This window comes from Vidua macroura, chromosome 2 (genome assembly GCF_024509145.1).
Source record: "Vidua macroura isolate BioBank_ID:100142 chromosome 2, ASM2450914v1, whole genome shotgun sequence".
Lineage (NCBI taxonomy): Eukaryota > Metazoa > Chordata > Aves > Passeriformes > Viduidae > Vidua > Vidua macroura.
In genome coordinates this window covers 98,367,054-98,511,232 of record NC_071572.1, presented here as the reverse complement: position 1 = coordinate 98,511,232, position 144,179 = coordinate 98,367,054, and the positions used below count along the sequence as shown (strand labels likewise).

The following is a 144,179-nucleotide window of genomic DNA, read 5'->3' as shown; positions in this document are numbered from 1 at the left end:
CTGCAAAGATTCCTCACAGCTTTCCTTTCCTAAAACAGTTGCAGAGAGGGAAGATTTGAAACAAACACTCCCATTTATAAGTCTCCTTTGTGATGAGACAAGACCCAGAACACTTTTTTCCCTTTCCCACTGAAACTATGCTGTCTTACACAACATTTTTGCCAGGTCTAATTTTCAATTATGTCTTCCATAAATACATACCCCAAATCTGAATAGCAACATTTTTGCAAAGTGGGAATTGAATGTTATTTTTAGGCAGTAATGCCTAAAACCTTCAGGGGTTCCCCAGCTTTCATTTAAAACTTAATAAATCCACAGCAGAGTGTCAAGAAGGGAAAAAAAAGTCTTTTCAGGTCCAGAGCCTCTGGGAACTCCACATGAAATCCAGTGTGCAGTCTTCACCAGTGACCAGAGCTAATTTATCTATTGACAGCTCTGAGCCCTTTGAGAAATCATTTGGTGGCCTCTGTTTCATTCCCTCTGAATACATCTCCACTCCGGTGGAAACTGTTAATGATAACTTCAGCAGAGAGGTCCTCATTCAGCCAAACCCCTAAGCCCAAATGTAATTTTCAGCCTGAAGATACTGCCATTGAAATCTGTGGCAAAATTACATTTCTGCCTGTTGTATTAGACTGTGACTGACCAAGCTCTTGCACTTCATCAGTCCTGGCAGGAATGTGCTCTAAATCCCAGGATCCTGAAACAGACCCCAATGTAAGCATCTGTTCTGGCATATTCTCCAAACAGCAGAGAGAGAGGAACAGCACAAGAACAGAATAAGAGGCCCACTGATTCATTCTTGTTGGGGAAGATGAAATAGGAAAGCCCTATAAATATGATTGCCTGGCAAAAGATTTAGAAAATACAGATATTGAGATGAGAACAAGATTTGAGATAGCAAACCTTAATTACTGCGCAACTAGAAAACAACAGTATAGCCAGATTGAAAGCAATCCCCCCTTCTGATTAAACAATGCCCTTTACCTGTAGATAGATCCAAAGGTCAAATGGAATGTTCTCTCTCACCCCCCAATGTATGGTTCATCCCACACCTGTAACCCTCCCCTGAAGTATCCGATGTCTGTAACCCCATTGGCCCAAGTCCTGTTCCAGCCCACCTTGAAGCCCCCTGATAAGGTGTGGCCGAGGGAGCGGACGCTCTCTTGGACCTTCCTCTTGGGACTCTCACCTGGGACCCTCTCTCTCTCTCCCCCTCTGGGCCTGCCACGAGTTGCGGCCAGCAACTCCAAGCAGGGCCCTTCACCCTTTACAATAAACCACATCTTCTAAGACCTGACTTCAGAGATCCCTCATCTCCATCTCCATCCATCCAAACTGTCCTGGAACCCAGCATTCCCCGCAATTCTCATTTGGGCTCTAATTCCATTGTGTGGCCACTCCTGCCCTGCTAAGAGTGAAACTGTAGCACCTAAATTATTGCTTGATTGTAGTGCCCTTTTTCCCAATGTCTTCTTTCCCACTTGCAACAAGAATGCATATTGTGAAATGGCCAAGTGTCTAACAACAAAGTCTGGGAAGATCAATAAGTTGCAGTGTTAATTTTTAAGCCACGTCTTGCTTGTCTTAGATGGCATTGTGAAGCTGTGAGGCTGAACCTGTGAATATGATGAGCAGGATTTGATCCAATCACACAAAGAAAGCCATGAACAGCTGCAACTGCTTTTAAAGCAGTCACAACCACAGCTCTTCTGCTTCTGGTCCATTCAAAGTGGCCCCTTCTTCATTTGCTCTCCTTCAAGTGCAGGACTTTGTTGTTTCTTTCCTTCTGGAAACTAAAGAGTAAAAGAAAATCTTGCTATTTTGGATAGCATTAATTTTAAAAAAAATGGAAATAAAGACATTTTAATTGCATGGGATTTCTGAATAGGGTTTCAAAGTGGGGGTAAAAAAAATAGCTGTGTGCCTGGTACACAGAGAGCCCTTTCTCTTCCCCTTTGTGGCAGAGGAATCAATGGAATTCATATAAAAGAAGGAGGGGGGTGGGAAAAGAGATAGGAGATGCCTTGCTCGGTACCAGCAGGTCACAAGCCTCATGAGGCTCGAGCAGGGCTTGCAAGGAAGTTGCTGACTCTATGTCCATGTGTACCTTTTTGTTCCTCGCCTTGGATTTGCTGGTCAGTGGCATGCTGCTTTGCCTGGCTCTCCATAGAGCTTGTAGCCTACAGGAATTTGGACAGAGTGGTACAGACATCGCCGACAGAGACTCTGATCACTGACTATCCCTTTAAATGCAGTCTCATGACTTGGTCTTTGCTCCACTACCTATTAAAGAAGGAGATAAGACGTTCATAGGCAGTTTCCATTCAGGAACCCAGAAGGACACAGAGAGGCAAGACAATCTAACAGAGCTAACTGTGAGTAACTACAAAGTATTAGAGGTGCTCTCTAGAGCAAAGGGCATGGAGAAAGATTTATAGGAAATCCTGAGGTGAAAGAAGGTGCAGTAATTTTTAAAATATACTTGTATGCAATCTTCAAATGTGGAATTCTGTAAGGAAAGCTATTCTCTCATTTTAGCACTATTCCTTTAAATATAAATCTAAGTGTCTTTTAATATAACGTTGACCAGTGCTTGATTTCCCATTAAAATCCGATGTGGTGATTTTGTGCTGCAAGCACTGGAGCCTTTTGCAAATACCACCTTTTCTGTCATGCCATAAATTTCATAGAAGGAATATCGGGGGGAAATTTGAAGCCAGCCTTTTGCAAACATGGATCCAAAGCCCAGCCTGGAGCTTCCAATTAGATTTCTGCACTTCACAAGGGGTGTCTTTTCTTCTGGGAGTGCTGGGTGTAACCCCCTTTCTGCTGGGGACAGAAAGACTGCACTGAAGTGTCCCATCATGTGTGCAGGTAGCTAATTTTTAACCAAGAGGCTGTGTGTCTCCATGCTCTGTAATGGCCAACCATCTTACATGCTACAGCATTCTGGAAAATTCAGTTCTTGTTAGTCAACAGAGTCATCAGCATGCCCATACATATGTATTTATTATTTTCTTTTTTTTTTTTTTTTTTTAATGACAGTAGCTACTGAGTAGACTTGGACAAGTATTTTAACAGTGATCATTACTACTGCAAGTGATATCTCAACCCTGATGGAAAGTTCCTCTGCCAGCTCAGACTATTGCTTTTCTAAATATATCTGTGTCATTAATTGCAGGTATTAGCTGGTGGAGACTGTTCCCAGCTCATCTTCATGTTGCCCATTTTATTCTCTGCATTTTTCCTGTCTGTTTGCTGCATAACCAAAGGGAACTGCATCTCCTATGATGAGCTGAGAGAGCACAAGACTGAATTTGCCATCAGTCTCTACCGGCAGGTGTCTGAAGCAGAGAACAAGACCAATCTGGTAGTCTCTCCAGCAAGCGTGGCTGTTTCTTTGGAGCTGCTGCAGTTTGGAGCTCAAGGAAATACCTTTATGGAGCTGCAAGATGCCCTAGGATACAGCATTCATGGTAATGTACTTAGAAAAAATCCTTATTGTCTTACTTCTTGTAATAAATTACAAAGATGACAGGAATTGCACACATCATACTGAACCTCTTCTTTCTCTCTGACTGCAAGATGTACTTTTCCCCATCTTTGACAGCCAGGTATCAGATGGACAAAGGAAACTCAAGGGAGTAGCTGACGAACAGGTTATTATTCCTCTTTTTTCTGAATCAGTACTTACTCTCTTATGACACAAAATACAGCTACATCTAGAAAAGCTACTTCCCTAAAGAGCAGAATTACTCCAGGTTTGCCAGAGGCCCATTGTGTCCACTGTGTCCTGGTCTCCTTTGTGTGCTCTGCAAAGAACTGCCAGGCAGAAAACAGTGTTTTTCTCTCCTATCCCACTAATGAATTTTATGATACCTGTAGAAGCTGAATTATCTTTAAGACTTTTCTAATGCTATTACAACTGGCCAAAAATATGAAAAGTTATCAGAAGGAGACTGGCAGACAGAGATATACATTGACAGATGGACGGTGCAATTGCATCTTTCCCTGAAAGCAGGCTAAAATATAAAACTCACTGGGAATTTGGAAGGGATATGGGAAAGACAGATGTCTTTAAATCCAGCATTAAGTCAGCTGAATTTAAGGATGCTGTTTTCATTTTAGCTCTGGATTATCCTACCATCTCAAATCACATATCAAAAACTATTTTACATTATGGGCAGAATGTTTATGAAAAGCAGATGACTGCCTCATCTTTGAAATTTGCAGCTTACATACAATACTTATGTATAGAGGTAACATTGCTATTTCTCAGCATAAAATTTACCTTCAGGGTATGAAGACTAAAACCCAGTAACTTCATTGTCCCGTGGTGTAACCAGCCTCAGTCACACCACCATTCTGTACAGCATTGGTATTCAACCCCAGCACAGCAATAAGAGCTAACTCTGGCTGATCCTTACAGATACAGCTACACGTACTGACACAGGGACAGTGCATCTAAATTATGAGCAGCTGATACAACAAAGTCTTGCCGACAGGATTACTATTTCTGTAAATTCAATTCCTAAACAACATTAATTCATACCAGGATTATACCTTGCTTGACACTTCTGGTCATTAGGGGCTCAGTTATTATGAAAGGACCTTAAAGAATAAGATTTCAAAGTGAAATTCAAGCACAGATCTCCACAGAAAATATAACAGAGAAGTGCAGGGATTGTTAATGACCTGCTAGCTCTTTTATGCTCTCTTCTTCTCATGTGGCACATCATGGCAAGCAGACATTTTATCTCCATTTTAGCTGTCTGTGGCATAAACCACTTGAGCTTTGGCTTTCAGTAATATTTATGCAGGAATGTGAAAATAAGGTAGGATGGGATCTATTGTTATTGGTATATAGAGTATTTCCAGTAATAGGGAAGGAAACCACTTCCTCAAATGGTCTAAATCAAATAAATAAATTAAATACTGAGATGAAATTTCCTATAAGATGAATAAACCCAAATTGTATATGTATGTGTATATGTATATGAAAAAATTCCTTTCTTCCAGTAGATGTCTGCATTAATGTTTCTGTTGGTCTGCCTTAACCAATAATGAAGGATATGGTTAAAACCTTAGCAGGCTGAAAACAATGAAAACATCAATGGTTCATTCACTGCTCACAGAGAATCTGCTCTTACATGCACTTGTAAACTTCTTTCAATGTTTGGAAAATTTGTTTACCCTTTTTCTAGTACTAACAAAACCAATGTATAATGGGATGTATCACTAGACAGCACAGACAAAATGACATGCTTTAAAACTATTTCTCCTTGCTGTTTTATTAAAGTAATTTTGAGTAGTTGTCCAAGTAAGAATTTGAGACTTTGGTTAGCTAAGCACTTTGGTGAAGTCACAAGCTTGGGATACCACTCCTCACATTCATCTCTGCTTCTAATTTACCATCTTTGACTTCTCACATCTTCCAGAGAGCTCATCAAGTGCTCCCATACTAATGCAAAAGACACAAGAATAATACTTTACACCTCAGATCATGTCAGTTTTCTTAAAATAAGAAAAAAGCCCACTATTGTGGTCTGTATAAATAAAGGAGTCACTTTTAGCACATGAAGCAATTTATCAGCTAGGTTTAGGATTGCCAGGGCTCATCAGCAGTACTGGGCCAGTTTGGGACACAATCCTTCAAGAAATCAAACAACACCTAAGGGCCCAAGGGTGGCAGAGGGACTGTCAGAGAAATGCCTTTCCTGGGATAGGTGGAGAACATAAGGAGAAGGAGATAGCGGGGTTGTGGCATTTGCAGCTCAGCCAGTCATGGCCAGAGGCACTAGACCTCACTGGTGGGAACTCAGAGTGACCAAGAAAAAATAACTACCTTATGAACTGTTAAGAACTGTGTCTGCATAGAACTGTGAGCCAGACATGAGATCAGGCACTTGACAAATCTGCACTAGAGTGATTTCTACAGACACGTGAAGAGAGCTTTCCAACGCCCAGCGCATCACTGCCCGTGGCAGCAGTGCTTGACAGGAATACTCCACAAAGTCAAGGCTGCTCCAGTTGTTTTAGGGCTTTAACAGTCAGAGGACACCAGTGTCAGCACTGGAGCTGAGAGCTGCGAAGCCCTGGGGCAATCCCTGCTGTCCCTAACCTCAGCACAAAAATTGCAGTTTCTGTCTCTTGCCTGGCAGATCAAAGCGTGCAGGATTTCATGCGCACGGTGGATGAAGCAGTGACTGACTCCAGCCAAGGCACAGTGGTGCAGCTGGGATGTTCCCTCTTTGTGGACGCGGGCGTGCAGATCTCGCCCGACTTTGCCGAGCGCGCCGCGCGCTGGGCCAATAGCAGCCTGCTCCAAACCAACCTCACCGACCCCAACACCACCCACACACAGGAATGGATCACCACTGACCTTGCAGGTACCATAGGGACCCACAGGAATGGCTGCACATGAATGAAATGTAAAATAGGAGTAATGGGAGAAACTGCATTTAACCAAGCATAAAGATTTTTGCCATGCTCCATGTTGCCCAAACCAAGGCTGAAAGCCAGGAAACCTAATTCTTGTGTTAACACTCATCTGTAATGTGAAGAGCTGGAATAGGTCTGCATCTGTAAGCAGTGTCAAGCTGGTAACCACTTTGCCTTGTTCCCTTAATTTTTAAAAAGGCAACCCTTTGCAGTGTTCTCAGTTTTAATTAGGAACAGCCAAATTCCCCTTGGACTGTATTCACAGCACTGAATGCTTTCATGGTGCTATGAGGGACACACAGGGGCATAAGCTCAGCAGTCAGACTGTGAGTTTAAAAAGTCAAAATGGGGAATTAACACACTGACCAGCTCAATCTCAGCTCTGGGGAGAGCATGGAACAACAGGCAGCCCCAGTGAGGTGCATGTGTAGGTGGGGAGGGGAAGGTAGAGGGTGAGCAGTGCCTTATGAGTTGTGCCTCTTGGCCTTAGGGATGGAGAGGGTCTCAGCTTGCTTTATTTAGTCACATAGATCTGGCCTTTAGGCCTGGGCACATAGGACTGCATCTGTCCCCCTCCCTTGTCTCTTTTTCATGCAGATGAGGATATGCATGGGATGACACTGGAGAGCACTGGGTCATCACTCAGCCAGGTCACCCTGGTGAGCACCCTGTACTTCAGAAGCATGTGGCAAAGAAAGTTTTCCTTCATGGATTCCCAGATGTTGCCTTTTACGACACCAGAGGGCTCAACCCTGAAAGTGCCTACCATGCACCACACAGCTGAAGTTAACTATGGTAACTGTCCTTGATCCATATTTGATCTACTGTGCAATTTGGAACAGATTTATTTAATTCCCACAGATATCACACTAAGATGTGTTGTTTTCCCAGCTTGGAGAATCTCACAAGAAGTCCCATCAAATGAAGGTGACCAAATTGACTCTTCATAATTCCAGGCAATTGTGAAACAGATCCTGGGTTCAAAATGGTTCCTAAAATATCTACTGTCCCTGTCCCATCCCTCACAGACCAACAGCTCCCAGTACACCATAACAAACTTGTCAGCTGTAGGAAACAGTCAAAAGGCACCAATACATCATGCCATGAGAAAGAAAGATGAGAGACTGAGGGTACTGCAATATACAAAGTCCTTTACAATAGCATGGAGCTGGTCAAATAAAGCTGGCTAGGAAGGGGCTACAGTAGAAAGCATATCTGACCCCATGACAGAGGGGCAATTAAGACTAAAATTGTATCAAACCCTACCAATTTGATTTGTTGGATAAGAAATTTCCTGGTCCCTCAGCCAAATCACTGAGCACCAGAGGGAGCAGAGCATAACCAGGAGCACCAGCACTGCAGCCAAGTCTTTAGGGAAAAACCGCAGATCTTCAGGGATAAATTCTAGAAAAAGAAAAGAAATTCTTATGTCATGTATACCAAATCAGTGGATGATCTCAGCACGGGCTTAAAACAGTATAAATATAGGTCAAACTTTTATTTGTATAATATATGAGTACAGTGTAGGCTACTTTCAAAAGCTTGATGTATGTGGGTTGCTGACAGAAGAACTCATGCTGCAGGCTTAATTTTTTGCCACCAGGAACTTTGCCAGTTAGCTACACAATCTCTTTTAAAATATAAAAAGCTCTTTTCCCTCCTACTCTAACTTTCAGAACTGCACTTGGGTAAAAACTGTCCAAATTCCAAATCTAAATTTTTTCAAGACAGATTTATATCTCTTAACATCCTGCCTGATTTATCCTTTAAGTTAAATAGCTTCTCTTCCACTTTAATATTTACTCCCAAAAGTAATTGCAAGCCACCAAGTTTTCTCTCAATTTCCTAATAGCTAAGATTAAGATGCCAGGCTCTTCTAAACTATTCAAAAACCAAATTCTCCAAATTCTCTACTAGTTCTTTTTTTGAACTTTTCCAATTTAAATTAATCTTTCTTTAAAATAAATGACCAGAAATGTACATAAAACTTCCAATGAGGGCATACATATACTTGATAAAATGCTTTCACAATTTCTGTGTCTTGATAAAAATACCTTGTGTAGAGTATTGCAGAATCAGCTCAGGGTGGTTACTCAAGGTTGGCCCCACCTGGGCCTTTTTCCTTTTGGCACCTTTTTCCTATGTAAATCAGGGGGAGGGATATCTCCAGAGATACATAAATTCTTTGTGTGTTTTTGACCCACTATTTTGTTTCCACCACTTCAGTCTTCACAGCAACCTCACTGCTTGTCTTTGCTAAAAGTCTTGAGTGTTGACAATACTTTGGAAAGCTACTAGTGACCCTTTTTAACCTCTCGTACCTTTGCTCATTGTAGTTTCCCCTTCAAGTGGCTGCTTGCTGTCTTTCCTTTCTGGTTCTAAGTGCCACCAATTCTACCTGTAAATAGTGGCACAGTGAAACAATGTTTAATGTTTTACCTAAAACTAGATGGCTGGATCTATGCCCTTTTATCAAATTAGTTAACAAGTCAAAAAAGTTTACAGTTTTGTTTGCCAGTCTACATGACATGGAAATTTATCTCAATTTCTATTTCTCTCTGTGACCTGATTATTTTTTTCTCCAGAGTGTCCTAAAACTTCTCAAAGACAGACTTAAAGTTTCCCAGATTGCCTTCTTTTTCTTACAAATGTACTCTTGTTCCCGAAAAAACTGAATCATCAGGCTATTAAAAGTCTTTGCTGACTCATTTGCAATTCTACATCCAAGTTCTTCTCATATTCTGGGGTGGTGACCATTAAGGTCCCAGATTATTAAATGACAGAAGGCAGGATGATGCTGTTGCTTGTACAAGTAGAGATCTCAGGTAAAGCCAATTACCAGGAGCTCCACAGCTGAGCTGCTTTGTCTGACCATATATTTGCTGCAGAGTCCTTGCAAAGTTGATGTGAAATTATTTGTTGTGCTCTTTTGACCACTTGCTAAAACACAAGGAACTCCATCCTATCATCCTTAAGTAGGTAGCTAGAGCACTAAATTTTTGCACAGAAAAGGAGAGACAAAATATTTGGATTACCTTCCCTTCATCCAGCCTGAAACATGTGAGCTCTCTGCAGCTGGAGGGACTTTTGAGGAAAGCCAAAATAGAAGGGATAATTTAAAATTTGCTGGTTGTCAGATTTGATTGGGCCAATTCAATCTTTGTCACTAAAAAATCCAGAAACGTTTCTAACAAATCAGTTCAAACTTAATGCAAAAGACTGGCTCAGTACAGCTAAACAGAGGACTGAGATGACTGTCCTTTATTATTAAACGATAGCAGCTGTGCCCCACCAGGATCCAGAACACAGAGTGAGAAAGATAAGCTGTGGCCTGTTATCAATTGCAGCATTTACAACATTGTTTATCCTTTGAACATTGCCACACAGAACAAACCAGCCTAGGAACAAGTAAGACTGCTCTAAGAAAATGTCAACATTACTGTTCACACACACTTCTTAAACACCACAACTATTTTACATACTCATTTTTCCAAGCATTTTGTTAACTATGTTTGAATTCTAATTTAGCATATGTGTAATCCTTATGGGATGCTCAAAATTAGTTCAAGCAATGAACACTAAATGTTCTGACTCAATAATCTTAAGTCTTTGATTTTCTTTCTAATTAATAAATAAGGACTGTATAACCTTTGTGCAGAATGTGCTGACTTCAAAATATCAGCATGCCCACAAATTATACCACTCATATCCAGTGCACTGCAAATATAAATCTTCCTTGCCTGCCTATTAGAAACCAGAGCATCTTTTCCCAGCAAATGCTCTACATGCTGGGAGTTGGTTTTAACAGAGCAATTCTCTCTCCAGACTGCAAGGCGGGAGGGCTGGTCTACGAGCCTAAAATTCAATCTAGCAGAACAATCAACACTTAATGAATCCTCACTAGTCCATATCTGCAAAACTAACAAACACTGTACACTAAATATTTCAGAAATCCTACAGCTATGTATTTATTGGCAAATATTTAGATATTATGAACATGAGCTGTCCACATACAGTTATTTACAACCACTGACTCAAACAGTGTGAGCATATACCCTTGAAGATACAACTGCTACAGCTGGGTGAAGGAAGTGTAGATTCAATATTTTGGATGGCTTAAAGGCAGTAAGACTTTCATTTGTGCCTTGTACTTAAGTTGTATTAAACTCCTGGCCCAATAACTATTGCTGAGTGTTCCTGAAATGCTACTTATTGGATTCTCAGATGAAAAAATTAGGAAGCAAAATTGTGACAACCAAATCTGTTCTACTGTATGACAGAATTCATTAGAAATGTCTGGATTAACTTTTTTTTTTTTTTTATTATGGGATGAAAATTATACTTTTAAATGGCTGTTACAGATTGCTGTAAAGCTAATTGGAAGCTTGGAAGCTCTCCAGCTTTTACTTTTGAGACTATTTTTTATGACCTTGATCTGACTGTGATAGGTCTCTGTGCCTATATTTAAAAAATATATAAATGTTGTGCTTAAATAGAAAATAAATAAATAGTAAATGTTTAAATAAGCATATACTAGCTCTTGTTTAATGGAACTATTTTTTTCTTGAAATAAGAGTAAAATTGACTTTTAAAGGTAGTAAAGATGGAAACATGAGCCAAAATAGGTTTCAATTAATCAAATAGGACACTGCATTTTGTTTTTGTAATTCCTATCTGTTGTAGTAAAATTTTAGTGAAAAATATAAAATTGTAAGTTTATTCAAATAACATACATTGAGGGAAAAGTCATCATAGTTGCTGTCATTGACTTGGTAGTTTTGGGGGTTTTGTCCCCAGAGCAAGGAGGACAACTGTTATATGGAAAAGTAATAAAATGCCCATGCTCTGCTGAGGTGGCTCTTCAGGTGCTATCAGTGGCAATGGCACTGCTCTGCCAAGATATCTGTGTCTCTGACACTCAGCTCTGTTAGGTGAGTTAACAGCAACCTGAGCTGGCTACAGGAGCCCAAGAACTGGAGACCACTCCTTACATCCCACCACAGCTACTCTGAACTGTCTGCTGACCCCAGCAAGGGTTGTGGGTTTGGGGTTTTCTTCCCACTTGAATGAAGAAATAAGATCTCTCTTTGCCCACCCACAGGCCAGTTCCAGACTGCAGCTCTGGAGGCTTTCAGCGTGGTCGAGTTACCCTACCTAGGGGAGAAACTCAGCATGTTCCTAGTGCTTCCCAGCCACAAAAGAACACCTTTGTCCCAGATTGAGTCTCACCTTTCTGCCAAAACCATAACCCACTGGGCCAACAGCTTGAAGAGAACAAAGATGGACATTTTTCTGCCTAGGTAAGCAATGTTAACACAACAGATTCACTACTTTAGCTGTCAGAATTCCATGTGACAGTGTTGACACAAGCAGTGTGTGAGCAAAATCAAATTACGTGCTTTTGGTTTCATTATCTGTCACATGATCAGAGATGCTCTAACACTTTCCTAAACCACAAAGAGGTGAGCCAGGAATTACAAGACTTTCTGGTTACACTCTGTACTGTTTTGAAAAACCTAAGTATTTCAGTTGATCCTACAGCTTTTACTTACTATTTGTTTGGGATATAAATCCTTTAAGGATCTAAACCAGAGAAATGTTGCTTGACCTTTCCCACACTCATTTTTCTCTTTGTCTAAGGAAGAACAAACATATAACCTCCTAAAGACACACTATTTCATATTTTCTAAACTTGCCAGAGTACTAAAAAGGTACTAGACAAAGAGCTTGCCCCCCCTCCAGCAGCCATAACCATCTTTCCATGCACAAAGCAGGTTTCACTATTAATTTTCCACTTTAGTCAGTTGTTGTTTTAGCAAACACCTATGCTGGAGGTATTTTCTATCATCTACTCCAATGAAATTGCATAGCAGGAGGAATTAGGCACAGAAGGCTTTATGTGGCTGTATCTATTGTATGGATTAGCACGGAAGGGCTTCATTACACACATCTTACAACGTATTCATCACATTAACAGAGCACTGAAAACCAGTGTGTATATTAATATTTGTTTTCTTTCAAGCTAATTTTTGGGAAACGTTTCCAAGGGCCATTTGCTATAGCCAAAAATAACTTCAGAAAGAGAACACTTTGTGAAAATGCAAAATTCACATGTTGAGAAGACTTAGTAGCAATCTGATTGCAACAGAGGGTGGCGAGGGATTCCTTCTGTTAATGTCTTCAGGTGAAGGTGAGCTACTTTTCTGCAAATACACTTAATCAGACAATGCACTGGGCTCATACAGGAAGAGATGGATGAAATGCAAAGGCTTGAAATAAATTGTATCTGTTAAAGCCTTTTAATTCTACAAACTCTACAAATCCTTCATTTAAATAAAATCTATCACATTAATTTCAGGTTCAGTATTCAAAGCGTTTTTGACCTAAAGACAGTTCTTTCTGCTTTGGGAATTAGAGATGCATTTGATCCCATCACTGCTAATTTTAAAGGCATTTCAGGTAAGAGGCTTGACCAAATACAAAATGATCCTTGACCCAATAGTTTTAAGACTCTTATATTTGAATGATTTGCTAGGCCTGGGTCTTCTGAATCGATTGTACTTCTTTATCTGTGAAAATCTAAAGCACAATTCACACTCAACTGCAATTGTATTTTGAGCTGTTTTGTAGGAAAGAGGAACCTGAAAAGGACGGGTTACTTTTGGTCTTGAACTTACTTTTTTCTTGTCTATAAGATTAAAACTATCAAGACAGTGTAGGCTTGGGAAAATGGTTATTTATTCAGAAATTTAGGATGCGTTAGTAAAACTTACATTCCTGTTTGTGTTTTCAAATAGTTATTTAACAGTGAGGGATGCTGGTCCAACAAGTCTATATTCCAACTCCTGACACTGCAAACAATACTATATATAGGCTATATATACTGTCTTGCTAATCCAGTAATCAGTATACAAAGTTATACTTTCCCTTTGCTAAAATACTGTTGTTATTATTAAATTCTTGAGTTTGGAACACTGAAATTCTTCTGCTCCTTGGAAAATTTGTCCCCATTTAATATTAAATGAAAAATAAAGAATTCACATTATTTATTATTTTTCTTTTGACTCCTTCCAGCAACAAAATATTTCAACTTAGTCATTTCTGCTCACAGTAAAGACTTGGGAGTGGTAGCTGCCCAGCAAGCAGCTCACATTCTTGTGCATGTGAGTGAATAAATGAAATTGCTCCAATTCAAACAAACCTGCTTTTACAGAAAAGTTGCTTTCCTGGGATGAACCTCAGAAGGCACATCACTCATGGAGTTTTTATGCTGCTCTTAAAATTGAACATATCAATGTTCCATTGCAATACAAATCTCAGACTGCACAGAGCTGCACATTAAAATAATTTGTTACTGCTCACCGCTGCTTTGCTTATTGCAAACAAATGTTAATATACTGATAAACTACACAAGGATGTATTTTATAAAGGTAATATCTATTTAAATAAGATAAATACTTTGGGGAAATTAATTCCATAAACAATATAATTTAGCAGCTTTTGGCTTTTGGCATACAGGGTAAGGCTTGTAGAAATATTTGATCCTGCCCTGGCAGGGTTATGGAACAAAGGATATCTTGAGGCTCTTTTTAGTTCTTCTCTTACACCACCATGTCACAGAAGTAGGGTTCTATATGGTCTAAGAGATATGTAAGGCAGAGTTTACAAGGAAAATGTATCTTTTACTTAACCAATAGATAGTAAAAAAAAAAAAAAAAAAAAAGGTAAGTTTTCATTTTCTCTTCCGTATGAAGCAGAAAGATAATCTTCAGAGTATTTACTCTCATATCAGGTTTAGCAAACAAATGTATTTCTTCATTTCAGACCTGAAATAGCTTTTTTATACCTGAAAGCTTGTATATTCCCCCTCAAAAATGTGCAAGATTTATCTACTTTTTAAAATTCTTGCTCTCCCTAATTTTATCCTGCTTGCTTCCCTCTCATTTTTTTCTGACTGGACAAAATTAAGACAGAAATAGACAAAATTTTCTTTTAGCATTTCTTTGATTTCACCTCCATGTTGGACTTGATCCTTGAATTCAGACAAGAAAGAAAAAATTTCTCAACCTTTCCTGCTTTCTGCCTTTTGCAGGCCGCTGGAGAAAAGCAGACTTGTAACACTCTCTTCAGTGTCTTTCTGAAATTAATTCTTTTCCAAGATTCATTTTATGTCACAGTTCCATTGTTTCCTCCTGAAGAACATTTTTTCTATATTTCCCTTCCAAGGGTTCTTCAGTTCTTTCATTGTCCTTACTCTGTTTATGTTTCTATTTTCACTATGTAACCTTGCCTTCCTGGAGACCTCTCAAACTAGTAACTCCCATTCAGCATTCAATCCACTGTTATTCATATAGTGGGAGAACAGTCAAATGCTGAAATACCTAACAGTTATGTGATCCTTACATTCTGCAGGAAAAAATAAGGTAAAAGTATTCTGAGTATTTTTAAAAAATATGTTTGTAATGAAATGCAGAAAATAACTTACTAATTTTTGGTGTTTTGCAGAGCAAGATAGTCTTTATATTTCAGAAGCTATTCACAAAGCAGAGATAGAAGTAACAGAAGATGGTACAAAGGCATCAGGAGCTACAGGTAAATCAAATACTCAGACAAACTTCTCACTTCTGGAGCTTACCACTATAACCAACTACTAGTCTCTTATTTAAAACAAAAAAAGCATGGTAGAATTTACATGTATGCCTAACAAACATTTGTATTTAACACACTTTCATTTTACCTTTGTAATTGCTCATAAGAAACCTTAATTTTTGATGTCTGACTAAAGTGTAATGGCTCAAATGAAAAAAAACAACTTTGCCAGTCCAGGGAAAATCTTTGAGAAAATACAACATATATATTTTTCTGCTGGTTAAATATCTATTTGCTCAGATCATAAGAAAAAAAAAATGAAAAAAAGGTTACTAATATTTTATCAACAGCTCCTGAACTGTTAAGGGATTTGAGGACGATCCCTTTGATAGCATTAATGGTAATGATGGGCAAGTTTTATGCAGACAAGCTTGATTCTTACATACTTTGAAGTGTGACCTTCATGTGCAGTAGCTCCTGCTAACAGATCACTTCCACACGAGCAGATGGGACTGGGTGAGTGGGAGACTCAGAGTGAAGTCTCAGCTATGGACTACCCAGTCAGTACATGAGTCATTCACCATTAACCACATCTTGCATTTCTGCTTCCCTGGGCTGTGCCAAGGATAAATGTGCTCCACATCACAAATGCTGCTGGGTCCTTGGCTGGGGACCAGAGCACTCTACCACTTCTCCTCCTTGCTCCCAGGAAGGAATTCAAGAGGCATGTAGAGAGCATGGCAGTGCATCTCACTGTGGTGCCCAACTTGTTGCGTATCCCCTCACTCCGACATCCCACAGCTGCAATGCCAAAAACAACCTGAGCACACCTGAATTGATGTATTCAGTATTCCTCTAGAAACAATAAGAAACATGTGTACATAGAGGGGTGTACAGAGAACATCTGGCATAACTAAGTTAACCTTTCTGCAGAGCTGTACAGTTTTAAGATTTGTAAGTTTTAATCTCTATCAGGGCAGTAATGTTTTTAATAACTTTGTGGTAAGGCCCATACAAAATAAGCTTTAGGTGACTTCAATTACATATCAAAGACTAAGGAGAATAGACCTTTATCCCCTTGAAACCAATGCCAAAACATCCCTTAACTCCAATCAGACCAAGCTGACAAGCAGATTTTAAGAAGTGCAATTATGTTTATTGTTTATTTCAAAAGACCTAGTGACATGATGACTTGAAACTAGGCATATTTTTTTACAAGTGCTAAAATAGCGCCTTCCCAAACTAATTCCATTGTTTTAACTGTTCAAAAAATAATCCAGATCTGGTGGGTTTAGTGGTGGGGTTTTTGACAATGAATTCTTAATACTATATAGCTTAAAGGAAGAATTTATTTAAACAAGATGTATTTTAATAATAGCTGAGCCATCACAACTCTTAAAATTTCTTTATTTAATCTAATAATTAACCCACAGCCAGAGAGGAAAGACAGTTATAAACTGAGTTGAGGATACTTAAGATTTTGTTGAGAGCTCTGACAAGAGAAAATCCACAACGATGTAGGTATTTCTCTGCTGCTTGTCTCCCAGTTGGATAAGGAACTACTTTTGTGCCTTGCTTATCTTTTTCACCAGAACAGCACAGCTAGGAATTGGCTAACAGGTGAGGCAACAGCATGGTATGACTTCAGCAGAGTTAGGGATGTGATGACAACAAAAATTACCTTTGAGATCCAATGCCAGGCAAACGCTCTTCAGCACTGAAATATGCACAAATCACATGCATGTTGTCTCACAACTCCTGACTTGTTAATTTTGCCAGACTGATCTCACTAGGATAAACTTGTTGGTTTTGTCTTAAAGCAGAGGAGCAACTCAAAAGTCAAGGTACTAACCAGAGCTTGAGGGCACTGTATAGAAGATGGAAAGAAAGGAAGATGCATTTTACTGATGTTTTCTTTGTTGCATTACAGCAATGGTCTTACTGAAAAGATCTCGAACACCTATTTTCAAAGCAGATCGACCTTTCACATTTTTCCTGAGACAAGCTAATACAGGTATGCATGCTCTGCCTTTCAGGAGCAGAATCCTGCACAAGTAACACTGAAATCAATACAAACAGCACACTATTCTTCAGTCCAGGAAACTTCAAACAACCACAGAAACAGTGGGGATTGGTGTTTTAAAGCATAGATTTTAATTTCCTTAAAAAGAATGTATAATAGTCATAGAAGTCTAGGAAGCCAGATTAGCTGGTTCTTTGGACATGCTAATGTGAGCTATGTGCTCAAAAAATTTCTATCAAGATGATAGGCACTAGAGAGATCTCAGATGCTGAACATGCCAGCATCAAGAACTGATCTCTACAGTGCAATTCAAATTACAAACAGGCTAGACCAGCTGGATCAACATCTGAAGTAGTTAAAATAGAAACCTTTCCCTATAAAGGAAACTTATCCATGCCCATACTGATAGCAAACAGACTTCTGCCAAAAATATTTCCTTGCAACTGTTAACTCTTTTCTTGCAAATGACCTCCCCTAGCCCTCAGACAAAAACCACCCAAAAAACCCAAACAGAACTGCAGAGCATCTGAGTGAAGCATCACAGCGGTCTTTTAGCTTCAGTAACAAATTATAAGTCTCATTTCACACGTCTAATCCCATTAAGTTACTCCAGAAGGTCTGCCAAAAGAAAACACCCTATAGCTTGTTGGCAATAATAAAGAACTGCATTATTCACCATTTAGCAGGTATTTGCTACTCTGAAGCATCAGGCCAATATCCAACAACTCTCACCATTCTTAACAATGCAGTAATTTTGCACCTGAAGTATTTTCCTAAAAATCATTCAAACCACCACATTTCTATCATAACTGGGGTCACAGCCATTTAGATTTTCAAGGAACATACAGACATTTATAGGGTTCAGTAAAACACTGGGGCCTAGCACAAAGAAATAATTTTCCTTATCTGCTTCCAAGCAACACACACTGTTCTCTTAGTCAGTGAATACCTGTGTATGAAACATTTTGTTTTAAAAACCTATATTGTGAATTTTGACCACAGTGCAAGCACCCAAAGAGAAAATTACTGCCTTGGTTGGAATTTTGTTTTAAATATGCTTTGGCAATCATTACCAGTCAATGAATAAAACTATTTTACTTGGCAAATGCAGAATTTTAAAATAAAAAGCATTAATAAGCTCACCTATGAAACATGAGCCATAGACTCTTCAAGATTAAGAACAAACTTACTTTGGTGAATAAAATGGTCAGTTTACAATATATATATAAATTATACAAAGAGGAAGGAAATCAGATTGTAAACCAGGATTTTTATGTAAAGCATAAAATACATACATTTTTGATTTTGAGTTGATTGGAAGGTATTTCCGTAATTCAAGCTTTCTAATGCAAAAAAGTGAAAACATTCAGTCATTTCATTTGCTCAGACTTAGTGATTCAAGTTTTTGAGGTATGGAAAACTTGAACAGGTAAACTGTTCATCCACCTGTCTAAAAGTGCTTAAAACTTCTATGCCCATAAAGTTCTTAATGAATCCTTATATAGACCAAAAGTATTCATTGCATCAATTTTCTAGTAATAGCAGAAATATGTTTTCCAATACTTAAAATAGCATAGTTCTGCTCAACATAATTGAAAAATGTTAGTGTTTTTTTAATCTGAATTTCAGGTTTAAGTACATTCACTTTGAAGGACAGGCAAGGTAACAACATTACAAATAACAAAACAAATCCAGTCCATCTGAGGCAGTCATTTAATTCTCTCCTGTAACTGAAATATGAACACAAAGCAATGAACTTCAGTTCTATTTTGCTCAGTGAAAGTTTCAGATTTTGTCAGGTTCCTGGTTTGGGCTACCAATTATTTGGAAAGATTTTTCTAATACAGAAATGTTTAATTATTTTAAGACAAGCATGCAATTGCAGTCAGTTTTTCCATACAAGCAATGAATGATCTACTAATTCCATGCCTAACTTATGTGTTTAAACTATATTACACTTAGAAAATGTAGCCCCAAACTGAAATAATGTTAATATTATTTTCATTTACAGGTTCAGTACTTTTTATAGGAAGAGTTACAAATCCTTCATAATAAGCACTAAATGCATACCCTGACTTCTGCTCCTCCTATGATGAGATTTCCTCCAATGAAATTAAAGGCTACATTGTATTTATTAAAACACAATTTTAAGCATGTCACTTTTCCAAGACTCTCCACTATCTTATTACATTGTAGACACTGTTGAAACTTAGAGCTGTCTAGGAATCATCAGCACCACAACTACAGCAAAGACAGTATCCAAATAAACATTAAAAAAAAAACTGAACTGGTTTAGCCTCCTAAATGTTTAACAATATGATCCAACAGCTTCCTTTCAACTTTACCATGGCTAAAGTCTGCTTGACTGTTGCTGAGTATGTAGGTCATTTGAATGAAAACAACCCACAAGAAAGCTTTGTGATATTATTTTTCAAGCACAATTTCATTTCCCTGTCCTGAAGTCAAAAGCTTAAGAATAAAATTGAAATTCAGTCTGACCTGAGACAGTTATAATCCAGCTGATATAAAAGGTAACAAGCAAGCAGCAAAATAACGTGAAAAGAAAATCAAGTTAAAAGGCTGTTTCAAAACTGAGACAGAATCACAGAATCATTAAGGTTGGAAAATACCTCTCAGATCATGGAGTCCAACCATTAACCCAGCGCTGCCAAGTCCACCACTAAACCAAGTCCCTAAACACCACACCTACACACTTTTTGAACACTTCCAGGGATGGCGATACTACCACTTGCCATGGCAGCCTGTTCCAGACAGAGCAGGTAAGAAGCAGAAATACCCACTCAGTCACCAAACATATGCTGCTAAAAGAGGTAGCAGTACTACCTCTATTGCCTTTGAAGTGTACACAACATAGAACAGACGTTACAAGAACAACACTGAATGTGACTACTGGCATCATGAAAAATGGGGTGTGGTTTTCAGCATCCTCACAAAAGTTGGGATATGGCAATTGTTCAGGAACTCATGGCACAAGCATCAGAAAAACCCAGGCCCACAAAGATTTTGGGTGAAGACTGCAAACCACTGACTCCCAAGAAAAGCATCAGAGAGAAATATGTTTTATTCAGCTCCCATTGAATCAAACAAAGCCTTGCAGATAACCCAGAGCATCCAGCACAGTTGAAAGATGTGGCCAGTAAAGCAATCAGTGATATTTTGTGTCCAAACATGAGCACCCTGTGGCTGTTCCTGCACTTGTAAACCTGTAAAATCTTCTGACACAGAAAACCTCCATGCAGCCTAGCTCAAAGGCTACTGAACCCTGCTTTACTGCACTGTACCCCTCAATAAAACTGCAGGGCTTGTCATGGCTGCAGATGTGCTTACAAAACATCACTTTGTTATGCTGGTCACCAGAAGTGCAAAGCACACAAGATATCCTACTGTAGCTGCAATTCGGCATTAGCTCTCTTTCACTCATTCTCTTATTAGAAGCAGAATATCCAGTGATAAAAAACCACTCTTCATTCTTTAACACTGATACCAGAACACAAACTCTGGGGAGGCAAAACAAATCATTTCAATAAAAACCGTACTCAAACCTACACAAAGATTAAAATAGAGATTTTATTAGTGGAATAACAAAAGTGCTTTTCTTAAATATTTTTCAAAATACATTTATACAACTTACAATAATATATCCAAAATAACTGTATATACAAAACATTACCTTGTTTAATGTATGTGCTTTTTTTATTTTTTAAAATTACAAAGCAACTTTTTGGCAAAGTTCAACCTTAAGAGGTGATAGTTTTGAAGGTTAGATTAAGAAAAGTGTCACTTTCCCTCAGGTTCTATTTATGTCCATGACAAGCAAGAAGTTCTCAATTTAGTTAAATAAAAATGTTTTTGTTGTATTTTTCACATTACAAAAATAACAGAAGTGAAGAAAAAAAAAGGATGATTGATACTTCTCATCATTTTATTGAGCAGCTTCTCATTCTTTCAGGTACAGGAACTTGAGATAAGAGTGCATGTCAAAAATGAATGCAAGGAAGAACAGCAGTGCCCTGCTGTGGCTCTCTCACGTGCAGTTTCTTAGCTGCTCTTGATATGGTTGACCTGATTGGATCTGCGATGGATTTCTTCCAGAAAACTCTCAAGCTGTTCTATCAGCATTCGTTTTTTAAACCTGGATTTAAAAGAAATCATTACAATGGATGCACAGAAATACATGAAATATCATTGACCAAACTTTAACTGAACTCTGGAAACTTCAGTCATTACTTCAAGAGCAGTGCATGATGAGGTATACACATACCTCATTTGTATACATACACTGTCTCCTAACATTCTGGTAAACCACTAACTTGCTTTTCCATTTGCTCAATACAAAACTACATTTATGAGAGTTTAGTATAGCTGAACATCACTCAGCTCTCAGAAATCCAGGAAAAAGACAGTTAAGAGTTTGTTGCTTCCAGAAGTGAAGTTCTGAAGCACAGAAATAAAATATACATCAAAAGAACTATAATCCTAAAGCTGGCAAGCAGCTTTTAGGGATTATTTGCATGCCTTCATGATGCATTCACCCAAGTTAACAAAGTTGGTACTGGTGGAAGAACAGTCATTACATAGTGCAAAGCAGATTTCCTGACAAACAACACAAATTAAAACTTTGAGAAAGAAATCAAAGGAAAATACAGGCATCCAAACTCCATATCTCTGGAGTCTCTAAGCTCTATTCCATATTAATTGTATAAATTTGATCAGTAGGCCATTCTGTCACCTCTGCTTACACCCCTACCTCAGGAAGTACAACTCCAAGCTGTTTCCAGCTAACCCCTCCCCCTTGCAACATTTCTGCACCTCTGAGAAGCCACTTCCGACCAATGCTTTGGTAGCCATATGTGTGTTCAAAGACAGGCAGCAATTAAAATATTTTAAACTAGATCCCAAGTTCAGTCCTGTGACTTCACTAAACCCCAGCAGAAGCCTCTAGTTCCAGCAAGGCATCCTGGTCCACACCCTTGGCTCACAGAGACATGGTATCTGCCCTAATTTCCAGATCACAAGCCTCTCCGCAATCCCTGATGCATCCAAGAGCAACACTCAAGCACTGCCTAATTTTGTAGAATTGTCAACTAAAGATAGCTGAATAAAGAGACTGTGCAAGAGAAATGAGAGTTACAGGTGATCGTAAAAGCCTAATTTTACACCACAAAAATTCCAACCCCACTAAGGGCTGCCACAAACTCCAAGAGCAACAGTATTGCTATGGTGTGCTGTGACAGTAAGGAAGAATGTATAATTTGCAACATACAGAACAACTCTGACAGGCAATGTAACAATCAAGCAAAAGCACAATACAGCAATGGTTGCTATAGGAAGAACACTATTTACATAAATTTACATGCCCCACCAAGCTGATAATAGAAGGCTAGAGGATCTGTATGAATATCCAACATCCAGCATACCTTGAGAGGCATGGTTTTCTCCTAAAATTTTGTTTTTAATAATGAAATTTGCTTAATGCCACAGGAAAAGAGCTGTCTACTACAAAACAGATTAGAGAATAAGAAGCAGCTATTCTTTGAGTTTGCTAAGGTAAGCCTCAATGTTCTGGTTACATTTACAATCCATACAAAATCCTAGAATTACTCATTCCTTGCAACTCAAACACTATTGGTTCTAATACGTTTCTCCTTTTTTCCTCTGAGTAAGCATGTAGAAGGCTAAGTATGGACAGTCTAAAGATACTGTAAAGAACAGTTTCTACCTGGATGAAAAACACAGGGTTTACATCCTTATCAAGTCACTCTTCTTCAGAGAAAAGCCACCTCCATTTCCAAAGTCTCAGACAGGACTACGCTATCTCTGAATGAAGTATGCTGAAGAGTAGAGACATATCTTTATGAGCATACCTGAATTTAAAAACTATTTTTAGGACAAGATTTTGAGCTGATGCTTTTTCTGAAAGCCTAATTCCCAGTAACTGGCAGCTCCATTACATTTTCAAATTAGCAGTACACTCACCTGAGCTTTTTAATTGGAATGATTTTTTTAAAGTTACCTTCTCTTTCTATACCATTGTTCATCTACATTTACAGGGATCTGGCAGTTACAGTTGCTAACATCTTTAAGCCAAAATCCAAGGGAAAAAGTAAGCTTTTACAAACAACACCTCAAGAAGCTTACGCATTTCTGCTCTTTCATGGGGAATTATTTACTTGCAGTGCAAAGCATTGTTTCCAAACAATTGTGTGATTGTCCAGCAGTTATACATGGCACAACATGGTGCAGTTCTGTAAGAATAATACAATCCCGTTACCTACCTTGAAGCTTCTTTTATAACATTCTGTAAAAATATCAGTCGGGTTTGTAAGCTTCCTTGTACATGCTTCAGTAAAAAGAAGATTCTTTCATATTCTTAAAGGTCAAGAGAACAGAAACATCAGTTATTTAAAATATGCCTACACAGATATCTGTTGTAATAGATTCGAGTGAAATGCAACATTCAATTTTCGTAAATTTTTAAGCTGTATCTCCTATCAACTGAAGGAAGAACATCTTATTTAATGAGAACCAATATTAAACACGTGATATTGAAGCTCAGGATATTACTGACACCTATCAAGTTAATTCTAGTATTGACATAAACATGACTGAATAGGTATTGCAATGTTTTCATCACTCCTACAGTAAGTTTTTAGCAGATGTTTTAAAACAAATATTTTCAGCTTTAAATTTAATTTTACTTCAGTCTCATGGTCCAGTACACTTCTAAAATGGTGATCTAGCATGAATTCTTTGTTTAACTCTCATGCCAATTAACTGAAAGAAATTTAGTATACTTACTCCTTCCTGGTTTTCGGATCTCTTTCATAATTTGTGCTCTTAGCTCTATATTAATCTCTCTGGAACTCCTGCAGTGCACTGTTTTTTTCCCTTTGCTAGGTGAAGACATTGTCAAGTTCTCTTCTGGACTTTGCTCTTTACTACTTGATTCCTCATGATTCTCCAAAAACCCATCAACATTCAAATTATTCCCTAAATGTTCATGGCCTACATCTTCTGTATGAGCTGTTGGTCGATCCAATGAATTGAATGGTGAAGAGGACAGTGAAAACTCTGAATCCACAGCATTTGGGAAAACATCTGATGAAAGGGGGTCCATACTGTGATTCTCAATGACATCATCAACTCCAACTTCATTATTTATTTCTGATGCTGAAAAAACAAAAATTACACTTGCCAGGTTCAAATTCCTTATCATCTCATACAGGTCAATGAGTCAGCTCAGCATTAGACTCTTAAACTATGCTCCAGCTCATACAGTCTACTGTACATGCCAGGCATAAGAAAACTTGTTTGTGGGTTATAACACTGAGTCTGTCACTATCTCCTGGCAATTAATGACTTCCAAAAAAATCACAAGTATATTCTTTGTAAGAAAAAGGAAATTACTGTATGGACTACCAACAAAAGAAAAAACACCTGTAAAGAGTGATTTTATGGCATGGTGTCTTTCCCCCTTTAAATCAAACTAACTAAAGTTTACTTTAATACTAACCAGTGAATAAGAGTTATACAGCCCCTCAGCTTCACAGCCAGGGAAGTGATTTCATCGCACAAGAGCAAAATTCAAGCTAACTTCATGCTGTGGTACTTCTAGAGTATCTGAATTTCCAGGCAAAGGAAGAAAACTCTCATTGTCTACACTGTCTCCTCAGGAGAGAGGAAATACATTGTTCATACTTGGAATTTACATGGAAGACTTCCATCCAAAGGACTGTATGAACTCTAATTAACCCCAGACACACACTTAAGTACTTTATTTTCAAGAGGGGGGGATAAAATTGCCATATTTCACAAATTAGCCAGCAGTATTTTTTATACAAGAAAGTTTTTTTCAGATAAACTAAAAAACAAACCTGAAATATTTTGAAGATTCACTTACTTTTGTGAATAGCAATTGGTTTAAGAAGGTCAGGCTGTGCTTGTGCAATTGGTGTTGGGGGCCCTTTTCCTCCAATGTGGTTATTGATAACTGGAAGAGCCTGTGGTCGCCCTCTGAGCAGGGGGGACATACAACGTCGCCTTTTTGGAATCCCTTGCATATTTGGTTCTCCAGGTCTTTTATGTTTATTTTGAGGTCCTGATACGAATTCATCTGCTTCATCTATCATCATTCCCTGTAATTAATATAACAGGAAGAATTCTTAAGCTTCACACCAAAACCACGTAACACAAGATACAATGAATGCTCTGATATTAAGATAATGTGTAAGAGTTACATACACCATGCCATTATGTTTGGAATTCCAAATTGTCAACCGAGACCAGATAAATGTGCTTAAGGCCCTTTTCCAACAATCTGCCAAGTAAGATAAGGGAGTGGGCCATCAAACTTCCTTTTCAGTAATTGCAAAGAGACTCACCTATTTAATACACATATTCATGTATTTGAATGTTACTGGCAGTTTGGTCAATTCCAAGAGATTTGGATAAAAGGGAGAGCCAAGACTCTCAACTTTGAGACAAGTGTTTCAGTTATAATACAATTTAGAGACATAATGCTAGTTTTCCAATAAAGGCTGCCCTCCATAAGATACTACTGATTGAAGAACATCTGAGATAGTTTGTAGCCATTTCTTTTACAAGTATTTGAAAGGGTTTCTCCAATAGACTACTCAAAGAACAATGTAGGCAGTAGTGCACACACAACAGCACATTTTTAAAAAAGCTTTACAGAAAAGTCACCTTTTTGTCCAATTTGAATGGATTGCCAAACGTATGAAGCCTTCGTGGTTGATCAAGATCAAGTTCACGGAGTGGAGAAGGTATTTGTTTTAGATACTCCTGGTAGTTTCCCATTTGTGCTATAGGTACACTGTGAACTTGATCTATGGTAACAGAAGAGTTAATTAATACACAGTACTGCTCACATTATGAGAATTTAGTCTATATCCATTTCATATCTCCAGTGTTCAGACTTATCAAATGCATCAACAAAACAGCTGTACAAAGTTTACCATTTTTATTGCCTAATTGATTATTTATAACACTTCAGGAGACTTGCTCAAAGGAATCAACACCTGTCTTGGAGATTTATAATTTTGACAATAAATAAGCCATAGGTGTCATGCACAGATGTTAGTTTTCCAATGTGTCCCAACTTTACAACAGAGGAATGGAGGAAAAACAGACTAGGAACAAATTAGAACTAAAACATTACTACAAACAAAAGATATATTAAAGCAAAGTAGGAATGCCATGCTGCACACAGCTTTGACATAACTTTGTCCAAGTTTAGCAACCCAAAACTTAATTATCAAGACTAGCATTTTCCCAGAGCAAGGGTGACTTTTGATCATCGTAAGTCAACAAACTCTTAAAAAAAACATAGGAGCTGATTTTAAACTTGGTCTAGCTTTAGAGCTGCCAAGCCTTTGATCCAGAAAAAAATACACTAGAAGAAACCACAGAAAAAAAATCCTAACATGAGTTAATCCTGCCTGAAGAACAACTACCCTGACAAAGTGATAATGTAATGTGAAATGTACAGATGTTAATCTGACCTAAGTAGCAGCAACACTAATGTAGCACAAGCTTTCACTTGCATTGCCCTTCTCACTCTACTTATTTCAACATCTTCAGTTAAATGTCACAAAGCAGCGCCAGAAGAAACAGGAAAAAAGGTAAAGGAATAAATTAGCAGACTACTGAACCATTTGCTGTTGGCTCAACAGGTAAAATAGTCACAGTGGCAGCACCCAGTGAGCTAGCTTACTTTTCCACTGCTCACAATCCACTTCTACTGAGAGAGATCATAATGTTCAGAACTGCCCTGTGATTTTATCAGATATATCCATGAAAGTTAGGAAAAACAGTGAACAAAAAATCTTCTGTAAAAGCCCAAGTCTCCTCATACTGTCTTAAGGATAAAGCAGTGAATCAGCAATCTCTTGTCCTCACCATTTTTTCTTCCAATAAGGTAAGGAAAAACCATATTAAAAAATCCATGCAGTTTAATGGCAAGAGCAGACATCCACCAAGTTTTAAAGAACTACATTATTTGTTACATTGTTATTTAGCAATGACCACATCACAGGCAAAAAACATATAAACTGTTATCTAACCTTCATCTTGTCCTTTGAGGAACTTGCAAGTACTCTTCAATAAATTAGATCTCATTCGTGTTAACTGATCCAAAAGATTTCTTCTGGGTATGTCATAAGCATTTCTAAATGTCTGAGGTTTCAAATCCTATGGTTCCAGTAAATGAAATTCCAATTAATGCCACGTAAGAAACTATATCTAGCATTTCAATGGAAGTATATTGAAAATAACAACATTACACACAGTGGTGCTTACCTTATTCAGCAAAGCTATTTGGAACCCAGCATACTCCTTCATATTGAGGTCTAGAGGTCTATGAGGAATTTCCCCAGTAATCCCCTGTAGCAGATGTTGAAAATCGTTCCTATGTGCCATAGACAGGTTGTGTGATCTGCTTCTGACCTTAATTCCAGTCTCTTGCGCTACCTTTTTGCCTACAGAGCCAATGACTCTATCGGACTCTATTTTGGCCTTAATTTGAAATAAATAAATAAATAAAATTGACAATATGCTCTTAAAAGGATTAGTCAGACTTATTCATTTTAAATTCCTACCTACAAGATTCAACAATGTGCTAACACACTATGATGACCATAACCAGGCTGAGCGCTTAAGGAGTGCTTAATACATAACCACTTAATGCCTACTACAGTTTTAAATATAGTGAACAGTTTTCTGCATATTTCTCCTCTGCTGCCCATTACAGTATCTAAGCACCAATATGCATGCAATGCTTTTATTTTCATAAAATGCCATAATTTGACTAGTAATTCTCTGCAGATCTATCTGTACTCATATAATGTTCAGCTGTCCCTGCAGAGAACAGTCAAACTCTCACAAGACTGATTCTTCCACAACTGTAGTTGCAGTCAGTCACCCAATTGCAACAACTTTTTTAAAGCTCAATACAAATAGTCATAACATTAAAAAATGTGAAATAAATGAAAATAACCAACTGGTTGACCAGACAGACCTAGCCCCCAGTATTATGTTAGGTTTGTACCAAAATTAAATGTGTTCATAAATGCCAGCTTTTTGACAGAACACAGTGAAAAAGGAATTTAGTAACACAAATGCCAATTTTGGTTTTGCAATTTCACATAAATTTATAGACTACTCAAAAATTTGAGTATGTATTGAGAATACTGAGTCTTTACTGGCAAGGCCATCAGAAGTTACAAAAGCTTTAAGTACAATTTACAGTGTGTGTCATTGCATCTTAGAGGAGACCAAGATGTCTAGGGGGAGACATCAGTTCACAGGTTAGTGAGCAATATGACTATGATTTAACAAGATATGCTCTAGACTTTAAGACACTTGCTTCCTCAAATAATAATTTATATTTATGTTTTAAGAAAAAGCTGATCCATAATAACTCATTACCTAAGTTACAAGTACTTGGCACTAGTGTTTCTTGAAATTTCAAGTTTACTTTTTTGTGTTGAACACAAAGCTTAACATGCACAGTTCAGAAGTGGAGGTAGCAGGGCAGAAATGCTTTAGCTGGTGCAGGAGCCTAATCAAAGATTCAGGTGCTATTCTGAACACAGCAATTTCAAACAGTCACTTAACATTTCTACATCTGTATCCTTATTTAATATTCTGTTATGTCAGTTATCTTATTTACTGTAGACTTTCCACTTCATGCCACAAGCCAAAGAAAGAACACTTTGATTCTGATGCATCAAGCACAATTCCCTATTTCCTGAAAAAAAACGCCAAAACATCTTTAAAGACAACATTGGTTTTTTTTGGATAAAACTATGTTACTTTCTGCTAAGTGAAAATGCTCCTTAAATAGGAAAAAACCTCAACTTGTACTTCCGTATCTGTCTCTATATAGTTCAGTTTATAAAGTCTGTATTTAAATGTTGTATTTTCCTTTGATTCAAAAATCCAAAGTTATTTTTCGGTAATTGCTTATGGGAAAGTATTAACTTGATCTTTCTGCTCATTTTTCCTACAAAGCCACTGAACTTGAGTATTTTAAGATTATCCTGCTATTAGAATAAGTTTTTACTGCTCTTTTGCTTCAACATTACCTGCTGACTCAACTTTTTGAGATATGAAATGACACTGTAACTAAGTCCATATTCCACATTGTCAGCTATAAGGTTTGGTGCTCCCATCATTCTCACAGCTTTCTTCAAAGGCTGAAACATGGAATATATTGCATGGTCATATTTAACTTTATGCATACTTCAACTAACTGTACCCATTTCAAATAGAACCTGAGGTTCTGAAAGTTCAAAAAGAACATCAAAAAGACACTCAGGCCATCATTTTTTGTTGTTTTAAAATAGTTCCATTTATACAGAATCCGTTAACAAAAATAGCATTTATATGCAAGTCCCAGTGTATTATGAAATTAAGAAAATTCTATAGCATTCAGGTCTCAGGCCCCCCACAGGACTCCAGTGAAAACACACATTGTGTATGAAGTTTAACTATTCTCTTTTAAATTGATACTTATTCTACTTAAAATAGAGACTACATCCATAGTGGAAAGACAGCTATAAACCAGAAATTTTAACACCGTCTTCTTACCCCAAGATAATAAGGAGGCATTGTCTTCAAATAGCTTTCAAATGACTGACGCCATTTCAATGTAGGCTTTGCCTTGTGTACTTTAAACAAGTCATCTAATAGTTATAAAAAAAGCAAAGCAACAAAATGAAAGGCATGTCTAGACAGCACTGCAATTTTTTTTCTAAATAAAATTTAGTAAAACAAACTCTTGAAGAAATGCAAATTCCTCAATGGTTAAATTAGTATCTACAAATCAACATATATACAACTAAGCCAAACACACACAAGATTAACACTGCAGCCAAAAATAGACCTGATAAATTATCAAATTGAATTGGTATTGAGACAGACTAAGAAAAATGGCTCTTAAAACAATGAAAGTGAGACTAAAACATATCTGGAAATGACAATTGAGTAAATCTTACATACTGAGTTGGGGTCATGAAGGCCAGACAACTGGAGACTAGTGAAACAAGCTACTGATTCTACCTTTATTATTTATAGGTGTTATTAATACTGGCATTAATTGCAGTAATCTATTTAGATTATATCAATGTTTCAATTACCTACCACATAAGCAAATTTGTATGAAGTGGTATTTACCTAGCAGTGGAAGCAGGACTGGGTAATTGTAAGGCATCACAAATAAATTCACACAATTCAGCGCTGTACTAGCTTTCAAGTAACCAAAAGGATGACCAAGTTCACTGTATTTTGCACTATTGCTCACATACACCTGCAATGAAACACATTACATTGGATTTACATTCCAAGTATTGTGTTCTGAAACTTCACACCCAATTCTGATTATAGAATGAGATATATGAAAAACAGTATTCCATAAACTTCAATTTAGCATGCATTCTCTACTTGCCTGCCAGCAGGTCTGAGGGGATTTTCTTTCGAGAATAAACTGGGTCAGTGGTGAAGGTTCTAATTCATATTTATCAAAAGGCAGTTTGTCAATGACCATCGGTTCACAGTCAGTACAGGAAAATTTCACCACAGGATGAGATGTGCGAGGTGGCTAAACAAAGTATTCCACTGTTAGTAAGGCTGCACAACAATCAAAATACATTTGTACTATGACAACTGAAGCAATACAGATTCTTTGAAAACATATGTATTTAGGGAGCCTACTCAATACAGGATTCATTTACTGTTAATGAGTCCTAAGCAATTTATGATGTTAGCACTGTCTTATTCTGAAGGAATCTTGTTTTCTAAATAAGTGCCAATTACTTCACAATAGGAAGTCTAGAGTAATATGCAATTAAAACTTCTTGCATTTACCCAAATGCTGTACAAATGGGAGTAAGTCCTAGTGGGGACAAAACACACCATTAGTGTTACTCTGGGACATGTCCATTTTCATTCCCTACAGAAGCAGGTGCTGTACTTCTGCATTTGCTGACTTTGCCAGGAGCTTTTCCTTCTTGGCAAATTTAACAGTTACAAAATTCAAACAACTATGAAGATCTAGAGCAGCATGCATTCAGGAAAAAAAACTTTAAAAAACTCACATTTTAACTAGGCCTGAGGAAAAAAAAAAAGTTACTTCAATTCAAGGAATTTCAGTGTTCGGATTTTTAAAATCTTTTTATTAATCACAGGAAAATGGCCTTTGTGCCACAGTTTTCAACTGTAAGTTAACAACTTGAAATTTCTTTTGCCAAAAGGGAGAGATGATTTTCAGTGTGATAAAAATTGGAGCTCTACACCTTCCATTGAAGGGAAGAATGTAAGCTCTTATACTTACTCTGAGCCTTCCCCCAAGGCCACTAGAATCTGAGGAAGAGCTCATTTGGGAAGCCTCCTTCCAGTTACTCTATTTACAGAAAGGTAACTCACAAATACACAAGATGAAGTAGAGAAACAAAAGGTTTCTTGGACCATCTTACCACTTCACATTGAAAGCAATTCTTTTATGTCTAAGCTCTAGGCTCTTCATTTTAGGATAAGCCACCCAAACAAGTTATCTATCAAGAGAGCTGGTCTTGCTTTGAGTTCTCCACCCTGAGGAAGGTGGGCTCTCCAACAGGACACCAAACAGGAGGCCCAACCAAATGGACAAAGAACAACTCTTTTCAAAGAATATAGCTAATAAATAGTTGTGATGGAGTTTGACCAAGCCACCAAAGCCAGACTAGGAATGGGCTGCAAAAGAAATTGACTACTCAGACTTGAGAAGTCCAATAATCCTTTGCTGGACAGCAGAACTATTTTTACCTCTGAGCAGTTGAAGCAGCCATTTGCATGTTGATCTGCCAGCATAATAATTAGGAGACTTTCATATACAGTTAAGAAAGCCTTGATGGTGTCATTAGCCACAGTAGACTTAAGTCACTGTGGATCAGGTAACAGGCCGGGAAAGTCAAGTATTTAACTATGAACTCTTAAGCAGACAAGATATGCTACAAACATACACACTGATGACAACATATGCTGTGTTTGAACACTACTGTAATACAGGTCTTGAAACTCTATTAGCAACTTAGCTCCCCAACACTGCATGAGGAAGGTACAACTCAGAATTTCAACTGATGTCAACACGAATTTAGCAGTACATGACAGTGCTTTATAGTTATGAGAGCTATGCACACTACAACAGAAAAAAAATCTCATCTTTTTGCCATTTCAGTAAGTCAACTTCAGGCTTTTTGAAGATTTCATTCAACAACTCTTCACTTGGCAAGATCTATTTTATCAATCTCGATTAAGATCTGGAGTAACAAACTGTACAGACTCTACACAGCAAATGGAGGCAGATACGCTACTGACAGCAATTACAAGGAATACACAGGAATACAGAGGATTACAGGAATACACAGTTTTCCTACAGAACAGCCTTCAAATACCCACTACATAATGACATCTTGGTTTTTTTAATGACTACAGAAAATAACCTTTTATTCATATATGCTAGCTTGCTTGTAGTTCAGAAAGACATTCACATCCTTTAATGAATGTGGCCACAGATGCCAAAAATATAAAAATGTATAAATATGACTAAAATAGCATACTCCATCAGTCCTCAAGAATGTGTACTTCAAAGGACTTCATCTGTTTTCTAACCAAGAGATAACATTTATGAGAAGTTCGGTGAGTACTAGTCAGCATATCTGTTTCATATCAAAAACCCAGAAGAATTAGATAAAAATCATCATGACATGTAGGTAACCATTACAAAACTGCAGGATTTCTACTTCAATGGTTTAAAATATAAACAGAAACACAAAAACGCATTACACTATACTAATGATTAGTTCTCCAACCAAAAGGCAGTGGAATACATGCTGTTGTGAAAAAGAAAAAGTAAATTAATTCTTATTAATTTAAAAGCCAAAGTTTTCTCAGTTTGGATAAATTGAAGGTGTGGCTACACTGCACAACAGATGAAATTATATTCACTTGCTAGAACTAGCACAGGGATTCAAATTGTCAAGATCATACTATCTTTTATTAATGCCCTCAATAGGCTTTTACCAAGTGCCACCATTTGATATTTAACAGGGTTCAAACAAACTGTTACATGCATGTCGTGAATCAAAAATCTGTTACGGGCAGTTTCCTAATGCTTCAAAGTTACTAAAACAAAAACCCCAAGTTATTTGCTCATCAGTAGTTTATAGGCTTGTATGTGTCACTCCTTGGGTCATACTCCTTCCACATTTGCTACAATGCAATACATATGTCAAGACTTGAAAAACAATCTCTGAATAGGAGAATAGGAAATCCTGGAATATTTCTGCATGCACAAACCCTTTGCTTTATCTTCAGTACATACCAGTGTTGGAGAATTTTGATCTGGCCAAAAGGACTCAGGAACAGGCCAATGACCTATAGGAACCCCAGTTTTAGGGTTTGGTCTGACATAGATAAGTTTGTGACAGCTGTGCCAAGGTTGGGGTCCAAAGGGTCTGGATATCTCCACCTGCCCATCTACAGAAGAAAAAGGCTTTGAGTCAAAATAGTGTTAAAACTCAAGAACAGTATTAAATAAATTCTGTGAAGAGTCAAAGACTTATAATCCCAGGGAAGCCCTTCCTGCAGTTAATATTATTTCTAAGAATAGCAGATAGTTATCAGTAAACATGTCTGCAAAAACACAAACTGAGAAACCAAATAAGCATTGTACAGGATGAGAGCCCAGAAAGGCAATTATCTGGAGCCCTTCATTACAATGTTTCTTTTTCCTCCATTGTCATTAACAGAACCTTCAAATCCAAGCATTAAAGAAGTGATATACATGACTAATACTGCTGGAATTTTTATTGCAGCAAAGTAAATTTAAAAAAAAAAAAATCTCACAGACTTCTCAGTAACATCCAAAGAGGGACCTAGCTAAGCCATTTAGAATGAGAAATTAATGCCACACAGGTGTATTTGCTATTTTAACTCTTACCACAGCCATTTTAATACACTGAAGAAAAAAAGGATAAGCCCAGGTCTTTCCTTATCATGTTATTTACATTTCTAGCTGGTCGAAAACTGCTAAAACCCATAAATCCCTTTAACTATGCCTGACATGAACAAATGCATTTAAGACTACCTAAGTGGTTTCACCAAATGCAGAATGTCTAGCAGCTACAGCCAGTAGACACTATAAAGTTTCAAAATTAACAGGTAGGTCCTTTGTGTAGTTAAGTCTTTCAAATTGCAATAGTTTCCCTTTTGGTTTGACAACTACTATATTAAGTTCACTAAGTTACATTGATGACAGTCATCCCTGTTATTTCAAACCATAGTGTAAAAAATTTCAAGTACCATCAATTGGTGAGGGATCCGGTCCAGCTTTTTCAAAATTTATTACCACTCCACTTTGTACTTTTTGCACTAATGACTCAAGACATTGATTCAGCATTCTTGGAGAGCACACACAATATGATCGACCTAGAATGAAACAGGGTTAAAGCTCATCAGTGTTTCTGCCCTTATTTTAACTTGGATCACTGAAACCTGTTCAACCACCACACACATTGATTTATGTACGGATCACTGATTTAAAGCTTCTCTTGAACACTCCCTCTTTTTTTAAGCAGCAAGGCAGCCCAGTGAAGCACTGACAAGTGCCTCATTGGAAATGTTTGTATTTTAGACCCTTAATGACTAACTCAAATTCTTGGTAGCATTCATGGAAAATGGGCTCCCCCTTGTGACATACATCAACACTTAAGCTGTCCACAAATTTCAGTCAAAGCACTTGCCAGTACAGCTTACATACAAGTCAGAAAGCAGTGGAATCAAATCCTTTTGGAGTACTTTTCAAAGCCCTTTGCTTCCTCTCTATCACATTCTCTCTGATGCATTAGAAGAATCATCATACTTTTAAAATGTAATAAACTCAATGCCTGAATTTGATCTAGAATACAATTGCTAAGATATTAATAATATTATCTGTAACTAAGAAAAGTATCAATTCAGCAGAATTATTATGCATTCTGAAAGGCATTCTGTGTGCTCTGGAAGGAAAAAGCCTAGAACAACCCACTTCCTTCACTTCCTGCTTTTTTAGACCATAGTGTAACAGGAATTAACCAACACTGTACTGTAGAAGAGACTCTATTACAATTTCTAATTGCAATACCAAGGTGTAGTAGAAAAAAGTTCTCTTACAAAGCATTTCTGAAGAAAGTAGATTCACTCTTCCAAGATAGGCTACATTTAATTGTCTGTAGCTTTAATGCTGTATGTGTCTTTAGTTTCATTATAACACGGTTTATGAGGGTTTTTACAAGTACTGTAAGAACTTAGAAATCCTTATTCAATGACATGGAATTACAATTAATTGAACTAAACTGAATTTATTTACACTTTGGAAAGTAACGACTTGTCAAAGGAAACAAGGGCACTCACCTCCTGTGACTTCACACATAGGTGTGATAGCAGAGTCATCCATAGGCACCCCTGTCATCTGTTCTGATTCTGGTGCTGTAATACCAGGCAAACGGAGAACCAAAGCAAATAACCTCTGATCCCATCGAAAGGGCTCCTTAGTCAACTCACTTCCAGGTAAAGGGGAATTGAGAGGTAAATGGAGCTGGAAAGGGATTTAAATATGTGAATACACAGCTCTTAAAAGAAACAAAAATTCAGGTTCCATAGCAATGGCAATTCACTCTATATAAGCACACTTCTCTCTCCATATACAGTTAATACCTCATTAACAAAACTGAGACAAGCTTCTAAAGGACAGCACATGGCATTCAGAAGATCCTAGATGCTCTTTTTGCATCCAGATACATCACATAGATTAGTGAGAAAAAGAAAGCTTATCCAAACATTCAACTACAGAAGTCCTGCACAGATAGATTTGCAACAAATAATTGCAAGTTCCAGAAATTTTGATACATCCCTGGCTGATGGTACCACTGTCAGCACAAGCAAAATTCTCATTTCACCTGGAGCACTACAGCAACAAAAGGGAAAAAAACATCCCCAAAGCAACGATTCAAGTGGTGCAAACAGTTCCATTAGCACACCGAATACAAGGGGGGGGGGGGGGTTAAGTCCACATGCTGAAGCAAACTCAACATGTTCTCATTTTCTGTCATGCAGCGTTCAAAAAAATCCCACTTCTCAACCCTCAGCTCAATGCTAGCAAGAAAGTACTAGTCTGTTCCAAAACTTGATGCAAATCCACACAAGCACTCATACTGCCTTCATTTCTAGTTATTTCTAGTTCATAGTGGTTAGAGAATTTACAGAAAGCTGTTAAAACAAGTTTTTTGTTTGCTTATTTTTAAGAGATCGCTTGAAAGCATTAAAGCCTGATTTCCAAAACCAAATCCTGCAGCTATTTCTATTTACATAATTGCAGCATCTCATACTGGGAAAAACACATACCTTGTTGTTTGAAAAGCAATCAATTTATTGATACAATCTCAAAACTACGAACAAACATGACAAAACTACTCAAAATGTAGCCAAGAATCAGAATATTTTGGACTTTTCAGCACACCTGATGACTCCTCCAGAATTTCTCTTTTCGCTTATGCAAGCACAGAGTACATGTAAGAACAGAACTCTTTGCTCCAAATGCTTCATGTTTTACACGAAACTGGACAAAGGGAAGGAACTCAGTGGTTTATAACTAACTGCTTGACATGCATGTCTTTCCCCTCTAAACAAAGAGCCACGACGACTGCCTGACAATGGAAACTCAGTTAAAAGAAGTTAAAAGAATAGCCACATTCTTAGTTAACAGCCTGGAATCCTGACTGTAAGAAGACTGAATTGCAAGCACTCAGCCATCCTCACTTGGGGGTATTAAGGAATGCCATTCAAGCTTTCCTACTTAGATCTGACTGAAGATACACTATCCCCAAAGAGTACATTTGATCTGCAAAACACACCTATGTAACAGCATTGCTTTCCTATGGGCAGCATATATACATATTTTTTACTATGAATATTTATATATATAAAGTACCCCATTGGATCCTGAACCAACAGTATCCTGAGTTCAGCTCACCTCAAGCTACAAAATATTTCATTGGCTCAGCTGGTTATATGGAGAGAGCTCCAAAACCAAAGAGTAGTCATAAGCTGGCCATTGCATTATGCACATATTACAAACATAAAAGTTTTCAAACTCTAAGACAAAATACAAAGCAATCATCATCAAGTGTAATGTCCTCACCTTCCTTCCAACAAGTTAATTCCAGTTAAGTTTAACATTCTTTAAAATTTACACTGGCAAAGTTATATATTCAAATCACCTCATTCAGACATTAGTAACTTGGTCTTGTCATCTCCAGTTACCTTTTTTTAAACTAGTATTGTATTACCATAGCAACTGCATACCTAGCAGAAACTAAGATAAGCCTAGAATTCTACATCTTGAATTTCATTTCTTTCCCTACATATATTTTAATATGAAGGCATGCACACATCTTCCTCTTTCTCAACAACCACTATGAAAGATAAAGGCAGACTGAACTAATTAAGGGAAGGTTATTTACCAGCTGTGGTCTTCAACATGTGACTGTACACAGACAAGTGTCCTCCCAGCTTAGTACTAGAAACCAGCTGTCTGGTCTCATCACTCCTTTGTAGAAGCACAAAGAAGCCCTACCATTCCCAAATACCACAATGACAATGCTACTACACAATCAGTGTGTGTCTTATCTTCCTGCCTTTAAAACAATTAAAATATTCCAGAACTACGAGGGGGTGGAAGATAAGAGTGTTCTAGAAGATCTCTTCAGTACAAGGTTATTGGTGAGCAGGTTCATTTAATCTCAGTCTGTTTCTACCTACATTTATGCAGTCATAAAATCCTGGGGGGGGGGGGGGGGAGGGGAAATAGGATCCTAGAGACCCCAGGATGAAAAAAGCTAGATAAGCATTATAACACTGCACTGGCAGGGCAGTCTGAGAAAGACAATAATGATCTTCTGGCAGTGGTTACACATACAGGCTCATCCACTAGAAGGGGCATCAATAGCACTGCTTAAGCTTTAGTACCCAGGTAATAACAGGCAGCTCCATCTTGGGATATCTCATAAAAGGGTGTTAGAAGACTAGGCACTAAACAAAAATATGCCTACAGTCAACTTCTCTTCTTGTACCAAAAAAAAAAAAATTATCGGCAAGTAACCTTCCTTGCATGCTCTTCTGGTACTCAAAAAAAGGACAAGACATCTCACATTCCAAGCAAATGCAGCCTTTCATCCTTGAAGGACTAAGGACAGGTAACCATTCAAGCCCAGCTGAGAACATCAGCTCTTGACAGACTGAGAAACTCTACTTACAGTTATCAACAGTATTATGTTTTCCTATCTTTTTCCATCCAATCCTATGCAGTTATAACACCAAGAAAGACAAACTGTTCTTCCATGGGAGAGAACTCAAAGAGATCCCAAAGACATCAAGGTCAAGACACACCATGTCAACACATGATATACTTGGCCATTCCAAAGCCAGCATTAGCCATCACCAAGTACTCACTGAGCTGATAGTTACACATGAAGAACTGACACATCAAGAGCTTTGGAACTTACTGTCAAGTGCTGTGAACCCAAAAACTGCTGCTAATGGAATAATAAAGACAAGAAAGAATGGAAACATATATTTAATGATATTTGGCATCTATTTCTTGCAGAATTTGTTTAAAAATTAGAAGTTTTAACTGGAGGAACTATGATAAAAAACATAATAGAGCATTTAAAGTTCCTGATTACACTTGTCACAGCTGTTACAAGTGCAATGCAAGGTGATCAGCTCTGGGAAGGATCAACGTGACAATGCCGAACAGCTGGGGGATGAAGTCACATAGAAATCACAGATTTTTCCTGTACCAGTCTCTCTTAACTGGAACATCCTAAGAATGGCAACATACAGAAAACCAAGCAGCACTGCTCATGCTTTTTGCTTGCATAATCGTTTATAAGAGTGTATCAATATGCTAGTAACTCCATTTCAGTCTTGCAGACAAGTTTAATGCTACTTTAGAAGGTATGTTGAGGGAGGATAAGGGAACATAGCTCAGCAGTTGTGAAACTCCAAATGTATGTTATTTCATAATATGAAGAGGAATAAGAAATCCCTTCAAACATTTAAACATTAAAGATGAAGAAAGGGCTAAGACTGAATTTGGGGAATCAGGCCAGAAGCAAAAGCCACTCTATAATGAATCCATAATGTGGGACCAACTAATTAATGATGGTTTGCCAATAGTATGAGCCCATCCCCTCCTTAAGTTATGAGTCAAACTAATGAGTCCAGGCAAGAGTCTGGGCAACAAGCCCTACAGAACACAGAATTGATGCTCGCACTTTTCAGTGCATTGGCACTGATGCATTAAAAAGCAATGCCAGAAGGGACAGAACTGACATGTGCAGGTGGAGAAAACTGCATAGACAATATAATGTCTCTTTTCAGTCTGAATAATCACACCCACGGGAGACAAAGCAGCACTCACTGAAGGGCAAGGCTCTATCTGAAACACCCATTTCAAAATCCACAAAGGAACAGGACATCTGAAGAATTCAGCAAGAGCTCTGAAACAGGGTTTAAGCTTAACTGCTTCACACTAAGGTAAATTACAGTGTTCCCATAGTGATAAACTGATTTCATTGGTAAGAATGCAAACGTTCATCTGAATGACAAAGCTTTGAGAAAACTTGCCTCCAGGTTCCATGCTGGCTTCACAGGCTTTCCAAAAAAAAAACCCAAACAAAACACCAAAACCCAACATTGTTGGTCCTCTTGTACATGTGCCTTAAAAGAACTAAAAATACACTGCCTCGGGCAATGCTAAGAAGTAAAAACATTGTTGTTATAGCCAGTGGGATATGATCACTTCCAACACCAACTCTGAAAAGCCTCCCTGAAGTCAAATTCAAAGAACAGAACAGACATTTGAAAGTGACTGAAAAAGCTTTTTTAGTGAACCAAAGGAGCAATGAACTTCCATATCTCCAGGGTGGTGTTCTAGTACTAATTCTAGTTCATTTCTGCATGTCCAACTTGAGAAGTAGCTGTAAAGGATACTCAAGGTAGACTAAGAAAAATTCTGATCAATTGAACACTCTCACAACAGCAAAAGATCGTCCCTGAAAGACAGTAGTACCACCCTTCAATGCTCTTCTCTTTGATAGTGTTAAGAATGTTTCTATCAGTACACCTATGGCAAAAAAAAGGGAAAAAAAAAAATCACATCCTTTGCTGGGATATACCCAGTACGCAGGTTTGAATGAAAAAGCATTCAAACTTCCATTTTGTCTTGCAGGAAGACCAGTGGTCACTTTGTCTTCTGGAGGAATGGAACACCTTTACATTGGCTTATTTATAACAAAAAAACCCCACATTAATTCACTATTATTAGAGCAAATTCTGCATTTCTAGAATGCAATTTAGCAATCACAAAATTGTAACATTGGGCCTGATTTGACATGATCACGACACAAACTCTGGTTGTAGCACACGCTTATCATTCAGCACTGCCCATAAGCCAGGTCTAAATTTAGTAGACTAATGCAGTCACCAGAAAATTCTTTGTCTCAACCTAAGTTACAACAGTTTAAAGACGTGAATGGATGACCAAATGGTTGCCTGACTCCAGGAAAATACCTTCTTGTGAAGACCAAGATGAAGAAGTTGTACCCACATTAAAAGGAAAAGGAACAAAAAAATCCTGGCTGGCTATAAAAGTCCTGATTCTTGTTGTAAAAGAAAGAGCTTAACTACTAATGCAGCTTTCTTACCGAAATCATTTTGAGTAACAAAGATGAAAGGAAATGTAGCAATCATAGCACTGCCTACACTCAAAGGAACACATGACAGTTATACAGTCCAAAGGCTTTTGACTGCTCAGGGCCTTGTCCAATGCAGCTTTTACTATCTCCACAACCACTGGACAACATGTCCAGTGTTTGATCACCCACACAGTTAAAGGTTTTCTTGATATCAAATCAGAATTTCCCATGGGACAACTTGCAGCTGTTGTCTCTTATCTCAGCTCTGGGTACCTCCAGGAAAAGACAAGCTCCCTGTCCCATTCAGCTGTTGCAGAGGGTGGTAAAGCACTCCCCAGTCATCTCTTCTGAAGACTGAAGAAACCCAGTTCTCAGCCTCTACCCAGAGGTTATTAGTTTCACCCTCTGAGCACCTTGGTGTTCGTCACTCCAGTATGTCAGTGCCAGATTTTACAACTCATCTAACAACAGAGATTCTTCTCCTCAAGGAAGGACTTACACAGATAAAAGATTACCCAAAACAGTATTCTGCTGCTAACTGCATTGTATGTTGCACAACGCTAAGTGTCACACTATTCTACTCAGTATTTTGGACTGCACACATTCAATCACAGAATTAATCTGAAAACAGCTTATTGGGTAAAAAAAAAGTATGATGGAAGTGAGATTTCATACAGATAGCCTACTTGTTACCATGGATCCAGGAATTCCCTTTCAATTACTAGCTATGGTTGTTATGAGTCCACACAAAATTATGCAATCATTCAACTCTCTTCAAGTCAGATATATTAAAAAACCACTCAAATACCACTTTTCATACAGAATTTTTATGTAAGTGCTGTAAGAATGCAATTTAATACATTATTAGGAGAAATCTGAGTAACTAATGAACAGCAAAGTGCAAGTTAATCTGTACAGCCAAATGTGGTGCAGCACAGGCAAAAGTCTGAATTCTCCTCTAAAGTTTTAAAATGGACCTTTGCATATTAACCTTTTCCCTGAAAAGGGAATGAGCTTAGGGATTTGATGTAGTTTTTTTTTTTTTTATTACTGCATGGAATGGGCACTGAGCTGGTCAGACCAATCCTACCCCTTGCAACCACATCCATCTTCTAAAGGAGAGAAACCAAATTGGCCAGTAAGTTAAAACAGTTCAGTGCCTCAGCATTTGCTATTTCTCTGAGTTTGCCAGATGTCTGAGGGGGTACTCCAGTATATTAAGATCTCAATTTTAAACTGCTCTACAGATGTAACTTGGAATATATTTCTTCAGTTCTTAACTTGAATTAAAAAGGCTACTGATTTGATTATAATCTTTTTAAGAACTCAGTGTGAGAGTAGTACATGTTTCATATACTCCCAAGTGGCAACATCCTTTGGGAAATCACTACTTTAACTTGTGTCTGTACAAAAAGAACTTATATTATGACCAATTAAGGACACACGTACTTTACAGAAATCAATTTCTTCTGCTAACATATTTGAAAAGCCATGAACTCCCTAGAGAGAAAGGGCAAACTCACTCTACTTAACAGACCAACAATTGCTCCACAATTGTTACATGAAGGAAAAACAGTTATTTGGTTTTTCGTAGTACTATTGCATAAAATTACTTGAAATGAAAATAAATTACTTGAAATTAATCAAGACACAAGCAAGTTTAAGCTATTAATGAGCATTCTTCTGAGGAGCCACTTATGGTCCTACTGTAAACAGTAGAAATGTTTAAACAATATTTAGTACAGATCACTGTAACCAGAGGATAGATCTTACCTCTTCCTGTATCCCACTGGTAGTAGTTAATTTACTTCCATCAGTAACTGTTATAATTATTGCTGGCTCCAGAAAAAAAGGGTTTCGTCCCTAAAGGGGAAAAAACAGTTACTTAAAATGATGTAACAAACTGTTAAGTTATTAAAAAGCCACTGATATTGACTAACAAAACAACAAAGATTGAGGTATTCTCATGTGCCCCATAGTGCAGCACAATGGGTTTCTGAGCCTTTTTACAGTCAGACCATGGAATGCTAGACACTTAGCATGTCTGTATTCAAAGAATGCATACAGAAACAGCAAAAATGGTTAACATAGGACTTCAAGAATAATGCTTGCCAAAGTATTCTGACAAACTAGCAGCTATTTAGAGAAGCAACCATCTCCTTTCCAATCCCCCCCATTCCAGGGCCGATTTTGTGTGATTTAATTACTCTGTGTCCAAGTAAAGTATTTGCATATTATTTTGTGATCATGACCCCTGGGTTAAGAACTACTACTCTATGTATTGATATAAATAGCACCCATTCCATTCTGATCAAAGTGGTTCAAGATGCATACACAAAATCTACTTCAGAAACAAAATACTTGAAAAATAGATAAACTTTCTATACATATCATTTAAGACAAACATATACAAGGCAAGATATTCTAGGATCCCAGCAAGACAGGCAGCTAGCCTAGCTGTAGCAAAAACTTGAGGTCAGTTATTGGCATTCCTTTATCTACTGCCAGCATTCTAGGAGCCTTCTGAAAAAGAATTCCGAAGTATTCCATGGACATGTCAACTCCAAGCTTAGGTAACACATTTCACTCTACCTAGGGTTAATAACAGACTGAATAAAAGTCACCCCATGATTTTGTTTAGTAGGTCCTGTTCATCTCTTGCTAATCTGAAGGCCTTGTTTTTCTTCCTCAGGAAACAAAGAAAAATATAATTAAACCTGTAGCCTAGTTCTGCTTATCAAGACAAACTATCTCACGAATGCTTGTGATTTAAACTAAAAACATGGACAGAGAACTAACAGGTTTTAAAAGACCTTTTAAATCTGTTTTTAGAACACATTAAATATAAAATATCTACTGATTTTGTGCTTCAAACAGAACTATTATTTAACAAGCTGAAATATATTTGGTGAAGGGTATCCAGTTCGACTACTGTGGCACCACCACATTTATAGTGGTCAATATTTTCCCAAATCTGAGTGAAAAAAAGATTAAAGATTACTTTTCTAATAGCATACCATTACTACAAAAAATAAGCAGAAATTCAAATTAAAGCAAAGATCAATCTCTCCCATGAAAGCCAAGCTACTTCATAATTCAATTTAAACCATTATTCAAAAGGATTTAAGGACTCTCAAAACACTCCATTTTAATTAAAATAATTTCCTAAGGATATTTATCCTTATTGAATTCGTAACAGTTACAGTATGTTTTCCTGCCAACTAAAAGTTTACCACAACTGCAAAACATCAGCTGGAAGCTAATTACATTGCACTGAAATAATACAGAAAGCAGGGTCTGTAACTACATATTTCTCATGAATATTGACCGTAAAAATACTTGAATTCTATTGCTAATAAATTACTGTAAAAATGAATTGACAACTGATAAAAATAACAGATTTGTAATGTCATAAGCAATGCTAAGTTAATATTCTGGTGCAATTTCAAATACAAGTATTAAAATTTCCATCTCTGACAAACCTTTTATCTGGATATCCTCATCATCTTCAAAAACTTTTTTATTCATTAACTATATTTTGTCTCAATTTTTTCCCATCTAAAGTTTAAGCCTTAAACAGTTGGTGTTAGAATGATCATGAAATTATAAAGAAGGAAAAAAGAGTTGCTACACTTGAGCTCCCTATGAAACATGTCTGAGGGAGAAATGTCTGTATCCTCAGGCTACTCTTTGTAATTTCACAAGCATTTTACATATACAAATTAAGAATCATACATATACATATTAAGAATCAACTTGTTTTCAAAAAGAAAATGTATCACAGAAGAATTTCAGTAAAAAAGCCTATTACTGAGATTTACTACTTTTGACTAAAAATTTCCATGTCATTAACTTTTAAAGACCACGACTGACTCTTCTGACCCTGCTCCTCACCTTAGTTATACAAAGGCATTCAAAACCAATATTAAGTCAAGTATTCCTCTAACAAACCCCCCTCTTATTTATGTAAGCTCTCAACAGTCAGACACCATAAAATTGAATTCCAGAAGACTTACCAATTCTTTTAACTAAACTGCAACACTTCTGAACTTCTGTCAATAATTGGTTGAGAACTTTATTTCTACCTAATTAATCTAATTTGACAGTAATCAAATTACTTTCTATTTCTCTTCCCCTAGAAATACACTTTTTAAAAAAAATGTTTTTACACAACTTGGAAATACCATTCTTCAAAAATACATAGCAACATCATTGACTGTAAATGCATAGGTTATAAATTCAGTCCAGCCCAATTATTTTGGCTATTCAGAGGAACAGTGAGTGACAGTGTACACTATCATCTCTATGGCAGCTTACAGGTATGCTGCAATGCACTGAGGAAAGCATCTCAGGATAACAAGGTATAAATAATAAGCCTGCTTACAACTTCGATAACTAGCTAACCAGCATGAGGTTTTATTTCTTTCAGAAGCAAATTATTTTCAACATACTGCTTTTCTTTCTGGAAGTTTGTAGCAGTGGTGAGGAAAGGAAGAAGCACCTACAGTTTTAATGGCTAACCACCCAGTAACAAGGTACAAGGAGGACTTCTTCATTCACCCACAATCTGCATTTTCAAGGACAGATGTGCAAGACAACAAAAAACCCCACAGACCTCTTTTGGAAACAAAGTTACTTAACTCAGCATTAATACCATGGAAAGTCTGCTTGACTAAAAAGGAACAAGCAAGAGATTCAAAGCCTTAAAACTAACTTACATTACACAACACTTCCATTTGAACAATTTGACAGCTTCATGGCTGCTCCAAAACACAAAGTAACTCAGCTGCATTGGTTGCCTTTCCCTTGGTCTCCAGCTGAAGCAGTTCTGTGCTCAGATAACACACAAATACAGAGCACCACTGAGCTCCACACCACTCACAAGGGGTCACAGCAAGAGGCATCCCATGTCATCCCAGCTTGTGTGATGCTCTCAGAGGGAAGTGTATCAAATTATCAAGTCACATCATTGCCTGGTTAAAGTTCTCACAACTAAGAATTCACTCCCACTAGCAAGTAAGCTTAGCATCAAATTTCAGCACGACTAATTAATACATACATGATTTCTTTCCTTTTTCCAAGTGTAGAGGTAAAGCTGTTCAAGAGCTATTGTGACCTTTATATATGCAAGTATACAATATTATACATGCAGGAAGAGAAGATAAATTAAAGACTGTTATCTCAAAGCACACATTTAAATATTAATTTGAGTCAAGTGTTGCAGAACTGAAGAAATGGATGAGGTAGAAATGTGACCAAAACACGCTAAATCAGAGACTAAAAATGACACAATAAGCAACAACTACAAAAGTAAGTTTTTAGTAGTACAGAAACTTCATGCCCAAGAAGGGTTGGAAGCTGAAAATAGACAAATTGAATTGCACATTTTTTAATAGAACATATCAGCAGGAACTAGAAAAAACATTTGAGATCACAATGAATGTCTAAAAGGCACACTTTGGTTTCAGTAAATCACAAAACTCTGCAAGCTGTATTGCACATCTATTTCCCATTATATTATCTCAGCAGAGCCTTTCCATTTTCAGAAGTATCAGCCCTAACTCTCAGTAAATTTAGACATCTGACCAGGAAATAGAAAATTGAAATACCAGTTTTTGAATTCAGTCTTGGTTTTTTTGTAATTTAGAAGGTCAAGAGTCTCAAATGTTCCTGAGAATCTGTGAGCAACCATTGTTCAAAAGCAATAGCTTAAAATGAAATCTGAAAGTCAGAATGACAAAAATTATTAGCTTTAAAGCTACTTTTTAACTGATAAACAGCTTAAAAAAAATCAAAACACCAAGCTTGAATTTCAAACTAAAACAGATGGTCCAAATCCATCAGGGTTTTCACTTTTTTTGTTTCTTAGAAACTTCAGTTACGCTTTAGCAAAATCATGAAATGTCTAAGACATTAACATTTATTAGAGACTTTCCCCTTCATTGCTCAAGGCAGAGCACTATCAGTCAATACACAGAGGTATTTAACAACTGTTCTGATCATCAGTTACATAAGAACTGCAGCATCTTGTGCAACTTACTTGTCCCACTCACATTTTCAGCAGCTTTGGCTATTTTCTATTATCCCCACAGAATTAATCAATGTAGTTGGCAAGTCCTATAGAACCAAGTGTATTTTATGCTTTTGCACAACTGATGCCCAAGTCACAAACACAGCTGAATACACAACAGTATTTCAGTCAATTTATAGCTGGCAATTAAACACCATAAAAATTACTTTGCCTTTAAGAATTTTCAAATGTATGTAGACACACACCACAACCATGCATATACATGTAATACACTACAGTACTAGGGAAAGAATATGCTTTCAACTTTGCTAGATCAGTAAATTCTTTCCTATTACTTGATAAGAAGCAAAATGTATTTAAATGGAAGTCTTCCTGGATGAAGCTACTCTCTCACCTAATATTTAGCACAAACACACTGTGAAACTTTGATCTAGCAAAACAGAATATGCTGGGGGTGGGGGAGTGCAAAAAGGGCAGTCCAATTCTACAACAACATTTGCATTGATGAATCTGACATCTCACATGCCACAAGAGCACCATAATTCTGTGGCCAGACTAAAAAATACAGTACCTCTAAATTCTGTCACAATGTTATCTAATTGACTGAACCTGCATGATAAAAATAACTCTGCAATTATATTTATTTACTATGTCTGTTTTAGAACTGAAATCGGTTCCTTGAAGTGGAAGCACAGCAGTGTCAGAGAAACTTCTGTGCTTTCAGCCTGAATGAGTAAGAGCTGAAGAACATACAAATTCTGTACAGGCTTAAGATCTGACAAAGATGGACTTCACACACAAAGAAAGTTGCTAACTCATCTATCTTGCTGTCCATAAAGATTTCAATATGTTCCCTTGATGCTGTTGATAATTCAATATACAATACAGTTTTGCAGTGGTAGCAGTTCTGTCTTAGTAGAAGATCAGATATTTGTACAGCAGATATATTTCAAGATCACTTTCAGAAGTCACAGAAAAAAGTTCAATGAGAGCTACACCAACCAGTTTGAGTTTTACAGAGGATGGGTGTTTTGAAATGTGTTAAGATTTCAAGCCATAAAAGGAATTTTGATACAAACTAGAAATCTCCCTTGTTGCCTGACAAAGGCAACAACCAGTCATAATGAGAAATCTTATGAAATAACCTAATGAAAAGTCCCATTCCAGAAATTACACTATCTCCAAGAAAAAATGCCCAGTGTTTTTCTGAAAGGGCTGCAGACGGAAGGATGATTCTTACTATTAGAGCTAGTCCACACACACACGTGCAGTATGGACAAGCATCATCTGTCATAATACTGAAATCTTTCAGCTCTCCCTGCAGTACCCAAGATGGGAGGACTTGTGCTCTGCCTTTCATTCACACTAGGCAGCTGGGAATACTACCTCACCAACAGACAGGAAAATTCATCACCTGTTAAAGATAATTTGAGGGATTGCCTCACAACAACCAAAAGACAAGAACTCTGAATCTTAAGGGGGAAAAAACTGCTATCAGAAAGGAAGGTGATAGTGACAGCAGGTTTTACAAGACCCAAGTGTGGTCTCAAGAACTATAAAGATCTTGTTCCTCTGTATATGTAACAATATACACACCCAGGGTGAATAAAAAGATCACACTTCAACTAAGGGATGAGGGAAAGAAACAGGTTTGACAAATGCTTAAGGAGTCTTGACTGAGCCCAAAACAGTAACTGTACCATGAAAACACCAACTCTCAACACTACCACAGATTCTCCCAAATTCTCCCATGGGTTTTGCTGTAGTTTCAGCTGCATAAAAGCAACATTTATAAACTGCTATTTGGCCAAGATAGCCTATCAGACAGTACCTCACCTATGTAAAACTTGTATTTTACTTTGTAATTGGAACATCAGACAGCAGAGGGGGCACAAGTTAATAAAATCTATCTTCATATGAAGTGAATTGAGTAACAAGAAAACCTGAGGTGTGCTTTGTTTGCATACTACCTCAAATCACACAGGAACAGGTTAATACCTCTTGTCTAAATCCATATATCTAAAACCCCCAAATGTTCTTATATAAGTAGAAAACAAGAAGTAATCCCTCACAGAACTCTAATTTCTTAACATACGTTTAATCCAATAGCTGGTTCATGGTTTCTAGACAACATGGAAGCACATACTGTCATTCCACTTCTTCCTTATTTTGCTGCAGACTGCCCATCTTTGGAAGGCTCAGCCACAAACACTGAACTGTATTATGGACACATTCCCTTTGCTTTTGAAGCTAACCTTCCCCTCCACCCCCCGCCCCAGTATTCTATCTCAAATTATTTTGTCTTTTCCAGAAGACCTTAAAAACAGAATTTTAAGAAGGCACAACAGAATTTATCAAGGTCTGAACCCATGCCTCCATTAACACACCATCTCCCTCCCTGCCCCCACAAAAAATGGCAAATGCTTTTCAAGCAGCAATGATTTCTCCTGCACTCATACTCTGCAAGTCAACAAAAATTGCAACAATTTTATAGTAAGGACGGCTACAAAAAATATCTTTTCTCCATGAGGCAAGATTACAAAACCTAAATTCAGCTGTTCTGCTCCATAGACTACAGCAAGGTTATTGTAGGCAAATTAATTTCCCACATTCTAGACAATTCTTTAGTTAACTATATAACAAATACCTAAGAGTTACTAAAATGCCCAAGACATGGGCTAGTGACAGTTTCTTAATTGGCAAACCTATGTAGGATTACAAGGCAGTTACATGGTTTCAGTTTCATTCCTTACTAGCACTACAGACTAGCAGTAGATGAAATTTTTGCTCACACAGTGTTTGTACATACCACTGTTTGGTGGCACGAAGCTTTCTGCATTTCAGGCAACCAGGAACAAATTAAGTTATAGACTTAAATAAGAATTCAAAGAAAAATCAGTTAGCAAAAAGCTTTCAAAGCCAAACAATTGTAACAACACACTTTTCCTAAGGCTGAGTCAGAGATCAAACTCCTCAGCACATCAGTTGCAGATCTAAGGGAGAATTCTTGAAACAACCATTATGTCCATAACACAGGCTACCTAAGTTCCATTTAAGAAAAGGAAATTTAAGGTATTGAGGAAAATAAATGGGATGAAAGCAAGTCATTTTCCCCTTGGTATTTTGGACATAGGCATTATCTCCAAAAATCTTTTTTAGAATAGCCATTTATGACTTCAATCGATTACTGAACCTCCAAACACATCACCTTAAACTAGCCATGTCCAGTCAAAGCTGTACAGCAAAAACCAAAGACACAGTCAGATATCACTTCTATAATTAGAAATGCTAGAGACAAAACAGCTATCTGAATTGCACAAGAGACATCAAATCCCTTTCCAAAAACAAAGTTACAGAAATATATCTAAGCATATAAACAGCTCGCTTTGCTAAAGATTACAAGTTTGTGTTCTACAGGCAATGATTTCATTGCATATACATCCTGAAACACACCACAAGAAAATTCACTGTGCTTAGTATCATTTTTATAGATGCTCATAACTTTATACATTGAGTTTCCAAGTCTGGCACTGAATGAACTGCTTAAAGACTATTTAATTGCGCAACTTCAGTCATTTTGGAACTCTCGCAAAGTCTGTGCCAAGAACAAAACCAAAACTAACAGCAAGAAAACAAAAGAGGCAACTCAAAGCAGCCTGAAAATTAGTTTCAAAGCAAGAACAGATCATTTTGGAATACACAATCTCCATATTGAATAATACACATGTGACAACAGAAGGCATGTGTTAAGGAAGCAGTTTAAGATTCTGTTCAGGTTGAACAATACAGGAATCATGAATACATAGTATATTTGCTATGATCTCAAACTTAAAACCTCAAGATACTTTCATGTGCCTAAATCGGAGAGGTCCCAACATTAGTAAGTCACAGAGTTCCAAAAAATCACAGGTTAATATATAGGTTTGTCCTCTTTTTTTCATTTAAGAACAGATCTAATTGAGTTTTAAATATCACATTATATAAGTGATAATTTCTTGATTAACTTATAAGTGTTCCCATTTAGATTGGGTCCTTGCTAAGTTTCGGAAACAATTCAGTTCTTCAATCTTTCACAATTCCATCACAGTTAAAAAAAAAAAACACACATAGAACAGGGATTTTTTAAATAATGAATTCCGGAAAGTAACCAAACATTGACAAATCACATTGAAATGAAGAACAAAATGCCACTTAACGTTTAAAACATTTAAGTACTGATGTGACAGATATATACTCCCAGAAGGGGAAGAACTTTAACTTTTTCTTAAATTAAATTAACTACCCAAGCAGCAAAATCAACTGTGATCACAACTTGTACCTTATTTTTAAGGTGACATATAGAAAAAGATGCACCTTATCAGTTAGTTACAGATGCATCACCACTGGAATCATCTGAAAATGGATAATCAGCCAATAAGTTACAGGAGTTTTCAAAGTTATTTGAGTGAACATAGTAAATGCGAGCTACTAAAAATAGGTTCTATTTGAGCCTTTATAAACTTTTTCTAAGAAAAATAAAATAACACAATCCATACCAAACATAACTTTAAAGTCAGCTCCAAAGACTTAGAGTTTAAGATGATTTTGGTTTTATTTCCTAAAAATATTTCTGAATGTTTTATTCCAAAAATAACTGACCTTGCCAAGCCCTGGATCAAGCCCCTAATTACAGAAGCCTTTCTGCTTCACAGCAATGACTTTAGACAGCTGGTTCTGGCTCAGTCAGTGCAATTCACAGAATAAGCCAGGCCTCTGTTCTCTATATGCTGGAGAAGGGTAACCAGTCCTACAGTTGCCTGCACACTAATTAGAGGAAAAAAAACCTAACCAAAAAACACACCACCAACGAGAGAAGACAGACTTGTATACAAAAAACTCCCCACAATTTAGGGAGTTAATAATCCAGAGTACTGATAAGCTGACTAAAAGTAGCTTATTGACCTATGAACACAGAGCAATTCTTCAGAGTAACATCCCAAAGACTCCCCCACAATTCCTTCCTGGAGTTTATCACCACAACAGCAGGAGCAACTCCGCAGTTCTAAACCAATTTTGAACCACCACAGTTCAGTCCAGTTTATTAATCTCACTGATCAATCACTGATTTATTTTACTACATGAAGTCACACAACTTGAAGCAAGGCTAGTGCAACTATGAACCCATGAGAGGCCACAAGTTCCAGAGCAGGGATCTAGGCTGAGTATGCCTCACAGACAGATGCATACAATCAAGTTGGCATTATGGGATTCAAAGCTGGGAAGGCAGAACTGTTGCAAGAGAGATGCCCACTTTTCAATCATTCTGTATACTGAGCATCAGAAAACACTATCAGTGCCCTACACGAGTCCAATAACATACTCGTTATCTGTTCAATGTAGCTGGACAAAATGCACAGTGTATGCAAATTATGAATGAACATGTTATGGCACTGCCCCTTGCAAGTCAAATTTGTTTGAAGTATCTTGTTTCTGCTACTAGAATAGACTGACAAGATTGTTTCCATTAGAAAAAAAGTACTTCATGTAAGGTTGTTTCAAATTCTTTAAAAACATACTGGAATGGAATTAGACAAGTGATTTTAAAAATGTTTAATGCTTTGCTGAACTTTGTTGTGCTGGGAGGGCTTAAGGGCAAGCAGTTCCACATCAGAATATGAAAAAACAATTTAACAGTGCCTGCTGTAGCTCTCACTAGAGGGTATTCTAAAACAAAACTAAAAATTTCAAAGATGGCTTGTTTAAAGGTTATGGTCTAAAAGGTGTAAGTTCAAACCAATATGCTTAATTTCATCACACAGCAGATGAGAATGATTGATTTTTACCAGCACTTCATATACAGATCTTTGACATCAGCAGGCATACAGGTTCATGTTAAATCCATTGCCATTCCACAGAAAACAGGAGACTGTGAGAAAGCCTCTCATTTCTGCCATTATTACACTTGTGATGTTGTTTACTACTGTCTGAAATTCGCCTATTTTGTTTTCTTAGGGAAGGGAGGCAAAAAAAAGAGACCAGGAAAGCTACTCTAGAAGAATAAACCTCTGCCTCTACCATGAGAAGCAAACTGCATGAGCAACTGTGCCAGCATGACAAAGCAGGAAACACTAACCTAAACTTTGGTTCCAAATTTGGAGGCACATGCAGCACAGGCCATTTCAGTGCAGTGCATTATGATCCCAAAATAACAAGACAAAAGTCATACTTCAGAGGATTTTGACTTTTGAGAGTAACAAAATCCAGTAACAATCCTAAATGCCTCTTGGGAAAATAAAACTGCTCAACACCTTAAAGAAAAGAGAACATATCCCTGCAGAAGGATAACGTAGTCCATGTTAGGGAACAGTATTTCTTTCAGGTGTGATTTTATAAGCTCAGGAGATCCTAGACAAGCATATAAGCAAGCAGTCAGCCTAGAATGTGTGACTTAAAGTTGTCTTATGCCTACAAGTATGATCAGACATTATCTCCTAGGTACACTGCTTACCTGTATTTGGAATACTACAGTATTTAAGCCATTGTGGCAAAACACCCTGAACTCTACAGACCAATGCCCAGTTTTACTGTGGGAACACATCAGCAATTCTGCTACTGTAGCTATAAATGGGTCTAAACACATACTCAAAGAACTATCAAGTAGCAGTTAACCTAAGATTGTGTTGTTTGATGCACATACCTGGCATGACCAAAACACCTGGAAAAAACTTAAGCTATTTAAAAACAATGCCATCATATGCAGGATACCTTCCAACTTCCATCTCTGAATGTATTTTTTAGTTTCCAAAAGATTCTTTATCAGTTGAATTCCATTTGGATTTTAGTTTTTCCGCAAAAGATTTTAGTTATGCTTCTGTTCATGTGATATACACTACAGAATAAAAGACTTTCACCAAGACTGTACACAGCCTGGTAAGTCACCCAAACAGTGCTTCTTGTGCTAATCTAAATCCAGGCAGCATCTTATTCATCATTGTGCATGTAAAATACCTAGTCTAAATCCACTTGTATTAGACACATTAGTTGACTGTTCTGTTTCAGAGAAACAAAGTTTGCATGTGCTCTTGTTACATTAGATTCATTTAAAAGTCGAACTCATAGCAGTAGTAATGCTGCTGAAAAATGTGCAAGATATTCTAGTGAGATAAAAAAAACCAAAAAGCTTACATTATTGAAAAGCACTTTCTATACACAGTATTAAAGCAATTTTACCCTGGAAAAAAAATAGTAAAATACTTTGAAATCCATTCAGTTAAGTGTATTTTATCATCTCAAACCTTATTTTATGCAATACTGATGAAAAAACAGTAAGACTTTCATCACTTCAAAAATAAGAGGCAATGTGAAACACACAGGGTATCAATAAATCAGAGTTTTAGCAATTTCAAGCACCCATCAGATTCCAGCTTTGGTAGAGCCATGTTGGTCCTTGGCACATGAGTATCAAAACACTATTGATACATATTTTACCTACCTCAGATTCAGTGCTTAGTCTTAGAAACCTCACTACAAACTGCAAGTAACAGAAGTTGATGGCTCATTTCAACCATTTGTTTACATTTTCACTCTACTGTAACAGCAGCTACATTTTGAATGCTTTGTTTCCCAGAAACATCTATCAGTATTTAACCCTTCTATCAACTATAACAAGCTGCACATTTGCTATACCCAAAATCATTTGGTTAAATTGTGAACTACTCCTGTCTTGCTGAACAAGACAGTTTCAAGACCTAAGAGTATATTTTAAGAGGCAAAAAAACTGCCAGTAAAAGGCTTGGTATTTCAGACTACCTGAAATAATGGAAAAGCTGAACTGGAAAAAATAAGTCAATTATCTAAGTGTAAACTGGGCTAATGAAGTACAGTATTTTGTGTGATGTGACAGTAAACTCTTACTGAATTTGGTGTGTTTAAATCAATTTCCTCCTGGAGACATCCAAATGCTGTATTTTTTTCCTAAAGCTCTCCATAAAAATGCAAAAAGATGAAAAGGATCTCTATTTTTAGTGAATGCTAAAAGCTGACACCCTATTTGAAGCCTTATTCTCCTGCTATCATAATAAAGCATACTAAAGCAGAAAAAAACCCTATTGGATCCAAGAAGTGTAACACTGAACATGCTGCAAAAGTTTAAGGAACAGCCATCTAAATATGTGTACTTTTCAAAACCAATTTTCTTGACAAAATCCTCCAAAACAAATCGATCTAGCAACCCCTCCATAAGACAAAACATTTATAAAGCCCTACCATAACATTTGTATCAGAAATAGTTTATGAAAAAGCCTGCCAGGCTCTTGACAATCTAAGGGTGTTGACAGTGTCATTTAAGATCTAAATGTGAGATCCTGTGATCAGCTGATCACGTGGTAACTCAATCATTATGAGTAACTAAGCCAGTACCTATTTGCTTAATGAGCACTATCATAAACACTCATAATAAAAATCCAAACATTAAAGTAGCGAGAAAATATGAAGCAGATTTTCCAACTCCAGAATGACCATTCAGCCATCATTCTTGTTCAGAAGGTCAGCTGATGGAGAACTCTGAAAGAAATCGAGTATACTGAGTCACTCCGCCATTTAAACCAACAGTCCACACTCAGCAGGGGTACAAGATATCACCGGTGGAGACATAACCAGACAAACCCATCAGGCTTGTACCATGTCTTGTCATTAGCATGTGTAAGAAAAGTCTGTTTTACAATTTTTTGTGTAACAAGTGGATCTTGGCAAGTATCTTAGAAGTTTGTCAATACACCAAAATACAAGCATGACAGTCAAAAGATTTTTAGCCAGAGAAATTTCCTGCAGAAGATTAGCAAGTTTGGATTTTATTACATCACATACCATGCCTAAGATGGTCTGTACATTGCTTTTTTTGTCAAATTATCTTCTCTTACTCTGACATACTCAGTCTTCAAATATCTGCCTGCTAAATTTCAGTTAACTACTGTTTTATAGTGTAAATATTTGTAGCTGCTTTAGAAAAAAGTTAATAAGCATTTTATGTTCTGAGGGAAAACTATTTCAAATTCAACTGAGCTTTCTGACCACTTTTATTTTCCTGGATTTTTAAGTTTCTCATTCTATGTATGGTTAAACACCCATTTGTCTGGACTACATTTTAGGTGGTAGACAAGAATAATAGGAAGACGACAGGCTATCAAGCCATAATTTTAAAGACCAGTGTGAAGATGAGGACAATTAGCTGCCCTAGATCTCATCTTGCAAATGCTGAAGGATCAATTAAGTGGAATTTGTGGAATTTTATTTATTTGGAAAAAATTGCTATCTTGGTTAGAATAGCCAAAATGGGAACCTTTGACTTCAGCAGCAGATGACCTGCCACTTGCAATACATTGATCTATTTTTGCAGATGCTAAAAAGAGTTAGAATTTCTATTTAGTCACCTGACTGCACATTGTGAATACCTCTTCAAAAGCCAGCTCCACATGTGGAATGGAGCAAAAACGTTCGTAAGTGACAGTGGGCTCAAACCGAGAGAGACTTACAACCAGAACAGATCAGACAAAGAAAAAGTCTGCTTCACAGGCAAAAGAGCAGCTATTGCAGTAATAAACACTACTAGTGAGTCAAAACAATCTTGACAACTCAACTGCCCACTTGTGTAGCTGAGCACAGCTGGTTCACTTAGAGCAAATTATTTGACATGGGTTTAATTAGAATTATCACTATCAATGGGAAAGAGCAGCATTTTGTGTAGGGGCCTACAGGGGTTAAGTGTTCAAGAAAGATTCATATAGCACCTGTAACTAAAGGAAAACACCAGAAAAATGGGAAAATTATACACAGATGTATAAGGACATCAGATGGTCAAAGGAAAAAACCCATGTGTGGAACTAGCCCCTTTTTAAAGTTTCATCACTGAACAGGCATTTTAAAAATGTTTAGGCTCACTTGATCATCTCATGGTAAAGCCATACAATGCAGCATGACAAATTTCCTTCAAACACACGTGGCATGTTATCACAAACTCTGCTTAGATTGGACATAGCAGCGGAAGAAGGGGGACTTATGTTCACAATCACATTTCCATGTCAAATACCAAGAGCAGTACTAAGTATTAATCCTCAGATAGCGGACATAGAATTACATAAAAATAACAAACAAAAAGGGGAGATTCAAGTTGGTATGTCCCACATGAAAAGTACCAGTAGCATCCTTAATGTGAAACAAATCCAGTCTTTGATCCAGCAACAGAAAGAACTCTGTATGAGTCCTAAGGTACATGTTTAACCTACAATGTCTGTATTTTAGCAGCTCACGAGCATGAGAATCCTCACACCAAACAACTCCTGTTTTAAAGGGATAGTTGCAACAGCAAGATTTAAAAAGCACAGCTTCTCAAGGCTCTGATACAACAGGCAGGTTTATAAAAAAAATACACATATGCAGAGAAATGTTGTGGTAAACTCACTGGAAAGAGTGTTTTGAAAAAGTGCTCCTTCCAGTACTTTTGGACATGCAGTGTTGTTAGAAAAATGGCTCATCTCCCAAACTGTTCAGCACTGTATAGAGAAAGCAAAGTTTTCATAACCCTATCAGGCTCATCAGCTAAGGTACTGAACACAGACTCACAAAAAAAAAGTAAAAATTTGAACTGAAAAGGTCAACTTGGAGGCTATATCACAGCTTAAAAGCTGAGAAATTACTGAAATTAAAGAACAAAAAAAGTAAGTTGGGTACGAAACTCACTTGCTGTATTTCTTCAAGGCAGACATCTATTTCTTCAAGCTAGACATGCTAGAAAAGTAGCTCTGCCTACTTTTGAAGAAGCCTTCATATGGGATATTCCATGAAGATGCCACTTTGGACAACTAGCTAATTGTTGTCTCTGGGAAGTTTGTGTTTTAAGATTTTTCACCTAGTAACAATCAACCTACCTGCCCATAGTTGTCTATGCCAGTTACTAATCTATTTAAGTTTAATAAATCAAAAGCTGTCCTTAGGGACTGGCCAAGAGTCGTAAGTCCTTCAGCTTGAAGGTTTTTCAGTTCATTCATAAACGTTGCATGGTTTTCCTTCCAGCCAGCCTGCAAAGAGAAACGTGAAAAGATTTATTCTGCAGATATGAGTTTTGCTTTCCTGTTTCCTTAGAACTCCCCATTTATCAAAGGAGCAGTTTCACTTTGTTCCACGGGACAAATTTCTTTGAGGACACCGGTGCCCAAAGCTTAGAGTTACATACATCACCCTCCCAGAGCCCTGCCCAGATGGAAGCAAGTGCGCTGAGAAGCGACCTCCAACAGGTTCACCGTCCTGTGTCATGTGGACCCACCACCCCCTTCCCCCGCGCGGTGCGTCCCCCCTCGCCCCGCCCCGGCGGGGCCAGGGAAGTGCCGTCCCCTTCCGAGTCCGGGGCGCTCTGGGCTGAAGTCGGTTCTTCCCCGGCTCGCCCCTTCCAAGCCGAACTCTCCTTGGAGTTGCTGTCACTTCTCCCAAGTTGAATAAATATCCCCCACAGTTCATTGCTGCTCGCACACACCGCACAGGGGGAAAGCGTCGGCCATGTTGATGTCAGCGCCGCCGCCGGAGCCCGTGCGTGCCGCGCTCCCCCGGACCGCCGGCCGCCGGGGCGAGGCGGGCGGAGGGCGGACGGGCCGGAAGGAGGCCGGGGAGGAGGGGGAGGGGGGGTGAGCGGGGGTTACCTTGATAGCGTGGGGAGGCTCCTCGAAAGTGACCAGCATGTACCTGTCTCCCCTGCTGGCCGGGTCCCGGGCTCGGAGCTGCGGCGCGGGGGACAAAGCAGAGGGTGAGCCGAGAGGCGGCGCCGCCGCCGGAGCCCCCCGGCTCGGCCCGGCCCTCCCCTCCCTCCCCGCACACACACGCACTCTCTCGCTCGCTTCCGCCCGCCCTCGCCCCGCGCCCCCGGCCCAGGCAACCCCCCGCTCCCTGCCGCCCCCTCCCCTCCCCGCGCAGCCACTCTCGCTCGCTTTCTCTCGCCTCCTCTCGCAAGGCAGAGCCCGGTACCTTCATGAAAGTCTCTACAGCGCCTTTGGCTATGTCCAGATAGGTGGTGCCCAGATGGGTGCGCTGGTTCATGGAGGCGGACGTGTCTATCAGGAAGAGTAAGATGGGCATAGTGCGGAGGGGCCGGCGGCCGGATGGCTACATGGACAGCGGGCGGGGGGCTGAGGGGAGAACCGTGGGGGGAAGTGAGGGGAAGGAGGGGGGAGAGAGAAGAAGACGGGGGACGGGAGAGGAGTAAGTGGCTGTGAGTGCTGTGCACGGGGAAGGGCGCCTCCCCGCTGCCCCTCTGCCGAGGCGGGGGGGAAGGGGGGGCAGCCCTGCCTGCCCTGCCCTCCTTTGTGTGAGGGGCCTGCTCAGCCCAACACAGGCTGGTTTATGAGGGAGAGGCGGATAGGGCTGCGGTGCTGGCTAACCTTCCCCCCACCACCACCTTCCTCCTCCACCGCCGCCCGCCCTCCCCTCCCCCTGTTGATGTTACTCAGAAGTTTCAGGCGGAGCAGCCGCAGCCCCGCTACCCCGGCACTTTCTCGCTCTGACTGAGGCGCTTCCTCACTCGCCTCCCGCTTTTAAGGCAGCCTGGGTAGGTCGGCCCCGCCCCTCAAGGACACGTCCCCGTCCCACGTGACTGCCTCCCGGCTCCACCATAGGGACCCGGTAGCCGCTCATTAGCATATTCAAATCGGCGGGGCGGGACGGCCGCAGCCGGCGGGGGCGCGAGCGGCGGGGGCGCGCAGGCGCAGCCGCGGCCGGGGGGGGGCCGGCCGGGGGACACGGGGCAGGGCGGGGAGCGCCGGTGCTCGCACGGACGGGCACCGTGGGTGCGCTCCAGGCGCCGGGGATGCGCAGGGGCAGCGCGGGCGGGACGGCAGGGACGGACGGCGAGAGGGATCTGTCGCCGCCGCCCCTCTCGCTGAGCTATTTCGAGGGCTGCGGGGTGACGTGGCCCTCGGGATCAGCGCCCTGCCCGACCCGCCCGCTCGGGGAGGGCGAGGGGTGGCCCCCGGGGAGCGCCGGGCCGCGCCGGGGCGGCAACTCCGGCGCTGGCGGCTTGTCGCCGCCGGGAGCGGCGGGTGAGTCACGGGGGCGGGAAGGAAGGCAGGAGGGAGGGAAGAGGGCGGGCGCCGCCCCCCGCCCCGTCTGCGGGCGCCGCCGCTCTCCTTGAGGCTGCGGGCACATCCCCAGCTGCCCCCGCAGCGGGCCCTGGCCCCTGGCCGGGACTAGGGGAGCGCTTTAGGGGCTCCGGGTGACCTGTGCAGCAGCCAGGTGCTCGGCAGTGCCTCCGGTCCGGGGAGCCCCGCCGGCCCCGGGGGAGCGGGGGGATCGCTCCTCAAGGGAACTTCGGCTCCTGGCAGGCAGCACAGGGGTCCCCTGTCTTGTCCATTGGGTTTAGGATGGAGAAGACGGTCCGGTACCGTTTTGATGATGAATTCCCAAAGACACGGTCTGGCCTTTCACTCGATCCTTAGGGGGAAAAAAATTGGCTAGCGTTAGCTGTGACCTTTTTCCTTCCATACGAGCAGTGATTAAATACTAAGGTTTCATCCATGCTAATGCACTCCAAATTTACTTCTTATAAATCTTGTAATTATGGACTGTTCCTAACCAATTAATGGCGAAGATCTCTGTTCTCAGTTTTTTGGCAATTTGTTAGGTTTTGGTTTTTTTTTTTCCGCAGGAATTGAGTCTGCTCTTTCTGCTCACAGCCGTGGAGCAGTAAGTCCAGAGCCATTTCTTAGCATAATCTGTTCAGGAGAATGCTCTGTTTCCAATCTGACTGATTTTTTTTCCTCCCTGATCCAGCTGATGTGCTCCCTCAGCTACTGCTCTAGAGGGTTTAAAGCCACTGTGCTCCTCCCTTCTCCCAAGATAAAATTGGCAGTGTTCTGGCTTAATTCATCTTGGTCTTGCAGGCAAGATTTGTGTCTTTTTAGGCAAGAGCTTGATTTGGCTTTTTTATTATCTTTTTTTTTTTTTCTTTTTAAGACTAATGGAAGACTAGCATTTCTAGGAAGAGAAAGGGATAGAATCACATTTCCATTGCAAATTGGTATGCATTCTTATGCTTTCATGCAGCTTATTTTGGCTTTCCTGTTGGTGCTGCACCTGTGACCTGTGCCATCCTTTCTTAGGCTTTGGGGTGAAATCAAGGACACTTCCTTTCAGCCCAGTTTAATATTCAAGGCCATTAAAATATCTCCAATCTTAAAGACCCTGGGAAAACTGGGAAGGAATCTTTGGAGTTGGTGCAGTCCAAAATACAGCAACTTTGGCAGTAACTTCTTTTACTATGATTATTTCTCACTGTGGATCATGCTGCTGGTGATGAGAGTAGCCAAGCACATGTGTATCCAGTGGCTCTTGAGCTGCTTGTGTCTTTCCAGCAGTTCATTATTAGACCTCTAGCAGTGTGTCAGTGTCCAGAACATCCCTTTGGCTGCTCCGGATGTCTCGAGACCCTGGCAGGAAGCTCAGGGACCTTGGCAACAAGTCAAAAACACCTGTGGCTTCGATTTTAGCCCATGGGAGAGGCTGCCAACCTTATATGAGGAATTACAAATCAAAAGGGTTTGAGTAGTGTAATAAGGGACTTGACACAGGGTGAAAAAGTAGAATTTTGGGGTTTTTTAGAATGTAATTCAGGGATACAATATGGAGGAATCTGGGTGTGCCCTAGCCTTTTCTTCCTTCTTCTTGTCCTCCATGTCTGGGTGTGATAGTGACACTTTTCTATTGGTCTAGGATAGGGACGCACTGTCCAACATAGATTTTAGGTATTGGTATGGGAACTGTAAACATGGTACATGTAATTTTGAGTATATAATGTGGGAGACGCCTGGGACTTGGAGCAGACTGCCATGGCTTCTGTACTAGGTGGACCTCGGCAGGTCAGAGAGAAAATATTTTAGATAAGAAGAAATAAACAACCTTGAAAACTCAGCTTCACGCTTTCCAGACCTTTTCTTTGGCTGCCGGGCTAGGGAAAAAGGACTTTCACACTGTTGGGGTCTTGCCAACCTGACCCCGACAGCAGTGGTGCTGGGTCTCATGACCTGCATCAAGGCTGTTCTGGTACAGGTTCTACTGTTTAATCTGAATCCCTCCTGTCAGAGGGAGAAAACCAGCAGGTGCCACAAAGACCACACTGCTGGGTTACCCTGGAATCCAGCTGCATGCCAGTCCCTGTTACACAGTAAAACATTTGGACTATCAGAGAGGCTTGGTTCACAGTCATTTTCTCTCCATAGAGATATTTTGGGACACCTTCTGTCCCCTCAGGTCCCCAAAGAAAATTAAAGGTATCTTCTACAGCTCCTAAGGTGAGCAAGACTGGCTGCTGGAAGAGTAGTAATTGTCTCCCTGAGGTGGTGGGATTCAAGTTGTAGGCTGCAGTGCTGCTTAAGCAAATCACGCCTTGGGATTAGTAATTTTATTTGGGAGTAATGTTGACTGATGGTGGCCTTTAATTGGATTCCTTTTAAATTCCTGAGATAGGCACATTGTTCAGACATGCCATATTCTCTCTGTATGTTGCTGATATTTCATTGACCATCCTAATAAAATCATCATCACTTTTATGTGTAAAACATCATGCATCTTCTTGGGGAACATCTGAAAAATGGGAAACTTCTGGAGTAGTTCCTTTTTCAAAGTTCTGGAAAAGAGGCATTTTGGAATCTTTGTCATACCAAGAAAATGTCATGGTGAAAAGCAGCCTGAACCATGAAGACATTGCATAAATCCTGGAAGGCAATTTGGAATTTTTATGGTTTGTTACCGGCAAATGAAGAGAGATCAGTAAAAAAGCCATGTTCATTCATGGTGGTAGAATCAGTTATAAACCAGCATGGATTCTGAGTCAACGTTAAAAATTGTAAGCTATGCTATAACTGCCTTGCCAATGCAAGAGGAGAGTGAGACTGAAGCAGCTGGCCCCACTCTACCTTTAGTTCCCTCGGCCCTGGTAATTATCACTGATGGAAGAATCCCACAGAAAAAAAACTTATACACAGTTCCAATGGGATTTATACAAGGAAACTAATTTACTGTACTTTTCTGTATGGCTTTTGCTGTTATCTTTGAGGCCATTTGGAGCATTCAGTCCTTCCCGCTCCAATGCATCTTATATTAGATCCATATTAGATCTGCTATGGGGCAGAATCACAGGCGGGTGTGTGTTGTCTGTGGTAAGCATTGGTACTTTGCTGCTGGGAGCAGGCCAGTTTGACTAATACTGAGGAAGATTCTTTCAAAGGCAGGTAATCAACCCAAGCCTTAAGTGTACATCAGTCTCTTGATGTGAGAGTCATAATGGCTGGTACTGCCATCAGAGTCACATTTATAAATCTGTGTGGGAGAATGGCTGCAAAGGAACAAACCCCAGTGATATTAGTGCTTATGCTCATTACTGCCAGAGCTGACACAGCTGAGCAGAGAGACAGAGTGAGGCTGCCACTGAAAATAGATGCATCTTTCTTTTCCTTTTTTTTGAATATGTTGGGCAAAGTGACACCCCACGCACAGTCCAAATGAGCCAGTTCTACCTTTTCTCCTGAGTCAAGAGGAATGATTTCAGCAAGCTTCTGGCTGGAGAAATACTCTTGCTGTCCTTACGATGCGAAAGATTCCACCTGCTTCCATCCAGGTTTGTATTTCTTGTACATCCATGAAGAAGCATGAATGTACATGTATGTCTAAGAATATTTGTTTTCTCATCTTCAGAGAATAGGTGTTGTCCATTTGGGGACAAATAATGTTGTATTGAAGGTGCAGATTTACTTTACATTTGAATGCTAAGTCAGTAAACCAAAAATCAAATATAATGTAAAAATATACCTAAAACCCCCCATCATATGAAAAAAGCTGAAGAGTATTTTTCTATCATTTGCTGTTACTGTTTTTCCTTAAATAGCTTCTTCTCCAAGTTGATGTTTTTGCGATTTGTGTTGCATTATCACACAGTGTTGGCCTTACTTTGTCCTAAAGTTCAGGCTTGAATGGAAGATGCTGTGTTAATCACCTTCAAGCAGGTCTGAGAACTAAAACTGATAGTTTAACTTTTTTTTTTTTTTTTTTTTAAATCGTGTTTCTCCTCCGTATGGAATTATTTTCACAAAGAAGATTTCCAGATCTTAATCAGTCCAGGTCCAAATGATACAGGGAAATTTTTTGGAGCTTCCTTTAGAATATAGTTCTGTAGCCTTTTCGATTGTCATTAAATGCTTCCCCCCATATTTAACAGTTACATTTTCCATTTCCTAATTTAATTCTACTGCATATCATTAAAACATATTTCTTTATACAGCATTCTGAGTTTTAATTTATCTTTTAATATTTGTGTCCTCTTTTTTTAGTCTTCCTTTGGCCATGTTCTCTACATTCAACTCACTTCCTTTTTGCTACAAATAAAATTTTATTGCTTACTTGTCTTGCATACATAACAGCATATATTGCTGGCGGGGTTTGTTTTGTCCTGTTGGTTTTTTTACTAGTTTCAGTGCAGGGGGGGTTGACCCTAATATTTTTTTCCCTCTTCCTGAAATTTTTATCAAAGATAAACTGATTAATCTTATAATTCAGGTAACCTAGGTAAACAGAAAAGTTTTTTTAATGTATATTCTAGGACTTGAATGAGGATGCCTATTTTTCTAAGATTAGCAGAGGCAACTGCCTTCCTTTGAAACTAGCACCTTTTAGAAGCCTGTATTTTGGGTTCCCTAGCACCAGAACACAGTGAAAGTACATCTCTCTGCAGAACAATGACCTCTAAAAGAAGTGGCATTTTGGCTTCTCTTGGCTCATCTTCAAAGACAGCCTCTTTTTCATCCATTGGGAAACCCAGAGGATAGCCTTTGAAGCTTCCTAGGGTATTTTTATTCCCCACCACCCCTCCATTCATCCAAATCCCTTGCTGTTTCCTGGCTTGGGAGTTGGAACCACAGTGAAGAACAGTGTACCATCCAGGGGAAGAACAGTTAATGTGGAAATGCAAAGAAATGGGTACAAGAGTTTGATAGAGCTTGTTTGCTAACTGTGCAGACTGAATGTAGGTACTGGGAGACTTAACTTCATGAGTATTTGTATGCTTAGGTACTTCCAAATAAAGTTATGATGGCAGTGTACAGTATGATTATTTTCAGAGAAAAAACCTGATCTCTTTGAGGTCATCTGACGGACAACAGAATTCAGTCAGTTAATGATGGAGAGGTAGCAAGGCACCCAAATAGAAGATAAGGAGGCTTTTGTCATTCAATAAACGGTGTTTGATACATGCTTTTTCTTTACTCTTGCTGGTCATAGGTTGAAAGGTCTTCTCGACTATGCACTGTCTTCATATGTATTTAACAGTGTTTAACAGAGCAGGAGCTCTCCTTTTTGGTACCATGGAGTAATATTACATATAATATGGAAAAAGCTACTTAAACTTTTCAAAATTACAGTTGCAATAAGGTAGCATACATGAGAATTCAAATAGATTTACAGTTCTTATCTATCCTTCCTGATATTGCTTACATTGCTCCTTTCACATAAGTTGGGGTTCTGGTCAATAACAAAACCCTGTCTCAGCTCTGGGCCTTAAAATTTTATTCTGTGTCCTGAGTATCTAAGGTGGTGCATCAAGATCCAAAGGGAACAGAAAACACCCTCTAACATAAACACCCTCTAGCATACAATAAGGTCTTCCTTCCTTCCTTCCTTCCTTCCTTCCTTCCTTCCTTCCTTCCTTCCTTCCTTCCTTCCTTCCTTCCTTCCTTCCTTCCTTCCTTCCTTCCTTCCTTCCTTCCTTCCTTCCTTCCTTCCTTCCTTCCTTCCTTCCTTCCTTCCTTCCTTCCTTCCTTCCTTCCTTCCTTCCTTCCTTCCTTCCTTCCTTCCTTCCTTCCTTCCTTCCTTCCTTCCTTCCTTCCTTCCTTCCTTCCTTCCTTCCTACCTTCCTTCCTACCTTCCTTCCTACCTTCCTCCCCTCCCCTCCCCTCCCCTCCCCTCCCCTCCCCTCCCCTCCCCTCCCCTCCCCTTCCCTTCCCTTCCCTTCCCTTCCCTTCCCTTCCCTTCCCTTCCCTTCCCTTCCCTTCCCTTCCCTTCCCTTCCCTTCCCTTCCCTTCCCTTCCCTTCCCTTCCCTTCCCTTCCCTTCCCTTCCCTTCCCTTCCCTTCCCTTCCCTTCCCTTCCCTTCCCTTCCCTTCCCTTCCCTTCCCTTCCCTTCCCTTCCCTTCCCTTCCCTTCCCTTCCCTTCCCTTCTCTCCCAATTCATTTTCCATACCTTCGATGCTGGTGGCAGCAGTTCATTTGATTACTGATACCACCAGAATGCCCAGGAAAATATCAGTACAGACTTCTCAGCTTCCCACCAGTCCCCCAGGTCATGAACACAGGAGGAGTCCTCTGCACTCACTAAACCAACACATTTGAGGAGACTCTTGCCAGAATGGCCAGAGATAGTAGTTAGGTCTATTGAAAGTTTGAGAAAGATCATTTGTAGCAATCTGCTCTGGTTTTGGGGGTTAATGAATCCTCCATACAAATACCTGTAAAATGTTGCCACGCAGGCTTTCCTCAGGATGACAGGAACAGAACTATGATACTTTTCCTCCACAACACCACATTTAAATGATCTTTGGGGAGGTTGTTACAGCCCTCCCAGGGAAACGTTCCCGGGGCATGGATGCCTTGCCTGTACCCACTGACCTAAGCAATCCCCTGTCACCGTTCCAGTGATTGCTTTTGTTCATTCCTCCAAGCATTCCTTCTTGCCTTCACTACCAAGTTTCATTAGCCCTGGAAATCATATCCTTCCTGAAGTGCTGGACCTTCCTGCACATTTCATAGCATAGCAACGTAACTCCATTACCATGGATCCCAGACACAAGCGTGCAGAATTTATCTCACTAATCAAGCAGCTAAGGGACACCAATTTCAGCTACAGTCAGCTTGGATTATAAAGCACTTACAGCTAAAACGTAGCCTACAAACACTTCCCAGGGAGGCAAAGAAATGAGCAGGGGTTTTCGTTTTTTGTGGTTTGTTTGGTTTGGGGTTTTTTAATAGCAAATGTAATGTGTATAGTCTTGGTAAACAGACAGAAATATTCATTCGTCCATAAGCTGTTTCCCACAGAGGTATCACACCTGCATGTGGTATTTGAGAGCTGGGAGTTCTTTCTTTGAAATATTGCCTCACTTTAGAGGTTTTTTGTCCAACTTTTACTCTGAATGTGATTATTATGCATTGCCATCTTTTGCCCAAAATAAAAATACACTCTAAAATAAAGATATACTCAGTTGCTCCCTGCAAAGCAGCTGGCTGATGACTGATGTTGAATGGAATATGGACCAGTTGATATTTTTCCACTTAGCAGTTAATGAAAACTTAATCAAATCTCAACTAGTAGCTGATTGGAAATCTCTACAAAAGCCATCTATAAAGCAGAGACATAGGTCTCCCAGAATACAATTAACCCAATAAAGCCTCTCATCCAGAGAGGAAATCTGTCATCAGTATTTCATGCCTTTAAGGACCTATATCAAGGTGTTTGGGATTGTTGCTGAGCATGTAATTCAAAAGATGCAATTAAAATGAAGTGAGAGGATTTTTTTTTTCGTTTCTACTTTTACGCACCCATTGAAGCCCTAATATAAGGTCTATTTGTCATAGAAAACTTTAGTGGGTATCATAGTGAACAAGTCTGTCCTGCACCAATTTGCAGAAAAATAGTGTCTTGATTTATAAATATTTCAAATGAGAAGGAAGAACGCTTAAAATATAGCTTTGAAAATCGCAAAAGGATAATTCTTACTGAGTTAGAGACTACAAAAGCATTTCTTATTAGGAAAATTTTAGAATTTACTTGAAACCAGCTGATAGCAAACCCTGAATTACAAGTGTAACCTTTTTTCATAACAAGTCTTCACCAAGCAGTGCTATTTTTGTCAGTGATGAGTTTTTTTGTTGTTGGAGATGGCTTTCAATTCCATGATGTTGCAATCGGAAAGCCTTGAACATTTCAGGATCAGTTCTAATATTTTCCTGTTGGTAAGCTCTTTTTAAGACAACATGCCATTTATGGTTATTTTCCAAACATGGGGCCAAAATAAAAAGTCCAAGAAAGCCCATCCCATAATTCATATTGACAGCAAGTGTATGCTTCTCCAAGCTTGGCAGAGTGTGTGTGTGTACACCAGTCGTGTGACATTTTCTCTGAGTTTCTCCTGGCCTTTTCCTCTTTTAAGGTATTTCTATTTTCTGCTAGCCTGTTTTCTTAGAAACTTGACATGATATATGCATTTCTGTTTTCTGGTTTGTGTGACTTGTGAATAAAGCTAGCAGTGATTTATATGACTGGAATCTTGAAGAATGAAACGTAACAATGCAAAGGTGACAAAACGCAGGCTTTTAACTATTATGTCCATTCCATTACCTTTCAGGGTTTGCAGGATGGTTTTTTAAATTTTTATTTTCCTTGACCAATTCTTATTTTTCCTCATGTCTTCCATTTCAGGTCCTTTTTATCTTCTCTTTCAGAAAAAGTTACAATATGTTCTTCTTGACATTTCTGCTTAGTTATGGCTTATCTACTTAGATATGGCTCTCCTCAGCTGGCCAAGGGGAAAAAAGCCAAAACTACTAATTGATCCTGACGAGTGTTTTCACTCTTTGTTTTTTCAATGACTGGTTGTGCGGCGTCCTGGACTTCTCAGCAGCTAATAAGTAACTCCTGATGCCAGAATAACTCCTGATTCCAAAGGTTGACAGATACCATTTGAGCTCTCATTTCAGAGGTAAATGACAGCCCTTTAACCCAATTATAGTCCAGTGTGATATAATTGGACTCATTTGTGATCCTTTACCAACTGGCTACTGCAGTTAATTTATGAAAAATGGGACAGTATTCCTTTTTTTCAAGGGGAATTAGAGTCTCTTATGCTTTAATTTATACATTGTTTAGAATGCTCCAGACTGTTTCTACCTTAGTACCAATTTCTCCTTTCTGCATCTGCTTACTGTTTCCTAATTCCATTTTACTATACTGAAAGCTATTACTTTTGTGTTAATATGCTTTACAGTAGTTTTCACTGAGTCATTTGGAGTTTTTATTTTTGTCACAGTGTCCCTCTAATTAATACAGCCAATGTTACCATAATGTCAATTACTTTGTGGAGTATATAACTGTAATTGTGACCATCATCTAAATCTGTTCCTTATTGCACTGCTAGCAATGCAGCAGACCACTGCCACTTGCATCAAACTTTCCTGTAATTCAGATACTGTAGTGAATTCCCTCCCAACTGGCAATAAGAAAGTCTTACACAGCTCTTTCTCTGCTTGAGTTCTCTGTTTTCTGGATTGTGAAATTATCCTTTGCATAATTCAAGAACTGCTTCATGATCTATGTTTGGCAGAATTTGTTACCCAACAGATGTCTGGACAGCTAATGACCTCTGTAAGTACAGCCCTGTGATTTCTTGCTACTGATGGTCCAAGAATTTTTAATCTATTCTGCTACAAGTCAGCACTTGAGCAGCATGTCACCTCTTATTATAAAACAAAAGCATAAAGTGTGTATCAATTTTCTTTTCAGAATTATGCCTAGTCAGATGTGGTATTTTTCCCTCATTTTCTTCTGAGTCTTTGTTCATGTATGTGTACATGCAATGCACAGATGCACATAGCTCCATATTTTTCCTTGGCCAAAATCAAAGGACATGAATGAAAACCCCTGAAATTAATGAAAATATAGTTTAAGAGAAAAAGTACTCTCATAAATACATCATAACTCACATCACACACCTTTAAGTTGGGAAAAAGGCAGGTACCTAAAAAGATCTATGGTAGCAAAGCCTTTTTGACTGTCACTTTTACACATATGGCAAATGTAGTCTTACAAGAGGATTTGAAGGCACTGGAGTGATGTGTTCACAGTATGAAATCATGCTGCAGCTGCACAACCATTCCTTCTTTCCTCTTCCCCATTCAGATCAGGTTCTAGCCCATCCCTGCATAGGAAAGTTGTCCTAGTTTCTCTTCCAGATTTTTTTTTTTTCCTGTTTGGTTATCGGCACTTGTGAGAGGAAAATTGTCAGGCAGGATTGTATCAAAGAGGAGGGAAGAGAGTCCCTAACATCTGGCACTCATCTCCCAGAGGAGGGAGTCAAGGAATTGAATGCTGATTGATACAGGTCTAGTCAGACATCCCTGTGGAAATATTCTGCAAGCCAGGTGCTGAAGTCCCTAGAACATAAATCTGCACAGTGAAGTGCTTGAGAGGATGGCTTGTACTTCAATGTGTGCCACTGTGAGGGAGAAAAATAAGGCTGCCTGCGTACAAGTGCTCCTCTAGTAGTCAAGGTCCTGGCAGCTGTTAGGGACTCTCTCCACATAGCTCCTGAAATGCCAGGAAGTTTGCTAGATGCCCCGCTGGTACCTGCTTCTGCAGTGGAAGAGTTGATGTGTCCAGACTGCTGGATTAGAAGGTACCAAAACCCTGGAGAAAGGTTCATCAGCTGGATCTACACTGGTAAGGTTCAGAAGCCAATGCTCTTGTATTCTATGCAAAGCTCTTGCAATTGATATGTAGGCAGATTACTTGGCAATTTTGGCATGAAGCTCCTAGCAACCTCTCAGATGGTACATGGATCTGGATTGGAGAACAGCATGGAGCAGGAGTCGTTTCCTCAAAAGCGATTTTACATCATCGCTTTTGGGTAAAGAAGAAAATCTAGTTCTGCAATGCAAGCTGGGACACACAGTTTGGCCTCAGAACCCAAAGAACAATGTCTAGTCTGTTTTTTATGAGCTAGAGAGCTGGAGCAGGTAACTGAATTTCTTGCTACAGTTTTGGTCTTGGTCTCTCTAGCTTTGGCAAAAGGTTTCTTTTTCAGTTTGGCGAGACTTTTTTTGTTTGGTTGGTTTTTTTTGTTTGTTTGCTTGTTTTGTTGGGGTTTTTTGGGTTGGTTGGGTTTTTTTGGTGGGGGGAGTTTGAGGATTTTTGTTTGTTTGTTTGTTTAATTTCTATGTGCCTACATGCATATCTACTTCTGGTTTTCTTCAGATGGAGAAACCTGTTTCCAACACTCATTCAATACAGTTGAAAGGATCTTTACATGTTCTTAATTACTACCCGTCCCCTTCTCCAGTGTCTTCTCACTTGAGCACTTTGGGAGACATGGCCAATTCTTATTGTTTCTTGTCATGGTCACTGGTAAGTAACTATTGCCCTAGTCCCCTCCTGTTACTGGGAACTGATCTAACATGCCAGACAAGTCATTTTGATTTCAAGAGCATCACTTGGCCTATTATGGAGTCTTTGGAGCACCTTTATCTTTTGATACTGATACCTGGTTTAGAGCATCTGTGTGAAAATTGTCCGGTGCTCATATTAAGCGTACAATACAGAGGCTATCCTGGGGCTAGTTAGTCTGAATTTTGGGGGCTAATAAAAACTACTGAGAGTGTAACTTTTTTTTTCTCCTCTCTCCCAGCTGGAGACTCACAGGTTTTCTTTGCTTTCCCATTTGGAGTTTTCTTGTGCATTTTCAGAGGTACAAGCTGTACATGCGTCAGTTCCTTAGTCTTCACAGAAGTATTTCTACTATCTTGTCAGATGATATTTTTATACAAGGAGGTCACTGAGTTACAGATGAGGACACAACTGAATAATTGGTTTTGCCCTCCAAACACATGTGGCCTCTTGTCTCTAGAGCATTTCCTCTTTTACAATAAAGAGTATTTCTCCCACTTTCATGAATTTTAACATTTGGTGGATGTCCTACAGTGGGCCAGTGCTTTTACACCCACTCCTGCCCCAGAAGAAGTCTCCCTAAAGCAGCTAAACTTGACTTAGATATGGTTCTCTCTTCAAAATCAAAGGGCATTCTGTAGATTGTGATGGTAAACATATGGGCCTACTACAGTGCAAGATGTTCAAAGCAATCAGACATTCTGGCTGCAATCTATCTAGAGTAAAAATTATCAGGAGTGGCCAGGAAGCAATCAGACATTCTGGCTGCAATCTATCTAGAGTAAAAATTAGCAGGAGTGGCCAGGAAGTAATCAGAACCAAATGCTCTACAACACCATCCATGATAATGCCCATCTAAATGTGGCATTACTGGAATGTCTATATGTGCTCACAGGCTGAGGAACCTCTTACCACAGTCATGGCCAGAAATGGTGACTTGCCTGCTAAAGAGAAGGTGGCACATAATGTTGGCACAGAATAAGACATGCAAAGGTTTGATTAGCCAATCTGGGTTTATTTTTTAACTCGAAATGGCCCTGCAGCAGTGAGTCATAAGTCCCTGTATGCACTGAAACTTCTGCAGTTTTGCTCTCAAGCTGCTTCTTGGGACTTCTTTGCAGAAATCATTTTCTACAGGAGGGATGAGTTCAGCTGCCCTGCTTTAGGAGCCACAAGCTTTTAAAGCAATATTTTGTCACAGTTTGGAGTTGAGAAAACTGGCAGCTTAGCAAAGATTCCACCTATTTTTTAAGGACTCAGATGCTTTGTTTGTACAATATGGAGCTTTTCATGTAATTGCAGTGAGGGGTAAAAATGGCTTGACTGCAAGAAAACTGCCCAGCTCCAAAACCCTTCTATTGAAAAGTATGTATTAAAATGATGCCAGAGCTTTGTTAGCAGTAGAATTGCTAGGATCTTTTAGCCATAAGTTGTATCAGACTTTTTGTATTTTTAATTATTCCTTCATTCGTTCTTCAAAGGTACTTTCAATATTAACAAGCAATACACATTTTTATATTTTTAATAGTAGTTTATATTTTAATAGTAGTTTTCTTGTTTTTCTCTCTGTACATTCAGATTATAAAATCATAGAATGGTTTGTGTTTGAAGGGACCTTAAAGATCACTGAGTTCCAACCCCCCTGCCATGGGCAGGGACACCCTCCACTACACCAGGTTGCTCAGAGCCCCATCCAACCTGACCCTGAACACTTCCAGGGATGGAGCAGCATGTTAGTGCCTGAACAACATGTTAGTGCCTCACCACCTTCCTTGCAAAAAGTTTCTTCTTATGCCTAATCTAAACCTTATTTCCTTCATTTTAAAGCCCTTGCCACTTGTCCTGCCACCACAAGCCTTGGTAAAAAGTCTCTCTGTCTTTCTTACAGGCTCCCTTTATATATTGAAAGACTGCAAAGTTTCCCTGGCACCTAATCTTCTCTAGGCTGAACAGCTCCCAAGTCTCTCTGCCTTTTCTCATAGGAGAGGTGTTCAAGCCCTCTGACCATTTTTGTGGTCCTCCTCTGGACCAGCGTTAAAAGGTCCATGTCCTTCCTGTGCTGGGGATGGCAAAGCTGGATGCAGCACTCCACGTGGGGTCTCACAAGGGCAGAGTAGAGGGGCAGAATCACCTCCCTGCACCTGCTGGCCACACTGCTCTTGTTGCAGCTCAGGGTGTGACTGGTTTTCTGGGCTGTGAGTGCACATTGCTGGGTCATAGCCAATTTTCCACTCACCAGTATTCCCAAGATCTTCTCTGCAAGGCTGCTCTCCATCCGTTCATCCCCTGGCTTGTATTGGTAATACACTGATCTGGGTGCAGGACCTTGCACTTGGCTTTGTTGAACTTTGTGAGGTTTCAGATGGTTGAAAGCATTTTGTCAATCTAACAACTGTAGATCCATGTGTAATAAAAGTGAGAAAAATTTTAAAAAAATCCAAAAGCCAATTGTACAAAAGTTATTGTAAGAAATTGTTCCTTGATATTCCCTGGATATGTTCTTAATTGCACACTTTAGATGGAAGAAAAGGAAATACTTCAAAGCTTTCATATAGTTCATGCATTATGTAAGACAAATTTATTTACCTTTCATGCAGGTTACATAGGTGATTTTAATGCATTGTCTTCAGATACAAAATTATGTTTGCTGATGATACTTTATGATTCTTCAATATCACAGAGGGAAGATTTAGGGAAGAAAAAAATAAACATCTTTAGTCCTTAGGCCTAGAAAAATATGATAATAATGAGCTTAGAAGAATTAGTGGTCAGAATGTTCTACCAAAAAGACAGTGAATTAAATTACAGAGGGTTTTTTACAGAAAGTTGGGAGCCCAAAATGTGAGTAACACTATAGCAGGATCAATGAGGACAAAGGAAACAGCAATAAGACTGCATACAATGCCAGAACTGCTTATGGGGCAAAATGTATGAGCCAGGAGATCTCAGTTGCAGCCCACACACTGACACAGCATCATTTTTTTGTTCTCACATGTTCACAGTCAGTTACAAAGCCAATAGCACTTGCATGGCAACTAAAAATGAGTATATATTTTCTCGAGAAGGTGCTACACAGTGGTACTGCCATGTTTATTTTTTAATGCTAATCTTTCTCTCCATAACATTGACCCAGAGCAGATTCAAGCTTTGTTTCTCATGGGCTCATAGATCCTCATTTTCTCAATGGCCACATAAATCAAAACTATTTAAATATAGAAGAAAACTGTCACAATGAACAGGTAGGGCTTATTAATAGAAATGTGATAGGTGGTACACTATTAATTGTGTGACTGATAAATGCCTGGAGCAAAATAAAGAGCAGTGATTAAATTTGAGGATGCATTTTTGTAACAAGTTTCATATTTTTAGGCAAGATGGACAAGCACATTTTCCAGAGAACATTTTGGTACTTCATGAAGTTTGCCTTCCTATATAAAGAGCTCATCTATATTTGTTTCCCACAGTCTTCCAAGAATGATGTAGCATCTGAAATTAAAAATACCTTTCAGTAACTATCTTATGAAGGCTGTCACTGATGACAAAATAGGAGAAGATGAGAATTTTAAGCATGCATTTTTGCAGTTGCATAAAAGTGCAGGTATAGAAGAAATTGTAAATCACATATATTGTAAAGCTGGAAAACAGTTAGTTTACAAATGAGCAGAGAAGAAAAGCATGAGAGAGAGCAAAACACTGTATTCAATGACTATTGAGAGGCAACTCTACTTGTTGCCAAATGGTTTTTACCTTTTTTATGTGGTTATCTGTTGTGTATCTAAGTTCTTTGATTTTGCATGGGTGATTAAGGAAGAGGCCTCAGAAGCCAAAATCTGGCTTGCTGTCAACAGAGCAATTTTAAATTTCAGCACTGAATCAAAGGGCACTTTTGCTCCCACACTAGTTCCCTTCTTGCAGGGTGAGAGCAACTGGAATCAGATTACTTAATGGCTCAAAAGGGCGTGAATAGTTTGGGCCTAGGATCTAATCACCATAAACCAGTTTTTCTTTATTAGAGGACTCTTTTAATGACTCTTACTATTACTCTTATTATTGTTGAGCACTTTGTAAAAGGCCTGTTTTTCATACCCCCCACAAAAAGACCAATTTGTTTATTAAATTGTCCTATGCCTACTCAGTGGCCCAAGTGCTTGACAGTTTTGGATGAAATGTCTGAGAGATGACACTTACATTGCCAGATGATGTAATGGTCATAATTATGCAGAAAAGTGCAATTACACCAAAACAGAACATGTTGCTGTGCTTTTTGGTCATAGGATTTCGCCTCATCTTGTAACTGGAGTAACAACTTTGCAGAACAGGAGAATCTGTAAATACAGGGCTGACAGCAGAGCTGGGAACCTTCAACTCCCTCCTCTCTGGGCCACTCTTTCCATCTGCAGGTCGGGGTTCTCTCTGCTTGTCTAAACTGTCACACAATATGTGATTACCTACTTTTTAAAACAACTTTAGTATGTAGAACTTAGAAGAATCTCACCCTTTTATGTCAAAATAAATAGACATAAAAAAACCAATCCCAAACCCAAGCAACCAAACAGAAGATGGAGCCAGAGAGAAGCTTTTAAAGCAAATTGCCAGAGAAGATGGGGAATTCGGTTTGCTCCATCTCCTGAACTCCAAACAAGATTGCAGATAAGGAACTGGAGAAAGTCCTTGAAGACTCTGGTGCAGTACGAGGGCATGGAAAGAGGCTCCACTGTGTGTGAATGCATCAGTCCGAACCTGCACAGCTGCTTCCCCGCCGTGCTCTGTCCTCACCCTGCGCGTGAATAACGTGAGCCACATAAGGCAGGGAGCCTAATTCTGCTCTACCCCAATCAAAAGAGGGAAAGAAAGTCAGCCTGCGTCAAGAATAGAAAGGCCAAAACTAACAGAGGGATGGATGTGTCATTTACCGTGGTGTCGTGCCAGAACACAGAGTAAGAGAAATTATGCTAAGAACCAAAGATGAGGTACTATTAATTCGATATAAAGCAAGCTGCATTTTTCAGCTTGATTTTCATTCTGTCTTACTGGTGGATACACTCTTCCAGGAAAGTTCACGTAATCAAAGCATACCTACTAGACAAGAAATAGAATCTTTAAACTATGTCATCATGTAATTTTTGCAATTTCTTGCAAAAAGCAAATACCAGAGGAGCATCTTATAATTCTTAATCCCACAATATTTTTAATGCAGAAAAATAACTGAATAAGCTTGCTTTTCTTATCTTCAGATTCAGATACTATGTTGTCCTGCTTTCAGTCCTAGCAGTATTTTCAATCCATGCAATCTGACCTGAAAGCTATGACAGAAAATGAAAAAAATATATTCTAGGAAGTATTTATGAGATTTATTTGCTTGATTTTTCTTTTCAGTTATATGGGGAAACACTTTTCTAAACTACCCTAGTTTTGCTTCTGTAAGTTCTCATTAAACTTGATGTCTACAGCAATTCTAACTTTGTCTGAACTGTCACACAAGACATGTTACCAACTTTCTGTCATGATAGGAAAATTGTTTTTTAAAAGTTTTTTATTGTTTTGTGTGACAGTGGCAGACCTGGGAGAACACTCAGGTCTTGTTGGTAGTTTCCATGCCTTTTCCACCATCACAATACTCTTTAAGCCTGTTGGGGAGAATGCAAAAGGAAGCTCCAGGTTCTCACCTTGAAATCTTTATATTTCTTCTGTCTCCGGTACTCCTCTCCCCAGGTTTCCATACATTACTTTTTCTTCCATCAGTCATAGCAAAATTGCTTTTGTGTGCCATAATTCCTCAACCCTATTTCCGCATCTCATCAGGAAGAGTAGAGCATTGACCTCAAGTTTGCACACCTGGTAAAATGATGTACTAGACTTCAGGACACCTTTCTATTATTCAAGTACTTTCCTGGTCTTGCAGAGGAAATCACCATTACAGATAAGCTTTAAAAAAATGCCCTCAAGAATTTTATCTTGAATAGCCACTGGAATTCTGGAATCTCTCTTGCATTGTGTGTCTTTTTTTTTTTTTTTTTTTTTCTCCTTCCTTTCTCCCCAAAGGGAACTTATTTCCAAAGACCAACTATTTATATAAAGCATTTATTTGACTTTATCATATTAATATTTCACTTCAGTCCAAAATGTATGCCTGCCTTTCAGTGTTTTCCTCTAAACAGTGTCTTAAACCTTGAAGGAGTAGTTGGATCTGGAACTATTTAAGGATATAAGAGAGACAAGATAATAGGGAAGAGTTATGTTTCAGTAGGCAACTGAAACAACTCCTTCCAGTCCTGTGACTCACACCTTTGCCTATCAAGACACTCATTTTCTCAACTACTTTCTTCCTTAAAAGCCTTTTTGGAAAATGGATTCTGGGTCTCCCAAGAGCCTGCAGCCTGCTGTCTCCAGCATACGCTCAGCCCCTGTTTATCTGGCAGTGACCCAAAATGCCTAATCTTGAGAGCAAACTACTGCAAGGTCAGTAGGCCTTACCAGATTTCAGTTCAAAAGACATTTTTAGATATTTTCTGAAAATTAACAAGTATATCAGTCTTCAGAGAGTACCTCATACTTCATCAATCAAGTAGTGAGAGAAGCATTTCTATCTGTTGCTCTAGCCTAGGACTGCAGGATCATCCACAGCAAAGACGGTGGGTCTTTGACTCTTCAGTAGTAGCTCCCTTCCAAGAATGATGAGGAAGAAATATTATCTAGTCCAATCACACATCCTCAGGGAAATAGTTTGAGACTGCAGATTCTGTAGAATCTGCAAATTCTACAGATTTCCTGCAATCCAGTTGTTGCTGACCAGACCTTTCCCTCTACGGTACACTTGTGGACCTGTCATGTTTAGTTGAGAAAGCTTAAATGTTTTGCTGTGGTCCTGCAGACACTGCTTGTTTGTTTAGCAGAGAAGAGATTGCTAAACATGGTGAAATTTCATTTCTGTCACAAGGAATTGACTTTATCTTTCCTCTGTTGCCTCTGTCTGCTACATGGGCAACAGAAGTGTGAGTGGGCAATCAAGATTTGTACTATTGCAGATGCTGCTGTATTCTATTGTGTGTCTCGAAAAAAAATTTAATCTCCCGATCTTGGATTTTTTTCATACATGACTATTTTTTTCTTTTTTTTTTTTTTTTTTTTACTTTTTTTTCTTTTTTTTTTTTTTTTTTTTTTTTTTCTCTCCCTAGGAAAACCGCAGTTCGTTTGGCTTAGTGTGGGTAAATTTAAAGTTGCAGCTGAAATAGCACTTTCCAATCTGCTGACAACTTCTGCAATGTCAGAATGTCGGACAGCAGCTCAAACACTGAGCATGATTTTCCAGAATGTTTCAAGACAGATTAGGAAAGTTTGGCATATGCCTCGGGAGGAAGCTGCCTTTTCACTGGTTTCAGCACAGAGATTTGGGCAAGTGATCTTTCTTGGAGCTCAATGAATCTGTCAGGAAAAGCGAGTGAAAAGAAGGCGCTTGATGAAAACGAGCTGCTGGAAGTCTGCTGCGTTTCCCTTAGGAACAAGCTTTCTGAAAGAGAATTTCTGCTGGCGACGCGGCGTAGCCCTGCCTGCCAGCGTCCCTGTCTAATGCAGCAGCAGAAATCCCATGTTTACCTTCAGTCCCAGGAAAAACTAAGATAGGAAAATGTAAACAGAGTGATGCAGATACTTTCGCGCAACATTTTGTTTAACCTTTACTCGCGTTGGGGTTTTTTTTCGCCCGGCGGCCACAGCAGTGTGGGACAGACCGCGCGGAGCCGTACCGTGCCGACAGTCCGTAACACCGGGCAGGGGACGGAGAGGGACACGCTCCCCGGGCTGCCCCTGGGCCGAGCCCGCGGCGCTGGGAGGGAGGGCAGTCCTGGCAGGAGAGGTGCGCTCACACCTCCACCGGACCGCAGGTTTCCCTTCGCGAAGGCGCGGCTCCACAGCCCCGCTCTGCGAGATGGCGGCGGGCGGCCGCCATTTCCCGCCCCTTCGAGCACCGCGCCCCGCCCCGCCCGGCCCGGCCCAGCCCTGCCCGCTCGGGGGCGGTGCCGCCGCCGCCGCGCTGTCCCTGCTTCCCCGGGAGCGCCCGGCTCCGGCAAGTCCCTCCTCCGCCTCGGCAGTGCGGGCCGCCTCCCTCCCTCCCCCGGTCGTAGCCTCCTCCGGCGGCAGCGGCGGTGCCCGCCGGCCCCATGGCGGCGGAGCCCCAGCCCAAGGCGCTGACTCGCAAGCCCCTCCTGCTCAACAAAGTGGAGGGCTCGCAGGAGGTGGTGAACATGGCAGCGATAGTGCCCAAGGAGGACGGGGTCATCAGCGTCTCCGAAGACAGGTAGGGGGGAGCGGGCGTTCAGCGGGGCCGCGGCGGTGGTCTGTCACCTCCCACCACTGCTGCGGGTGATGGTGGCAGTGCTGGGCGCGCGTTGCGGGGTCCTGGGTGGTGGTGCCCCATCGCCAGCACCACCGAGAGGTGGTGGGTCCCGCCGGCGAGGGATGGTGGAGGCAGACCACCAGCATCCCGGTGCGACTGGAGACTCCACCACCCAGAGTCCAGGCAAGCGTCAAGGTGGCGGTGGTCCAACATGGGGACATGGCTTTAGGCAGACACAGGGGTCTCCAGCGTAGTGTCGCACTCCTCCTCCACCACTGTGTGGGTCAGGACAGTGACCGGGCTGGAGCGCCGCTGAAACTTGCAGGACTTGAGTGACTTTTCTTAGCGTGGGTAAAATGGGATTTGAAATCCCCTTCATCACGAGGATTGCCGGGGAGTCTTTGGAGATCTTTGACCTTGCCTAAAGATTGTGGTGGCACTGGTTGAAACAGTAGTTTTGGTTCCCGTTTCCCCTCTCCAAACGTTTCTTGGTAATTGTTTAAAAATACCGTGTATCAGTGATAAGATCTCGGAGTTAAATCCCGTGTTGAAAAGCTGCCAAGGAGGAGAATGCTTTCAGGCCCTTTAGCAGGACTTCGCAGGGACTGAGGCTGCCCAGGGGCAACTCTGTCTCTTCTGAAAGAGCTCAAACTTGATTCAACCCTGCAGCTCGAGCTTCAAAATTCTATCTTGAAAATCTTTTATTTCAAAATAAGTGCTTATTTTTCTTGCAGTGTCCATAAATAGTTATTTTAGGCAGGGTTTCTCTGCAGCTCAGGTGTACTGTGTAACCTGTGTCCTAAGATTGAGAGACACATGTTGTTGACCAGCATGTTAATATGTTTTGATACTCGCGGGTATTTGGATGGACTGTTTCTCATGGTTGCCTGTTCTGTTGAGTGTCTGCTTTTATGTCTCTGCAGACTTTCTGAAAAACTGACAGTATTTTCTTTCATCTTTGTCCTCACTGTGACTTAGTTTTCAGCTGTCAAATATGTGCAAATTTAAGATCATTTAAGTTCACCTAAGCTGAGGTCTCCAAGTGAACTCTCATGCCTGCTAGCAAGAGGAGCTGAGCTACTTAAAGCAAGTGTGCGGTCAAAGGAACTTTAAGTAGAGTTTTGTATTGTTTATATTCTCACAATTTTATTGTCTTCACATTTTTAATGTATTTAAAGTTTTGTTGAATAAAGCTTGAGCTTGTGTTGGTTCATTGTAGCTTGTTAGGCTTGCTTAGCCAATTCTTTTTACCTGTAAGAAGGTATTAATGAAATTTATTTCCTCTCATATAGATGTCTCTGTCAATCTCTGCATCTTCCCTCACTCTAGCAAAAATACGTAACTTTAGTTGTTGATGAGAGTTTGATGCTCCAGGTTGATTTTTCTGTGTAGGGAAGGGGATTGATGAGACATCTTTATTTTCACCAGTAACTGAGATGTCAGCTTCAAGAAACTAGCAGTGAAGAAGAAGACAGGTGTTTCACACTAGGAAAGTCTGGAGGTTTCCAGGCTATTTCTGTTTAAAGAAATTGACCAGGTAATGTGCCTGCTTGCGGGATTTGTTTGCAGCATCTTTGACATGCTACAAGCTATGATCCTGACTTTTATTTCTTTAGGTATGAAGATGTTGATTGATGGGTCTTTCATTTTCTGCTTGCATTAGCATTTTTATTGTAATTAAAAGGTTAAGAGTCTAAAACTGACTTGGAAGGAATAGGAGGTTGGGAGTCTAGCGTGCAAGTTTTAGGCTACCTGGGGTGAAAGCATAATTTGTCAGACTTTCAATACCCTTGTATTATGATTAGGCTTCTGCAGATCCTTGTGGCAACTTTTCCTGTTTGGACCTGCCTTCTCCTGTCAGTGTGTTGTTGTTTAATGGCCATGGAATGTGGAGGGCTTTTAGAGCTTCCTGGAATCTGTTAAGGATCGTTATAGAGATGTTATCTGTCCTTTTACTTGTTAACCAAATAAGTGAGTTTTGTCCACATTTCCCTGTAATATGCACTGCTCATGTGAGGAAAATATTCTGAAACAGCTGCAGAGAACTTCATCTGGAATTGCCATCTCCAGCAATTGCTTCAGGCTGGGACATCTTCTGTACGTGAAGGAGGAATTGTTTTGCTGGTGAATGGCTGAACACATCATTATTGAAGCTGTTGGTAGTCTTTGCATGTGCAACAGCCAGGTGCCACTTTAAAGGTTTTCTTTGCTGCATGATGTGGCTCTATACACCTAAACCTTTAAAAGCAGGAGCTAGCTTGGTCTCTGGTCCCAATTTTGTATGGCACTAGTGGTGTTATCTGGTTTTAAAAGACATAAAAGTGGCTTTAGCTGCAGCTTGCAGACCTAGTCATGGATTATATAGCTCTGCATGTTTGTAGCACATACATGCATATATTTTAAGAAATGAAATGAAAACCATGTAATAATAGGGAGTGTGGGTATTCCTCATAAAGAAAGACAAAGTAGGGGGAAAGAAGGAATCGGGGCGGAGGGGGGAGGCAAAGCGTGTTTACATATTTAACGAGATTCTCAAAACTTTGTATATCCAACAGGGTTGGGGTTCCTTTTTAGTATGTGTCATTTGTACAGGTGATGCCCATAGATTTTTCTCTTCTGAATCCTGGTCACTTGTGATAATTGAGCGATGTTCATTGTGTCCTAACCTTGGTGGGTTTTCTAATTCTATATCTGGGCAAAATAGACTGAGCCTGTATCTACAGTACAGCTGGCATGCATTGGAGGGATAAGATATTTTATGGTTTTTTTTTTCTAAGAAAAAGGATGCACCTGTCTAGACAGGTGAGAGTTAAAATAGTGGCAAATTTTGATATCCAGGAATGTATAAATCTAATGCAGGATGACTCTAAGAAGTTACTAGCTTTCATCCATGCTCTTTCCCTGCCAGCAAACACATGGAATCAACAGACATATATAGCCAAACATGTAGAGTCTTGAGTGATCCATAGCAGTGTATGCTCATGTGAAGCTAGAGGGGGATTCTCCTAATGTGCACAGCTGATCCTAAGCTGTCATCAGCTTCCTCAGTATTAAAAGCTTGCACTACCTTTTCAAAATTGCAAAGCATCCTTGTCTTTTGTTGCCTTCAGAGGGAGACGTGGGTGTTGGGCATGTCTGAAAAGTAGGTCACTGGCATGTCAAGTTCAGACATATCTAACTCTGTGCTCCAGAGAGGATTTAGTGTCATTAATCTTACCTGAGCATGAGATACGGTGGGACAAGTGCACTGACTCACCCAGCTTTCAGTGCAAGCAGTTCTGCTCAGTGCTGGCACACTCGTGTGTTTCTCAAGGGCCTGCCAGTGCTGTGAGTGCCAATTCAGCTGGGCCTCCGATGTGCTGATCGTGTGTCACCCATGTACTGATCATATGTCACCGTGCGAGACTGGCAGGAGGGGCTGAGTGTCATCGTGGTGAACCTGCACTTTGCCAATAGCCCTCTTTTTACACCTAGCTGGATTGTGAGTGAGGAAAACTTTCACAGAGGCTGGTGTAAACAGCTTTCCTGGTAATTACGAACTCTGGTCTGTGCCCTCTTGTGGGTCAGAGTTCTGTGCTCACTTCCATGCCACAGACCTTCTAAATGTAGGTGTTGCAGTCAAGAACTGTTCTTGAACTATTCACAAGAAGTAAAAGTTTTCACAGTCAACTGAAAATTGTCAAAATCCTTTTATTTTAAAAAATGAGTATTCTAGTCTCTTGGTGACAAGATCTAGGAGAAAAATATGTATCCCTTTATCCCACTGGTTTTTTATTTTATTTTTTTGTATTAAGGAAGTAGAGAACTTTGTCTTCTCCATTACTTCTCAGTTGTCTCAGCTTCTTCATATAGATCACTGTATAAACAGTGAGCCCAGATTGCTTATCTTATTAGTGTCTTCATCTCACATAGAGAAAACTGTGTAGAGCTTGTATTGATAGGTTTGGTTTACAGTTTGAGGATTTTAAATACAGATGTGCACTTAGGATGTTGTCCAAGGCTTGTGTTCTGGGTGTGCTAATGAGCAGGTTTTTTAGGGGGCATGACAACTTAATGTCCATCTTGTGTAAATGAAAATCTTTTTGCTAAACTAACAGTGCACTAGGAATGGGAATATGCATATGTGACAAGAAATGTGGGAGTTGTCTTTGGCTTTGTGGTGACATGACTTCTAATGGAGAACTGTGATCTTTCCACCCTTAAGTATATCAAAAGCAATCTTTTTTTTCCTTGTGGCTTTCCTGTCCAGATCCAGAACACTGAGCATACAGTATCATAGTTCATGCCTGTGAAAAAGCTCTAATGGAAAGGTGGGATTCTTCACACAGTGCTGTATTCAAGCAGGGTGCAAGGAACAGCAGACCCTTGGTGAACTGAGTTTCCTTTCTCCTGTGGTGGAGTAGTAGAAAGTGATTGCAGTGTGGTTGCTCTTCAGGTCTGTAATTCTTATCTGAGCACAGGGTTACATCACTGATGATTGCTCTGCCTTGTGTGTGGCTGTTGGTTCACAGCAGGTGCTGTGAGAACTGATTTTGATGCTGTGTATGTTTATCAGTCTAAGCCTGTAAGTTTCACACCCAGGTGATTGCAGCATGAGCAGTAGCTCAAGCAGGGCAGAAGGTGTGGATGGTCTTCACAAGTGTAAAAGGACTTGTTCCTGCCTGGAGGTTTTTTAAATTTTGATAAAAACATCAGTCACCAATAAAATTGTTGATAGGAATTGAAGAGACCAAGTGCTGTAGATGCAATTTTGTTGTTCTTTTTTTTGTGTGTGTGTGTTTTTAAACTGAATTTTTTAGATATGTCGTAATTCGATGAGTGTGTGTTTGGAATAAAGGTCAGGGTGGAGGTTAGTGCTGGCTGTTTGCAAAGAAGAAGCGGATGCTGGCAAGAGGCTTAAGAGAGAAGACAGGAGGTCCAAAAGAACTTGGAAACAGACATTGTTGCAGATGTTGAAAAGTACTTGTTCCGGATTTGACTAACATGTATCCTGTTGAGATGCCAAAATCTGAGATTAGCACACAAAATGTCTTGCTGAGTGCTTGTTGGGAGTGATAAACTCCACTTATTAACTTGTGGGAGACCTTGCAATGTTGTACTTTTTGAACCCTCTGTGCCACTTTCTAACACCACTTCTTGAAGTTTGTCCGAGCTTGTGGATCTCCTCCTGCGTGTCAGTTAAAGATTTAAAGCACAAGTATTTAGTCTCATCTCTCTGATCTGAGCTGTCCTGAAACTACTAGCTCATGTAGGTCAGTGCACAGATTGATGAAACTCCTTCAGTTGCATTGCCTGTCATACTGAGCTAAGGGCCCGTGCGACAAAGTTCATGTCTTAACTGCAAGACAACAGCTGCAAAACTGTGCTCTGATGTGACTTGGACCACAGCTTGTACAGACCCAGCTTCAGCAGCACAGTTGGGCAGCATGATAGACTGGAACCTTAGATGCTTGAGCATTTCAAGTTAGAGATGCAATGGCTTTTACTCCCCTCTCTGTTTTAGAGATTATTCCTTCTATAAAAGATGTGGGTGAATATGTCTTATCTTAGAAGCTTTATTTGGAATAAGAAGAGCTGCTTAATACACCTTTTTTCCTTCAGGTAGCCTAACAGTGTTCTTGAGTATCAGCAAGTTTTGGGATGATGCATCTGCTTCCCGTATTAACCAGTTCTCATTTTTCTGCTTGTCTTCCCCGATCCCATCTTAATTTCCCTGGCATCTGTTTACACAGAGACTGGATCTCTCATCAGTGTCTCCTATCTGTCAGGCTTGGTGACCTTCCCCTGCAGTCTCTCAGTTCTGCAGCTGAACAGTGCTTCTCGCCAAGAGGGGACTGCACAATGCCACCTCTGTGTGTGGCCTGTGGACCCTGGAAGAAAAACAAATACCAGTTATGGAGTCCATGCAGTCCAGAGATGGCATATAACTAAAAATGCACTGTTGCAGGAAACTTGTTGGTTTTTCTCTTCAAGATAAAGATGTCTAGAGGAGGCAGTGATGCTGCAACACCAAATGGCTGAAATACCTTAAACTAAAGGAATTGCAACAGTTTTGAAGCTACTTGAGCTATTTAAGTAAGGCTGACCTTTCATTGTGGGTCACTTAGCACACTGAAGGTCTCAAATAGCATGTGACCACTGTAGCATAATAGAAATATGTCAGTAGCTTGTTTGAGCTACTTTACAGTATTTTGTTTACAGAGACAGCCTCTTTTTTTTCCCTCTCTCCAGCTGCGCTGGTGCCTCCATGGCATCTGCCAATGCTGATCTGTGCATAGATTTCCCAGCAAGATCTTTTAGCTGTGTGATACTGCATGGAAGAGAATTGCTCAAAAGTGGCACAAGTTTTGTAAAATGGTGTTTGTAACAGCCCTGAGAGAAGTCAGAAAATACTTGGCAGCTCAGAGATCAAATGGAAAGGAGAGAATAGGAGGGCATAATGCAGGTACTGCATTGCTGCTTCTGAGCTCAGGAGCTCTAAAAGCTACTTAAATGATGAGCAATGCCCTAAGGGGAGCAACTGGCTTTTGTACAAGTGTCTTCTGTGCATCACTGTCTTCTGTGCACTGTAACCTCTCAGACACTGAAGGATTATTTACCTAAAAACACTGCTTTGCTCTTTTTGCTTCATCACACTCTGCCCAAATACGAGCGGATTTGTATAAAACTTCTGGTATCTGCATGTATTTTCCCAAAGATTTGATAAGAATTGCAGCAGTCCATAATGCAGTCTGTTGCAAGACCAGAAGCAAGAAAAAACACAGCTGTTTCCCTTCTGCATACAGTGTGAGGAGTGATGGATGCAGCCATGCACTGCTGGATGTGGCAGGATGGGATTGGGCACCATGGGAGGGAATAGGAGCAGCAGCCATGGAGTATTGAGGATGCACAGCAGGGTGCATCCTGTTTAGCAGAGCCTTTTTCTATATGGGGCATTTTAGGAAAGAGAAAATGAAACTTCCTTCTTTATACTTTTGTGAGGTAAAGAAATGATGTAAATGGGAAAACTGTAAAACAAACATCCACACAGGATTTAAGGTACCCTTGCAAGCAGTTTGGATGAGTGGCTGGAGCAAGCCTGGAGAAGGAGAGGGAGAGTTTTGTGAAAGAAGAAGCAGGAGAGGGCAAGTTTACCAGACAACCCTCCAGGCAGGGACCTTTACATAATCACAAAGCCACGTGCATCTCTTGGGGTTCTTTATATGTCACAGTCTGCATGCCTGATGGCTTGAAACTGCACATAAATAATGGCCAAAATTGATACTGGCCTATCAGAAAACAAATAATACATTTTACAAATTAGACTGTGCCAAAATTTGAGATGGACAAAATACTGCCTTCATTCTCATGAGAGGGAGAACAGTTGTGGAGGCTGGGCTAAAAAATGTGGTGTTTCAATTTTTCTCTTAGTCAGGCTGCAGGAAGTAGCATTGTGTAACTAACCTTGGCCAGACTTTGAACATATGGGCTTTGCTTGTCACATCATGTGTATTCACCACTTAAATTAAGTTTTCCAGGGAACTCTTAAGGTTTGGAGCACTGAATCGAAGGCGATGCCAAAGCACAGTTCTGGGTAGAAAGCACTGCTGTTCTGCTGCCAAGTTTACTGCAAAGTTTTGTCTAATGTTGTCTTTTATTCCCCAAGTCCTGTACCATTCCCTGTACCATTCCCTCCTTCTGTGAGGTGAAAGATCAATGTACTTAGCAGGTTTTACAATAACAGTAGTGATCGATCAGCCCCAGAAAGCAATGCTTTTGACCTTTACAGGAATGTAATCATGGTTTCCTTAGGAGTGGAGTCCTGTGGAGAGAAATCTGAGAAAAGGCTGTCCTAATGTGAAGTGGCCTATTTTGCCATCAGGTTGAATTATCTGGATTCAGTGTACAAGTACAGTGCTTTGTCTTGAAGGGATATGGAGAGAAGATCCTTGCCCATGTTGAGAACGTGAGAGATAATGAGATTTTGCACCTCTAGCAGTGAGTGCGAATGTGGTAAATTTACCTTTGGCTTCAAATTCACTTATAATAGCAAATAAAGCTTTAATTGTATTCTTAAGCAGGAGGTGCATCTGCTTTGTGGAACACTTTGGGGCCTTAAAGTTTGCACTCATTTTGCTTATGAACCAAATTATCCTTACTTTATAATTTTCTTCTTGATCCTAAGTGTTATTAATCATTATCTTCTCATTCCCATACCCCATTCCTTTTTCCCATCCAATACAGAGAAACTCGGCCTTTCCTCTCAGCTCTGTGTTTTGCTAGAGCAAATGTGAGCTGTGGAGTCATCCAATCTGCAGTTCAAATTGACATTTCAAAGGCTTCATGTTTTGCAGCAGCATGCGCGTTCTGTCAGATAGAATAAAAGTAGGATTTCCAAGGAGATTTTTTCAGCTCTTATGGCAAGTGGCCTGTGGTCCAGCCTAGCTTTTGCTGCAGGGTTGGCTAAAGGCAGCTGCGGCGTTTTGATGGCAGTGGAGATCCTCTACATGTCTTGTCTGAATTTAGGAATCATGTCTTGTCTTCACTCAACTTTTTCAGCAGCTCCACCAACAATAAGCAGTTGTCAAAGGATGATTGCCCTTCTGCAGTTACTGGAAGTCCAGCAGGAAAGGTCATGCCTGTGCTGTTCTCCAGCATCAGGCATGATATCCTTGTGCCTGTTCTTGTCATGTTGGTCCCATTGCTTCAGACTCCTGTGACACTTGATCAAGCCTCAGCATAGCCTGCTTTCTCCTGGCCAGGAGCTTAATGGGAGGTGAAAGGGTCTTTGCTCAATAGTCTTGTGTTTGTGTGCTAGAGATAAATGTTCTCTATGCTTTTCATCTGCCATGGGAACAATTTACTTTAGCATAGGCAGAAACAAATACTGATAAAAACTAGAGATCTAAGTAGGGCAGTGTGGTAGTACTAACATGGGGAAAAGAGGACTAAAGCAGTCTCAACGTTAATTGTGCTGAGGGCAGAGGGTGAAGAGGTAATGTATCTGTCAAATCCAAATTGACACCTTTGACTTTATTGGCCCCTGATATAATTTAATTATGGAAATTAAGAAGTTAATACTTTTTGCAGCAGTCAAGTGACGTGTTTTATTCTGTTCTACTGAGACCTATGTCCCATTCCATCAGAACAACCATAATTCAGCCCAAAAAGAGTATTTTGGGTCTACCAAAGCCTTGCCTGGACTGTCATGTGTGCTGCCTTAGCAGCTGAGACTTTTAGTGCTGTCTGATATTACCTCAAATTTTCTAAGTTCTGTTACATCTGAAGTTTTTGAGACTGCGTGAGCTGGCATTGGCAGCTAAGAATGGACCTATGCTGGATTCCCTCAGGCAGGAGCAAGCAGGGAAAGCAGCTCGTGTAAGATTATCAGCTGCAGTGGGTGGTAGACCACTACACTTGGCATTATGTGTTACATACAGGGGTTGGTTACACAATGTATAGGCACTAATCCATTTCCAAAGAATTCAGTCTCTTCCCTTCAGGAAATGAATCAGACTTCATAAACTGATCTCTTCTTGGTAATTTCTTCAACTGACAGTAAATGAGTGGGAATAAATTAATCCATCATCATGCTTTGAAAATATCAACTGATAAATGATCCTGCCAGATTTCCAGCAGGGACAGACCTATACAAACACTTCCAGCTTCAAACTTTGATCCCTGTTGTTGCCAAGTTCATTTGTAGCCAAAAGGTCAGAGCACATACAATTTCAGAGAGCTTGCTATGGTGCTTGGAGTACCATGGCAGTCTGAGTTATGAAGCACCAGCAGGTGAGGAGCGGTGTTGGGATGGGCTGTTGCAGAGATCTCTCAGCTGTTCTGCAGGAAGAATTACCACAGGCTGCCTGGCTGCAGGCTTTGCTCTGGGGGTACATTTGAGACCTCTGTTGTTTGGCATTTCATCTTCCCCTTTGCACACTCTTTATGGTTGCTAATATGGTCGGGGAGCACAAGACCAAGGGGAAAGGAGGAAATCCCTCAGTAGCTTGTACCGCTAATTCAGATTCCAAAGTGTTGATTTTGGAGTGGAAGATGAAAAGTAAAGGTATTTTTGTTAAATAAAAAATGCTGTGAATGCTGTTGGTCACGGTCCTTCGGTTTCCAGCAATAAGTTTTTCCACAAATACTGTCGCTAGCCCATATTGTATACCAGAGAAAGCAGTAGGAAAAGGGAGCTATGAATGTACTGATTGTTTAAAAAAAAATTACATGCTGTAGTGGTTGAAAAATGCATGACTTTCATCTGAATTCTGAAAGCTTCTCTGTGATTTCAGATGCTTTGCTCCTTCTTTCCCTCCTTCCTTCCTTCTTTAGTAGATGAGAGAGAAGCCTGGTGAGGATTTCCTTAATAATTTTTTGTGACCAGAAAACCAGGCTAAGGAGTTGTCATCTCCAACTAGTTTCATTCGCAGCACCCTTTTGATCACAGCTTATATTCATTCTTCTAAACACCTGATGACCTAAAACCTCTTCTTCAAGGAAGCAGGCACGAACGTTGTTGTCTGGTTTTTATGAGGTGTGAACACACCTGAATGGATGGCCCAAGGATTACAATTATTGAGGTCATGGGCAGGAAGCATGGCTAAACCTAACCAACGGCTTGGTGTGCCTTGGTTGTTGTTTCCCGTGGTCTTTCCTGTGCTCTAAAACTGAACTTGTGTTCACCTGCCTTTTTTTGACATGAACAGACATTTTTACATGGTCTTAGGAGTCAAATTCTTTAAAAAAAAGTGTAACTGTTATACAGCTGTTAAGCATAAAACCTGTATTAAATGTGTAGGCAAGTGTTTTATATACAAAATTATATGGGAGAAGTAGATAAACAACCACTGACAAAAATTCTGGAGACAGGAAAAGCAAATGGTGTGAGTAATTGCTTAGTGAACTGTGTTCGTCTTTAGCATGTGGATTAAAAAGTGCAAACAGTGGTTTCAAAAAGTGGTGTGCATACATGTATTGACACCTCGGACTCAATGGTATTTTTACAGAAATAAATAATACTGCCTGTGTTTGAAGGCAGGCTCCTAATTTGCAAGCTAGTTGTTGTGATATTCTGAAGCATTATCCTGGCAATGATCACCTTTTTGTTTTAAGTTTCATTTCCCTTTAATGCTGTATATGATAATTTCAAGCCAAAATATGGTGTTTTTTCAATTATTGACCAATGCCATTATACTGATCTCAGACTAATAAAAATGAAGGAGGGAAAGTGAGAAAATATGGACCACCTTGAGATATTATTGTGGTGTACAATGTAACAAGACAGAAGAGTTCTTGTGAGGGTAAGCAGCAAACCCCTTGTTCTCACTTCCCTGTTCTTTTAGAAAAGCCCAGTATTGAACAAGATGGTTGGTGTACACAGGAATCAATACTGTTTCCTTTTTTTACTGGCTCTATGAACCAACTGGGAGAAATGGGCTGCTGAACTCATGGTCAGCAGCTATAGAGACTGTATTTCTAATCAATTAAATAGTGCAAAAGTATATTTCAAGCACAGGGGTCTGGCTGGCTGTGGTGTCTTGTTGTTGGTATCAGGCACTGTTCTTGCCATGAGCCAATTTGCACAGCATCAAACAGTGACCATACAGGGTTTTGGGAGTCAGCTTGTACCAGGGACTGTTCCCAGTCCATAGCTTGGATGCAGCTGCTGTTTCCCTGCCAGGTGGCCTCACTGCCAGAGGTTGGTCCCACGCCTGTGTTACTTATTAATGTAGGTGTTTTTCACATCTCCAGAGTACCCAGGTCATGTGGCTGTTTCTCCTGGTAGGGTATCAGATTGCCTACAGGAAATTGGTTCTGTGATTTAAAAAAAAAACCCAAACCAGCTAAGCCACTGGTCTAAACAAGACACAGCCCTTTAAGCTGTCATGCCTGTAAACATTTCTGGTGGTTGGAGATCTGTAACAGTAAATTTTAAAAAACCTGAATTTGAGACCAAAGTAGTTTGAGATTCTTAAGATAACTTCAACCAGACATCCAGAGGAGGACAGGTCTCCCAGGGCCCCTGTGCTGAGCAGAAGTGCGTGTGCTTGCCAAATTCCTATTTGTGACATTAGCCAGTGACCCTCAGGGCTGCAGCCAGGGCTGGAACCCAGCTGGAGCACTGAAGTGGCATTCATGGCCTCTGTGGCCAAGTTCTTCAGTCAGACATCCATGCTCGCTTCCTGCACCATGGGAGGCCCAAGCATTGGACCTGTAACCAAAGTGAATACATTTTCTGGCATTCCTCAATAGCTGTCAAGATATGTTTTCTCCATGAGCCTTTGTTTCTGACACACAGGGATGTGTCTTTGGCCAGTTTGAGCAGAGCATTGCATGTCCTGTAGGTCTGGGAGATGGGACATGAATGCTTCCTTATATGCCAGCTCCTTCCCTGCTTACACCATCCCGGGGTGGCATCCTTCCAGTGGGCTCAGTGTCATTGCAGCTGCACTGTGCCTGCCAGTGAAAGTACCCAGGTTTGTTCTAATAAGTGTGACAGTCCCTTCACTGTTTCAGGCCATGTGGAAGCTTTGGTCCTGTATTTTTGAAGTCATAGAACAGTGCTAAGCTGTAGTAATGACTAGTTTTGAAATACAAGTCGCCAGTCATCTGCATCTGAAACACAGACAGTTGGACGTTAGGTGCTGAAGAGAGAATTCTTCATCAGGGCCATCCAAATCTAGAGCATAGCTTGAAGAAGATCAAGGAAATCCAGAGACCCTCTGCTGTGAAGTTTTACCTGAGCATTACATCTCTGAAAAGACCTTCAGCATAAAAATTACATTTGTGCTCCTTTCAATTCTTAAAATACTTGAAATAAGTTGGATGTACAGTGGTCACAGACCTTATGCCAAGCAGTTTTCTGCCCATATATTTGGTATTGCTGCCAAATGGTTGTAGAAAACTCTAATAGGTTTTTGTAGATTGTATTAAAACTTCAAGGAGGACAGAAATTAAGAAATTTCCATTTCCTAGTAAAACTGGTGATGCCACAAGGAAACTCTGAAGAGTTTCTTCCTCTGAAGAGGAAATGGGCTGCCTCAATAGCCTGTTAGCTCCTCTACCTAAGAAAAGCAAGGAAACTTCAGGCACAATAATTAAATTAGTCTTCAAAGCATATTTTGAATAGTAAATACTTTATAGCTAGAGATGCTTGTTCTATAACTATCAAGGTCTCTCTGCCTTGTCCAGTTTACCTGACACTAATAATGTACAAGAAGTTAGAGGTGTTGTTGGGGCAAAGTCCTGTGGAGAGTCTCTTCCATAATCTTATAGTTTTTGTTCAAGCTGCTTCCATTTGAGTAACTGGTGGATGATTCACACAGTATTTCAGTCCTTCTCTTTTTTCTTCTCCTTTTCCCACTGTTTTGGGGACAGTGATGTGTCTCCTATTAGGAAGAAATGGTAATTTCCTTTTGCTTCAATATGCAAGCACCAAAATTGTGTGACTGGTTTCATCCTGCTCCAGTGTCACTTGAGAGTTTTGCTGCTGACTTTGGGAGTCGGATCAGCTGAGTGTTTCAAAAGGACAGGTGATATTTGGATTACTGGAGGAGTGAGCACATGTACTTCTGCACAAAGATGATAGATTTCCCTTAGCTGTCATGGCCACAGTAACTGGGATGGGGCAGCAACAGAATCAGAAAATACGTGTTAGATGCAGCATCATTGTTCTGACACTGTTTGGCATGGTGCTGCGCTGTGGCAGTTGTGTTCTCCGCCTCTTCCTGAACTTGACCCAAGTTGCTAAGCTGGGTTTTGTGTCTTGGAGCCAGGCTTTCCAGTGGCAAGGATTGTTGGACTTGCCTTGTTTTCCACAGTCTGTTGCTGTTCCCTCTAGGATTGTGAAGGAATTTGTATATTCTGGGTTTTTTCTTGTGTCAAGTGTTTTGTTGTAGGAGCCTTTTGTATTTTCTATGAAAAGTTTCTTGTTTAATTTTTAATATTACTTCAACTGTTCTCAAGATTGTTGATCTGAAATTCTCTGGTACAGGTCCTCTGATACTGAGGAGATGGTGTCAGAGTATTTTAGCCCAGCCCTGAGTTGTTATAAGATTATGATTGCTTTTTTAAGGAATCAGAGGATCAAGAAAGCAACAAAATTTCCTTTAAATCATGTATGTCTGGAATACCCAGGACACAAGAGTTGTACAATAATAGTATTTTTCCACAAACTCTGCTGCTTTTACTGTACTACACCATTGCACTGTCTTACTTTGGATACAAATAGAAATTCTACTTGGCCTTCATTGCATAAAGTCTTGTAGAAACAATAATTTTAACCATAGGCTGAAAGAAGCATATTTTGAGTCAAATAAAATTAAATTACAAATAGCTATCAATTATGTAGACATAACAAAAATAAGCAGAACAAGATATCTAACTTAGCTCTCTCTTTCCTGAGAAACTGATATTCTTTTCTGAAATCAAATCAGAGTGACAATGGTGTTGTTATTTGGCAACATGATATGTTTACATATCATGTAAAAAATTAGGAAAAATCATCTCCTAAAGCTGGAAGTTGAAATGGAAGGGCTTCCTTGTGGAGAGAAAGAATGGAATGAATATGTGATTATCCATCCTGCCTTGCAGAGAAGTTTACTTCTTGTTCAATCAGTGCATGTTCAGTCTTGATGCTATGAAAAAATGTAACTGCTACATCTTTGATAAGCTTGTATAGTGTGGATTGGCTCACACTGTGGTGTTTCATGAGAATCCCATTTTTCACTACCTACCTCTATAGTGGAAGCAGAACTCCCACACCTGTGCTCTTACCTTAGACCTATTGGTGTTTGGTATCGTTGTCTTAAGTTCTCTTGTGGAACTGGATTGTGGTCCTGCTTTCTCTATATGTCCAGGACTGATTTAGAAGCATCTCAAACATATGTTTTTTTATTTTTCACTAATAGCAATTTTTGTAAATATTTCCTAAACATGACAAAGTTATACTGTGTGTTTGTTTATTCAAAAGCTACACTGCTTTGAACAGAAAAATATTTCATTCTTGGGACACAGTAATAACTTGAGTCAAGTTGGGGAAGAAAAGAGAGTAGGAATTTAAGAGCCAGGGCTGAGACTTGAAACTTTCCATAAACACTGCAGGGAAAGGCAATAGAAGTGGAGCTTTTTCTCTTCCTTAAAATATGTACACATTTTGCAGTATGCAGTTGGGGGAAAAAATGCTTGACATTGAATTCAGATAGCCTGCAGTGGTCATAACTTCCTTTTTCAAACTGTTGTTTATTTTTCTCTATAGTTATTTCACAGTGATAGATAATGAACCTTTGTTTGTCTTAAATGCAAAAACCAGTTCCTGTCTGTGGAAAGTAAATAGAGCCTAAAGGATTTAGTGTCCCAAGTAACAGAGTAAGAACTTTGTATTTGTGAGGTATCAAGGTAAGTGCAACTGCACTTTGGGGAAAAGCCGTAATGTGAGAAATACTTTCCAATTTACATATTTGGAGGGTAGCTGTTGAGTGCAGCTGTTAGGTTTTCATTGCCCTACATGTCACCAGGCTGCTTCATAAGTGCACAATGTGGAGCTGGACTTCTTGCCTTTCTTCTGGTGAAAGCCATTCAACACGCACAAAGCTGCCCCGATACCACAGTAGTTGGGGTGGTGGGAGAGTCTTGGGGTTTGAAGGGTTTGTCTTCAGCCCATTACCTCCATTTGGACAGACCCAATATTACCAAAATTCTGTGCTCTTTCAGTTTCCTTGTCTGAGTGTCACTGAACCAGATGTTTGCTGTCATCCTTACTGCAGGCTTTGTATTGTTTGTACTTTATATCCTGTTCCCTACTGCTGTTCTTCCCATTCATGTTCTATCGCTAACTCCTCTCAACTCACTTTCTCATTTCCTCACCTTCCTACTTATTAATTCTCTCAGTGACTCTTCTCTTATCAATTTGGAATTCAAAAAAGGCAGGCTGTCTCCCTCCTGCATGAACGTGGAGCAGCTGCACATCCTTGCTAATGCTCTTAAATATCAATATCCAAGTCAGCTGATATGAAAGTGAAATGGGGCAGCTTGGATCAGGAAAATTGTTGACATCAGAAATTGGTAAAAACCACCTTGTGTGTTGGTGATATGAAAAGTGTTTAGCTGGTTTCATCTGCTAATTGTTGCCTTCTGAAAACCTGAAGTACCTCCTCTATGCTTCTGTGGTCCAGCAGCAGTCCACAGTAATTCCCAGTTTATTGCTGGGTTTTTTAAACCTGTTTAAATGTTATTAAAATGCATTGAATTGTTATGAGTAATTGAGAGATGGTGGATGTGTGATGCCTCCCAGGCATGAGGGAGTGGGATAGGATGCTACAAGCAGTAGAGAAATGGAAATCAAATGGGAAGAGTTTTTGTTTGCAGTGGGTGGGGGGAATGGCAATATTTGCCTTTGCCCTGCTGCTTCAAAGGTGACTTGGTGAGCAAGGGAACATCAGCTGCTTGAGGAGGAACATGGGCTACCTCTGCAGTTGCTTGTGGGGGTGCAAATGCTGAAGGCTTGCTTGCTTGCTTGCTGAGAGGTGACCTTGGTAGCCTCATACCTGCTGGTTAATGAGTATTCCTGAAAACAGAAAAACAGGGATGCAAAGGGAGTGTCTGCACCTTTCCCACAAACACATACACATCAGAAGGTTAAATTCTTGCCAATAGCATGAGTAATTTTAAAAGGCTAAGTCTAGCAAGACTTGTAAATTGCTATCAGCTGTTGTTGAACCAGATGCTGGAGGCAAAACTCTGGAGAGAGTAATAGCATGGTTGAAATGTGTGTTAAAATGAAGGGTGCCAGAGGAAGAGAGAGTGTGGGAGAACTGATGGGAGTACAGAAAAATGTCTCTAAGCTTTTAAGAGCATGGCTTGGAAGTAACTGGCTATTGGACTGTCTTCTTTGGTTCCTTTGTTCTAAGTAGAGTTAAAGGTTGACCACTGGAAAAGGTAGGACATAGATCCTCAGCATTCACTGGCTTTTTAATTAGCATGTAGCTGCCATACCATGAACCTTTGTTTCCTTCTACAGAAATATTTTCCTTTCAAAAACTGATCAAAAAAAACCCTTAAATGCTCTGAAAAACAGAAAAAGTGAGTAGGAAAAGCAAAGACAAACCTTGATCTTTCAGACTTAACAGTGTGAAACAAGTATTTTAAAGCTGCAGTGCCAGGGGGAAAGATGCATTTGTGGAATGATATGGTTGTGCATTTCTAACAGCCTTTGTTAGCTTGTATTTCCACTGTGCAGTGTAGATGATGAATATATGTGTACTTCCAAAGCAACCCATTTGTTCACTGCAGTGTTCAAGGTCATAACTGCTCTCAGTCTTTCTTGTAAACTTGCTGTTCCTGTCTGTTAGTGTTATTTAGAGCAAACTGTCCATCTGATCTGTTTTAGGGGCCAGATCCTGTCCACAGAACAGCTCTAATACTTTGTCTCCTCCCCTCCAACTGGAATGAAAATTGATTCTAAATACTGGCATCCATGTGCACTGCCTCCCTCTGATGCTCAGTAGTTGGGACATCTCTCAATTAAGTAAACTGCTTAACCTGCTGCAGATTGTTAATAATTTACATTTCTTGATAACTGCTCACAAATTGCAAACATCCCTCCAAAGCTCACCATGTGTGCTTGATAAGAAGACACAATTTACTTCTATTAGATATGATATGTGGAAGAGACTTACTGGACTGTCAGGTCATTCCTGGGTGTTTTCAGCATGTCTCAGATACCAGGACAAGAGAGTGGGAGGAAGAACTGCTTGACACAGCAGAACACGCACGGATTTTGAAGCTAACAGAGTGGGTTTTAGTCTGTGGGACGTGTATCTCATGGCTTGAGGTAATTGGACATGTTGTCTCTTTGCATAGTAGTTTACCTGTCTGTAAGGAAAGCTGTTCCTTCCCTCCCTGCCTTCTGTGTAAGAAGCAATCCTGTCTGACCTGCAAAAAAGTCAAGCCAGAATTACCAACATGATTTAGGTTTTCAGACAGTGCTGAGCCTGCAAGGCTACAGGATCAAAAAGGACCCTTCTCTTATTTACTGCCTTTACCCATCTTAGCCCATCTTTTTCCCCAGCAGATGCTGTGAGCTGATTTTATACTTTACCTAATAGCACAAGGATTTACTAGCCCAGTGGGTTGTCTCTAGCTGTCTTCTACCTTGTATTACCATCTAAAATCTGGTGTCCTCTGCCAAGGTCAGCAATAGATCTGGTCTGCTTCAATCTGCTCTGTTCTCTGCTTCCAGTGGCCCTTGAATAGGCCAAGTCATTACTTCAGACACCTTTCTTTGCACTGCCTATGCTAACTAGTAGCCTTCCACTGGAAGGCAACATCCATAGATGCAAATGCCCCATCCCTGAAAGTGTTCTAGACCAGGCTGGATGGGACCCTGAGAAGCCTGATCTAGTGGAAAGTGTCCCTGCCCACATGGCAGGGGAGTTGGAAGTAGGTCGTGTTTAGCTCTCTGGTAAGGAACTTCATCTTTATTCAGGATGGGTGAAGTTGGTCAGTTTTTTCCAGTGATCATGTAGAGTCGCCCACTATCTAATTCAGCAATGACTTTGAAAATCCTTGCTTTAAAATTATTCTGTCTTGAATCGCTGATTCCTGTAAATATAGAAATACTGACACCTTTATTGTAATTACCATGTCCAGTAGCATGACCTAGTAAGTACTACTTTTGAAGTAACCTGAGGATGTTATGTTTTGTATTAGCTTGTAATAAGATTTAAAAGTGAGAGGCTGCCAAGCAGAGAAGCACATCTTTAGAGATGACTTTGTCTCACAACCTCAAATCTATTTCTTCCAAGATAATACTGATGTTTCCCCTATGAATGGCAGCAGTGAAAATCTGGACAGGAATTGCAAAGGACTCTTCTTGTAACCCTCTAAAAAAAAAAAAAAAAAAAAAAAGCTAGTAAAGTAAGGTAGTAATAAGGTGCCAGCAAAGAGGTTTTTATAATATTTGATGCTTTTGCCATGAACCAGAATCTGTTCCTTATAGCAAAGAGGAGCTTACCTGTGGGACAGTGACCAGGTAATTGAACTGAAGTTGCTACAGGCTTTGTTGGTTTGGTCAGTCACCTGAGCAGTGGTGTCCTATCAGGACACAGTTCCACCAGGCATCTTTACAAGACTGCACTGCAATATGTTGCACCATTTCACAAATTTGAAGAATGTATTTTTTGTACCTGAGAAGAAATGGTCTTGTGTCTTCCCTATGCTGCTGCAATAGATATGGCTTTCCTGTCCTGTTTTCACAAGAAGAAAGTTTGATGTAAGGGGTCAAGGATTTTCTTGGTATTTGATAGTCCATCTACTGCTCTCCGTTATAATTTTCTTTCCACCTCTCTTGCCAGAAACATGTGGTTCTGGGATTGCCCTTGAGAGCTGTGGCTGACAAATCCTCTGTTCCCTTCTCTAGCAGTCTGGACTAGTTGTCTAACCCAAATTAGCCAATAAGCTGATTGGGTCTGGAGAGATCTGAAGTGCAGGATCTTACTAAGTGGATAGCAGTGTATTGCAAAGAAAATCTAATATTGATAAATATTTTTTTTTTCTCTTTCATCCATAGTCTATAAGTTTCTAAATCCTGCTGCAAATAAACACTGCTAGGGTATGTACAGGAAGAAGATGCATAAAGAAAAGAAAATAATGATAATGCTCTTATAATTTAGCAGGTTTGTCTGTTTCTGGATTGCTGCATTTAGTACAGAAGATGACAGTTCAGATAGGATATTGTCTCATTAAAGGGATTGGAAAGCAGGTAAGGGGAACAGAACATAAGAACAGCTTTTCCAAGGGACTGGAAAGATTGATTACCTTAAAGAGGAGGCATGTAAGAAATTATACGAGTATACACAGCAACTAACCAGTGGAGAAGGTAGAGACAACAGAACTTCTAGTCTTGTGGGAGGAGAGCAAGAGGATGTTCACCGAAATTTGCTGTTTAAAAATTGAAATTTACTATTTTAAACATGATAGAATAAAATTACTACAGTGTGAAGTTGAATGCTGAAGAATGGAAAAGCTGCAACTAGGCCATATGAAGGAAGTAGCTGGATGCAAAGAGGCCCTGCATGTTTGAGAGAGATTTTTAAAATAATAAAACCTAAAGTTTAGGATAGAATATTCATCTCACAACACAGGTTTGAAGATTCTTTCTGTTCAACTCTGTTGATTTCCATCTCCCTGTGTAACCCCATGGGAGTGCAGTGGTGACAGAGATGACTGGCTTTTAAGCCCTTGAAATGCCAGATCACCTTTAAATTACAGAGTCAGAAATTTGGGCTTTGCTGGCACCTCACAACACACTGCAGTATACACGATAAGAAGAAATCTGAGAGCCCTTGGTAAAGCACTTCAGGGCTACAGTTCCTTTGCAGCTATTGTACAAACCTTTCAGGACAGGGTTTGGTTTGCATAGCTTTGCCCTGCTTTCTTGATCCCTTTTTGCTGGTGCTAATTCTGTTGACCTTGCTGGTTTCCTTCCCCGAATACTGAGACTCCCCAGCCAAAGTTGTCCTGCTGGGTCAGAGCAGCAGAGTGGCTTCTTACCTCCTCTAGAGGAGCAAAGTCTGTAGGAGCTGAGGACAGTGAAAATATCTCTTGAGTCGGGCTACCCGGAGGGGAAAATGGCAATGAGCAGAAAAGCTGAGGGAACATTTTATCACACGTGAACCATTGTTCAAGTTCAGCTGGACAAACTGGAAATGTGATTCCTCTGCAGAAAGTCCTTGATGCCTCAAGAAGAGCATTGGCAGAGGCACCTTGGTGTGGCACAGAGCGCACAAATACATTCCAAGTAGACATGTTTGTTGTCTCTGAAAAAACAGTGCTGTAATTGTTCAGCAGTACTTAAAAACCAAAAGCCTATCTCTTCTTATAGAGGGTGTTTCAATGAATGATGCAGATGACTTAGGTCTAGAAATTAAAATGCTGAGAGAGGGCATCATCCTATACAAATGGAAATGTGGCTTACTTCCTTTTCAGTAAAGGCATAATTTATTAGATGTTACACTGGATAGTCAACCAAACATTTATATGAAGAATAAGTTGAGGCCTAAGGGTATGACTTAATTTAGAGCTTGGGTTCAAATATCAATCTTTCCCTGTAAATTAACATTTACGTGACTGTAATTTATTAGAAAATGCCATACTGGTGGTATGTATATTGAAAATTAGTATGTTCAGCTTTCACTTCACAGATCCACTTTTTTATCAATTGAATAATGCATTCATTTTTATGCAGAGTGAAGCATGCCTAACTTAAAAATTATCAGTAAGTCGATAGCCAGTAGGAGTTCTGGAGAAAAAAAAGTGTTGTGTTTTGCTGGACAGAAAACCAGGCAGCTGGAAGCAGGACAGTGACCTGGTGGATTCTAGTCCTTCACCTTTGCTACATGGGCAATTTAGAGGGGTGTAGGAGAGTTTCTTTCTTGCAAATTCTGGATCCACTAGGTATTTTTAGAATGGTTCCACTGAGTCACTTATTGCATAGCAGGTCTGTATTTTAATCTAATGAGCATCTTTCTAATAACTTCCATTACTGAAACATTTGAATGTGGGAAGGAGGTGAAAGTAATTGGATTGCAATAATTAAATCATCCAATGCAATTACCTTCAAAAAGTTGTGTGTTTATGCTTCCTGAATGCAAACAGGAATTGATCAGTACAGGCAGCTCCAAAGCTGCATCTGCTGTAGAAGGGAAATCATTTGGTGAGGTATGGGTGAAGGAGGTCTGTGGGTAAGAGAGAGATGAAGATCATTTTGTTACCCCAAAGATCTGTAAGGAAGACTGGTGCACAGTTTTAATGAGGGACTTGAAAAAAGTTTCAATGTGATGGAACACTTGTTTAATTCTTTCTGAAGCTGTAGGTTGATGCTCGCTGGGAAATCCAGCCCTACATTTACCTGCATTTGCAGAAAAATTTAGCATCCCTAGAGCTGGAATGTGGTGTAGTCACTACACTGCTTCTTATGACACATGATGAGAATTGATTTTGTGGAGATGCTGAAGACCTGTGGCAGCTTGGCTCTCTGAACCTTGTTCTAGTAACCCCAACGTAAGGGAGTATTATTCTGTGGTTGTGACTTATGGTTCCTTTTTTGGGTCTCTACTTAACCGAAGTTTCTGAAGTGGAAACTGATCAGAATGTGGTTTTTGTCCATGCCTGAAGAGCAGAGCTTGCACTGCTCCCAGGCATGTGTACTCAGGTAACTGGAAAAATCACTGAACTACATTGCTTATTGTCCAGAAAACTGAAAAATGGGTGGAAACTGTTTCACAGCTGAGTAGTAAAGCTTAGTCATGTCACTATCTCTTTTTTTAGGTCATAAAAATTCATTTCCCCTGATATTGTCTCCTATGAATTTTTGTTTTTTAGTCACTTCCCACAAAATACCCAAAAAGCCTTCTATAGAAACCAAAACTGTGTTAAATAAAATGGTGTCACTTTCTCTGAGGTCTAAGTACAGCTGATGGGTATAACACCCTGAGAAACCCATGCAATCCTCTAGCTGCAGATAACCTACCAAAACTTTGACATTTTCCCTGTTATGCAATATGCATCTGCATTTAGTTACAGCAGCATGAATTAAATGGGGAAACATCTTATTAAGCATGGTTTTGACTGCTTAGTATGCTTTGTGTGAAAAAAATCCTGCCTTTCAGTCCATCTGCCTGCCTGCTTGGTACTCTGTTTTGTGCAATGTTTTTTTAATATCACTGGGTGGGATTGACAGTGCACTTGAATGTTCAATGCTTATGAGACTCCTTCCTTCCTCACAGCTGGTGGCTGAGCTACTTCTCTGAGATCCAGCTGCCTCCATGTGGGTTTTGGGGTGCTCCCTTGTGCTGTTCACATCCAGGACTGTGTGAAGTCCTTGCTTGGTTCACCTCCCTTGCTGTGATCCTGTTTCTCTGGTGCTTCTGAGCTTTGTGTATGAGGGTTTTTCTGGATTGATGACAATGGCATCAGTGTGTTGGATACAACAGCAGGATGTCAAAGGTGTTGGCTGTTGGGAGGAGTCCCACGTTCCTCTTGAAGTCGGATCTTATTGCTTCTATGGCTTTGTTGCATAGTATAGATACAGAGTATCTATAGATTTATCTGTATGCTACAGAGATAGATACTCTGTATCTCTCATTATTCAAAATTATTCTCAGTTATTCAAAATTATTAGATACAGGGTATCTTATCATTATTCAAAATACTTCCATTTTATAGGAAACACAATGATGAGTTAGAGACCAAGGTTACCATGAGGGTATTATGTCTTCTAGCACTGCCTTTTTGTAATCAGTGCTAAGAGAGAACCTCTCTAAAACGGTCTATCCTTCAGAACTCTTTAATCTTTTCCCCACACATTTCACCCTTTCCTGAACTTGTAGCTCTTGCACTTTATTTCAGAAACTGAACCTGCCCTTTTGTAATATAAAAGACCCTAGACCAAATCTACAGTGATCATAAAATCATAGGGTATCCTGGCTTGGAAGGGACCCACAAGGATCATCAAGTCCAACTCCTGGACCTGCACAGGACACTCCAAGAATCACGCAACATGCCCGAGAGCTTTGTCCAAATGCTTTTTGAACTTGAGCCGTCTTGGTGCTGTGACCAATTCCCTGGGGAGCTTGTTACAGTGAGGAACTTTTTCCTAATATCCAACCTAAACTTTCCCTCACTTCATGTCATTTCCTCAGGTTCTATTGCTGGCCACCTGAGAGAAGAGATCAGTACCTGCCCTTCCACTTCCCCATAGCTGTCAACTGCTATGGGGTCCCCCCTCAGTCTCCTCCAGGCTGAACAGACCAAGTGCTTGGTCTCAGACCTCAGCCATTCCTCACACAGCTTCCCCTCAAGGCCCTTCACCATCCTTATGGCCTCCATTGCGTGCTCTCTAAATAGCTTTATAGCCTTCTTATGCTGTGGCTGCATAGCTGCACACAGTCTCAGTCTCAGAAAAAGTCCAGTGAGTTAATCTTTGACTAGTTCAGCCTAAATCACACATTTGTTCATCAAAACCAGGGAAAACAAGGTAGCACCTGGAATGTGCCCCAGCGTTTCAGGGTATGTGCAGAACCCTCCATCACAGTTGTGTGATAGATAGGCTTTGTGGGAATTAGTATGGGTGAGTCTGAGTGGGAGACAGTCATGCACTTTCCTGGGCCTTTGGTGCTGGGTTTGCTGGGAGTGGTATGGGAGTACTGGGGTTTGGTCTTGAGGTTTTTTTTTTTTCTTTCTTTTTTTTTCTTTTTTTTTTTTCCTTTTTATTGAGGAGACCATAGGATAAGGACTGTTAGATAAAGTCCTCTGGTTGCCTGAGGCTTTGGCACTCTGCTATTATATTTCTGCTTGTTTTCCCTGAAACACAAGCTGGCCCAGAAACTAGTTCTGGTTTTGATTTTTGCTTTCATACACTTTCTTTCAAAATTTATTGGAGAGATGGAACTCCTCATCAATGGTTCCAGTACACTAGCAGTGGTTCATGAGCTGCCACTAAGCATGAAAGATCCTTTATTCACAGTAGGGTTCCATGTCACTAAGCAAGGGAAGTCAAAATCTCTTCCCATCTCTGCAAAAAGTCTCTGGACACGTTGGGGGATTTATAGTACTATATAATTCAATTTATGCTCTTGTTAAATACTTTCTTATCCTACTACTAATGGCAGTGTGTCATTTTTAAAGGTGATAAAGCCATCAGTGGTGTACTTGGACTTCAAAGGCTACTATTGTCACATTTGTTTCATGACATTGGGTAGAGCTTTTGCTGTCACAAATGCAAATATTAGTTTCTACAGAAACGTGTCTTTTGAATACTTCTGAATTGTCTGTTATTGGATATTTAGGAATAGGTGGAGTTTCTTTTCAACATGAAGAAGTCTTCAGTGTATTGATGACAAGAATATGTGCAAATACTCTATTAGGTATGCTTGAAACCTCACAGATTGCACCAATGCTATATAATATTATCCTAATATATTTTTTGTTTCTTCTGTCAATGAGTAGTTGGAGTGTTTTAAAGGACTTGCCACAATAGTTTAGTGTATATCTTTTCCTTTTTCAAAACTGTTCTGAAACTGTGTTAAATCAGTTCTGTAGTTAGAACAGTGGACAGTAGGAAGTGTTTCTTTTTAACCATGTCATTTGCACTGTTGACATAACCTCCTTTCCCAAAGAGCTATAATGTGCAAAGGGTCTCTGAATAAGCCTGATGACTTCAGAAAGTGACAGATTAAAGTTTCTGCACCCCTGTAATTTGTGTCCTCACTACAAAGAAGAATAAAACTATAAAAGAATAAAATAAAAACTTTAAAGTAATTTCACATTTCATTTGATGCTTAGCGGTTTTGGTCACTCAGCAAAACAAGAGATAAAAAAAAACAAGAGATAAAAAAAACCGAGATAAAATAATCCCACAGTATATGGTCCAAGGTACAAACAATAAGGAATACATTGAAATGCCATTTAAAACAATTTCCCAAAAATACCTATGAAATAATGTAGTAAATTGTATGTGTTGAGGGTTATCTCTGTTCTGTTATACTCTGATGTATGTCTGGGGCATGAAGGTGATAATGTTGCAGAAGTGCATCTCGGGAAAGAGAAACTTTTAAAAAGACAGATGTGAGAAAGGAAAAAAAAATGAACAGGAGAGGAAGAATCTGTTATGGGAAATGGATATATTAGATTTCCTCACACAAACTGTGGAATTAGTGGTTTTTTGGATATTCTGAAGAAATTGAGTATTATAGGGATCTTGTTTCTTGAGGTAATGGATCTCCCTACCACAGACTTCCCAGTATTGCAACATGCAAACTTCTTGGGCCAGTGCTTTGGCACATCAGTATGTCTGTACTGTGTGCAACACCAGTGTTTCATGCAAGGCACAAAGGAGAAAAGACAGGAGCCCTGTTATGAGTCACTCACAGAAACTCACGTCCAACACTCCAAGCAACACTGAGTTTTCCAGCAGTGAGGTGATTGCTCAGGCCAGAGTAGGGATAGAGCCAAGAATCTCTCATCCAACCTGGCAGCATATTTTCACGGGGCACACTGGAGCCTAGACGCACAAAGCTGGGTTTGTATGAACAAATTGTTTTTATCAGAATGAAAGACCAGTGACTGAATAAGTTTCTGTAGATAGTGATGCACAGAGCTGCCACACTGAGGTGTACATGCTGCTGTTGACGTGGGCAGCACTTCATGAGTGGTAGGTGCCCAAGTGAAGCCCACCTCCTGCACACCTGCAGAGCATGGCAGTGTGCTTGAGACCTGCTAGTACATCCACAGCCACATGGACCTGAGGCACATTCTTTCATCAAAACAGAGAGAAACAATTTTTCTTTTAAATTCGGCAATTTTCACATCACCTTAATATATGAAGACATAGCCTGTCTTTTGTATGGGAGAATTATTTCTGTATAGCCTGTCTCAGTTAAAAAATAAATCATCTCTGTTATGAAAAGACTAGAAGAATATCCATCGATTTGACAGCTTCTAAAAATCTTTCCAAGTCAATTTGCTGGCAACAAAATGGACAGCTCATTTCCATGGTGATGCTGACTGAATCACTCTAGAGCAGCTGAAGAATGAATCCTGACCCAGGTGGGTGCTGTTTAAGTCCAGTAAGCATGCAAACAGCAAGTACTCCTCATGTTGGATATCCATTAAAAAAGCTTATTTTCATTCATGCTTGTTTTTTTTCTTTGCATTCTTTAGAAGTTCCAAAAGCTCTGGGTTTCACATGTAGTAGGTAGTATTCTGTAAAGAAGTATACAGAAACGTATGGAACTCCAGCTGAAAAAGGATATGCTCTTCCAAGAACATTGGGCTTCTCCCAAACTGAGTAGTTGGTATGGTTTGTTCTTTAGCCCAAATCTACTTTGATAAAAAGTTACCTAGAAAAGATTGCTGAACTGAGATTGGTTTTCTGTCTTTCAATAAAATGCTTTTTCTATTTCAGTGATCTTTAAGAGAAGAAAATTCTAAATTGTCAGTTCCTGACATAAGGAATAATTTTCATGCTTTTACATGAGCTTATACATAGATATTGGAAATCCATTATAATGCTAAATATAATTTTTAAATGTTTGCTTTAAAGACTTGCATAGTAATAATTCTTAATTTTAAAATAAATTGTTTGCAAAATCTTTTATTTCCTTTTTTTCAAATAATTTACTGGAGAGATACTTATTTCTCTAAAGAGTTACGTGAACTGACTTGCTGGTTATATTCCTTTTCACACACCTTACAGTTAGATGACATCTTTTCATAGTATTTTTATTCTTAGAATGCTTGGTTTCTCATTTAGTTCTCATTTAGTCACATGATTTAGTCCTTGAATGGAAATATATTTGACTACACTAAGAAATGAGCATACTGTGTACCTATAGAAGAGGCCTATATTAGTAAAAGTAAAGAGTAAAACTCTTAACACAACCCCCAGCAATTTTTTTCTTTGTTTGTTTTAAGTTTTACTAGAAAATATGTTTTGCTTCATTATCATTCATCTAAAAGTCTTAAAATTGATGTAACTGCCAAATTAGTAATTCTGCAGTGGGTACTGTTTAATAAACAATGACAAAACCAACACAAAGCATTCAAATTATTGCCATTTTTGCACATAAAATTCATTTTTATTTCCTGCAGCTTTTGAAAGATCTGTTCTTCTACACAGTCCTTTCCTAGCAAGCTGAATTATTTGTAAGGTGTTGTACTGAGTTTATTATTTGCAGAAGTCTCAGAGTGGAGAGGAAAGGCAATGTTGTTGAAGGCTGGGGATTTTGAAACAGGTAGCATTCTAATACATAGATTGGGATGGTCAAGAAAGGCGGTTTCTCACAGGTGCATTTCCTCAGGGTAGTCTCATATTCAGTTATTTCAGCTTCCTGTGATTCATGCCAATATTTTTTTGTGCACACTCATTCATTGCCACAATGACCTCACTTGTCAAGGACAAACACATTTGTAATAGCTCATCCATTTGGGAAACAGAATGGTTGATGTGCATCTAGAGCTTCTGGTCAACAGCTATGGTCAGCTGTGGGGAGAAATGACAGAAGAATTTGTCTGTGCCTCTCACAATCAAAGATACGTCAGCATTGTTATTGGCTGGTGAATTGTGCTTTATAAAAAGTTTTGGCGGCTTTGCTTCAGAGCTCCTGCTGTGTTCAACACAGAAAGGCCATTAGACTCAGGACATAATTATAATGAATGTTACATGTTTTGAGTAATTTGTGAGAGCTTTCTAACCTTGGGACTTGTTAACCCAGTGAAGTGTTAGTTTTTAGAGCAACATACCCTGTCAAAGTGTGTGCTTGAGATATTTCTGGAATTATTCTGCTTGTGTAGTGCCAAATATACAAGGTTTCAGAATTATTTGCTGTAAAAGGAGTTTGAATGCAGGGTAAGATGAGCAGAAACCTGATTTTGGACATAAGCAATACAGGAAGACAAAGTGGTACAGCCTTTAGCTGGAAGTTTGAAGGATAGATTACTAGTTCTTGAATTGCTTTATTATGCCTGGCATCTCAATTCAGACTGTAGTTGTGTATGTAATGCCTTAGATCAATTTATATTCTATTATGATGTATTTCTTATATTATGATATTGCTCTGAAATTGTACTGACTAAAGAGGGCTGCAGTCTTCTTTTTGAATAAAATGAGGTAACAGTAGAAATGATCATGCAGTGTTTTCCATAAGCTGTACTTCCATGTTTCATGTACTGGAAAAGCCATTCTTGCTTGTTTCTTTTTCCTTAATAGTATCAAGTGCAAGTTATAGAAACAACAGTTTTTTTAGATCCCTCCTGCATCTGCTGTTGCATAGTAATTTTGATGGAAAAGACTAAATAGAAGTCGGTGATGGGTCAAAATCTATTGTGCTACGCTAACATGGTGCTGCCTTGGATAACTCTGTTTTCTAGAGAAGGTTAATACATTCAATGTAAATCAATAAAGCATGAAAACAGTATTATATGGAGAGTTTTCTGGTTAACATTAGATATAAGGATTAGAGGAACAGTAAGGGAGGTTACAGGGGGCTGTAAGTGAGGTGACAGTGGGCTATACAGAAACAAGTAAGAGGCTAATGCTGCTTTAACTATTGACACTGTTACTAGACATGTTTTGATGAAATTAATTGATGAACTGAAGTTAAGAGAGAGCATCAATTATAAGGAGGCCTCAGAGATTGGACCAAAAGAAGCAAATGACAATGAGGGCTGAAATAATAAATATTTAATGACCCAGATGGTGCATCAGTCCAGATCCTCTGCTGTGGAAACAGGCAACAAATGTCTCAAATCTCTGAAGGGCATGGATTGAGTAACAGGCATCTGACAGTATAATATGATTATGAGAAAGCAAAAGTAGTCCTGAGATACATTGGGAATCCTGAGATACATCTCTTCTAGGAGAGAGGAAACTGTTGATGTGTTTGTGGGGAGCACTGTGTGGCTCTAAGTGCTTCTATTCAAAGACATCGACTCCAAACTGATGAGGCAGAGGAGACCTGCAAGGCTGCTTGTAACATTGGTCATCCTCTTCAGAGAAGGATAAGTTTGGCTTCTTTGTTCTCAGTGGCTTCTTCTGATACAGCACTCTATGTGCAAGGAGGAGAGGGAAAGGTCCTGAAGCTGAAGAGGTCATTTTTGGCACAATTGGACATAATCTTAGTAATAAGCAGCTGAAAATTTCAGAACTTCCTTCTTTTTCTTAGAGGTTTTCCTGAAGCAGAACAATGAAACAACAGGCAGCAGATGGGCCAAGGCCTGCCCTGAGAGCAGGGAGAAGGTTTCTGCAGAGACTGGAAGTGCTGATACAGGAATGTTCTACTGGGCTACCTGTGGTGCCCCAAATTCTCACATGAATGAACAGTCATGTTCAAGTCCTTGTAAAGCAAAGAACTAAAAGCCATAGCAGTTTCCAAATATTGTTGAGATATGTTCAGCCAAGTTGTTGAATACTGAATGGAACCAAGGAGTCATCTACCCTCATCACCTTACAGGGGTTAATCTGAGGCTGATATATCAGGCTGGTGTAGGAATTCACAAGTTTACTTTCCCTCTCAGCAAAATAATTGAATTTTGAAGAACATCTTATACATTCATCATGACCACTTTGCTTTCATTCAGTTGTGATTATTTGTTTAATTCTTCCTCATGTGTATGTTGTGTTTTTTCTTTTACAGAACAGTTCGTGTCTGGCTTAAGAGAGACAGTGGGCAGTACTGGCCCAGTATATACCATGCAATGCCATGTAAGTATGAGGAGATATTCAATACCTACTGTGGATTTGCAAAGTAGTTTTGATGAAGCTTCATGCTTATGACCATTTGCATGCTTACATCTCTGTATCAAACATTATTCTTGCACACTCCTCTTGGTACCAGTGAAGCTTTACAAAGTTACATGCTAATGCTTCTGAGAGGCATCAGAGATTACAGCAGGAAAATGATACAGACATGTTAGCAAGGGATGAGCATTTAATGCAAACACAGGTTTTAAAATGTGGGAACTCAAAATGTGGTTTGCATTCTGCCCCTAATGGAGCCTGTAAAGCTTTGTAAGTCTCCGGTATAAATCACTCTGCCCTTCCTTGTGTGTGCTCTGTCCATTAGAGTACAATGGTAAATGGTTTTATTTGGTAAGAACTTAATATTCCATGGCAGCTAATGTGATAGAGAGGATACTAGACAGGGAAGGCAGCTCTTCCAGTTTAGAAGCAGAATCATTCTAGCTCTGCAATTAAATATGGAAAACCAAATTTCCCTGATGGATCCCTCTATTATGTCTCCTCTCCCAAGGAGAGTGTTCATGCTTTGAGAAACTGCAGATCAATGTCCATTTTTCCAAGAGAGAGAGTTGAAGAAATGATAGCCCTTGCTGTTTGCTGTAACCCCTGTACTAAGTGCAGGAATATAATTCTGTAGGTCATCGGAGGCAGGCATATGCTAATGCTCTTCAGTCAGCTTCAATTGGATGTGCTGGGTTAGCCTGTCTTTGGAAAGCTTGTAAAGCTGACCTTAAATCCAGACTGGGGAGCATGTATCAGGTCTCATGGAGGTATTCATACTGTCTGGAGAAAGGATTATTTTAAGCTAAGATAGGTAGATTTGGAAGAGACATCTGTCTCCATGATAGCTAAAATATTTAATAGGTGTAAGTTTTAATATAAAATCATCAATTTGTGACTCTAGGGCAGCCATGGTATTTGCCTGCTTTAAGAAAACAATTTGGTAGAGAGGACGACCCCTTATCTTCCTTTGTTGATGGAGTAGCTCATAAGAACAAGTCAATTCTCAAAGGTACTTTCTGCTCAAGATTTTGCCCAAGAAAGTATTGGGAACTAGCTAATGGTGTGGCAGTCTCTGGAGCTCTGTCTGGAACTCAGTGGCCTGAGTTCGCTTGACCTGTCCCTAAGAGGTTTGCTTTCCCCAACCAGACTGTTATGAAATGGCCTTTCTAGCTATTTGGCATTGATACTTCTCTTTTTCCATGAGGTATTTTTGCATACATTTTCATTTTTGAATCTCATTAGGTCCTCCTCTGGTCTAAGCAAAGCTGTGTTATTGCCAGTAATAACAGCTTCAGTGGAAGTGATGGAATAGATCCAGTTCCACTGAAGAGGGACTATTTCAAAGCTCCTTCATAAATCTGAACACTTGACAGTGCTCCTTTACTTCATAGGCTGGTAGGATTCTGAGGCATGTGATACTGAAATTATATTGTGTTATTCAACAATTTCAAGAATCATCAGGTATAATTAACAACTGAAGCAATTACAATCAGTCATGCCTTTAAGCTTGGAAATCATAGAAAGGGCTCTGAGTCAGAATCTGCACAAGTCTGCACTTGACTGGAAATGATGGTTTTGTCTGTTTCTGTGTTGATCACCTTTTCGATGGTGTTCTGCTTTAGGTTCATACTGGCTTTTGTTGTTTAAAGAACAATACTGCTGAGAGTTTCTTTGTGTAAAAATGTAGTAGGCACAATGGTGCCTTTGTACTGCTTAGCAAGCTGTGAGTGGCAGTCTTACCTATAGATACCCCATTAACATGAGTTGTGACTGACTGTGGTGACATGTGACCCAATCTATTTTATGATTTGATATTGGGTAGCCTTAATGACTGAGTTTGCAGACTAGGTCCTCTGGGAAATGAGAAAGATGAGGAGCTGGGTTGACTCAGTGATGTGCTTTGGTCAAGTTCTGCACCCAGACAGGGTCATCAATGCATTCTGAATGTCAAAATCATTAAATACCTAATGGTAAAAAAAGGCCAAGATTATAGATCTCTTCTGAGCTTAGAGGTAGGGTTTCTCCTAATTGGGAAAGTTTTATGTCCTGCCTGATTCTATGGTCAAAAAATTCTGGACAACACAGTGACCATATTTTTGATCATCATCTCCAGCCCATGAGAAAGAAAAGAGCTCTAGCTGAAACCTTGCTAATACATTTCCTTCACACCAGCATTGTCTCAACAGCTGATTAACAACAGAGCTCTGTAAATGTGTAACCCTGGTTAGATGTGTACTCTTGATTACGTGTGTAACCATTGTTAGATTTGTCACTTTAGGCACAGGATTAAAAAACAGCTTACCAGACACAAATCTATGAAGGGTAAAGAAATTGTAGTCAAGAGTCAAGTAAACTTTTCCAATAAAAAACCAACAAAACTAAAACACACAAAAAGACCTAAATGCAACCAAAAAACCCTATTACAGATGTGGAATGGAATAAAGGATTTATTGTACTGGTGAACAATGGAGTATCCAGTCTTTGAGGAAGATAATACACTGCTTGTCTTATGATGGTTTTCGTAACTAACACTTTGCTTTGAACAGGAGGGTAAAACAACTGCAATGCAAAACATGCTCCTTTGGTCCTAAACTGTTGCCATGTTTAGGCACTTCAGAGCGGTGTCCCAGAAATTGCAGGGAAAAAGTCTGTATTTCTCTTCTGATTCTGTCAGCCTCTAATAAAGGTGATACGCTTTTGAGAGCATGAAATATATAATTGGGATTTTCCTCCATATTTCATTTTCTAAAGGCAAAAAATCAGTGTGTATTTGCCCTGTATTTAAGAAAAGACTACAGCCAGACTTATGCATCAGGAATATCCTGCTTGTCTTCCATGGTAGTTCAGATCAATCTTTTTCCAGTCTGAAATCCAAATCATAGCTAGGTTCTGAAGTAGAGAGCCTTCAGAGTGCTGTTATTTTTCCTGGGTATGTTTTTTAAAGACTCTTAAATGTTTCAGAAGCTTCAGGTTTCAGGTTTTTGTTTTATTTTTTCCTTTTCTTTTCTTCCCCTCTTTTTAATGTGCCTAAGTGCTAAAATACCTGTATATTGTCTTAATTTTACCAGAGTAAGCTGCTGCAGTCTTGTTACAAGTGGCACGACTGACTATATCAGTGTAGCTGGTATGGACATAATTTTAGTGCTGACATAATGATTTTTCTAAGTGCACATGTTACTGAAGAGTTCCCTTGGGAAAATGATTATAGCAAAATAAATATCTTTACACCGCTATGACTGTGTACACACAGGTCTGGAATTCAGAAGTTACTTCTTTTGTAATTGTGTCAAGCAATTGCTTGCATCATTTGCTTCTGAAGTGTTTGGGAAAAGCATACTTTAAATAATTATTTTACCTTAGACAACTTCTCTGTGAGCTGCTCATTGCATTCAGAGATACTGGTAGCTCTTTCAATGTATGCACAGTGTCCAGCACTTAAAAGCTGCTGTGTCATATGCCTGTTCTGGCATTAAGTGCCTTTAAACTTATTTGATGTTTATTGTGCTTAGAATTGGAGAGTTTTCTGTCCATTTTTTTCCTACAACTCTTATTCTGCTACAGGCATAGAAGCCTCAATATATAGTAATGCACCACCTTTGGAAGGGATGATTCCAGTTTGCCTTTTCTAAGGGAGAGGTACAGGAAGGAGCAATTTTGTCACTGTTACTAGGCTTGATTTAATTGTTTTCTTTCTGTCAGTTTCCTTGAACTGAAGCCTTTTCTTTGATTCAGTTCATTCAACCCTTCCAGGAAAAAAATAAACTGAGGTGCCTGCCTAGATGTGAATCTGATGGGCTTTCTGTTGATGGTTACCTATCCTTCAGGAAACATTTCAAGAGAGAGTCAATACTGAAGGTGGAACAAATTTTATTAGACAGTCAGCATTGACTCTTCTTTGTATAGCTTTGCTGCCAATTAAACTATCAAGGAAGATTTGCTAAGCTATGGCCTGTTTAGTCCTAAAAGAGACATTTCACAAATTGAGAAGATACTGGAATACAGTACTGCAAAAGAGGGGACTCCAAGCTTGTTAGTAACACAAATATGCAAGCAATCACAACGGACAGTGGAAACCAAGGAGGGGGAGAAAAGCAGAACTAAAAGTGCATCTGACTGTACCCTATATTTATCATAAGAATATGGTTTAGAAAGCTTTATAACACTTACTGTTATTCTAACTGCAGTTGGGAATTGCTCCTGAAAAATAATTCCTGAAGGTTTCTGTAGGGACAGCAGGATTCCCAGCTGCATGCTGCTGTGTTGGGCAGTAAAAGCAATTCCTGCTTTCTGAATGTAACTTCACAATTTTTCAATTAAACCAAGCACAGCTCTTGAATTCTTGCGAGGAAACCTGGTTTTTTATCATGGATACAAATCCTGCCAAATCCTTGAGGGAGCATACTGTGACCATCTTGTGTGCAATTTCAGGATAAATCCTGGTATTTCTTAGAGTAATATCAATGTAATCAAGCAATGGCTAGTTTCAGATAAAAACTTTTATTTTGACCATAGTATGTGATACTGTCATAGTGCTGTCTGTGATGGAATTGGAGTAGGAGACAGTTGAACTCAGTCCTTAATATTACTTGATATGTTGATTCCTACTGGGAAATTTTCTTACTGCAGATATAGGATGCAAGCCTCTGACATAATGTAGTGTTTTGTTTTATTGTCAGCACAGTTCAGGCAAATGTAAGAAACTAAATTATTCAGCTAAGTAATCTCTGACTTATACTGAAATGTCAGGTGCCTCTTATATCAAAGCAGCACCATTGCTCTTATATGAAAGGCTTGTTTACAGATAACTAGTAAGAAAAAAAATTAAGAAACTGGAGCAAGAAATAGCTATTTTTCCATGTCCTAATAGGATAAGGTTGAATGAATTGCAAGAGCACATTTATTTTAATGCTTGTCTATTGGTAAGCTCAAAATGCTGCACAGCATCATAAAGCATGTTAGCTAATTTTAGGCTTTCCAGAACTTCAAGAAAATGAGAATCACAGTTTTGTTAACTTCATCAACATGTTCATTTTTTTCAGCTCCATGTTCATGCATGTCTTTTAACCCGGAAACCAGAAGGCTGTCCATAGGTCTAGACAATGGTACAATCTCAGTAAGTACATCCAAAGATTTCTAGTTGAAATGCTTCCTTTTTGAGAAGTATGTGTGTGATGATGTGGTGAGCATATTTTTGCCTAGTGTTTGGGAGACAGAATTTTTAATGATAGTGGAATTAAATCTGTAGTACAGAAAATGTTAGATTATTAAAAATTTTATTCCAGCTGCCACAAAGAGATTGAGTGGGGATTACAGTATTTATTGGGCAAGTCAACAAACTGTCTTAATTTGCATATATTTTAAAAAATAACACAAAAACAGCTGTTGTTTTATTAAATTTAAGTGACTTGTTAAGTACATGATACCAAAGTTTTCTGAAAGCAGCAATTAAGAGGAGGAAAAATCATCTTCTTCGAGGCATAAGGTGGATTTCTGCTCCATGTCTATTTGTTTTTCCAAACTTCAGAGTTCAGATTTTGTTTTCCTCTGCCTTTACAGGAGTTGCTTTTAATTGGCAGTGAGGTTGCTGAGAGATTTGGTTCATTAACATCTGAGATAGAGATGTGTGGAAAGGAAGTAGGCTATTAAAAGAGGAGTGTGTCTGTTAGAAATATGATAGAGGGTAGCAGTTTGCCTTATTAATTGGATTTTTCTTGTGGGATGATGAATAAAAAGCTACATCCCTTTGGAAGAGTGGAAGAGTCATGGTTCAGAGGTATTTTTCACATATGCCTCATCAATAGATTCCTCTTCCCGTTTAAGATCAGTTTACCATCACTTCAGATTTTTCTGTTGTTATCTCTGTCTTATGGGCCTTATAACTGAATGAGTGTTTTCAGGGTGATAGAGCAGCTGTCTGCACTAAAGCCAGTATGGTGTTTGGGAAAGGGGATGTGACCTTTGTAGCTGTTGTCTGTAAGCGCCATCAAAGATGTGAAGGTTTTGACCTATAAAGCTATTAATGCCTAGTAGCAGAGTTTTGTATGCCTGTAGGAGATTTTTCCTTTTGTATCTAGGAGATGGGACAGATTCCAGAGAATTCTCTGCACCTCTGAAATTCTCTCCTTCCCACTCTGAAATAGCTGAAATTTGCTGGTCCTACTAGGCACTTTTGTTTTCACCAGGCCTTTTAGGAATGTGAAGGCAACTGTAAATAAGGTATTTAAATACTCTGGCATGGTAGGAGATGTGCCCTTCATCTTGGGGGCATTTTGTTTTGAAGAGTCAGAGGCTGCTTCAGAGTAAATGGGGTCAAATATTTTCCATTCCGAAGCTAAAAAAGGTAAATGAGATATGCAGGTGATAAACCTACACGTGACTTTGGATATTTATAGGGTTATATTGCCACATCTAAGGCAGATTCTATTTATTGCTAAGCTGGGTTTTTCTTTTCCCAGCCTTCTGGATACAAATATATAGGAAGGGGGAAGTGCTTGTCTGTGTGGCTTGATTTAGTCTTCTGTAAGCTGCAAGCACTTGTGTGGTAGGGAAAAAACACACTCGACAAATTTGTACAAAGGATTAAATGTTTTCATCTGTAGCAAACCTATGACTTACTTGTAAGAGTAGCCACAACTGTAATGTGCTGAAAGAAGTGGTGGAGCTCGGAATGGATGACCAAGGAGAGCCCTGTTTTCAAATCCCAGAAATACTGGGGTGTAGAGAACACCCCCAGGTACTTGGAACGTGGGTTACAACCACCCTCTTGAGGAAAGGATAAATTTTCTTTCCTGGGCCCAGTCATGATGATTAGTTTAGCATAGGAATACGTAAGCAGGGCACATTGACCACAAAATAAGAGAACTTACTGTAGCAAGGTGACCTTAGTACCCTTATTTTAATTTCCTCAAAGGGAAAGTACAGGCAATTTGCTTGAGTAGCTTGAAATATTTGGGAATTAGTCAGCTGCTCCACATTAGCACTTCTGTAGTGCCCAGCACGCTTGTGTATGCTGGGTGCAGGGCCAAACAAAAAACCATCCAACCATACCTTGACAATTACTCTGTACCTTCACTTTGGCTAAAAAGAAAGGATTCCTGGTAAGGGCTGTGAGCTGATAGTCATGAGGGTGACACATAATCTTAAATGTTTTTTTTTTTTTTTACAGTTCAAGGAAGTACTTTCAGGTGTAAATGGAGATAAGAAAATGGAACTGCCCTTTTTATTCTATGTGAAATTTTTGTAAGCTGTATGGATTTTGGTTATAAGTTTGGCACCTCAGGAGTGCATATTCTGCATTTTGAGAAGGATGGGCAGCACTGTTGGCACAGAAAGAAGTTCCAGCAAAGTCACCTGAGGTGAGCTTGTATGGCCACCTCTTTTGTGAAACAAAAAGGCAGCAAGTTCTGCTTCTACTGAGAAGAAGAGATTGTTTTTAACCTTTTGTCACTTCTCAGCATGAGAGCTGCACAAACATTTCTGCAGCATAGCACACCATTATCTCGAGTAAAGATTGTCTAACATCTTGCTTATAGAGTGGTGGCACCTAATGTAAAAAACAAAAACTTTCTGTGATCTGGTTATTTTACAGTTGGCAAACCTTTTTTTGAGAAGAAATGACATCTTAGGAACTGCTTGAACTCCCTTTTGGAAGCCAAAAGACTTTATCCTTTGACATAAATTCCTTGTTCAGAACTGGAAAAAAACCATACTTTAATGGCTGCAAGGCTCTTAAGACAGCGCAAGAAACAGAAGAAGGGTCTTCCACTTGCAATGAACAGGAGACTTCCACTGACAAGATGAGACTTCTCACCTCTTTCATCCATATAAAAACTCATTTCCTAGATAAAGTTAAGCATTAGTTTCTGCAGCCAATAAAGGAGAGATGAACTGTCTTTGGATGCACTCATGTTAGTTTTTCTAGAAACTGTTATGAAATGGCATAAATTTCTTTCTAATTTTTGGGGAGATTGAAATGAGGGATTTAGTTTTTAGGTAGCTGAAGATGAATTAAATTTATCTTTTTTTGGATGACCATGCCTAAGTCTGTACGAAGCTATTACATACTTTGAGCAGAGGCACAAGGACAACAGGGCACCAGAATAATCCCTTCAGAATTTGTCCTTGGAGATGGTACTTATTAAGATAAATTCATCTTCCACCTCATCTGATTGTACAGCTGTCTACAAGTTTGACCATTAACAGTATTTTGAATACCTGAGACTGAGTCAGGCTCTATCTGCTGATGTACAACCTTCCCCTCTGCTGTTGTGGGGAGTTTAGTATTTTTTACCTCAGAAAATGAAATGAAATTATATAATAAATAAAGTAAAAATGCTGTCATTATTTATAGAGGCTTGTTTTTTTTTTCCCAACAGATATAGACGTAGTGTCTGACAGAAGATTTAAGAGTTTTCATTCTCTTCCATTTCTGAAGCAGGTTTTTTTGTTCTCTGGAAGACCTGAGAGTGCAGTCAGTCACTTGTGTTAACAGGAAAAGTCAAGCTTATAAGGAGATATGTAGTGTGTTGTCAAAATGGCATCATCTATCAAAGAGCAGACGGTAAATTCCCCAGGGTGGGAACTAGCTGTGCTAATAACTAATCTATAAAAATTATTAACTCAGAAATGGATTCAGTTGCTTAAGGAGAGTTCTCCATTTTGAAATACATCAGTTGGCATATACTTGAAGCTCTGGGAAAGCGTGGTTCTTCCTTTGTTCCTGGGCCATGTCACCCAGCCCCATGCCAAGGACTCTAAATTATTTAAACAAGATGCTGATACTATTTCTAGGATGAGGTTTTACAGAAGTCTTTTGCTCCAGAGAAGTTTGTGGTGGGTGTATGTGTTTCAGTGTGAGGGAGGTGTGCTGCACAAAGGAATAGTTGTGAGTTTTTGTACATCAGTGGACAGCTAGATTTTGACAGTCTTCAAGAACTCTACTTTGTGCTTTGTGAAAACTTTCATGGTACCAAGTTGCTGTTGTAATAATAAGCTCACCTGAAACAGGCAAGAAGACTGAGCATTAACGTTTTAAGTATGACAAAAAGGTAGTAAAGTAGCTCCAAAACCATCTCTGAAGGATAAAGAGTGATCTTGCCAGAAAAGTTGTCTTTAATCCCTGCAAGGAGGGTGTTTGGTTTTACCATCCTGAGCGCTCTGATGTGTCCCAGCCCCTCCTGTGCAAAAGGGTTGCACAGGACTCAGAAGTCTTTCTCTGTTCTGTTAACAAGCACTGACTGAGCTGTGTAGGTGACCCCAGCTTTTCCAGCTCATTAAGAAGAGCCAGAAGCTGCCTAATGAGAACTGAGCGTCAGCAGCTCTGAGAGGAGCAAAACATCTACGTAGGCAAGGATAAAAAAACAGCTTCTGCTGGTACAATGTTAAAGAGATGTAGTCGGTGTTTTTGTAGTGCAGATGACACATTTTATGTGCAATAGGGCATGAATTTCTTGAGCAAGGTGCCCTGTGCTAAAATACCTGTCTAGTGACACAACTAATGCATTTGGCCTGAAGAGGGAGAGGGCAATAAGTGCAATGGAAGAACACAAGAGATTGTAAAGGAGAGCAGGGAGACCTGCAGAGAGATTAGAAAATACATCACAAATTATCATGTGCTTGCAAAGAAGAAAATTATATGCAAGAAGTCTTTGGGGTAAAAAAAAATTATATCCAGTATTTAGGTTAACTGAAACTGTGTTTATCTTGTACTATATTTGTCTTTATTTTGGATGGAGCAGTGTGTTGACAGTACATAGTTGTGGTTTATATTAAAGAATACAGTGGTAATCAATACTTGGAGACACCTTACAAACCACACATGTTTGATTTATTGTATTATAATGGAGATATTCAAGAGCCTTTTCAGTCTTCCAGTGAAACTGTGGGGCTCTTTGGATCATAAAACAGAATAGCAACATCAAATTTGTTGAGAGAAAAATGCAAATGAAAGTGAGAAAGCAATCCACTCTCTACATCCCACCTGAAGTCACCAGCATCTGTGTGCCACTGCAGTCAGAGACAAGGACAGCCAAATTGGTGGGAAAGGCAGACATATCTTCCCATCAAGTGTTGCAGCAATTAGAGCAATTTCTCTTTAGGTAACAATAGCAGAAAGCTGGCATTCTAGCAAAGAGTCCTGGTTCAAATAAGCTTTGTGGTGAAGCATTTTATGTGCTGATACAGTATTCTTCAGGCCATAGTTAAGGAAAACAAGTTCCCCTGTTAGTAGCTGGAAAGGTATAGCAGATATTAAACTTTCTGTGGTTTGTAGAACTAGGGTGACCCTGGTATAGAAATCCAGCTGACTTTATTTGTTACTGCTGTTTAAGCAACACTCCCCACTGTAGTCCTCAGCTGCCAGAGAAACCTACTGGGAGCTGGAGCAGATTAAGGAAAGGAAGATAAAGTAGAGCAATTTAAGAGAATGTATTTGTAACAACTTTATGAACAGAAACAGAGAGAGCAGAATACATAGCTGCCTCAAATCGCTCACATTTGTGCTTCTGGAAGCTGGGATCTGTAGATGTTCCACAGATGAGTACTGTAACCTCTCCACCTTGGTGCCAAGGAGTAGATGTGATGTGTTTGAATAATTCTGGTGCTAAAGGCCAGGCAGATTACCTGCAGTGACCCAACAGAAAATGCAGTGTGACTTCTTTTTAAATTGTACTTTGGAAACTGGGGGGAAATACTGGCTTGTTGGGCGTTAGAATGTCTTTTGCTCTTTTGCATTAAACATTTGGTTTGCCTTAAACATAGTGTGTAGGCTTCTGAAGTCCAGTTTTCTCTAGTGCTTTTGGCATGTGCACATGAACATTTCACAACGATATGTTTATCAAATTCGCTTATCTTGTGTTTGTAATGTTTATTTTAGTTTTCCATCCTACTTCAGGTTAAATGAGTTAGGTTTTACTTCTGTCCTCTAGGCAGATTAGCACAGGGAGTTTCTGTGTATCTTGTTATAAATTATTAAAATTATGTGGGTTTACACTCCTTCATTTTTTACTTTGTGTTTCTCTAAATATGTGATGTATGTACATAGATATCTGACAGCTCTCTGAAAGCTACTTCATGCAGTGCTGCTACAAAGCCTACCCTTTGCTTAGGTGTTTCCTCCAGAGAGATGTTACAGGAGTTTGGTCGTCCCTATAGGTGTGCTCTTGCCTGGACACAGACAAGTTTGGGTTTCTGTTTGTCTGAAGCATTGAGAGGCTTTTTAACAGAAACCTGAAATGCATTCCATTCCTATCATGTATTGTTGGTACCTAGCCTGGACTGAGCAATTTGGAAGGTCTCTTATATATTTATATTGCATTTCCTGAGTGTTCAGGTTGGGGTGTAGTTAGTGTAGGCACACACATGGATGCATGTGTATACGCAAACGTACACGTGGGCACACACAGCTGCGCACACGTGCAGCTTTCTGCCCTGGCAGTCCTGAGCAGCACATGTTCACCAGGTCTCAGGTTCCTTATTTTGTGGCACCTCAGCTCACAGCCAGTCATTTCTGTCAGCTTTTTTGACTTCTTTTTTAATAGTTCCTCTTTTATCCATTCCATTCAGAAGCACTCATAATATTGTCTTAGGCAGCTTTAAAAAGTTAAATACTTCAGGGGTTTAGGTACTCAAAATTATTAAAAGTATAGATAGGGCTGTGGTTGTGAAGCAGGGAGAGCTTACCTAGGCAAAGTATTCAAATTTAAACAGTCTCAAATACTTTACATCTCTAAGCCCTGTTTCTGTTGATTTTTCTTTCCCTCCCTCAGGAATTCATTTTATCAGAAGATTACAACAAGATGACACTAGTGAAAAGTTACCAGGGTAAGACCCATGATCCATGTTAATTGGTTTGTATTGTCATTAATTTTTGTTAATGTTTTCTTAAGGAGTATGAATGGAAAAGTTTCCCTTACAGTGATAGATTTTTTTTTAACTAATGTAAATGCTGGTTTTATCAATAGATCTATAATGTGCTTTGTTCTGAGGTTACAAGATTTTTAAAAGAGCTGTTTCATGTTCTGTTTTTCCTTTTAAATGTTCCTTTGGAATATCACAGTAGACAACAAACCATCCACATGTGGGGAATATGAGTTTTAATTTTCAATCTTCAGTAATCCAGTGTATCTATTGAAACAACTTAGGGAACTAACCCATCTTTTAAAGCTTAAGCTTTTGGGGTTAGTCTGGTTATATTTCAGTAATTGTCAGTTCCATTAACCACAAGATTATCAGTGAATACCTCTCCTAGTAAAAGGTCAAGAAATGCCAGTTCATACCTTTTCTAATTAGAGTCCGGTGTTCACTAATGTGATGTTTTCAGAAACCTAGCTATTTATCCTTTTCAAACATCTAAAGGACACTGTTTTTGACAGATATTCTTATAAAAGTAATAAATACATATGACAATTTTTTTTTCTTTTTGCTGTTAGACTAAGAGATGGTATGATATTATATGGTATCATATATACTAAGCATTATGTTTCTGTATAGGAGCCTCTGACATGTTAGCTTGACATTTCTCACATACATTTTTAAATACACTCTTATGCATATGTTTTGAGATTTAAACCTTGAAAGATTGAGAGGGTAATTTAAATCTCTAAATGGATGCTCTGGGGATCACTTTGTAACATTTAAATTTTAAGGTATGAAGAGAATCTTGATTTTTGCAGAGCATGGCTAACATGTGAGTGTTTCATGAATGTCTAGTGTGTTGTAAAATTAAGCCAGAATGCCTGTGTTTTTCCTTAGCTTGTAAAAACTGAAGAAAAATATCCAATGATGATAAAATATATATATGTGAATCTTAAGGTTGTGGCAGTCTGACTGCACAGGTGTTAAGTATCCAAATTTGTGATTGCTCTGCAGTCACCAAAGTTTTATGCAGCTAAGTTTCATATTTAAATATTGTGGCACTAAAGAGGGTAAGCTGAGATCTTTTCTTTTGTATATGCAGAACAACATATGCATGAGAACAACTTTTTTATGAGTTCTTCACTGAAAATGCTGAAAATTTTGGAAGAAGGGGAATGGATTTCTTGGCAGTATTTCAGAAAAGCCTGTTGGCTGTGACAGCCCATTGAAGGTCTGGGCAAAAACTTTCATAAAATTAAAGAAGAAGGAAAATTAAAACTGTTCTTTGTGGCTTTCTGCAATATGCCAGATGTTTTGCAAACATTAGAGGAGGCCTTTGGATAGGAAGATGTCATGGAGAACATCCATGGGTTGTCCTGGGGGGAAACCCAAGAGCTCAGATTCCCCAAATATTGGAAAGCAAAGGATTCTAATAATTGTCCACTAACATCAGTGGAGAGGTGGTGCAGCTGACCACACTCCTAACTAGAGTCACCTTCTTCCTAGCCTACCTGTCTCACCATGGGAAGATTTTTCATAGGATCATAGAATGGTTTGGGTTGAAAGGGGCCATAAAGATCAGTAAGTTCCATCCCCCCTGCCATGGGCAGGGACAACTTCCACTAGACCAGGTTCTCAAAGCCCCATCCAGTCTGGCATTGAACACTTCCAGAAATGGGGCATCCACAGCTTCTCTGGACAGCTTGTGCCAGTGTCTCACTGCACACACCTGCACAATTGCAGTGAACAGTTTTCTGACAGTGCAAGGCAGGAAAAATGAAAAAACCCAGTGAGATTCCCCACTGTTTTCAGGGCACCAATGACCAGGGGCTGCCTGCTGCTCCACAGCACAGTGCCTCCCACCACCCCCCTCCAAAAAGACATGTTCCTGGATTCTCCACTCTCATACCAGGTGTTGCTGAAAGAGTGTAGCATCCCGTCAGCCTGGTCCCTGGGCCCATGCTGGAGGTCTGGAGTGCTGGGGAAACATTGCAAAAGTGAGGTGCTCTGTGAGCTGCTGTCAGTCACAGGATCCTGTAGTTCCATTGGTCCACACAGTGTTAGGCACTTTCATGCTCCTCTTGCTACATTTGCCTCCAACCAGAACACTGGATCTGGGCTTACCAGCGGCCTCACTGGGTCCAAAGTCCAGCTGGCACACAGCAAGGAGGAAAGAGCCATGTTTTCAACATGCTGTCTGGGAGAATATGCAGGGAAGAGCATTGTAGTCCTTTGGGTAGGTATATCAAGATCCAACAGAGATGTATCTTTCTCACATGGTCCAGTAGGACTCCCTCCACAATCCTGTTCCTGCAGTGCACCTTTCTCACGTGGCCATACTGAGTTTTGGGGTTGGTATAAGCATCTTGGTAAAACCCTGGGCAAGGAAAAATTAAAAAGGAACAGAAGGTTTTGTTGGGTATGGTGGCCTTCTAGTGGTTCATTTGCTAAAAGTCTTACTTTGAAAAAGTTTTCAAGTAAGACTTTTATCTTCTTCAAAAGTATTTTAGACAGAGCAAGTAACTTTTATTTAGCCTACGAAGTGGCTAAATAGTGATAGTAAGTGGCTTTAGCTGAATCATGCTGGCTGGTTTTGTGTTTGCTAGCTTTGTAAATGGTCAGCAGTGCTCTTGTGCAGTGACTGGGCTCTTGATCATCTCCCACAGTAAGGCGTTATTATAAATAGCTGAGGCTGCTGTAGTGATTAAAGAACATTTATTGTGTCTTGAAAGGCCATGAATATGTTGGCTAAATGATCTTCTGGTGACGGAGAACGACAGAACATGGATAGGCTGTGCTTTGGTCTTGGTTGGGGTGTACGGCCAGGTCTGGTGGCTTATGGAACCTGGCTTTGGCAGTGTACGTGGCTGGACACGCTCTGTGGAGGTTTTGCTGCAACAGTGTGTTTGGAGTTGTGAAATCTTATTTCTTGAAAGGGATCTGAATGCAGAGATGGGGGATGTGACACAGGATTAGTCAGGACTCCAGGGTGGGTCTTGTGGCATTAGCCTCCTGCAGGCACTGACTCATTCCCTTGCATAAGGAGGAGTAGTGCAAGCATTTGATCAGTGCCACTTGGGATGCCCTGGGAAATTAATTTTTTTCATTGTGTGTCTGTCTCTCGTCATCCCATCTTCTTCAGTCACAGCACCAGCTGAAGGTGTAGACAACCTGTGCTCTCTCCCTGGGCAACGCCTCCTGCATTCCTCCAAGAAACCTTTCCCTCCCCTCAGTACCCTTGGATTCCAGCCCCTCCAGCCCCTCACAGGCTGGTCCATATGGCTGTTGATGTTTCCCATTCTTTTTGGCCTTCTCTGCCCTGCTTTTTGCAACTGGACCATCTATCTTGCTGTGCTCCCTCTGGATGAGATAACAGCTCCTGGTTTAGTGCTTTGTTTTATTTATTTATTTATTTGACACATACTTTTTCTGCCTAGCCAGATTTGTAGACCTGCTTCTGCCCCATGCTTTGTGCAGCCTGCCTGTTTCAAGGGTGTCCCTCCGGCCCTCTGCTTTCAGGCTAGCTCATGTCATGCCCTTCCTTCTGCTTTCCCCTAAGCAGAGCCTCTTCACTTGTGCTTTTCTTGCTTATGCTAAGCCTTTTTTTCTTCCTGGCAATTTCCACCTCTGTCTTGGTGTTTGCTCATACTTTTTACTGTTGTAACCCCTCAGAACAGCTTCTTTCCCAGCATTGTGTGGCTGTGCACTGGCCATGCTTCTCAGACTTTTGCCTTTATGCACAGCACTGACCCTCCATTTCGTTTGCTTGACATCTTGCCATGCACCTCCTGGCTGCTGCTCCTTCATTTCTCTGGGCACAGCCTCTCCATCCTCTCTCCAACTAGCTCTTTGCATAGTGCTTGCTGCTGCTTTCTCATAGAGGAGAGCAGCCACCCTGCTCCCTCTGCTTTCCAGCTGCACATGGACCCGTGCCCTTCTCCTCTCTGCTGCTTCTCTCCCTTCTGTACCCCATAATTTTCCCCCACAAATGGCTCTCTTCTCATTCTGGCTTACACAGATCTGCTCTTGCCTGGTGCCTGTTGAGAGTTTTCCTGTGCTGTGTCCACATTCACACTCCATCCCCCATCTCCATCCTGCTGTTGTTACAAATTAACAGCTTTGGAATTCTTTGTTCCACATTTTTTCTGCATACAAATGGTGAACAAATCTTCAATACATGAAGGGCCAGCTTTTTGTTTGCTGCTTCAAGACGCTGAACCTGTGTTAATTGTAGGGCCCAGACCCCTTCCTTGCTCTTCTATCAGCTTCCAATCTTCTGATATTTTACTTCTTTAAGCCTTACATGAGGCAAATTCCCTCTTAATGGCAGGTGACTTTCTATTTGCATTTCTCTTTGCTCCTTTGTTTAGATGATCTACACTGTGCACTTTCACTTGTTTGAGATACATCTGCCATCAGTGCGTGTGTGGTGGTCCACCAGCTAATATGTGCAGGTGGACAACAGAGTGCTGAATTGAAAGCTTTTTGGGAAGGGAGGATAAGCAAAGCTGTCATGTACACCCCATCCACCTCTTGGCAAGTACCATTTTTCATGTCTAGACCTTACTTGCCAGAATAAGCTGCCTCAGCATCCACAGGCAGTACTTCTATCAAAAATTACAAGCCCCATCTTTTAGAAGTTTTAGGAGGTAGAAGGAGATTTAGGAGAGTTGGGTGATGCCAGCTATCCTCACAACCAATTCAAACCATAAAAAGCTGTCGCTAGCAGTAGCATTTGCCGCATGCTGAGAAAACATTCCTGGACAGGCCTTGAGCACTCTGATCTCAGCCAGCTTTACACATCCCATGGAAATGCATCGGTGTGTCTGTGGCATTGGTGGTTCACACAAGCTCCTGGAACATTTGTGAGCCCATGAGGTGCCTGTGGCAGCAGTCATGTCCCTCTCCAAGTGCAGCACTCCACTGGCTGGTGCAGGTGTTCCCAGAGAGAGCAAGACATGGGTAAAGATAAGCATGAGCCACCCAGGGGGCCACTGAATTTCTTCCCAGAGAAAGCAAGGGTAGAGAGGAGATGGGATCTATTTGAAATAGTTCAAGTGACTCCTGGGTGGTCCCCATCCTTTTATCTGGAATGTAAAAGTGTGTGGAAATGACAGCCAAAATCTGAGGTCTTTTAATGGGCAAGGGTGAAAGCATCTGGGCACAGTTCACACCTGACACTTTGGTTTAGCTGCTAATCACCATTATGGCAAGTTATGTCAATACATCTATTGACTTTTCTGCTCAGGGAATCTCAGTCTGAAAAACAAGTGTGGATCAGGGCTGGTATTGGCTCTTGGGAGCCGCCTCTTCTTTCCTACTGGTAGCTCTCCCTTGTGGGGTTTGAACACAGCTCTCATATGTGCTCCATATTTGTATAGGGCAGACAGCAATCTTCCCGTACTGTTCTGAGGTGATTCTCTGCATTTCAGATGGAGGCTTGGGGCTGGTTTTTAAGCTTCTAAACATATTCAATCTTTTTTTGTGTCAGCTGTTACACAAACAAATACAAGCAGTCTGTTTTGTGTGACACATGTTGCTGTGTTTTCTAACAGTAATCAATAAACCAGTAGGGCTGTAGATTGAGGAGTATGGCATTCACCATTAAGTTACAGCTGGAAATAGTTCTGTAAGTCTTTCCAGCCACTTGTTTTATTAGAATATCAGCTCAATCAGCACGTCATGACCAAGCCCACTGGTCATTCATACAAAAAAAAGCATGTGTTCCCTTGTTTTAATGAAAACCTTTGATGGCTTTATTTTGGTAGCAGTAGAAACTTATTTCTTCAGCTGTTTTATGCATCTACCACAGCTGTGATATTTTCTTTTATTTAAAATTTATTCCAGTAACCTTTTAATGCTGAAACTTGCCTTTGGTGCAGCATTGTGCCTGTGCATTGTTCAGAACTCATTGACAGAACTCATTGTTCTGTTGGGGTACCACAGCCCAGATCCACCAAAACTTCACAGCAAGAGAAGCAGCAGTGTAGGCATTTTCACTGCTGTCAAAAAACTAGCTCAAAAGAGCTTTAAATGGAACCCCAAGTCCATTCCACAGTGGCAGCTTTTTTTGTGATGATACAATGATGGAGGGAAGAGTTGTGCTGCTGTAGAAGATAAATGACTGCAGTAGGCATGGAAGGAATTAAGTCTTGCTTCCTTTCTTTCTCATGCAAACACTGAACATGCAGAGCAGGGGCTTTACAAGCTTCCATGGAAGCTGATGTCAACAGGATTATTAAACACCAGCTGCTTCTGTGGGGAAGTGTGAGTGGAGGAGTTGGGTGCAGTTGGTACTTGCAATGGTTGCCTACCCCCATGTTCTTTGCAATGTGGTTATACGTCTGTCTGCTTAACTTTCAGCTCATCAAAGCAGGGTCATCATGATTCTGTTTGTCCTGGAGATGGAGTGGGTGTTGAGCACCGGACAAGACAAACACTTCACGTGGCACTGCTCGGAGAGCGGCCAGCGGCTGGGGGGGTACCGCACCAGCGCAGGCGCCTGCGGCCTGCAGTATCCTTTGCTGAGCTCTCAGTTCTATTTCTGCTCTTTGGCACTCAAACAGCCCTTTCAGTTTATTTGTCTAGTTGTCCTCCAAATTTGTGCCCTGTATGGATTCAGTGCTTTGTGAGAGAAACTGTTATTTAAAGCCAATTTAAAAAACTGTCAGTTCTCCTTGCTTTGTCTCCTTAATGCGTTGTGGCATATTTAGGTCTAAGCATTTTTGAGCACCACAATGGGCTATCTGCAACCTGTTGTGGTCTGCTATTGTAATAAATATGGATAGGGCCTTCATTTAAACATGCAGTGCATGCTTTCTTCAGAGAATTAATGGTAGCAAAAGTAGGTTGGTGATCAGGTCAGAGTGCCTGTGTGTATGCATGGTAAAAATTAAATTACTTTAATAAAAAAATAATGAGCACTTGTCCTTTACTCTGGAACTGCTCACTATGTATTGGGAATTTGGGTTAACTAAAGAGTAAATTACTCCAAAAATGGCACTCAGGTGGCTTATTCACGTAGAGCTGCCCCAGCTGCCTGACAATAAAAGAAATATTAATTCAGCTTTATTGCAAATGAAAAGGGAAATGGAAAAGTATGAGCTCTTAGGCTGAAAACAGGGGTTAGCATAAACAGACTTTTTAATGCCCCAGAGTGTGTGTGGTATAGATGATGCATGTTCTGCTAATTCATGAGAAGTGATACTAACTGAAAATTATTGTTTCAAGATGGACTTGCTTTATATTATCTGGTAATTTAGCCAATCTAAATGGCAAAATGACTGAACTTACTTTCTAATTTATTGATAAATATTTTTGAAAGCAAGATGCAAGAATTTGCCCTGTGTTCCCTAAATCTTACTAGAGAAAGGCCAATTTTGACTAATTAAAGTTCTGGAGGACAATTTAATTTGGGTCATCTGATTATGATGGTGGAGGGCAATGGAAGCAGTGGAAGGGAGAATCACTGGCAAATACTGCAAAAATATTTGGCATAACCAGGAATAGGTTTGGATTTTTTTGTTCTGCAGTGTCCTGTGTACTTAAAATCAGTACTCCTTTGTATTTTGTGTAATTTTGGTTAGGGAGAGAGTGGATACCATCCAACTCTAGCACTTGAGTTACAAAGCCTGAGAGGACACTCTTATGCTCATGGTGAAGGGCTACTTCAAGGGTGTTTCATAACAAAACCACAAATTGTGTCCTAGAATAGTCTCATTTTTTCTCACCCAGGGATACTGCACTATTAGTATGAACAGGCATGAGCATTATTAAGATGAACAGGTGCCTGAAAGTACACTCTGAATACCTCCTTGAGACTGGAGCACTATTCACAAGATTGCAGTATACTCATGTCAAAAGAATTAGCAAGCCATGAAAGGAATGCAAAGCTTGTGTAAATAGTATGTTTTCCTCAGCATCTATCCTTCAGATTTGATGTGGAAACCCGGCATGTGTTTGTTGGTGACCATTCTGGACAAGTGACCATCCTCAAACTGGAGCAAGAATCTTGCAGCCTTGTCACCACATTTAAGGGACACACAGGTAAAGCCTCAGGAGGAGACTCAGAAAGGTGCTCAAGACAGTCTTCATCTGTGCTCAGAATCATGATGTTTTGACTGTCCTAGGTCCTAGTGTGATACACTAGGATGGTTTGTGTCAGTGCTTAGCATGGAAGGGACATAGCTCTGAAACTGTCCCAGCAGTTTAGAGAAGCTGTATTGGTAAAAACAAGAGTGATCAGAGCTCTGAGAAAAACACATCTATGGCAGAAAATGCCACAATCAGTAGCTGCTAATTAAAGCAGAGTGGGACTTGAACAAGTTGTGGTAGTTCTGGGAGGGAGAAAGGATGCTGCTAAAGGCAAAATTTGTATTGGCAGACACTTCATCCCAAGTGGAATAGGCACAGCCTGGAGGCACTAAGTGCTTGTTTCACTGCTGGGATTTGTGCCCCATCACCCTTTGAAAAGAGCAACCCTGGATATGATCCTACCATCTAACAGAAGAAATGCTGTCATTCCTCAGCATTTTTTCTTCATATCCCTCCTCTCTAACTAAGTGCTAATAGCTCAAGATAGCTATTACTTCTACTACAATGTAGTTCAGTGCTTGGGTACTGAGAAGATGCCCATAGCATTCCACATTTGCTTCTTTTTTAATCTTCTGGAAATTATGAAGATGGAAAGTTGTGTAACTCTCACTCTGACCATTCTTCTTCCACACTTCACTGCTCAATGGATTCACATATGCAAACGGCAGTGAAGCCCAATGCCCACAGAAGAACAGGATGGGGTTTCAGTAGTTTTTCTAGACTGTTGTTTTTCCACTGGAAGGCACATGGTTGCATAGTCTTTGCCAAAGAAATATGTGTTTTAATCACTCCATATTTTTTGTTGTATCTTTATATTTAGCTACCTTCCAATCTTCGACTTTCTGTAATAAAATGACTGTTGTGTGTGTTCCTATTGCAGGTGGTGTCACTGCTCTCTGCTGGGACCCAATACAGCGAGTTTTATTCTCAGGCAGTTCTGATCATTCCATTATAATGTGGGATATTGGAGGAAGAAAAGGAACAGCCATCGAGCTGCAAGGACATAAGTATGTTCAAACCCTTCCTCCTGCTTTTATAGGAGAAAAGCTAAATGCAGAAGCCATATCTGGAAACAAACAGCCCAAAAGTTACAGTCTTCACAAGCCTCAAGCTTGTATGTGTGACTCCCTGTGGTCTGTATACAACAGGAATAATTTGCTTGTAGTAAGTTTTCCAGCATTGGGCCCACAGGCTATTTTGAGTCTGCAGAGGGTGGTGAAGGAAAGCACAACATCTGTAGTCCTGAAGGTGTTATGCCAGAGCCTGTGCCTTTGTTGGAAAGTGGAGGCTCCTCAAATGAGAACAGCTGCAGGGAAATTCTTGGGTTTTAGGTGTCAAGATATTTCCTTCCCCTAGAGGGAGCATCGGGCTTGGAAAATTAATCCCCTTTTCCTCCGTGCTCTTTCACCTACAGCCTGAATTCGAAGTGATGTGCTTTTACCTTTAACCGTAGCAGCCTTCACATCTCCTCAGTGCAAAGAGGCATCATCTTTGCAAGTACATTTGCATAGCCACAGATGTCTTTGAAGATGGGTACGCCTGTGCTGGGCATTGATTACACATCAGAATGGCTCTAGTGGCAATGACTTCTCACCTTTTAACTCTGGCAATACAACAAGTTGGTTTTAGAGTATTGGGACTGCATACATGTGGGACTTCCATGCCAGGCTCAGGTCTGGTGATACAAAATCCCATGGTGGTTTTGAGCTAACAGTTTCTTATGTATTCATGTATTTCTTTTGAGTGATGCTGCACTCTGCTGAGTGATTGGGGTGCCTCTGGGATTTCAGAACACTGCAGAGCTCTAACTGAAATAACCAGATCAACTTCATACCCTACCAGTGGTGCTTCCTAATGCATCACCGCTTGATTTATTGCTGTGGAGATTAGCTCTAATATGAAATTAGCCTCTGGACCTTAATCTGTGAGATGGCTGTCAGCTGGAACTGTACAACACCATGTCCTACACATCCTGATGGTGCCTCTGGGGTCTGCAGGCAGGCACTGTGAAGGGTGCCACTGTTGTCCTGACCTCTCCTCTGAATGCATTCCCCTCTCCAGGTTTAGCCATAGACACAAATAAATGTGTTAGCATGCAAGTCCTTTTGGCAGACAAGACCAGTGGTGGTAGCAAAGGAAACCAAATCTTGTGGGTGATTTCCAGTTCTCGTTCAGTTCCAGTATGTTCAGTTCTCGTGTCTTCACAACCTTGTTTTTTCCATAACAGTGTTGCACAGTCTTTATTTCCCAGGTTGTAAACAGCCTGATATGAGACCTGAATTTCTGGTTTTTTATGAAGGACTGAGCCCATCTTAGGGAGTTTAAGCTGAATTGTTCCTCCCATGTTGTTTTTACATTAAAAGAAGAAACAGAAGCACCTAAATTTTCCACCTTATTGTGAGAAGGTTTAGGAACAATTCAGTGTCATTCCTACATTATTTTTCAAATTCCTATGCTTCTTAGTGTCAAAAGAAAATCTTCAGTAGTTTTTCAGTGATTCATTTCTAGATGTTGCAGAGATCTACAAAACAAAGTTGTTACCGACATTCAGCCAAGAAGGTATATTACCGGGGCTGTGTTTATGCATCCAGATATGCCTTCAGAAGCTGCAACCCTGCTGAGGCTTCCCAGTGCAGCTGGGACCTCCTATCCCAGGAACAGTAAAGAGAGTTACCAGAAGAGGTCTTTGCTTTTGTGGATGCTGCCCAGATGAGCAACACACTCAGTCTGGCCCCAGTCTGACAGCAAAGACTGATTTGCATCTGATGGATGCCATCAGATGCAATGAGTGGTGGAGGGAAACATATGGGCAAACAAATGGTTTGTACTGCTTTATTGATATTCTGTGCTCACTTGTGCTGTAGCCATAGGTGGTTGATTGCTAACTGTCTTGTTTCTTTCTCAGTGATAAAGTTCAGTCTCTCTCCTATGCTCACCACACTCGGCAGCTCATCTCCTGTGGTGCAGACGGGGGAATCGTCGTCTGGAACATGGATGTTGAGAGGCAAGAGGTAGATGCTTAGTTCTTCTCAGTTTGGTCTGAAGCAGTCCTGGGAAGAAGGGGCCTTTCTAAAATGTGCAGCTTTCAACCTAAACAAGATCATTCCAAGCTTCAAAAACATCTCTGGCCATACTCCAGTTGTTATACAGCAATTATGTTGTGCCTTTGATAATATGGTACAGGGGAAATCGGCTGGCAGAAATTTGTATTAAATAGGCTGCTAAATGGCTCTTGCACATTACATTACTGTTCTGAAAGATATTCTGTAAGGAGGATATTGAGATGCTCTGCTGTATTTTTCAGCACATCATGAGAAATATCAGTTCAGAGGTAAATGGATGGACTGATTGATTCATTTTGGTTTTAAAAGAGTAAAACAAGAAGTCTCTTGGTTATCTCTGGAGAAACGCAACCCAGCATTTTTCTTCCTTGATAAGAGAACATAAGGCTTCAATCTCACCTGCTACTTGGTCTTGATGTAACCACATAGAAGTGGGGTAAATAATGGCTTTGCTGATCCAGACAGTAAGACTTCACCCACACATTCCTAATTGCTTTTGTGCTTCACGGCCAACAAATGTGAGCGGATGCAAAAACACTCCCCAGGTCTTTGGCACTGTGGGAACGGCCCCCACTTGGCAATTTCTGAGTCCTGACTCAGAGAGGGGGGAGCGAGCTCTGTGCTGGCTGAGTCAGGCAGCAGGAGCTGCTCCAGCCCTGCTCAGGAGCTTGGCAAATCCTGGTGCCATGAGTCACAGCAAACCTGTGCCCTCTTCCTGCAGGGGGTAGGTCAGAGGAAGGCTTTTGGCAGCATAGGCTTTCACCAGCTTTGCTGGTTCTCAGGAGCTGTGGCCTGCATGGATTGAGTGTGTCTCCCTTGAGGAAGAAAAAATGCTAAGTGGAAAACTTGATTTTAAATAAATACTGAAGTAGGCATAGGCAGAAACTGAGCTTCCTTTTTAATGTGAATTGGCATTCCAGTTGACTCTCTTTAATTGCTAATCCAAGGGCCAAGTATGTCATCAGCTCCTAAATTGAAATGAAAGCAGAGCAGTTTCCTCCTTCCCAACAGATGTTTCCCTTTTGTTGCAATTCAAACATCCAGAAATGAAAACCTGTATTTATTTGCTGCCTTCAAAAGGCTACAGTAAGGGTTAAGATTGGCTTGTCACCAAATAGGCAGGAATGCTGTGAGAAGGCTGGTTTAAAATATAGAGGAGGAATATTATTAGCTATATAAAGGCCAAGCAGCAGGTGCTAATGGTGCACAGCTTTCCCAGACTATGGCTATGTGGGCTTGTTCTTGTTATCAGCAGCACAACAGGGTGTTCTGGGTGCTAAACCGCCCTCAAAACATGAATCTTTGAGATTTTAATATCAAAACTTGGTTTTGGGTCCTAGATCACTTTCTTTTGGATTTTGGCTTTTGTATCTTTGCCCTTATTTAAGGATTTTCTCCATGTGATATGTGCTCAGTACTCATTTTGTTACTATCAGCTTTTCCGGCATTACTGAGATAGTGTTAGAGTCACTTAAGCCATTTCAGCCCTTGATTCTTTATTTTCAACTCATTTTTTAAAAAGCTGTAAGAAGATGTTTGAATGATGCTATAAGCTGTCTTTCTGTTTGACTATGAAGTGGTTACTTGTCACAAACAAAACGTTATCTTCATCTGTAGTGTTCAAATGCCCAGGAGATGGAAAGTCATACATAGAGATGTAAATCTGTAGGCATTAAAAAGAAAGACTGTTGTGGGTAGAAAATACAAGGCTTTTCCCCAGCAGAATGAACTGCCTTCAGAATAACTGGCAGAAGAATATGAAACAGGTGATTGCTTTATTGCTGAGAGTCAAAGCTATCCTGGGAGCGGAGGGTCTCAATCCGTCCTTAACTTAGCTTTGCCTGGCTTTTCTATTGTTTTTAGTTCTTAATCTTGGCTGTGTTTCTTGCCATTTTAATTTGCAGCATGTGAGAAACCAGTGGCTCTGATAAGACAACTTCAGTTTGCTAATAGCACTTCCTCACAAAGTATTAAACAATATTTAGTGTCTATTTAACCTCATGGGTTGATGAGGGAAAAGAGCTTGGGTTTGGTTTGGGTCTTAGGCTGTTTCAGGTGAATCGCATCTTTCTCATCTCTGTGTATGATTTGTAGCACAGGCACCTCTGACAGCACCTCTTAAGCTGTTAAAGAAAGAAAGAATACAAAAACCCCCAACAACACCAGCATTTCCCGTAACTTCCCTTTCCCTTCAGATCATTTGCTTGGCTATTGGAAATTGACCCCAGCTCCCACCAGAGGCAATAGCAGATGGTAAATATTGTCCAGATGGGACAGAACAAAATATTTTTATATAGAATTGAGTTGTTTCTGTGGTCTTATTATCAAACTCTTCTTTATGATTTGGATGAGAACTGTTTCTCCCATGTCCTTCAAAGCTAAGCCAAAAAAGACATCCCAGGGAACAAATATCATCTTGTCATCATCGATAGCAGTCAAAATGGCATCTTGTGAAAATGGAGATATTAAATCAAGCTTAGCTGGCCATATTGCCACACCACAACACATCTTTTTTGTCCTGCTTCTAGGCTCCATTGGAAATTTTTCTACTTGTTGCTCATTTCCACTTTCGTGTTTATGTGTGTGTGTTGCAGACCCCGGAGTGGCTGGATAGTGACTCCTGTCAAAAATGTGACCAGCCTTTCTTCTGGAACTTCAAGCAAATGTGGGACAGTAAGAAAATAGGCCTCAGGCAGGTTTGTATGTGCCTTTTGGTGTGTTAACATGGTGCCTTTAGGCTTTTCTCTCATAATGGATTCTAGTAACCTTTTTCCTCCTAAAGCTTTGAGAATTGGCATTTTGTTCAAATGCAACAAAAATGCATTTTTGCATTTTGGGACAGTGGGTTCCCCTCTGTGGCTTGATTTTGTGGTTGAAAAGAACACACTGTTTTTTTCCAAACAATCCCAATAGCAAATGCATGTAATAGGCCTTGGGCTGAGTATATCTGGGGCCTTCCATGACTTTAGCCATGGGGAACATTGCTCATTGTTAGTCAAATAAGTTACAGAAAGAAATTTACAGCTGATTTTTGGAGACTGTGCTGGAACCAAAGCTGTTTTCAATGAGATTGGATAAACATCTGTACCTGCTCAGGCTGTACTAGGAAAGGCTTACTGGTCTGCTTGAAACATGCTGTGTTTTCCTGCCTAGCAGGAGAGGGCTGCAGATTGCAGATTTTTACTAAAGGGGTGTAGAAGTGCTGCAAGTGCTCATGGAACTTGATAAATTAGGTGTCTGGGGCAGAGCTGAGCTGTGTCGTGTCTTCCTGGAGTGAGATGGAAGAGCCAGTGGACCTGAGCAGTGACCTGGTCTGGGTTTGTGGCCTGAGATGTCTTTCTGCCTGTTGTCTCCTGCAGCATCACTGCAGGAAGTGCGGGAAAGCCGTGTGCGGGAAATGCAGCTCCAAGCGCTCCTCCATCCCGCTGATGGGGTTCGAGTTCGAAGTGAGGGTCTGCGACAGCTGCCACGAGTCCATAACAGATGAGGAGTAAGTGTGGACACTGAGCCGGCTTGCACTCCAACGGGGGAAAAATCCTGCACCTGCAAGGGCCTGGGTGGGTGCAAGGCTCCAGGAGGGAGCAGCCTGGCACGGTGGTCCTTGGGCTTTCTCAGCAGGATAAGGAGGAGATGAAGCCAGGAGGGATAGAGGGCCCCTCACCCCAGTCCCTTTCATGCCAGAAAGGTCTCAAAGTGCTGTTTTATAGAGTGGTTGCTGAATTAATGGCTTACAGCAGCAGCCAAATACTTTTTTCCTCAATAGAGAACATTTTGGGGGGAAATCCTGCAGTTACAGTCCTTGCTGATTTTTGAATTTCTTTCTTCAGGCGGGCACCTACAGCTACTTTCCATGACAGTAAGCACAACATTGTTCATGTACACTTCGATGCCACCAGGGGATGGCTGCTGACCTCGGGGACAGACAAGGTTATTAAGGTAGGAGCAAGGAATGTGCTCTAGCTCCTGTACTTCATTTCCTTTCCCTCTCCCATGTGGCTGCATACCTGCCTTCTTCCACCCAGAGACTTGGGATTGGAATTAGGATTTCTGCCCAGTAAGGACCAAGGAGGTCTTGGTTTGTGAAGTTATATCCTGAAGGGGCTGGGACAAGTGCTCACTGTAGCTTTCCCTTGAGGAAGACCAACTGTTTTTCAACATGCCACATCTCAGTGTGGGTAGATAAAGAAATAGCTAAATAGTGACTAAGTTATAACAGTTCAAGTAATTTAAAAAAGCAAAACCCTCACAATGTGTTATGACTGTTCTGATCATGTTAGTAATGTAGTGGGAGTTTTTTTGGTTTCTTTTAAGGCCAGCTATGAACCTGGCTCATACAGGTGAAAGCTGGTGACATACAGAATGTCATTCCATCGGCCTAACCACTCTGACATAAGTGCTGGACAATTAAATCAAATTACTTCAGACTTGTTGCATCCACCTCTAACCATGTTGCCCCTTTTAATTAAAGAAAAAGGATGCAAATTATTTAAAGGTTCTATTTTTACTGCATTTTATTGTCTTTTACCATTATTCATTATGTTGTTTTATTTTATTGTATTTAACAGTTGTGGGATATGACACCAGTAGTGTCTTGATGTTACATCAGTGGAACTTGAAAGGTGATATTTACAGAAGAAACTGATTTCCTAACCCTAATTATACTGCAGAAGATAGATAACACTGGGCACATATGGCAGATGAGAAAGGAAATAATGTGTTTACAACAACTTTATGTCCTCTGCTTGATCCAGGCTGAACATTTGCACGAAGACTCTTTCCACTTCTTCTCAAAATATACAAGAAGGTATTTTTTTAACTAACAGTTTGTACGAGCTGACTTCGGTTGTCTTGAGTTTGTTTGGAAAAATCTGTGTGCAGTGCAATTTTTAGTTTTTATATTTCAGTATGTCAGGATACTTGCTGCTTTGTACAGAGGGTTCTTGGCTTGTGTCTTCCTCTGTGAGTTTTTGGTGTCAACAGACTGTGTAAGGCAATTGGCTCTCCCTGCAGCCAGTACCTGTTGGTTTGGGATACTTCTGCTGACCATGCTCTTTCCAGAGGAGGAAATCCAGGCATGGTCTCTGAGTGCATCACCGAGGAGCTGATGGACTATTGCAATTCCTAAAAGGGCTGTACCATCTACTTGTCCTAGTGGGCATCATCCAGAGAGCATTCATTGGTCTGCATAATCTGCCTGCCTCTTCCTTTGCTGCACAAGTCACAGAACCAGGGGTCAGGTTACTGAGCAACAGATTTCTACAGAAAACTGAAATAGTTTTCCAGCTCAGAGCATTCTAAGGAGCACACAGACTTGGTTGAGTTTGATGACGCTGACAGTCTGATTCAAATAAAATTATTGACAACAGAAACTTTTGGGAGTGTGTGCATGGAGGGGGGCAGATCTAAAACTGGTCTAGATCTGAAAAGTCTGGTTTATCTCTACCTCTACCTCTACCTTGCACAGCAACATTTCAGCATTTATACCTGTCTGTGTTGTTGAAGATGAATTTTGTTCTTCCTGTTTTCCATATGGTTAGTCATATTTATTTTTTTAAATGCTGATGTTTTTATTAATTTTCTCTATGGATCCAGAAGTGATATTGCTGAATGATGCTCATTGTCCTGTTGTCATACTTTACAGTTTCTCTTAAAAATAAACAGTATTCAAAAACCTGGATTGACCAAAATTACCTTTTTAGAATGACATTGTCAAGGTGAATAAACTAAAAAAGCCCTTTTTTCCAAAGTGACCTTCTCTGAAGAGCCAACTCTCCATTCCATTAATCCATGTTACTTTTTAGCATGGTATTACTCACGCACTTCAAAGAAAGTGGTGTAGAGAAGTTGCTCTGCAAAGGCTTTCCTGCATCTCCTGTTTCAGCAGGCCTTGTGGTTGTAGCTACTGTGACACAGCAGATTGGTGGTGCTCAGTCTTGCCCTGTTTTGGACTTCCCTTCTTCCCTCTGTAGTGGGGAGACCATGACATTTGCCACTACAGAGCACATTGCTACCTGGAGAAGCTTTGTGTTCTCTCTTGAGAGAGAATGCTGAAAGAAAATAAAGCTTCTCCTTTGTTTGCCCAGCAGCAATTCACTTTTGAGGGGAAAAAAAATGGTTACCTCCATCCATAGCATTAATTCTAGTCCAGTGAGCTGCTATAGTAAAGGGTGAGTAGATTTCTGTGTGCACATCACAGGACTGCTGTGTATTTTCAGGGAAAATTCTCTTTTTGAACATTTTGTAACGTATGATGAAGTATTTTGCAGTCATGTTCTCTGAAATAACACCACCTTGGGTTTCCTGGTTGTACAGCCTGTTGTTAGTTCCCCTCTAGACAGCCTATTTTAAAGCATATTTTCAAATATAATTCACACAGTACTATTATTTTTCCAACTTGAAAGTTGTTTTCTCAGTCTTCCACTTTCTCTCCTGGAAAGTACATGCTTGTTTCCTCTTGGAATGCTTTTCATTACACCTTGTGCATGTTTTCTGATGACTGAAACGTTCCTGGCTGTCAAAGCTATGCAAGATGAGCAAGTGGCCTGCCATATTTCTTTCCACCTGGAGAATATGTACAAAGCTTTGCTGGACTATGGTGTTCCATATTCCCTTGGGCTCGGGGCCTTTTGGCCAGAGACCTGATTTGTGCTGTGCAGGGAGTGCATCTCATGGTGACAGAGGCACGGGCGCACCGAAGTGCATTTAAATTGCTGTTTAGTGCTCGGTTCCTGAGGAGACAGCAGTGGCACCAAGGCTGGGACTCCAGCTTGAATTGTGCTCACACTGATGGAGTGATGGAGTCGGCAAGCTGAGAATCTGCCCCTGGGTCAGAACCTACTCCTGAACATGTAATGTGCAAACAAAGGTGAAGAACTGATTCCAAAGGAGACTACATTTGAGAATGACTTGTTTGGACTGTTCTGCAATAAACTTGTGGCCATACACCCCTTGTCTTCCAAGGAGTCATGGTTTCAGTGTTGCTTATGTGTGGATACAGGGTATGCAAAACTGTTTTGTAGAATTTTCTTGGCTTTTCTCTCTCACTGAATGACCTGCAGGATTATCTGGATTTAAGCTAAACATCTCCTTATCTTGCAGTCTCAGGACAAACTGCTCTGGGCTTAGAAAACTGTATAAGCTGCAAGTGAAGATGAGGGGGAAAGGAAAATTTGTCCCTTTGCAATGCCCTCAAGAGCTGTAATGTAGAGATTATGAAGGGAAAAACAGATGTACCTAATTCAATAATTCTTTTACTTTCCAAATGAAGAAAGATTTGACACTGCAAGTGTTAAAATGCCTGCCTTCCTCTTCTGCTGTGCTAGAGTAGCAATCTCAGTTTCTTCTGTCTGCTAGATGCATATGAAAAGGGATCTCAGTTGCCTGATCCTTTTTTTCCATTTTGCTTGCTGAATAACAAATCTGAACTATTTTTACGAATTTCACTATTGGAGGATGGGAGGAGGGTGTGTTTTGATACAGTTGTAAACTATGCAGTATCACATACCTACACACACTCTTAAATGAAGCCAAGCCCCCTTTCCCTGGGGCTGCTGAAGGGCAGTACCTTTTAGTGATACCTCATGCTGTGACAAGGGGCACACAAACATTGCTAGCCTCTCTCTGCTCTACGCATCAGAAAAGGTGATTTTCATTTCTCTCTTCACTGGTGCTTCCTTGTGGGAATTGTTCTCCAGAGCATTTGCCTGCTATTCACAGTTTTAAAATGAGCAGTGTCTGTAGGGCTTGGGCAGGTCACATACACAGTGCCTGAACAGCTTGGTAGAGTCACTTGTGTCCCAGGTGGGGCGATCTGAGCATCAAACTTTTTAAGTTGAAAATGTTTAAGTGAAGGGAAAAGAATGTGGGCATCTGCTTGCAATGTAGCATTGATGGTCCTCCCATCTACCAGAAGACTTAACGTCATGGTTAGATGTTGAAACAGAGCAATGATAGGGCTACAAGTCAGCCAGTCTGACAGAGGATAATCCTGGACAGTGACATTGGTGTGCTCAGCTGTGAGCACCCTTGTCTGCAGCTGTTTTTTTCAGCCAAGCCCAGGTGACCTCCCTGCTCTGTCCTCCTGAACTTGAGGCCATCACCTGAATGTCAGCATGTGGCTCTTAGTACCTCAGTAGTGGTTACTGCACTTTGCCTGAGAGGGTGGCATGGGCATCTCTGGTACTGGGAAAGGGAGGGATGTGTTCCCTCTGAGTGGAAGAAATGAAACCACTGTATGGAGCCCAGCAAAGGGCCATTGAGATGGTGAAAAGTACTGGAGCATATCTGGGAGAGCTGGGACTGTTCATCTTGGAGAAAAGAAGGCTCAGAGGGATCTCATCAGTGTGTATAAATGCCTGAAGGGAGGGTGCAAAGAGAATGCACTGGTGTCCAGTGCCAGGGCCAGAGACAATGGGCAAAAACAGAAACACAGATTTCCTCTGAACATCAGGAAACAATTTTTACTGAAAGGGTGACTGAGCATGGGCACAGACTGGCCAGGCAGGTAGTTTGTGGGTTCTCCATCTTTGGAGAAAACACAACTGGACATGACCCTAGGCAACCACCTCTAGGTGACCCTGCTTGAGCAGGACCAGATGACCTTTGAAGGTTCTTTCCCACCTCAGCCATTCTGTGATTCAAAGTCCACTTAATGCCTGTGTCTCTATATTGCTTAGAGAAGGAAAAATGTAACTATCTTTCCTTAAATCTAAACTACTACCAAATTAGTTACTAACAAATTAGCAAATATCACCTATGTCTGGCCTCGCTGTTCCAAACAGGATTTGCATACCAACAACCAAAGTTCTGTTTTATAGCACACAGGAAATAGGGCTACAATGTGTGGTTTTACAGGTCATGTTCTTTCCAGGAGACCACATTGAGCACATGGGATGTTTTCAATTAGGACTTAGAAGATGCAACAGTAACAACAAACTTGATCCTTTTTCAGGACGCATTGATGTGCTGAATCCCTTCAGTGATGACCTTTTACGTAATATTGAGGAAGACAGAGATTTTTCTCTTCAAAATTGCATCTTGTGAATGTTGGCAGGAAATCTTTGCTCCTCAGTTTGCCAATAACCTGAAGTTCTGGGATTTGAGATTAACTTTGTGTGATCACATGTGACTTTTCACTGCATTTTCCCAGTTTGGGGATTTTCCCTTGTGACCAGTCTTTGGCCATGTCTGAAATTTTGTTTGCTGCAGGACACATTGTACTGCTCAGAAGAGAAAGAGCTTGAGTTCAATTGAAATTGCTGCCAAGTAGGGACATTGAACTCAAACGAAAATAAAAACAAGGGAGCACAGTCCTGGCAAAGTCTGTGCAAAGAGGGGATACCAAGAAAGAATGTTATCAGCATACAAACAAAACCTAAAAAAAACAAACCAAAACAAAAAGCACCTACACTATAGAAATGAATATGCATCAGAACTGTATAAAGCCAAACCATCCCCCCATCCCAGTATTGTAAGTCAGCCAGCAGCCATGGTCCAGATCCAGAAGCCACAAGGAACATAGAGTTGTTCCATCTATGAAGATTTGACTTACATTTCTTGTTCTTTGGTTCAATTGCCAAATAATATTTATCTACCTCAAGTAGTTTTTTTTCAGGACTGCATTAAATGCAGAAGTACTTTGATATTAAGAGGATGGGGAAGAGCTACATTACTACTGAGATGGAACAGAAGTCCTGTCAGGCCTTATGAAGATAGTCTCTCCAGTAATTTGTTCTTTAGATATTAAATAATCTGAATTTATTAAAGAGTTTATCACCTTTATACTTACATTTTATCACAGGTCAGGGCTTCCTTCAGATGTGAAAAACCCATTGCTAACACCCTATTTTGTCCTGTCCCAAGAAAATTCTGTGAGGTTGCCATGGCCAAGTAATTAAGAAATTTTCACAAATAAAAAACCTCCTTGCTACAAACCTCTTTGTAATTAGCACTAGTTTTGGCTGTGGTTTAGCTTTCCGAAGGCTGAGCCTTGTTTCTGACTCTGCTTGGTAAGTTAAGTTTGTCATACTGACCAATATCTCATGGGCTTTGCTGGTTTTTTTTGATTAGAGGGATTTTATATGAAAAAAAGCTCCTGCTGGCTTTTGTTCAAGGCAGTGTTTTATAGGAATGCTGCTCAACAATTTGAACATCTTTTCTACCAACTACATTGTAGCACTTTCCAGTACTGCTCCATTATGTAAATAAGTAGTCTCTGATGTAGCTGAATAAATTGTGGTATCTTAACCCCACTAAATTAATTTCTATCAGCTTTTGGCTATTTCTTTTCCATCTCTATGTGTGTAATGAGGAATTTGGTTTATTGAGTTTTGACTGGACTCATTCACCTGCCTGTTCTGTGAATTGTCATAAAATTGACAGCTGTTGTATGGACATGTCTTTTGCCAGGACAATTTCATGCCCTGAGTGCTTGGCAGTGGGTGAGCAGCCCAAAGGAAATGGCGTCTGGGCAGCAGAGGAATTGCATGATTTTGTGCATCACTCCAAGGCTCCCGGTAGATTGTGGATTCTGAACTGAACTAAAGGGAAGATGCTCAAGACTTTTAACCATCAAGGAAAATGGCACTTCCTGGGACCTCTCTCCCTGAAGTTTGCACAAGTGCAGTTTTACCACTCTTCCCCTGTTTGGACGATATTTTTATCTGTGAAATGACACTGGCACTGCTGGTACAGCAAAAGTTTGAGTTGTTTCTCCTGGCAGCAGGGTAGAAACCTGTCCTGCTGAAGACCTTTGGCCAGGCTGACACTGTGTCCCTTCGTAAAGCTTTTTTTTTGAGAGAGAACAAACTTCTTTCAGAGGAATACATTATTTTTCTTTATTTGATGGCTCCTTCTAGAGAGAGGAACATAAATACTGACCTACTTCACAAATTGAAGTTCTTGGATTTGATCACTTTTAGTCCCAGAAGTGTTTTTGTTGCACTTGCTCCCTATCAGATTTGGTGCCTTTTCAAAGCCTTCTTTGTCTCATTGTCTAGATCAGTGCTTTTTGGTTGACTGCAGGAATACTTGAGTTCTTGAGTCATCTTAGTTGCCTTTCAAACTTATCTCCTGTAATCAGTCACCGGCTCTGCCCAAATTACCTCTCCTAACAAAACAAGAGATGGAAGCCTGAGACAAACAGGAAATACTGTGAGCTGAGCTAGGGAAGAGGCAAAGCTGTGCGCTGCCAGAGTGGAAACTGCCTATCTAAAATGACTGTGGGTGGATGTTGACCAGCACTAGTTTTAAATAAGAATGATCCAGTGTCATGAGATGGGGTGCTTTATTTTTGCAGGGATGGTGAGACAGGAACTTACAGATTAAACTGCTTCATAGCTGCCCTCCTCCACTGTTCCATCAAGTTGCTGTTCCCTGAAAGAGTAACTCCACATTCACTCTCCACTCACCAAGTTCAGTACTGCTCAATGAAAACTAGTACTG

At 40.1% G+C, this 144,179-nt stretch overlaps 3 protein-coding genes across 8 annotated transcripts; 2 read left to right on the top strand and 1 right to left on the bottom strand.

Moving 5' to 3' along the window:
• The first annotated feature begins 2,252 nt into the window (after positions 1 to 2,252).
• SERPINE3 (serpin family E member 3) lies at positions 2,253 to 19,782 on the top strand. 2 transcript variants are annotated; one of them, XM_053970733.1, is made up of 9 exons: positions 2,332 to 2,378; positions 3,185 to 3,479; positions 6,165 to 6,392; positions 7,042 to 7,239; positions 11,546 to 11,744; positions 12,803 to 12,903; positions 14,950 to 15,036; positions 16,964 to 17,047; positions 19,068 to 19,782. In XM_053970733.1, the coding sequence occupies exons 2-9, from the start codon at positions 3,221 to 3,223 to the stop codon at positions 19,106 to 19,108; spliced, it is 1,197 nt and encodes a 398-aa protein (XP_053826708.1). In that variant the 5' UTR covers positions 2,332 to 2,378; positions 3,185 to 3,220; the 3' UTR covers positions 19,109 to 19,782. The 2 variants fall into 2 exon arrangements, with proteins under 2 accessions (XP_053826707.1, XP_053826708.1); XM_053970732.1 differs by lacking the exon at positions 19,068 to 19,782 and having other exon boundaries at positions 2,253 to 2,378; positions 16,964 to 17,091.
• Positions 19,783 to 20,881: 1,099 nt separating this feature from the next.
• Positions 20,882 to 59,437, bottom strand: INTS6 (integrator complex subunit 6). 5 transcript variants are annotated; one of them, XM_053970352.1, is made up of 19 exons: positions 59,367 to 59,437; positions 58,889 to 59,049; positions 58,567 to 58,644; positions 57,802 to 57,951; positions 42,643 to 42,732; positions 35,525 to 35,708; positions 34,436 to 34,561; positions 33,456 to 33,610; positions 30,543 to 30,695; positions 30,272 to 30,404; positions 29,687 to 29,781; positions 29,182 to 29,292; positions 27,395 to 27,610; positions 27,160 to 27,286; positions 25,781 to 25,923; positions 24,978 to 25,212; positions 23,876 to 24,247; positions 23,353 to 23,446; positions 20,882 to 21,209 (listed from the first exon to the last, which is right to left on the bottom strand). In XM_053970352.1, exons 2-19 carry the CDS (start codon positions 58,997 to 58,999, stop codon positions 21,116 to 21,118), a joined length of 2,667 nt encoding a protein of 888 aa, XP_053826327.1. In that variant the 5' UTR covers positions 59,000 to 59,049; positions 59,367 to 59,437; the 3' UTR covers positions 20,882 to 21,115. The 5 variants fall into 5 exon arrangements, 4 of the variants coding, with proteins under 4 accessions (XP_053826327.1, XP_053826326.1, XP_053826329.1 ...); XM_053970351.1 differs by lacking the exon at positions 59,367 to 59,437 and having other exon boundaries at positions 58,889 to 59,300; XM_053970353.1 differs by lacking the exons at positions 20,882 to 21,209; positions 59,367 to 59,437 and adding an exon at positions 22,781 to 22,908 and having other exon boundaries at positions 58,889 to 59,304.
• A 19,742-nt stretch (positions 59,438 to 79,179) lies between these two features.
• On the top strand, positions 79,180 to 139,681 carry WDFY2 (WD repeat and FYVE domain containing 2). The gene is made up of 12 exons (XM_053971708.1): positions 79,180 to 79,409; positions 109,622 to 109,689; positions 114,768 to 114,841; positions 121,494 to 121,548; positions 127,945 to 128,095; positions 129,515 to 129,627; positions 130,556 to 130,682; positions 132,581 to 132,686; positions 135,332 to 135,433; positions 136,097 to 136,227; positions 136,565 to 136,673; positions 137,303 to 139,681. The coding sequence occupies exons 1-12, from the start codon at positions 79,273 to 79,275 to the stop codon at positions 137,330 to 137,332; spliced, it is 1,203 nt and encodes a 400-aa protein (XP_053827683.1). The 5' UTR covers positions 79,180 to 79,272; the 3' UTR covers positions 137,333 to 139,681.
• The last annotated feature ends 4,498 nt before the right edge of the window (positions 139,682 to 144,179 follow it).

Bases quoted from the DNA above. Each gene is read 5' to 3' on its own strand.
- SERPINE3 (XM_053970732.1), top strand. From the start codon at position 2,253: ATGCAGTCTCATGACTTGGTCTTTGCTCCACTACCTATTAAAGAAGGA. The intron at 2,379-3,184 runs GTGAGTAACTAC...CATTAATTGCAG, and splicing joins ACAATCTAACAGAGCTAACT to GTATTAGCTGGTGGAGACTG. The intron at 12,904-14,949 runs GTAAGAGGCTTG...GGTGTTTTGCAG, and splicing joins TAATTTTAAAGGCATTTCAG to AGCAAGATAGTCTTTATATT.
- INTS6 (XM_053970352.1), bottom strand. From the start codon at position 58,999: ATGCCCATCTTACTCTTCCTGATAGACACGTCCGCCTCCATGAACCAG. The intron at 34,562-35,524 runs GTGAGTGCCCTT...GTTTCATTCTAG, and splicing joins TATGTGTGAAGTCACAGGAG to GTCGATCATATTGTGTGTGC. The intron at 29,293-29,686 runs GTAAGAAGACGG...TCCATGTTTCAG, and splicing joins TGCCTCCTTATTATCTTGGG to CCTTTGAAGAAAGCTGTGAG.
- WDFY2 (XM_053971708.1), top strand. From the start codon at position 79,273: ATGGCGGCGGAGCCCCAGCCCAAGGCGCTGACTCGCAAGCCCCTCCTG. The intron at 128,096-129,514 runs GTATCCTTTGCT...TCTATCCTTCAG, and splicing joins GCAGGCGCCTGCGGCCTGCA to ATTTGATGTGGAAACCCGGC. The intron at 135,434-136,096 runs GTTTGTATGTGC...TGTCTCCTGCAG, and splicing joins AGAAAATAGGCCTCAGGCAG to CATCACTGCAGGAAGTGCGG.